This window comes from Simochromis diagramma, unplaced genomic scaffold (genome assembly GCF_900408965.1).
Source record: "Simochromis diagramma unplaced genomic scaffold, fSimDia1.1 OVJJ01000531.1, whole genome shotgun sequence".
NCBI lineage: Eukaryota > Metazoa > Chordata > Actinopteri > Cichliformes > Cichlidae > Simochromis > Simochromis diagramma.
In genome coordinates this window covers 616,009-748,703 of record NW_024387353.1, presented here as the reverse complement: position 1 = coordinate 748,703, position 132,695 = coordinate 616,009, and the positions used below count along the sequence as shown (strand labels likewise).

Below are 132,695 nucleotides of genomic sequence, written 5' to 3'. Positions count from 1 at the left end.
CACATGCATTCATTCACACACATTCATACCAGAAGTTGCTGATAATGGAGTCTCACGCGCGACCTATTCGAGCCTCCATCACCAGCAAGATGACGTCATCATTTTAAAAGGAAACAATTCTTTGTTCTTTTGTTCTGGATTGACCCGCTGCAATCCTTTTAGACTCAGGACTATCTCATGTGATCAGTGTCCCATATAAGTGAATTTCTCTCACGCCCATTATAATCATGGAGAGACACACTTTGCAACTGTTTTCCGTAAGAATATTTCATAGCGCTTTAAATTTCAAAATTTCAGGCCTGGTTTAAAGAGCTGATTGTTAAATCATGGACTCACAAAATATCAACATATCACCACCGGTGGATCACACCTCTCCGATTTTCTTATCTCAGTGCACTGTAACAAAAACGAAAACAGACGTAACCAACAAAATACTACTAAAATAACACATACTAGGGCCCGTTGCAGACATGTCCAAGCATAAAAACCATTTCTCTCTCTTAGAGAAAGAACACAACCCAAAGCTCACTGATAAAATCAAGCTAGCGCTAAGCAAAACCCAAAAATCAACCAGAAATTCACAGGAAATTTTTTGCTTCTCCTGGGACAATATTGTGTGGGAACAAGAACCTCGGGTGCCGTAACACCTTTTGTTCCTCCTTGAATTAAATCTCAATCCCAGAAAATGCGGTACTCCGACCTAAAACTTACTCTATTAGTTCATCATTTTCACTCTGTGCCACTGTTCCTCACCAGGGCTGTGTGAAGCACAATAAACAATTCAATCAAGGCCTTGAGCCATAAACAGACACCACGCACAGACATTGTTTTCATAACCAAACTGTTTTAGACCTTATTCCTTAAATCTACATAAATGCCCTCTGGGTGACATATAACACATTCTAAGTAATCAATGGCTTCTTATAACAAATTCTGTATATTTAGATGTTTGTGTGCAGCATTTTGCATATCAGCATAAGCATTTGTTAGCAAAGCATTCTTCATTGCATCAGCGTGTGTGTGTGTATGTGTGTATCACTCTTCATTGCACAAGCGTGTGCATGTGTATGTGTGTGCATCACTTCTCAGTGACTCAGCATTTCAATTTAGGTGTGTGTGTGTGTGTCATTTCTCACTCAATCAACGAGTGCACATGTGTTCATGTGTGTATTTCACTTCATTCTGAATCGGTGTGTGTGTAGACGTGTGTGTGTGTGTGTGTGTGTGTGTATCACTTTCCTGTTCTGGTGTTCTGGGTAAACCACGGCCTGAAGCATGCCCTGGGGTCCTGCCCTCCTCCTTTTCAGTCTGTTTGCGACCATTGCTGCTGCTGCTGCTCAAAGTTCTGTCCATCCTGGTTCTGACCCCAATTGGGGCAGTCCTTTCTCCAGTGTCCATGCTCACCGCAGGTGAAACCTGCATCTTCTCCTGTGTTTTTTTTTTGTCCATTCTGAGGTGCCTTCTGACCTCAGTTACTCCTCCTGTCTCGGTCACGCCCTTTTTGCTGCCCGATCATCCGTGTTGGTCCATCACTGTCCTGCACAGTGTTAATGCAGAGTTGTTAAGGTCAGCATTTCTTTGCTCGGCCTTACTTTTCATTCGGGCTTGGCGGGCGTCTCGTCACAGCTCTGTCAGCTGAAGCTGTCTGGGAATTTTCCCCCGTGTAGTGAAACGAGCCTTGGTTTTAATGCTCTCCGTCTCTGCTGCATGAGATCGCTTTCCTGCAGCACTGTTGACATTTTCAGGTTGTTGTTGTGGGTCCAGCTGCTGCAGCGTTTGGTCAGGGTCACGTCGAAGATGGCAGAGGGGAGAGCAGGAGTCCAGGTCAGCCTCGGCTTCCAGGGCTGGCAAAGCAGCCTGTAATTAAACATAAAGAGAAAGAACAAAAACAAAACAAAACAAAAACAAACGAACAGGAAAATGATGTTGTGTTGGCTGTATTACAACGAGAGGGGAGAAACATCGGGACAGGCCCTGTGTCAGCCTTCTCTCCCCCCCCTTTTTTTTTTTCTTTCTCACGATATAATCAACTCATAACCCACCAAGTTGACAGGACAACATGCACATGTTCAAATTCTTAAGATCATGTTTAAACTCACATAAGAGAAATTTCTTTCCGTCAGTAATCACTTGTGTTGTTCAATCAGCAGAAAACACCTCACAATTTGACTCTTAACCACTAAATTTGTTGTTTCATCACTGGTTGGTCATACCAGTCTCTTTATTTTATTTTTCTTTAAAGTTCAATGGTTGTCCTGCAACCCAGAGGGTTTATTTGTTAGTAGTGAATAAACTTCATCATTTAACAACAGGTGTATGTTAAATTTCCCTGCTTCAGTCTTGCCGGAAAATCTTCATGTGTTCCTGAGTGTAAGCTGTTTCTTCATTGCGTGTGTGTGCATTTGTAAGCGGGTTATTTTTAACTTTTTCTCAAACTTGGCATTACCTTAAAAGGAGCCTTTCTCTCACATTTCTCTGCTTGTGTGTGTTTTTGTTTCACCTTTTGTTGTGATGCTCCGGACGCCTTCCCAACCTCCACAAGTCTGTTGGCCCCAATTTTATGTGTTAAAAACTTCTCTTATTTTCTCCTCTAATTCTCTGCTAGCTGCTGTCTTTTCCACAGCTGCTGATTCTTGCTGAGTGTGGTTTCCATTACTATAATTTTGCTTCGGCCGCTGTGCTTGTGGGGGGCAGTTGGTCCAGGCCCGTAGCCACCTGTATTAACACACTAAGAGATTTATTTAATATCATTTTCATCACTGTTAAATAGACCAGCAGGCAACACGCCCACCTTTACAGTGCAGACTGCATGCCAGTCTCCCAACACACTCCTCTCTCTTTTTTTTATTTTATTAATACACCCAATTATGCCCGTCTATCTCTATGTGGCTCCAAATTCCCTCTTTATTTAATTTCACACTCGTCAGGGGACAGGCACACAACAATTTCCACCACTGAAGCGAGGAATTCAACGCTTTTTCTTTTTTTTCTTTTTTTTTTTTACTAATCTTAATTAGTATGTATGCTTAATTGGTAGTAGGCTTTCGAGCCTATACCGCTTGGAGTAAGACAACATGCATGAAGAGGATGATGTGGACAAAATACTCATTTGCCTAATAATTCTGCACTCCCTGTAGAGAGACGACTGCAAGTAAACAAACAATAAATATGAGAGGAGTAAGAAAATACATATACACTTTAGGACTAGTGGTAAAGGGATTAATAGCAATTTAAAATTTTACAGTTTGATGATTTAAAGTCTCACACAACCTGTCGACAGAGGAGGGGGCCCTGCTGCCTCCAAATAGGGCACATTTCAATCATAATGTCGTAAATCCAATCCCATTATGTATTCATGATTTGAATCCTGGGTTGTGTGAAATCCCAGGAATAAACTATAGACAAAGTGAATCTTTGAAATAAGGTGTAGGTCTATTAAGTTATGTTGTGGTGATCCTCGAGTTGGAGGATGGGTATTCATACTGGAGTACAAAAGTAAAACCAATGGAAGATGGACAAGAAAAGTTCAAAGCCATCAGGTCCTAAGTTTAGGAAAAAAGATTAAAGAAGAGGAGGAGAAACGAGCAAAAGAGACAAGTAAGACTTGTCATTGGAAAATAGCAGGTCATGAATCCTGAAACAATCAGAATACTTTATTAATCCTTAAGGAAATTATATGGATTACAGTTATTCCAAGAGAAATTCTAATAATAGCAACAGTGACAGACTAAACTCCAAACAACACATTCTGTTACAGATTTTACACATTTAGGAAATAGCACTAATATATAAAGATCAATCAATTATAAATATCAAGGATTAAAAGAGTGGATAATAAATAAATATCAAGAAAATTGACAAGAATATTACAGAGTAGAAAAGAGCTTATGTAAAAAGGATGTAACTTTTGCAGTGTTTACAGTGTGTTGGATGGAGGAGTTGTACAGGGAGATGGCCACAGGCAGGAATGACTTCTTGTGTCGTTTATTTTTTTTCTATTAATCTCAAGCTGTGTCCCAAAACGTTGGCTGCATCCTTCGGAGGACCCGGCCTTCGCGGTCTACGTGGGCTGGGTCCTTCAAAGACCGAGAAGGCCAGAAGTGCGAGGCTGTGAAATGGGACGGTCTAGCCTTCAGATTTGCGTCACCGCTGTCTTGGTGGAGTTTAATAAACTCTGCCGTCTGCTCCTTGCTATCTAAAATATAACAGGACACTGGCGTAAATTCTCGAGCGTCTCACACTTCTGTTTAATCAGTTTTCTGTTTAACATTTATTCAGCTGTGTGAAAATCCCGGAGGAACCCACTCGATGGATTAATAAAGTTTTATTTAATCTAATAATCTAATAACTTTGATCTCAGCCAAACCGATTTGCCCCAGAACAAATAAAACACCCAAAAAAGGCAAAAAATTACATTTTTAAGTTATCTGAGTGACTTATATCATGTTTAACCTGAGTAGCAAAAGAGCGGGGGTCTGAAAATGATGAAGCCGGGAGTCCGCTGCTCTCACCGGCTGGAGTGACCATTGAACCCCCCGGCTTGCTATCGAGCTGGTGGGTAACAGACATCTCCGAAAACGTCGGCACACTTTTGCAAATATGTAATGTCTTGATAAACCAACCAGATATTTGTAGATTACACAGCTACTTTCTCGCCTTAAAATATGTTAAAAGTTTATTTTGTGGCCCAGAAAGAATAATAAGAGTAATTTTCAAACTTAGTAGCGGCCGCCATTGTTGTCAGCTGAAATTTGGCTGGGCCGCGCTATGAATTCTGGGTTATGGTGGGCCACGAAGCACACATCCGACCCATCCTTCAAATTCGGGGAAATGAAAGACGCATTTGTCAGCTGCATTTGAAGGACTCGACGAATTGGGACAGCCTTCGTCGCCTGGCTGTGATGTAATCAGCCTTCAAATGCGGCCTCCGGAGGATGCTGCCGACGTTTTGGGACACAGCTTCAGTCTCTCACTGAAAGTGCTCCTGTGACTAGCTGGTACGTCATGGAGTGGGTGGGAAGTATTATCCATGACTGTCTTTATCTTGAACAACATCTGCCTCTCAGACACCACCCTAACGGAGTCCAACATTACTGGCCTTGTGGATCAGTTTGTTTAGTCTGTTGGCATCTGTGACCCTCAACCTGCTGCCCCAGCTTGCAACAGCATAGAGCAGTGGTCCCCAACCTTTTTTGCGCCACGCACCGGTTTATGCCCGACCATATTTTCACGGACCGGCCTTTAAGGTGTCGCGGATAAATACAACAAAATAAAACTAGTGCCGGTATTGAAAAAAAGAAGATTTATTCATAACACACGTGAAAAGACCCAGGAAAACCGAGTTAACGATAAAAACGATAACAAAATAACGCTAAAAACCCTGAAAACCATACATTTCACACCTGAGCCTCAACTCTTGCAACCCGGTACCAAACAACTCACGGACCGGTACCGGTCCGAGGCCCGGGGGTTGGGGACCGCTGGCATAGAGGATAGCACTGACCTTATGCAATCTTGGACTGTGTTGTCATTGTCGGTTGTTGATTTGTCCTATTCTCATTGTCTGATGGATTATAATGGCTGTTTGTACAAAATTTGAAAACTATGCATACTCTCTCTCTTCATAGATAGATAGATGTGTGTGTTTATGTTTATCTGGCTAAATTCGATATGGTTCCAGCAACAGTTTTTACAGTAAGATATGTTTTATATGCATGCACAATCTTTAATATACATATATACACATGAAACATACATATATGTTATCTGTGGGTGTGGGGCAGAGTGGGTGTTCGCCCAGGGCACCAAACAGGCTAGGACTGCCACTGCTGACAAAACACAGAATGTGAAAAAGAGGGGAGGTATGATAACAGAACCTAAAGACTAGAAATGACAAATATTAGATCAAGCAGAAAAACAATTAAAAGAACATAAATAGAAATAAACATCAAATATTACAATATACAATACAATACGAAAGAAATTCCACAAATTCAATACATGCTACAATTGCAGTGTGAACAATCTGATTTTTTAAAAATGTTTACATAGAAGTGGCCGCATTTCAGCACTGACCAATAAAAAATTAATTAACTCCAGTGTGGATTAGTTGATGATTTTTTAAAGTATCCATGCGACGAAAACCCTTTCCACACTGACAACAGACAAATGGTTTAATGCCAGTGTGGATGGCCTGATGTTCTTTCAAGGAACTCATGCAGTTAAAAGACTTTCCACACTGATCACAGGTGAATGGTTTAAGTCCAATGTGGAGGAGATGATGTTTTTTTAAGTTTCTACGCCGAGTAAATGATTTTCCACACTGATCACAGCTGAATGGTTTAATTCCAGTGTGGATGAGCTGATGTTGTTTTAAATTTTCAATATGAGTAAAAGCCTTTCCACACTGACCACAGACAAATGATTTAATTCCAGTGTGGATGAGAAGATGATATTTTAAGCTTTTGCTGTGAGTAAAAGACTTTCCACACAGATCACAGGTGAATTGTTTATCTGTAGTATGGATGAGCTGATGTTCTTTTAAACAGTTACTATGAGTAAAAAACTTTCCACACTGATCGCAGCTAAATGGTTTTAATCCAGTGTGGATGAGTTGATGTTTTTTTAAGGTGCCACTCTGAGTGAAAGTCTTTCCACACTGATCGCAGCTGAATGGTTTAATGCCAGTGTGGATGAGCTGATGTTGTTTTAAGTTGCCATTTTCAGTAAAAGCCTTTCCACACTGATCACAGCTGAATGGTTTTAATCCAGTGTGGATGAGTTGATGTTTTTTTAAGCTGCTATTCTGAGTGAAAGTCTTTCCACACTGATCGCAGCTGAATGGTTTAATGCCAGTGTGGATGAGTTGATGTATTTTTAAGCTGCTATTCTGAGTGAAAGTCTTTCCACACTGATCGCAGCTGAATGGTTTAATGCCAGTGTGGACGAGCTGATGTTGTTTTAAGCTGCTATTATAAGTAAAAGCCTTTCCACACTGATTGCACATGAAGCTTCTGTCTCCACTGTCAATGCGCTGGCGTCTTCTGGCCTTCTTCATAGTGATGAAAGTCTTCTCCACAGGGATCACAACTCGTTCATCTGTACTTGCTGGCATTGGTTGGTTTTTGTTGAGGTCATAAATTTGGAGAGGTTTCAGCACACTTCCCCTTCTTTTGCCTATGATGACAAAGAACTAAAACAGTGACATGCACTTCACAAAACCTATTTAGTGTACATATACATACATATATCTATACACACACACACACACACACACACACACACACACACACACACACACACACACACACACACACACAGTGTGAAAAATAGTAATCAATACAAGGGATGGCTATTTTAAAGAATCTAACATTTTTAAGAATCTAAAATCTGAATATGTTTTGAGTTATTTAACATTTTTTGTCTCCTAATTCCATATGTGTTCATTTGGAGTTTTGATGGTTTAAATTAGAATCTATAATGTAAAAAGTCATTATAAAACAGAAAAATCATGAGAAGGTGTGTCTAAACATTAGACCTGTGGCTTAGTCAGCCTGGCTACAGAGCTGTTCCTGTTTTCCTCATTTACTAAGATTTCATAACTTTACAGAGGGCTTTTTCTTGTTCAGGTCAAAAGAAGCACAAATTAGTCTTCAGTGTAGGTGTACTTATAAGTTCTTCCAGGGAGTCAAACTTCTCTCGTTTGTTGCCTTCTTTTTCAGAGCAGCCAAAGTGTGCAGAGGATGTAATACTATTTACAAAATACGCTATCAGAGATTATCAGAGGGAATAAAGCACAACTGTGTATCAGCTGTGAAAAATGTATCATGTGCAACACTAGAACATATTAATAGATGCTTTATTATACAACATGTAGAGTGTGTAAAGGTTAAAAAAAAAATACAGGACCAAAAACTGATCCTTGAGAAGCTTATTTTCGGGAGGGTTAAAAACGGCTAATTTCATCCATCCATTGATTTAATGTAAGCAGGTTGAGAACATTATTTTTCTTCAGCAGTGATTTGTCTCTCATTTGGGATAAACAGGCAAAATGTCACTGTGTACAGAATTAGATGTTATTATTATTATTAAAATAACAACCAATTAATGTCTGTAGAATAATGTTGGCGATTTTTCTTTCTCACCTTCAGTGAAGAACCAATGTTTCTGACTACAGGTGCTGAGATGCTCCTCCAGCAGACTCTTCGCCTCCTGCCAGTCGCCTGTGACAGCAAAAAGATTTTTATATTTAATCCAGTTAAATTTATTGTATTATTATAAGGCACTACTGCAGACCATTGTATTGTGTAGCATTATTGTGCCTCGTACTAACATCACAAACATCAGAATCAGAAAAACCTTATTAATCCCAGAGGAAAACTAAGTTTTGATAGCAGGAAATATACAACAAACAACATGCACTCACTGAGTGTAGAAACAGAGTTATGATGGATAAATACTGGATAGTAGGAACAAAAAGAAGGGGGGGGAGGGGGGCGCTTACGAAGACAGCTGCTACAACAGCCTGTGTTCCAGATCTACTGGCGTTTAGATCAACTGGCGTTGGTCGAACAGATGTGTGACAGTCTTGCGTTTCAGGAGCTGCTACCGACAAACCAGCAAAAAAAATGGGGAAAAAAAAAACAAAAAAAAAAAAAAAACGGCAAATGTGTCACCTGTGACACTTGTGAGGTTATCTCAAACACACTCCGTCAGTCTTGATGCTGTTGAACAACAAAATGTTTAAAAATGTGGCGAGTTTACCTGGTGATATCCTCATGCGCGACGCGATCGCGAAAACAGCAAACAAGTAACACCACGCCGATGTTGTTCACGGGACAGCAAGAGTAAACGATCGGGAGACTCTTGTCGTCGTTATCGTTCCCCTCGTACGGTTTATTTCTCCGGTTTCAGCGTTTTTGCTCCACAACTACAGCGAGCAGTTTACTTTATGCACTAACATGGAGTCGAGTCAACCAGCGCCACCTCTGGCCAAGTGCCACAGCCTACAGCCAGATCAACTTGTGACACACATCTGCACCACGTCTGAATTCGTTTCATGCACAACACATTTGTACCCTTCAATTGTGTCTGTTTGTGCGTCATGCAAATAAACCTTTGAAATGAATGAAATGACCCTAATATTTCACTAGTGTTGTAACATCACATGTCGTTAGCGTAGTCTGTCTGCGTCTTTTCTCTGCGAGCAAACATTTTAGAGTTGGTTGTTATATACAGTCTGTATAAGTGTGGTTAATCTAATAAACATTTGTAAGGAGATGGCAGTTACTGTGAATGTACAGCAGGTGATCAGTAATAAACAGTCAGACAATGACTCTGACAATCTCATTCAATCTTGCAGACTGAATGCACCTTCTGTGGAAAGTGGTACCACACAGTGTGTGTGGACTTCCCCTGTGCAGAAGGAGACTACAAATGTTGTGGGTGCTAAATAAACAGAAAAAAGTGATCCCTGTTGTCTTTGCTTACTGATTGTTTTTAGTGTTGACAATCCACATTGCTGGGATTGCATCTTTCAACATGTTTGTGGGTAGATTTGGATGTACCAGGGGTTAGTGCAGCCACTCAGCCTCTACTCAATGTGATCATAGCAGCAGGTGCAGATGTGTCACAAGTTAATCTAGTAGTAGGCTGTGGCACTTGGCCACAGGTGGCAGTAGTGGACTGACCTCCATTTGAAACTGGTCCAGCTGCTGTGTGATAGTGGATCTGCTACAAATTGAAGATCATATGCAACTTTTGGAAATGAACCCTTGTATTATGTTGAAGAACAAAAAAATGACATTGATTTTGTTGCAGGTCACTTGGTGTTCGCTCGCTCTGCGGTAGAGTATCACTTCCTGTTCCTGCTCAAACACAGTGGTGTTTCTGAGTAGCTTATTTGCCTAGCAATTTAATTAACAACTTTTAAATACATTCTTCTTTCATAGTATAATCTTCACATGCTTCATCCGAAGCACACTTTCTGTGTACTCACTACCTAATTTATAGCCAAAGTATTCACTCACTGTCTCTGTACTGTCTCGCTAGCTTAGCTTAGCTCGTAGCCGACTCATTAGCACCATGGCTACTTCACCTGTCCCTCCTGCACTTTCTTGCTCATTGTGTCAGATGTTTAGTTACTCCTCGGCCTCCTTTAGCAGTAATGATATCTGTAACAAATGTAGCATATTTGCAGCTCTGGAGGCCAGGATTACTGAATTGGAGACTCGGCTTCGCACCCTTCATTCACCCGTAGCTAGCCAGGCCCCTGTAGCTGGTGCAGCCGAAGATAGCGTAGGCCCCGCTAGCTGTTCCCCGGCAGATCCCAAGCAGCTGGGGAAAGAGGGCGGCTGGGTCACGGTGAGGAGGAAGCATAGTCCTAAACAGAAGCCCCAGGTACACCACCAACCCGTTCATGTGTCTAATCGTTTTTCGCCATTCGGCGACACACCCGCTGGGGGTCAAACTCTGGTAGTTGGCGATTCTGTTCTCAGACACGTGAAGCTAGAGACACTGGCAACCATAGTCAATTGTCTTCCAGGGGCCAGAGCAGGCGACAATGAAGGAAATTTAAAACTGCTGGCTAAGGGTAAACGTAAATTCAGTAAAATCATAATTCACGTCGGCAGTAATGACACCCGGTTATGCCAATCAGAGGTCACTAAAATCAATATTGAATCGGTGTGCAACTTTGCCAAAACAATGTCGGACTCTGGGGAGGGGACCAGAGAAAACTACAATCAGACCAGGAGTGACATGTTTAGCCGCATGTTCTCCTTAAATTGCTGGCTGTCTGAGTGGTGTCCCAGAAACGATGTGGGCTTCATAGATAATTGGCAAACCTTCTGGAGGAAACCTGGTCTTGTTAGGAGAGACGGCATCCATCCCACTTTGGATGGAGCAGCTCTCATTTCTAGAAATATGGACAAATTTATTAAACCCCCCAAAATATGACTATCCAGAGTTGGGACCAGGAAGCAGAGCTGCAGTCTTACACGCCTCTCTGCAGCTTCTCTCCTCCTGCTACCCCCCCAAAAACCCATCTTCATAGAGACTGTGTCAGCTTCCAAAAAGACAAAAAACAAACTAAAAACCAGCAACAAACAACTTAAACATAAACAATTACAAAGAAAGAACAATACAGTATCCACATCTGAACCAAAGAGTAAAACAGTGAAATGTGGATTATTAAATATTAGGTCTCTCTCCTCCAAGTCTCTGTTAATACATGACTTAATAATTGATCAACAAATTGATTTACTCTGCCTTACAGAAACCTGGTTGCAGCAGGATGATTATGTTAGCTTAAATGAATCAACACCCCCGAGTCATTCTAACTACCAGAAATCTCAAAGCACAGGCCGAGGGGGCGGTGTGGCAGCAATTTTTCACACCAGCCTATTAATTAATGAAAGACCAAGACAGACTTTTAATTCATTTGAAAGCCTGATGCTTAACATTGTCCACCCCAGCTGTAAAACTCAGAAACCAGTCTTACTTGTTATCATCTATCGTCCACCTGGGCCTTACACAGAGTTTCTGTCTGATTTCTCAGACTTTATATCTAATTTAGTTCTGAGCTCAGATAAAATAATTATTGTGGGTGATTTTAACATCCATGTAGATGCTAAAAATGACAGCCTCAACATGGCATTTAATCTGTTATTAGACTCAATTGGTTTCTCTCAAAATGTAAAAGAACCCACCCACCACTTTAATCACACTCTAGATCTTGTTTTAACATATGGCATAGAACCTGAACATTTAACAGTGTTTCCTGAAAACCCTCTCCTGTCTGATCATTTCCTGATAACATTTACATTTACAATAATTGATTACACAGCGGTGAAGAGTAGACTTTATCAAAGTAGATGTCTTTCTGAAAGTGCTGTAACTAAGTTTAAGAATATAATCCACCCACTGTTATCATCTCCAATGCCCTGTACCAACATAGAGCAGAGCAGCTATCTGAACGCTACCCCAACAGAGGTCGATTATCTTGTTAATAATTTCACCTCCTCACTACGTACGACTCTGGATACTGTAGCTCCTGTGAAAACTAAGGTCTCTAATCAGAAGTACCTGACTCCGTGGTATAATTCTCAAACACGTACCCTAAAGCAGATGACTCGTAATCTGGAGAGGAAATGGTGTGTCACAAATCTAGAAGATCATCATTTAGCCTGGAGAAATAGTTTGTTGCTTTATAAGAAAGCCCTCGGCAAAGCCAGAACATCTTACTATTTGTTACGGCCCTAGCTGGGCCTCCTGATACTGCCCTTGTGTGGGCGTGGTGTTTTTCTCCGCCTCCTCCTCTTTTGCTCCACCCCTCTGTCTCTCTCTTGCGCTCTCTCTCCCCAGGACACAGCTGCTGCTCATTGGACTCACTTACCACCTGGGCCCAGTCAGCAATCACCTCTCTGAGGTCATATAAGCTGGGGATGAGCTGTGAGCAGGGTGTGGGGTGTCTCTGCTTAGTGTGTAGGTAGCCTGCCTGAAGTGTGGAGTTGTGGAAGCAGTATAGCTGCTTTACGTGAGTAGTGTGGGCTTGTGGGCCTTGGCAGCAGTAAAGCCAGCTGCTGTTAGTGACAGGGTGAGCTTGTGGGCCCCTGGAAGTGCCTCCTCGTGGTGTGGAGTTTTTGTTTGGTTGTTGTGTTCTTTGTTGTTGCAACCTTTTTTCGGCATGTTATTGGTAATACGGCGTTGCCGGCTCCTTATGTTATGATTATCTACAATAAAGACTATGTTATTTACTAAGAACACCTGTCTGTTTTCCTTTCATTCTGTTCTGGACTCATTTGTTACTGGTCCCCTCACTCGCATGCCTAGACCCCTTCGGGGGGGACGTAACAAAGTGGGGGCTCGTCCGGGATATGACTGGAAGGAACAGCAATTGAGTTTTAGTGAGTTGTTTGCCGGTGGCCTGGTTAAGTTGTATTGTATCTGCTGCGCTCCCTCTCCAGTTAGCAAAAGGGGAGTGTCTAGCTGAGCGTAAGCTCCTCCTTCAGGCACTCGTTTTTTATTTTTCCTTTGTTATTTTCGGAGTAATCCCGGGTGGGGATTAGTTCCCTGTCGGGGGTAGGCTTATCGGTGCTTTGTGCACTTGATGCTTAGCCTTTAAAGTTGCCTCGAGCCTGATACACTCCAGAAGCTAACTAGGCTAAGATTTTAGTAGGCAGGTCTGGGGAGAGGGTCGGCGGTATTTTTATTTATTGGTTAACCTGTGGCCACACATTTCCCGCCTGTTTTTCATTTGTGTATTGGAGGTGGTGCTTCTTTGTTGTTATTGTTAGCCTCAGGTAGTTTTTGTTTTAGAGTCAATGGCTACCTTTGATATTGCAGTGTTTAAGGGTGAGCGTGGTGCAGCGTCTCAGCCCGTTCCGCAGGCGCCAGCTCAAGCTGTAGGTCCATTGGTGTCGACACCTGTTGATCAGGGGCTGCCTGAGGACAAACCCATTACAGTGCCTCGCTTCGAACCCCTCTCCATTGAATCAAGTGAAGGCTCGAAGCTGGATGCTAAGCTCCGTGTACGCCTGGCTCGTCTCCAGTTAGAAAAGGAGGATCGTGAGAGGGAGTTCCAGCTAAAGAAAGAGCTGGAGCTTAGGCGTTTAGACGCAAAGCTTGCTAGAGCCAGGGAGGTCGAGTTGAGGAAGGTGGAGGTGGAGGCAGAGACAGCTGTGAGGTTGCGACAGCTGGAACTCCGGCAGGTTTCCCTTCCTCAGACTGCCTCCATTCGTCAGGCCGACACCTCGTTTGACGTAGGGAAAAACAGTCGTCTGGTTCCGATGTTCCGTGACACTGAGGTCGACAGCTACTTCGAGTCGTTTGAACGAATAGCCACGGCCTTGCACTGGCCACGGGATTCGTGGGGAATTTTGCTCCAATGTAAGCTGGCGGGTAAGGCTCAAGAAGTTTGTTCCTCACTGTCAGCTCAGGACAGTCTGAATTATGACAAGCTGAAAAGTGCCATCCTGCTAGCTTACGAGCTAGTCCCAGAAACTTATAGGCAGCGTTTCCGGGGGTTGAAAAGAGGTCAGGGTCAGTCTTATCTTGATTTTGCCAGGGAAAAAGGTGTTCTTTTCGATCGGTGGTGTGCGGCCTGCAAAGCCACTGACCTGGCTTCGATCCGGGAACTAATGCTCATAGAGGAATTTAAGAACTGCATCTCTGAGCAGATTGCAGTATACCTCAGTGAACAGAAGGTTTCCTCATTACAGCATGCTGCAACACTCGCTGATGAGTTTGCCCTCATCCATAAAACCAGTGTCATTAAGCACAACCGACTCGATGACCTAGTGAAGGTTAGTGATGTGCCAGCTACACAGTACCCAAAGGGTGAGGTACTTGTGTCCCATTCCAAGGCAAAACAAAAGTGTTTTTTCTGTTTCAAGTCTGGCCATTTAATAGCAGATTGTGGGGCCTACAAACAGAAACAGTCAGTCTTGAGAGTTAGGAGTGTGCCAGCTAACAAAGTCGATACAGGCGTGGTTTCAAGAGCTAAAAAAAAAGCTCTGTTTCTTCTGCCACAAACCTGGCCACCTGATTGCTCACTGTTTGAAAGAAAACTCAAAGCAAAATCGATCTGCTTTCAAAAGAGTGAACTGTGGTTCACATACCAACAAAGTTGCCAGTCCTAGGCAATAATCGGCGCATAATTGCTCAGTGGTGTCATTTGGTCACTGTCAGAGATCAACTAATTGTAATCTTCCACCTGTTGACTGTCTTTCGGGTCCAGATGACCTGCAGTGTGACCCATTGCGTACGACACAAACACTCAAACCCACACCTCTGGCTAACCAGCATGCCTTTCGCCATGACCTAGCGAAGAAGCATCAGAGAAGTGATGCTGTACGGCCTTCTAGCTGCCTGATGGGTTCTCCATATGTGATGGCTCAAAAGACATTTGGCTGTCATTTGGGACACTATGTTGAGGGACTTGAGCCAACCCCATGCAGTGTTTTCAACCCATCAAAAAGGTCTTGGCAGATTCGGCAGGGTATGCCTAACCGTTATTATGGTGCATGGTAGGTGATATGTTTAAAAGCTGGGTAGGACGTTCTGTGACAAACCACTGGTTTGTATTTATGGGAGGGGGTGTTACGGCCCTAGCTGGGCCTCCTGATACTGCCCTTGTGTGGGCGTGGTGTTTTTCTCCGCCTCCTCCTCTTTTGCTCCACCCCTCTGTCTCTCTCTTGCGCTCTCTCTCCCCAGGACACAGCTGCTGCTCATTGGACTCACTTACCACCTGGGCCCAGTCAGCAATCACCTCTCTGAGGTCATATAAGCTGGGGATGAGCTGTGAGCAAGGTGTGGGGTGTCTCTGCTTGGTGTGTAGGTAGCCTGCCTGAAGTGTGGAGTTGTGGAAGCAGTATAGCTGCTTTACGTGAGTAGTGTGGGCTTGTGGGCCTTGGCAGCAGTAAAGCCAGCTGCTGTTAGTGACAGGGTGAGCTTGTGAGCCCCTGGAAGTGCCTCCTCGTGGTGTGGAGTTTTTGTTTGGTTGTTGTGTTCTTTGTTGTTGCAACCTTTTTTCCCTTTTTTCGGCATGTTATTGGTAATACGGCGTTGCCGGCTCCTTATGTTATGATTATCTACAATAAAGACTATGTTATTTACTAAGAACACCTGTCTTGTTTTCCTTTCATTCTGTTCTGGACTCATTTGTTACTGGTCCCCTCATTCGCATGCCTAGACCCCTTCGGGGGGGACATAACACTATTCATCACTGATTGAAGAAAATAAGAACAACCCCAAGTTTCTCTTCAGCACTGTAGACAGGCTGACAAAAAGTCAGAGCTCTTTTGAGCCAACCATCCCTTTAACGTTAACTAGTAATGACTTCATGAACTTCTTCACAAATAAAATTTTTATCATTAGAGAAAAAATTACCAATAATCATCCCACAGATGTAATATTATCTACGGCTACTCTTAGTACCATTGATGTTAAGTTAGACTCTTCTTCTCCAATTGATCTTTCTGAGTCAACTTCAATAATTACTTCCTCCAAACCATCAACGTGTCTTTTAGACCCCATTCCTACAAAACTGCTCAAAGAAGTCCTGCCATTAATTAATTAATTCTTTGATCTTAAATATGATCAACCTATCTCTAATCGGCTATGTACCACAGGCCTTCAAGCTGGCTGTAGTTAAACCTTTACTCAAAAAGCCATCTCTAGACCCAGCAGTCTTAGCTAATTACAGGCCAATCTCCAACCTTCCTTTCATATCAAAAATCCTTGAAAGAGTAGTTGTCAAACAGCTAACAGATCATCTGCAGAGGAATGGTTTATTTGAAGAGTTTCAGTCAGGTTTCAGAGCTCAGCACAGCACAGAAACAGCTTTAGTGAAGGTTACAAATGATCTTCTTATGGCCTCTGACAGTGGACTCATCTCTGTGCTTGTCCTGCTAGACCTTAGCGCAGCATTCGATACTGTTGACCATAATATCCTATTAGAGCGATTAGAACATGCTGTAGGTATTACAGGTACTGCACTGCAGTGGTTTGTATCATATCTATCTAATAGACTCCAATTTGTGCATGTAAATGGAGAGTCCTCTTCACACACTGAGGTTAATTATGGAGTTCCACAGGGTTCAGTGCTAGGACCAATTCTGTTTACATTATACATGCTTCCCTTAGGCAGTATCATTAGAAGACATAGCATACATTTTCACTGCTATGCAGATGACACCCAGCTCTATCTATTAAGCCAGATAACACACACACCAATTAGTTAAACTGCAGGAATGTCTTAAAGACATAAAGACCTGGATGGCCGCTAACTTTCTGCTTCTTAATTCAGATAAAACTGAGGTTATTGTACTTGGCCCTGAAAATCTTAGAAATATGGTATCTAACCAGATTCTTACCCTGGATGGCATTACCTTGGCCTCCAGTAACGCTGTGAGGAACCTTGGAGTCATTTTTGACCAGGACATGTCCTTCAACGCACATATTAAACAAATATGTAAGACTGCGTTCTTCCATTTGCGCAACATCTCTAAAATTAGAAATATCCTGTCTCAGAGTGACGCTGAAAAACTAGTTCATGCATTTATTACTTCCAGGCTGGACTACTGTAATTCATTATTATCAGGATGTCCAAAAAACTCGCTGAAAAGCCTTCAGCTAATCCAAAATGCTGCAGCAAGAGTACTGACTGGGACTAGAAAGAGAGAGCATATTTCTCCTGTTTTGGCTTCCCTTCATTGGCTTCCTGTTAAATCCAGAATTGAATTCAAAATCCTGCTCCTCACATACAAGGTCTTAAATAATCAGGCCCCATCTTATCTTAATGACCTTGTAGTACCATATCACCCTATTAGAGCACTTCGCTCTTGCTCTGCAGGCCTACTTGTTGTTCCTAGAGTATTTAAAAGTAGAATGGGAGGGAGAGCCTTCAGTTTTCAGGACCCTCTTCTGTGGAACCAGCTTCCAGTTTGGATTCGGGAGACAGACACTATCTCTACTTTTAAGATTAGGCTTAAAACTTTCCTTTTCGCTAAAGCATATAGTTAGGGCTGGACCAGGTGATCCTGAATCCTCCCTTAGTTATGCTGCAATAGATGTAGGCTGCCGGGGGATTCCCATGATGCATTGAGTTTTTCCTTTCCAGTCACCTTTCTCACTCACTATGTGTTAACAGACCTCTCTGCATTGAATCATATCTGTTATTAATCTCTGTCTCTCTTCCACAGCATGTCTTTATCCTGTCTTCCTTCTCTCACCCCAACCGGTCTCAGCAGATGGCCGCCCCTCCCTGAGCCTGGTTCTGCCGGAGGTTTCTTCCTGTTAAAAGGGAGTTTTTCCTTCCCACTGTTGCCAAAGTGCTTGCTCATAGGGGGTCATATGATTGTTGGGTTTTTGTCTGTATCTATGAAGCGCCTTGAGGCGACTTTTGTTGTGATTTGGCGCTATATAAATAAAATTGAATTGAATTTTGACCCGTACTGTGTAAATCCACTCAGAATTGTCAAAAAACTGCAATAAAACAATAGCAACTTTACTTCCCATCAGATAAACATGTAGAACACAGACATACAACTGTTAGATTTTCTATAACTATTTTAGGTACAATTTGGTTTTTCATTCTTACAAACACATTTCTTTTGAACTTGCCCAACGTTCTCAGTTTTTCAATGCTCTACATTTTCAATTTTGTCCACATGATGGACAGAATGTAACTGTGTGCTTTCTGCAGATGTACTTCTTGCATTTCTCACAAAAAGTGCTTGTTTTCAAACAGGAATCTTCCTAACTAAGATTTAAAACAAAAGATTCTACGTCTCCTCCAGTCTCACAAACAGATGACAAACCAAGCGACACACCTGAGTCACTGACTTTCTTAAATCCACTCACTCTCACTGGCTCTGTTTATTACTAATCACTGTGTAACTGCTGTGAATTCACAGTAACTGCCGTCTCCTTACAAATGTTCATTAGATTAACCACACTTATGCAGACTGTATATAACTACCAACTCCCACGTCATGTTGATGGATTGCCTATATTGGCTGGAAATATTAATTTCCAGGGAAAAGACACAGGCAGACTCTGCTTACAGGATGTGATGCGACAACACTAATGAAATATTGATGTGTCATATTTGTCCAAGGTGTATTTCATTGTTATGGGAAAAGAGAATATTAAAATCATGATGACCAATTGGAGTGGTGATTTCTATGACTTTGTGTATATAATTTGGAATTTTGTACAAATGTAGGCCAATAAGGAATATATGATATCATTTCATTCTTTTCAAAGGTTTATTTGCATGACGCACAAACAGACACAATTGAAGGGTACAAATGTGTTGTGCATGAAACGAATTCAGATGTGGTGCAGATGTGTGTCACAAGTTGATCTGGCTGTAGGCTGTGGCACTTGGCCAGAGGTGGCGCTGGTTGACTCGACTCCATGTTAGTGCATAAAGTAAACTGCTCGCTGTAGTTGTGGAGCAAAAACGCTGAAACCGGAGAAATAAAACGTGCGAGGGGAACGATAACGACGACAAGAGTCTCCCGATCGTTTACTCTTGCTGTCCCGTGAACAACATCGGCGTGGTATTACTTATTTGCTGTTTTCGCGATCGCGTCGCGCATGAGGATATCACCAGGTAAACTCGCCACATTTTTAAACATTTTGTTGTTCAACAGCATCAAGACTGACGGAGTGTGTTTGAGATAATCTCACAAGTGTCACAGGTGACACATTTGGCGTTTTTTTGCTGGTTTGTCGGTAGCAGCTCCTGAAATGCAAGACTGTCACACAACTGTTCGACCAACGCCAGTTGATCTGGAACACCTGCCGTTAGATCAGCGCCATCTTAAAAGACATTACTGGTGGTGATTCTGTATGGGCTCAAAATGTGGTCATAAATATTTTGTACTTGTAAAAAAGATGTGTGTGTGCGTAAAAAAGATGTGTGTGTGTGTGTGCGTAAAAAAGATGTGTGTGTGGACTTAGAAAAAAAAAAACCCTGCAAGTTACAAGTACGGATTTTGACCCTATTTTTCTTTCTTTCATCTGATTGGTCAATGTCATGTCAATCACAAATGTAACAATCCAATCAGAGAACAGATGGGTTTGGCTGTCGGAGGGGCGCTTTTATGAACTGCAGGTCCTTGAAGGGTGATACAGTTTGAAGCTGGAGGATCGCTATATAAATATCCGATAGCAGCTAGGTCCCCTAACTTTCAGTAGCTGTTGAAAGGAAAAAGTTGTGGTATATCAGTGGTTAGAAATACCATTATTACTTTAGGATTAGTTTAACACAAAGTCAGGGCCGACCCAGGACCATTGCTGTGAGTCACAGTGCGCAGCATAAAAGTCCTTTCACATCGGACACAGGATGTGCTGCTAATGCTAACTAAAAGCAAAGGATCCAGAATTTGTTATGCTGGCTGCTGGGCTCTGTGGGTTTTTGCAGCAGCTCTACCTGTACTAGATGCACCTGCTCCTTGTCTTTTCTATCTCTGACTTTATGTCCTCTACAAGAGTTTGTTTTTTTTGCTGGTTCTTCAAATGTTCAATAAAAACATGTATGCTAATTCATAACGAAGAAAGCTTTGTAATGAAGACTGTCATTTCCAAAACACTGCCCGCCCCCACCCCACGGTCCGCAGCGCTGTTGGAAAGGCTGTGGAAGTCCCTGCATTAAACATGTAGTCCTGTGACACAAAAATCACCAAACTCGGACGACCACAGACTGTTTTCCTTCGTGGTGATGAAGGAAAACGCTGGGTTGGCATGTAAAAGGGCATTTATTCCCTTCAAAGACCTGCAGTTCAAAAAAAGCGCCCCTCGACAGCCAAACCCATCTGTTCTCTGATTGGATTGTTACGTTTGTGATTGACATGACATTGACCAATCAGAGGAAAGGAAGAAAAATAGGGTCAAAATCCGTACTTGTAACTTGCAGGGGTTTTTTTTCTAAGTCCACACACAAATCTTTTTTACACACACACACAAATTCTTTTTACACATACAAATCTTTTTTACGCACACACAAATCTGTTTTTACACATACAAATCTTTTTTACAAGTACAAAATATTTATGACCACATTTTGAGCCCATAATTCTGTTATTAATTGTGGAATCTGTTGTATTCTATCCACCTCATCAAATCATAATACTCAGTACAACATCTTCATTTGAAGGAAAACAAATAGCTCAACACAAATGATTAAAAAAACAAGGTCCTGCTGGAAGCTCCAAGCAGACAAAATGACAGGGGCTGAACAGAACGTACAGCCGTAAACAAAATTAGCTAAGAGAAAGAAACCCTGTAGACAGTTATAGATTTAGTAAGCTATATAATTATAATGTACTCACTCTGGATCTCCTCTCAGAATAACCCGAACTAAAGATCCCCCAGCGGAGGAGGCCGGCTTTGTAGTTGGACTAGGAGAGAGACCAAGCTGTCCGAGCTACGAGAGCCTATATCGTTCCAATCACGCATGAGAAACATAAACGCGATCTTCCGGAGACCAGAAGGGCAGCAGTAAGAAAGCTCAGCACAGTCACACTATATTTGTCACACCACAAAATTCTCCGTCGTAGATAACAAGTATGTTGACTGTGGCTATAATCGTTACTCGGTAAATCTACTTTCCGCTGTGTGCACGCGCAGTACTTCGTCTTCTTCTTTATGGTTTGTCGGCGGTTGGCAATAACGACTCATTACCGCCACCAACTGGTAGTGATGTGTCCTGTGTGTCAAAGCTTCGAAGCGTGTGTCGGCTAATCTTGGGGGAGTTTTTGTAAAGCACGTATCGAGGCTTTCTTTGATTACGTCTGCAGTGACGTTCGAGGCCTCGCGGGCAGCCCGTACCATGTGACTGATTCAGGAACTGGCTCGCCGGTTCGCGCCAGATTCGAAATAAAATTGGCATCAAAACACAGCTGATTTCCCCCATCACATTGTGTTGTGGAATTAGATTACGTACGTGCTACATAGATGCTTGAGCATTTCATCGTCGATAGAACCAGCAAGGTAGAGATTTTTTTAATCTCCTCTCTCTAGTGATGGGCAGATGAAGCCCCATGAAGCACTGAAGCTTTTCATCCAATTGGTTCACCCCAACGCGAAGCTTCATGAAGCTTCATTTGCTCTAGCAGGACACCTACTGGACGTAAAAATAATAGCTGGCATGAATTTGAAGAGTGTGGCATTTTGCACACAGCCTATAAATGTCAACAACAAAAGGAGTGTGTAAAACATGTATATTGTAGTGATGGCAGTATACTGTGTATATTTATAGTGGCAGTATGGGAAATGATTATTTGGAAATGCTTGAAATGGAAATGATCATTTACTGTGAGGTGAGGTGTGGACAGTAGTTGTGCTTTTGTAACGTTGAGGTATGGACAGCTACACACTGAGGCTTTGAGCCTCAGTCCTGCCTGTTCACATTTTATTCTGTAAAAACTAAATTTTCACTGCTTTTATGACCTTTTTAGTGGGGAGAACATAGCTAGGATTTAATGATTTAACAAATCTTTTGAATCCTTTGTCCTCCACAATGCTAAATGGCTGGGAGTCCTCAATCACCATGGTAACCAGGTCTTCATCTATTTGAGATTGTTCTCCTGAGGGAAGACAATAAAGATAAAGCACAAATATAAATATCACACACGTAACTTATAACAGTTGTATAATATTGTTATATCATTTAGTAACATTACTGCATCCTATATTATCATTGCATTTGATGGCTCACCTGGTCTTGCTCCACAATCGCTGTTCCCCTTATTCTCATGCAAAGCTCTGTAGTGCCTAAGCATGGATGAGGTGTTGTTGTTATATCTCAGCTCCCTGGCACATAGCAAACACTTCACCTTGTACAAAAGTAAAGACAGCTCAACATAAATTGTATTGCACCATCAGTATCATGAAAATACATCTTCTGTAGAAATTTACATACCTTGTTGGGAGGAATAAGATCAAAATGTTCCCACACAGGGGAGGACATCCTCCTCTTCTTAGCTGGCTCCATTCTCTCCTGACTTTCTCTCCTCACTCTCATAAACCTCCAAACGGTCTCCAAACTCTCACTAACCGCAACTCTCCATCAAACACCCACATTTTTGAATGAAGTCAGAGGGGTTTATATCGCTGTCATATCTCGCGGCAAAGTTCGAACCACTTCATGAACCAGTCACGTGGTACAGCCGGGCAGCGAGGCTTCGGACGTCATCATTTTCAGCTCCTCCCATAAATGAAGCAAGCCTCGATACGCGCTTCGCGGAAACGCCCCCTCCATTACTCGACACACGCTCCGAAGCCTCGATACAGAACGTCCCATCACTACCTCTCTCCTTATCTCATCTGTTCTTATAAAGTATGCACACAGTAATACATATCCCAAATGATAAGTACCATAATAAAAATAAACAACATGACTGACTTTAATTATCCATAAAATCATCACATTCTCTGTAAGATTAAGGTCAACTATTGAATGGTGTATATTTTAAAGACTTTAAAAAAAAGTTAACGCTGAAAGTACTAACATCACTTTTTTTTTTTTGGACGATTTCTGGACGATTCTAGCACCAGTTTTTTACAGAACGTTGTGTGAAATCAAAGAAAAGGGCAGACTTCGATCAAATATGAATTCTCAAAACATTAATTTCCTGCTAAAACCAAGGAAAAACCCTGTATATCCCTTAAGCTATCGTCCAATATCCCTTATAAATGCAGACCTTAAAATAATCTGCAAAGCTCTCTCAAAGAGACTAGAGAAAATAAACCCCCTCTTAATTCATCCTGACCAAACTGGTTTCATAAAAGGTAGGCACTCATCAACAAATACTTAATTTGATAGATTACTCATACAGTAAAAACCTTGAAACTACAATATTTTCTTTAGATGCAGAAAAAGCATTTGACAGACTTAACTGGAAATTTCTATTTGCAACTTTACACAAATTTGGTTTTGGATCCTCTTTCATTAACTGGTTAAAAATATTATATAATTCCCCAGCAGCTTGTGTCAGAACAAATGACCAAACATCCTCCAGTTTCTGTCTCCTGAGGGGCACCAGGCAGCGATGCCCACTCTCCCCTTCACTGTTTGCAATTTTTATTGAACCACTAGCAGTAGCAATTAGACAGAATTCAGTAATTAAGGGCATAAAATGCAAGAACGTGGAACATAAAATCAGCCTTTATGCGAATGATTAGGGATGGGTACCGGTGTCCGGTGCCATCATGGCACCGGTTCTGACATAAACGGTAGTAACCAGACCGAAAAGCAGTGCACATTTCGGTGCTTTTTTTTTTTCCTGAGCTGTGATACACTTTAGATTCTAGCCAATCATTTTACGTTTCCGAGGATAGTAGGCGGGTCCAGGTACGTACGTTCTTAGAGCAGAGCTACAGATTAAAAATGCCCAAGACGAAGCGGTCAAAAGTCTGGCTGTACTTCACAGCAAAATATGCAAACTCAGCAGCCTGCAACAAGTGCTTTAAGCTGATACTGTGATACTGTCAAAGGAGGTAACACCTCAAATCTGATGAAACACCTGGCGACGCATAGCGTTTTTTTTTTTTTAAAGCCGAGAAATGCGTCGTATTTGATAGCTTGCTGCGAGAATAGACCTCACACTGTGCACATCTACTGCGGGTGGGTTGCCTGTTATCGGACCCAGAGCAATATCCCCCAAAAACACGAAGAATGGAGTCCTGGCCCGTAGCCCTGCCAGTGTAGCAGAAATGATGACGGATGATGATGGCAGCAGCAGCCGTTCTTCTCTGCGTGAGTAGCTTAATGTTGTTCGTGTGTAATTTACATTGAGTAGGCTAACCACGTTATTACATTAATGCATGTAAGGTGAACTAGCAAACATCATCATAGCTACATGCGGCTGTCTTCTTGTTTGATGGCAGATGCTCCCTTCACCTTGGCCCAAAAGGCTAAAATGACCAAAGAAAAAGTGGAAAACAGCTGAACATGAGAGGTTTTTGGACAAAGTTTGTGTTTTTTCCATTGTTTAAGCACTGCTTCCAGCCAAGAGTGATACCATATATGCCCCATAGCTGCAGAAAAGGCTAACATTGCTATCTTTTTACAAAAAACCAGCTGAAAATTAGAGGTTTTTGGACCAATTTTGTGTTCTCCATTCTTTGAGCACCGGCACCGTTTCAAAAGTACCGATTTGGCACCGGTATCGGATAAAACCTAAACGATACCCATCCCTACGAATGATGTGTTACTTTTTCTCCAAACCTCACAAACCAATATCTCTGGGGTGATTGAATTTATAAACTCTTTTGCAAGAATATCAGATTACTCAATTAACTGGTCAAAATCTACAGTCCTTCCGATTAATTGCTCCTTCCATAATTCTTCTTCTACACCACTGCTATCAGGAAATATAAAATATTTAGGTATTAATGTTTCTCCCAAGCTTGCAGATCTGACTAAATTAAACCATATCCCACTTTTAAAGTAAGTAGAAGGTGATCTGGCTACATGGAACTGTCTACCCATATCACTCATGGGAAGGGATTCTGCTATAAAAATGATGGTCTTACCAAAAATAAATTATTTATTCTCAGTGATCCCAACTAAACCACCACAAAATTGGTTCAGATGTCTAGATTGATAGATGTCCAAATTCCTTTGGAAAAATAAACCCCCACGTATAAGCTTAAAAACACTATAAAAGACCAAGATTAAAGGAGGATTAGAGCTGCCTAACTTTCAGCACTACTTCTTAGTCAACAGGCTTCAATTTATCTCAGGATGGCTAAAACATACCCTCTTAGATTAACCTTGGTTAGATGTAGAACAAGCACTTTGCAATAATCTAGAGATTTCAGATCTACCATTTATCAGCTCAAACATCCAACGACATGAATGCTTCAAAAGCATCAACATCAGCTCTTCTCTGACAGCATGGTGGGAGTTTCTAAAATTGACGGAGTCTTCACTAATCCCATGCAAACGTACACCTATCTGGAACAACCCTGACATATTACAAAATAATAATATGATAAACCTTTCAGATTGGAGTGGTAAAGGAATCAAATATTTAGAACATATATTAGAAGGAACAGAATTTATTTCATTTGACAGACTAGTTACACAATATGGGATCAACAAGAAAAGATTTTTAGAATATCAACAAATTAAATCCATAGGAAAAAAGAAATTTAAACCAGGTCAAGTTGAACTACAAACACCACCAAGTGTGGTTCAATTTCTTACTCTTAAAACCCCCAAATTACTTTCCAAAATATACAGAATGCTTTCTAAAACAGATGAGTCAATATCACTTCCTATTGCAAAATGGGAAGAGGATTTATCAGTTGACTTAGACCAAAACTTCTGGTCTCAGATATGCTTAAAAACCTTTCGGTAGGGATGCACCGATACCGATACTGGCATCGGGTATCGGGGCCGATACTGTAAAATGTGTGTGTACTCATACTCGTAAAAGTTAACCGATACCATGAACCGATACTAACTTATTTCATTAATCAGAGGGTGGCATGTCATTTCTGTTGTAGTTTTTTTAGATTGGCCACTAGGGGGACACCTCGCGCTAAACAGGCACATGGTTAGGCGAGTGAGACTGGCAGCTCCAGATAAAAAAGAGAAACTGGAGGCTGCTGTAGCTAGGCTAAGCAAAATGTCAGCAGTGTGGAACGGAACAGCCAACTTTAACTCAGGTTTTGGAAAAACGATGAAAAATGTCAAGAGAAAATCCATGGGCAGTTTAAATAACAGAGGCTCTGACTCATTTTATCGCTCTGGATGACCAGCCAATGCCGGTGTTCTGACAAAACGTCCTACCTTGTCAAAACATCCTACCGTAGCGTAAATTTATGGTCTTATCTATCAATCCGTGCTACCTTATCAGAATATGCTACCTTACGTAGTTAATGGCTCGGTCGTATAGGTAGGACGTTCAGATGGCCAAATCACACTTAAAAACTTTGAGTTATTTCGCTAGGACGTTAAGAACATGCTTCCTGCTGGGATTTATTTAGGTAGCAAATCAAATCAAATCAAATCAAATCACTTTTATTGTCACATCACATGTGCAGGCACACTGGCACAGCACATGCGAGTGAAATTCTTGTGTGCGAGCCCCACAAGCAACAGAGATGTGCAAACACAACAACACAAACGAGCAAAATACAAGAATGGCCAACCTGAAACTAATGTACAATATATAATAGTGTATGCATGTTCAGATGGCCAAATCACACTATTAAAACATGGTTCCTGCATAGTTTTATTTGGGTAGCATGTTCAGATGGCCAAATCACACTATTAAAACATGCTTCCTGCTGGGATTTATTTGGGTAGCATGTTCAGATGGCGAAATCACACTATTAAAACATGCTTCCTGCATAGTTTTATTTAGGTAGCATGTTCAGATGGCCAAATCACACTATTAAAACATGCTTCCTGCTGGGATTTATTTAGGTAGCATGTTCAGATGGCCTCCAGCACACAATCATCTAATGTTGACAACGAATGCAAAGAGACATGGAGGGGAAAAGACAGCTGTTTATATTAGAAGTTGTTATGTGTTTTCCTTACATTTTTTGCATTTATATTCTTGGTTGCTCTCTTTATATTTTGCACATGCAAAATGTGCCCATCTTTGGCAAGATTCACACTGCACCTGGAAAGGAAAAATAAATAGCTCATATTATGTTTGGTGAATACTATTAGTCAACATTTTAAACATGATTAGCAAGTAATGATACTAAGACTTATGTGTTTCTTTTGTTTTGTTTTGTTTTACCATTTCAATCATGCTGCGGTCAGCGTCATTTTCTTTAGAATCATTCATCTTAGCAGTGGGATTTACATGAAAAGAGAAACAAATTAAGTTTGAGTGAAAATGTAAATTTTTTTGCACTCTCTGGTCAACTGACTCAGTGAATCAAATGACTCAAAACACCCGATTCACTTTGGTGAGTGACTCATTAAAACTCGATTCAGTAAAAAGAATCAAATTTACCATCACTAGAACCAGTAGTCCATGTCCGTTGCTATAACAGTAGTTCATGTTTAGAATAAAAGATCCCAGCTCACTGACTTAATAGGGGCAATAGTGTGCCTAAAATGTTACGTAATCTTGCTGATCGATCTTTTACTTTGTGGTAATCTTAGATGAGTAGCTTTATGGACAAAAACCACCAGGTCATTCAGTGTTCCCTTAGTGCTAATGTGTAAGAGATGTTGGTGCACTATAACTGAAGTAATGTTGTTAAGTCCTTAAAGTCATATTATTTTATTGTCATGAATCTATTTTTATCTTTGTATGATACCTGATATATATGGAATATGGCTTAAGTAAACTAAAGCCTAAAATACTTAAGTAATTTAACATTATATAATTCACATATAAAACTAAGAATTGTAATTTTAAATGGTTTAAAAACATGTAGAATAGCATATGTAGGCAAGCATATTTCTCCTTTTTTTAATTTATTTTTTATTAAGAACCAAAGACAAGAAGGGGGGAAAAAGAAATAGGGCAGGGTTTGGTGGTTGAATCATCTGTCCCCACCAATGCCAAAACCTAATCTATGCCCTTGGATTGCAGAAAGTACTCTCTCTGTTCGTGTATTTAAGGGCTACAGCAGATGCAGCTGTTTTGATGGGAAAGAAGCAGCCTTTGTGATTGGTGGATTCAAATTTAGCAGCTCCAGGCTGTTTGACTGACCTAGATACACAATGGCCAAACTCTTAAAAGCGCCAGTGTGTGTGTGTGTGTGTGTGTGTGTGTGTGTGTGTGTTTCGATGACGCAAATTTCGGATGATAACACCTACTTCTTTCTGGCAGAAATCATCATGCCCCTCCCATGTAATACCTGTAATCGAGAGTATAGAGTATGTCTGGGGAGTGTGAATGGGTGTATAGTGTTCATTTCTGTTTTTTCTCCATGTTGGGCGAGTGCTGAGTATTTGTATTTCTGTTAATAAGGGTGGGAATGTATGCTTTTGTCTGTGTGTGCCAGTTTGTCTATATCTATGAGTCAGGTCGAGTCCCCACCTCCGCCTAACTTGGAATATCTAGCCTACCTTCACCCACCTCACTACCTGCTGGTGGCCGATGCCCTCAGTCGTCGGTGAGTTGGTGGTTCTCTGCGTTCAGGGCTGAGCACTCGGGTGTTTATCCAGCTCACTCCTGATGGCTGCTTGGTGGGGCATGGCGCCTGTGGCCAGATCGGGCCCCTTCCGATGAGGTGGTGTTGCCTTGGGTCTCTGTGGCTCGGTCCACTCTGGTGCGACTTGCTACCGGCGGGTCCTGTGGGCTCGTCACTGCGGCCCTCTGTGGCTTCTGCACCGTGGTGCTGGGTGACCCCACATCTGCGGCTTTCCTCAGCTCTTTCAGGGAGGGTGGTGCGGTTGCCTCTCTGGTGGTCCTCCATTTGCACTGTGGATGTCCGGCCCTGGGTCTCCTCTGCGCCCGCTTCATGCTCTTGGGGGGTAGGGCTATGGCTCCCCAAACCCTCAAGCAGATCTTTGCATGGAGAAACCTTTTGAACTCAAGAGCGCTCATGTGCACAGTTGTACACAAGGGTGCTCACATACACTACAGTAGGTACCAAAAGTATTCAGACGCCTTTAAAATTTTCACCCTTTGTTATATTGCAGGCATTTGCTAAAATCATTTAAGTTCATTTTTTCCTCAATGTACACACAGCAACCCATAGTGACTGAAAAACACAGAATTGTTGACATTTCTCTAGATTTGTTAAAAAAGGAAAAACTTAAATATCACATGGCCCTAAGTATTCAGACCATTTGCTGTCACACTCATATATTTTACTAAGGTGCTGTCCATTTCTTCTGATCATCCTTGAGATGGTTCTACACCTTCATTTGAGTCCAGCTGTATTTGATTATAACCAACTGGTGTGGTTTTCCATAATGTTTAGTGAAAGAAGAGATCATGTCAGAATTTGCTTGTCTCATGTTAGCATTGTCATGATGGTACTGAATGTAAAATAGAACACATGACTCACAAACAGGGAAATAAACACAAACAGGAAGCTTTATTTTTGTGGCAAAAAATACTTTCAACTGCAGAAAAAATTAGAATCGTTTTTTTAAGGAGGCGTTCACGGAGCCATATCTTGACAAACACACACACACACACACAGTTGCTCTTTGTTCACATATATGCTTGTTTAAGATATCACATGTTAATGAGACTATGCATATTCATGTGTGTAAATAATAAAAGCAGCCTGCAGGGGGAAGCAAGTTGAAGTGAGTTGGAGACAACTGCTTCCCTCTCGTGAGTGAAAACTTGAGCTCTGTGTGACCTCGTTCCTGAGTTTCTGTTTATCCAGCAGTATCAGGGGTAAAACTCTGACAGGGGCGACATGGGCGGTTGCCCAGGGTGGCGGCGGCATCACGGGCATCTCCCAAAAAAAAGTTGCTCGTACTCATACTGCCCAATCATCAGCCAGTGCATTTTGGAGATGGCATAGGCACCGATCAGTTTTCTGCCGTCCATTTTCTGCGAGTAAGGGTACCCTCTGTTTGCAAGGTGCACCTGCTGCTTGCGGTACAGAGAAGAGAGGGCGGAGCTGCGGGGGATTCTCCGGCTGGCTGGAGCGGCATCTAATAACCTGTCAACAGAGGAGGGGGCCCTGCTGCTTCCAAATAGGGCACATTTCAATCATAATGTCGTAAATCCAATCCCATTATGTATTCATGATTTGAATCCTGGGTTGTGTGAAATCCCAGAGAATGACTCGGCCTCTGTGTGGAAAGGTTTTAGGAATATCACCAACTACAAGCCTAAAACCCCCCACTCCACTGATGACTTGCTCTTAGCCAACACCCTCAACGACTTTTACTGCCGTTTTGACGAGCCATCAGGCAGCCTTCACACCTCCAACGGCCCCAACAATAGAGACACTTTGGACACTCATTCCCCCACCTCTCCCCCCTCCATAGAGCCATCACCACCTTCAAAAACTTCACCTACAACACCCCCCTCCTCACCCCACACAAAAGAGGATTTCACACCACCTCCTCCCACCACAACTCTTCATATTCATGAAGCAGGTGTGAGGAAGCAGTTTAAGAGTCTGAATGCTCAAAAAGCTCCCGGCCCAGACGGTGTGTCTCCTGCCACCCTCAGACACTGTGCAAACGAGCTGGCCCCAGTGTTTTCTGGCATTTTCAACTCCTCACTGCAGGCATGTCATGTGCCTGCCTGCTTCAAGTCCTCTACCATAATCCCTGTCCCCAAGAAACCTAGGATCACTGGACTAAATGACTACAGACCCGTGGCTCTGACATCTGTGGTCATGAAGTCATTTGAGCGCCTGGTTCTCTCCTACCTCAAGACCCTCACGGCCCCCCTCCTGGACCCCCTGCAATTTACATACAGAGCCAACAGGTCTGTAGATGACGCCATCAACATGGCCCTACACTTCATCCTGCAGCATCTGGACTCCCCAGGAACCTACGCCAGGATCCTGTTTCAGCTCTGCCTTCAACACCATTCTTCCAGACCATCTCCAAGGCAAGCTTTCCCAGATGAATGTGCCTGATCCCATCTGCCGGTGGATCACTGACTTCCTGACGGACAGGAAGCAGCATGTGAGGCTGGGAAAGAATGTCTCGGACTCCCGGACCATCAGCACCGGCTCCCCTCAGGGCTGTGTTCTTTCTCCTCTGCTCTTCTCCCTGTACACCAACTGCTGCACCTCCACCCACCAGTCTGTCAAGCTAATCAAGTTTGCAGATGACACCACCGTTATTGGACTCATCTCGGACGGGGATGAGTCTGCCTACAGGAGGGAGGTTGAACGTCTGGTGTCCTGGTGCAGCCACAACAACCTGGTGCTGAATGCCCAGAAGACAGTGGAGATTATTGTGGACTTCAGGAAGCACACAGCTCCACTTCCCCCCATCATCCTGTCTGACACCCCCATCACCTCTGTGGACTCATTCCGCTTCCTGGGTACCACCATCACCCAGGACCTGAAGTGGGAGCCCACCATCACCTCCGTCATTAAGAAAGCCCAGCAGAGGATGTACTTCCTGAGGCAGCTGAAGAAATTCAACCTGCCAACACGGACGATGATGCAATTCTACACTGCAATCATCGAGTCCATCCTCACCTCCTCCATCACTGTGTGGTACCCTGGAGCCACTATCAGGGACAAACAGAGACTGCAGCGTGTTGTGCGCTCTGCTGAGAAGGTGATTGGCTGCAGACTCCCATCTCTGCAGGACCTGTACACCTCAAGGACACTGTGGCGTGCAGCTCGGATCTCAGCTGACCCTTCTCACCCTGGACACAGTCTGTTTGACCTGCTCCCCTCAGGCAGGAGGCTCCGGTCCATTCGCACCAGAACCTCTCGCCATAAGAACAGTTTCTTCCCCTCTGCTGTCGGACACATGAACAATAACCATATGACTGTTCCCACCACTAACACATGACCCTACGCTGTGTTCACTGCATCATTCCATGTTTGGCACTGATCACCACCTGCACTCATGTATATATCATGTATATATCTATCTACTTAGCACTTTTAATTCTTATTTTTATTTTCATGTCTATTTAAGCGTAATTTATGACAGTATGTTTGCACTGAAGCACCGCAGCAATTTCCTAATGTTGCAAACCTGCTCAACATTTGGCAATAAAACCCTTTCTGATTCTGAAATTAACCCTAGACAAAGTGAATCTGTGAACTAAGGTGTAGGTCTATTAAGTTATGTTGTGGTGATCCTCGAGTTGGAGGATGGGTGTTCATATTGGAGTACAAAAGTAAAACCAATGGAAGATGGACAAGAAAAGTTCAAAGCCATCAGGTCCTAAGTTTAGGAAAAAAGATTAAAGAAGAGGAGGAGAAACGAGCAAAAGAGACAAGTAAGACTTGTCATTGGAAAATAGCAGGTCATGAATCCTGAAACAATCAGAATACTTTATTAATCCTTAAGGAAATTATATGGATTACAGTTATTCCAAGAGAAATTCTCCATATAGCAACAGTTGACAGACTTAAAACTCCAAACCACACATTCTGTCTACAGGATTTTACACATTTCTTTAGGAAATAGCCCTAATACTAAAGATCCAACTCAATTTATAAATATCAAGGATTAAAAGAGTGGATAATAAATAAATATCAAGAAAATTGACAAGAATATTACAGAGTAGAAAAGAGCTTATGTAAAAAGGATGTAACTATTGCATATATATACACACATATATACATATATACAACCTATATAACACCACACACCTTATATAAATATATACACACAATATATATATTATATATATATTCTATATATATATACCTACATACACCAACCACAAACACTACATTCTATCTACACACCACACACCACACCACACACCCTATATATTACACACACCACCACCCACAAACAAATATATATACACACACACACACACACATATATATATATATATATTTCATTTCAGCATTAACCACTTAAATATTAATTAATATTAATTAACTCCAGTGCGGATTAGTTGATGATTTTTGAATGCATCCATGCAACCAAAACCCTTTCCACACTGATCACAGCTGAATGGTTTAATTCCAGTTTGGATGAGAAGATGATCTTTTATGCTTTTGCTATGAGTAAAAGACTTTCCACACTGATCACAGGTGAATGGTTTAACTCCAATGTGGAGGAGCTGATGTTTTCTTAAGTTTCTACGCCGATTAAAAGATTTTCCACACTGATCACAGCTGAATGGTTTAATTCCAGTGTGGATGAGCTGATGTTCTTTTAAAGTTTTACTCTGAGTAAAAGCCTTTCCACAATGACCACAGACAAATGATTTAATTCCAGTGTGGATGAGAAGATGATCTTTTAAGCTTTTACTATAAGTAAAAGACTTTCCACACAGATCACAGGTGAATGGTTTATCTGTAGTATGGATGAGCTGATGTTCTTTTAACCAGTTACTATGAGCAAAAAACTTTCCACACAGATCACAGCTAAATGGTTTTAATCCAGTGTGGATGAGCTGATGTTTTTTTAAGTTGCCATTTTCAGTAAAAGACTTTCCACACTGATCACAGCTAAATGGTTTTAATCCAGTGTGGATAAGTTGATGTTTTTTTAAGCTGCTATTCTGTGTGAAAGTCCTTCCACACTGATCACAGCTGAATGGTTTAATGCCAGTGTGGATGAGCTGATGTTGTTTTAACTTGCCATTCTCAGTGAAACACTTTCCACACTGAGCACAGACGAATGGTTTATCTGCAGCATGGACGAGGTGATGTTCTTTTAAGCCATTACTCGGAGAAAAAGACTTTCCACACTGATTGTAGCTAATTGCTTTTAATCCAGTGTGGATGAGCTGATGTTGTTTTAAGTTGCCATTTTCAGTAAAAGTCTTTCCACACTGATCACAGCTAAATGCTTTTAATCCAGTGTGGATGAGCTTATGTCTTTTTAAATGTCCATTTTCAGTAAAAGCCTTTCCACACTGATCACAGCTAAATGCTTTTAATCCAGTGTGGATGAGCTGATGTTTTTTTAAGCTGCCACTCTGAGTGAAAGTCTTTCCACACTGATCACAGCTGAATGGTTTAAATCCAGTGTGAGCGAGCTGATGTTTTTTTAAGCTGCCATTCTGAGTAAAAGCCATTCCACACTGATCACAGCTAAATGGTTTAAATCCAGTGTGAATGAGCTGATGTTTTTTTAAGCTGCCACTCTGAGTGAAAGTCTTTTCACACTGATCACAGCTGAATGGTTTAAATCCAGTGTGGATGAGCTGATGTCTTTTTAAGTTGCTATTCACAGTGAAAGTCTTTCCACACTGATCACAGCTGAATGGTTTTAATCCAGTGTGGAGAAGCTGGTGTTTTTTTAACTTGCTATTTTGGTTGAAAGCCTGTCCACACTGATCACAGCTGAATGGTTTAATACCAGTGTGGACGAGCTGATGTCTTTTTAAGTTGCTATTGTCAGAAAAAGACATTCCACACTGATCACAGCTGAATGGTTTAATGCCAGTGTGGAGAAGCTGGTGTTGTTTTAAGCTGCTATTATAAGTAAAAGCCTTTCCACACTGATTGCACATGAAGCTTCTGTCTCCACTGTCAATGCGCTGGCGTCTTCTGGCCTTCTTCATAGTGATGAAAGTCTTCTCCACAGGGATCACAACTCGTTCATCTGTACTTGCTGGCATTGGTTGGTTTTTGTTGAGGTCATAAATTTGGAGAGGTTTCAGCACACTTCCCCTTCTTTTGCCTATGATGACAAAGAACTAAAACAGTGACATGCACTTCACAAAACCTATTTAGTGTACATATACATACATATATCTATACATACATACATACATACATACAAAAACACACACACACCTAGTGTGAAAATTAGTAATTAATACAAGGGATGGCTATTTTAAAGAATCTAAAATTTTTAAGAATCTAAAATCTGAATATGTTTTGAGTTATTTAACATTTTTTTTGTCTCCTAATTCCATATGTGTTCATTTGGAGTTTTAAAGGTTTCAATTAGAATCTATAATGTAAAAAGTCATTATAATACAGAAAATGTTACATTTTTGTGATTTATATTGTTATCAGGATAGATGTCTTATATCGGGATATGAGATTTTGGTCATATCGCACAGCCCTATGAGAAGGTGTGTCCAAACATTAGACCGGTGGCTTAGTCAGCCTGGCTACAGAGCTGTTCCTGTTTTCCTCATTTACTAAGATTTCATAACTTTACAGGGGGCTTTTTCTTGTCCAGGTCAAAAGGGGTTCTCCTAAATTAGTCTTCAGTGTAGGTGTACTTATAAGTTCTTCCAGGGAGTCAAACTTCTCTCGTTTGTTGCCTTCTTTTTTAGAGCAGCCAAAGTGTGCAGAGGATGTAATACTATTTACAAAATACGCTATCAGAGATTATCAGAGGGAATAAAGCACAACTGTGTATCAGCTGTGAAAAATGTATCATGTGCAACACTAGAACATATTAATAGATACTTTATTATACAACATGTAGAGTGTGTAAAGGTTACAAAAAATACAGGACCTAAAACTGATCCTTGAGAAGCTTATTTTCGGGAGGGTTAAAAACGGCTAATTTCATCTATCCATTGATTTAATGTAAGCAGGTTGAGAACATTATTTTTCTTCAGCAGTGATTTGTCTCTCATTTGGGATAAACAGGCAAAATGTCACTGTGTACAGAATTAGATGTTATTATTATTATTAAAATAACAACCAATTAATGTCTGTAGAATAATGTTGGCGATTTTTCTTTGTCACCTTCAGTGAAGAACCAATGTTTCTGACTACAGGTGCTGAGATGCTCCTCCAGCAGACTCTTCGCCTGCTGCCAGTCGCCTGTGACAGCAAAAAGATTTTTATATTTAAGCCAGTTAAATTTATTGTATTATTGTAGGGCACTACTGCAGACCATTGTATTGTGTAGCATTATTTTGCCTCATAGGTTCAGCACCAATATCAGAATCAGAAAAACCTTATTAATCCCAGAGGAAAACTAAGTTGTCATAGCAGGAAATATACAACAAACAACATGCACTCACTGAGTGTAGAAACAGAGTTATGATGGATAAATACTAGATAAAAAGAGAAATATAGAGATATCGTAGGAACAAAAAGAAATTTGGGGGGGTGTTTACGAAGACAGCTGCTACGACAGCCTGCCGCTAGATCAGCGCCATCTTAAAAGACACATTACTGGTGGTGATTATTTTATTAAATGTTGAGTCTGTTGTATTCTATCCACCTCATCAAATCATAATACTCAGTACAACATCTTCATTTGAAGGAAAACAAATAGCTCAACACAAATGATTAAAAAACATAAGGTCCTAAACTGCTGGAAGCTTCCAAGCAGACAAAATGACAGGGGCTGAACAGAACGTACAGCCGAAAACAAAATTAGCTAAGAGAAAGAAACCCTGTAGACAGTTATAGATTTAGTAAGCTATATAATTATAATGTACTCACTCTGGATCTCCTCTCGGAATAACCCGAACTAAAGATCCCCCAGCGGAGGAGGCCGGCTTTGTAGTTGGACTAGGAGAGAGACCAAGCTGTCCGAGCTACGAGAGCCTATATCTTTCCAATCACGCATGAGAAACATAAACGCGATCTTCCGGAGACCAGAAGGGCAACAGTAAGAAAGCTCAGCACAGTCACACTATATTTGTCACACCACAAAAGTCTCCGTCGTAGATAACAAGTATGTTGACTGTGGCTATAATCGTTACTCGGTAAATCTACTTTCCGCTGTGTGCACGCGCAGTACTTCGTCTTCTTCTTTGTGGTTTGTCGGCGGTTGGCAATAACGACTCATTACCGCCACCAACTGGTAGTGATGTGTCCTGTGTGTCAAAGCTTCGAAGCGTGTGTCGGCTAATCTTGGGGGAGTTTTTGTAAAGCACGTATCGAGGCTTTCTTTGATTACGTCTGCAGTGACGTTCGAGGCCTCGCGGGCAGCCCGTACCATGTGACTGATTCAGGAACTGGCTCGCCGGTTCGCGCCAGATTCGAAATAAAATTGGCATCAAAACACAGCTGATTTCCCCCATCACATTGTGTTGTGGAATTAGATTATGTACGTGCTACATAGATACTTGAGCATTTCATCGTCGATAAAACCAGCAAGGTAGAGATTTTTTTAATCTCCTCTCTCCTTATCTCATCTGTTCTTATAAAGTATGCACACAGTAATACATATCCCAAATGATAAGTACCATAATACGAATAAACAACACTACAGATCCTATAATCTCATTTCTGTCTTTTAGTTTATTAAAAAGTGAAGCGCCACACGCTAGTTTGTCTCATTATCCAGAAGTACATAAGCATAATTACACAGTTACACAATCATACCAAAACTCTGTCCTGATAGTTTCCACTTTCTCTTTTGTGTCAGACATGCTGAGACAATATATATACATACATATACACATATACATACATATATACATATATATATATATATACAAACATATATATATATATACATACACACATACATACACACACACACACACACACACACATATATATATATATTAGGGGTGCAACGATATTCGTATCGATATTGAACCGTTCGATACAGTGCTTTCGGTTCGGTACGCATATGTATCGAACAATACAACATTTGTAATTTATTTTATCAACTTTCCTTCTGACGATGCTGTCTGTGTTGAGCGCTCAGTGAATCTGCGTTCGACTACTCCGCCTAGGCTGCACTGTCCAGCGCAGATCCACTGAGCGCTCAACACAGACAGCATAGTCAGAAGGAAGAGCGCAGGGCAAGCTAGCAAGACAGAAGTTAAGCTCTCCTTGCAACATTCAGATCTGGCGTTTGGAATTATTTTGGTTTTCATGTGACGTATGACCCTGAAGGTAAGCGAGTCATGGACTAAAGTAAAACAGTATGTTGGATGTGCTATGCAATGCTCAATTACATGGGTGGGAACTAGTGTGTTAGCGCAGTTAGCTCGTTAACGTGTTGGCCGTCTAACCCTATGCACGGGGCGATCGGCGGTAGCTCGTTAACGGAGATTTGCCGTGTTGTGGCGTTAAGGTCATTTCAACGAGATTAACCTGAAAGCACTAGTGGGAACACAACGAATATGACTGCACATTTACGCCGACATCATCCTAGTGCAAAGACAAAAACAACAAGCATGCTACTAACTTTAGCCGAGTCATTTAGACAGCTGTTAGCACATGATTCTCCTTATGCTGCTGAGAATATAGCCCAGAAGAAGCGGATAGTATAGCTTTTATTTTGGAAAGAGACATTTCTCTGTAATAAACTCTCTTTTCCAAAGATGAGTGATTCCTCAATCAGATACAGGGCTTGCAATATCGCTAGCCCGACGTCCTGGGGCCAGCGATTTTTTTCAGTCGGGCTACCAAAATCTATCTCTTCCCTGCCCGTCGGGCTATTGTAGGAAGGAAAAATATATGTCAATGCTTTTGCATTCTTTCAGAAATGTAGCTGGGTAATTATGTCATTGGCATTGGTGAGCCACTGTCAATATGTGACATATTGTAATCGCGTTTGAATTTGCGCTTGTTTTTTTGCTTTCACTTTGCAATCGTGCAAACTGTGTATAGAGAGCGATAGCACTGATCTGTGAGTGATGATAATTTGTGCACCAATTCCTCTGACATCGTCTTATTAATCGTTAGCTTACTATGCAAACATGACAAGTGAAATCTCCCGCAGCAAGCTTAAACATGTGAGAGGTTGATCGCGCAGAGAATCGCTGAGCTTATGTGAGTGCGTGTGTAAAAGCAGCACGATATATATTTTAGTTCTGCTGAGCCAAATAAGACAGGTCAGGGTGAAGAAGTGACAGCCAAAGAAAAGCTTACCACAAAACGGAGAAGTTATGACAAATCAGACTATAAGGCAAAAAGAAAGTGCAGCTTTATGGTTTCATGGACAAAATAATTTCTGTGGCTGCAATATGACGAGCTAAATAACCAGGGCTGCACATAAGTGGTCCGCAGGTGCGCATTCGCTGTCAAAATAAAAAACACGCACAAGGGTTAGGGTTAAATTTAAAAACTGTACCTTTGAGTTAAAATATATATTTATAATTTTAATAAATGACAAATTAAAAAGGCATGAACATTTTTTTTGTATCGAAAAAATATCGAACCGTGACACCAGAGTATCGAACCGAACCGAACCGTGAATTTTGTGTATCGTTGCACCCCTAATATATATATATATATATATATATATATATATATATATATATATATATATATATATATATATGTATATATATATATATATATATATATATATATATACATATATACACCCAGCACGCCCCTGCGGGCGGTTTATCCTTCAAGCTCGGGTCCTCTACCAGAGGCCTGGGAGCTTGAGGGTCCTGCGCAGTATCTCAGCTGTTCCCAGGACTGCGCTCTTCTGGACAGAGATCTCCGATGTTGTTCCAGGGATCTGCTGGAGCCACTCGCCTAGCTTGGGAGTCACCGCACCTAGTGCTCCGATTACCACGGGGACCACCGTTACCTTCACCCTCCACATCCTCTCGAGCTCTTCTCTGAGCCCTTGGTATTTCTCCAGCTTCTCGTGTTCCTTCTTCCTGATATTGCTGTCATTCGGAACCGCTACATCGATCACTACGGCCGTCTTCTTCTGTTTGTCTACCACCACTATGTCCGGTTGGTTAGCCACCACCATTTTGTCCGTCTGTATCTGGAAGTCCCACAGGATCTTAGCTCGGTCATTCTCCACCACCCTTGGGGGCATCTCCCATTTTGACCTCGGAACTTCCAGGTTATACTCGGCACAGATGTTCCTGTACACTATGCCGGCCACTTGGTTATGGCGTTCCATGTATGCCTTGCCTGCTAGCATTTTGCACCCTGCTGTTATGTGCTGGATTGTCTCTGGGGCATCTTTACACAGCCTGCACCTGGGGTCTTGCCTGGTGTGATAGACCCCAGCCTCTATGGATCTTGTGCTCAGAGCTTGTTCTTGTGCTGCCATGATTAGTGCCTCTGTGCTGTCTTTCAGTCCAGCTTTGTCCAGCCACTGGTAGGATTTCTGGATATCAGCCACCCCCTCTATCTGCCAGTGGTACATACCGTGCAGGGGCCTGTCCTTCCATGATGGTTCCTCGTCTCCCTCCTCTTTCTTGGGTTTCTGCTGCCTGAGGTATTCACTGAGCACTCGGTCAGTTGGGGCCATCTTCCCAATGTATTCGTGGATGTTTGTTGTCTCATCCTGGACTGTGGTGCTGACACTCACCAGTCCCCGGCCCCCTTCCTTCCGCTTAGCGTACAGCCTCAGGGTGCTGGACTTGGGGTGAAACCCTCCATGCATGGTAAGGAGCTTTCTTGTCTTTATGTCAGTGGCTTCTATCTCCTCCTTTGGCCAGCCTATTACCCCAGTAGGGTACCTGATCACGGGCAGGGCGTACGTGTTGATGGCCCAGATCTTGTTCTTACCATTCAGCTGACTCCTCAGGACTTGCCTGACCCTCTGCAGGTACTTGGTGGTTGCAGCTTTTCTAGCGGCCTCTTCATGGTTCCCATTCGCCTGCGGGATCCCCAGGTACTTGTAACTGTCCTCTATGTCTGCAATGTTGCCTTCTGGTAGTTCAATCCCCTCAGTTCTGACTACCTTCCCTCTCTTTGTTACCATCCGACTACACTTCTCCAGTCCGAACGACATTCCAATGTTATTGCTGTATAGCCTGGTAGTGTGGATCAGTGAATCGATGTCTCGTTCACTCTTGGCATACAGCTTGATGTCATCCATGTACAGGAGGTGGCTGACAACTGCTCCGTTCCGTAGTCGGTATCCGTAGCCAGTCTTGTTAATGATCTCACTGAGGGGGTTCAGGCCTATGCAGAACAGCAGTGGGGACAGAGCATCTCCTTGGTAGATCCCGCACTTGATGGTGACTTGTGCTATGGGCTTGGAGTTGGCCTCTAGTGTTGTACGCCACATCCCCATTGAGTTCCTGATGAAGGCTCTTAGGGTCCCATTGATCTTGTACAATTCTAGGCATTCCAGTATCCAGCTGTGGGGCATTGAGTCATAGGCCTTCTTGTAATCAATCCAGGCAGTGCACAGGTTGGTCAGTCTGGTCTTGCAGTCTCGGCTGATTGTTCTGTCTACCAGTAGCTGGTGTTTTGCGCCTCTGGTATTCTTGCCAATTCCTTTCTGTGTCCCGCTCATGTATTGACCCATGTGCCTGTTCATCTTAGCCGATATGATGCCTGACAGGAGCTTCCATGTAGTACTGAGGCAGGTTATTGGTTGGTAGTTGGAGGGGACCGGTCCCTTTTTGGGGTCCTTGGGGATCAGGACCGTCCGGCCTTCGGTTAGTCTCTCGTTAACTAGCAGCTGGTTCATTTGTGCTGCCAGACGCTCGTGGAGTGCAGCCAGCTTCTTCAGCCAGTAGGCGTGAACCATGTCGGGCCCTGGTGCTGTCCAACTCTTCATACTGGAGACCCTTTCTTGGATATCTGCCACTGTGATGGTTACTGGACCCTGTTCAGGGAGGTCGCTGTGGTCTGCCCTCAGATCCTCTAGCCACTGAGCATTGCCGTTATGGGTTGCGTCCTTCTCCCATATGCTCTTCCAGTATTGCTCCGTCTCCAGCCTTGGTGGTGCTGTTCTCTTATTATTATTGTTTCCTTGCCACTGAGAGTACACCTTTGCTGGTTCTGTGGAGAACAGCTGGTCTCCTGCCTTCTATCTCTCTGGTGTACCTCCTCAAGCGGCTGGCCAAGGCTTTGTGTCTTTGCTTGGCAGTTTCCAAGGCCTCAGGTATGGACAGCTTGCTGTATTTCTTAGGCACCTTATTTGTCGCACCTTTCTGCAACTCCGTTAGTTGGCTAACCTCCCTCCGTGCTACTTTGATCTTGCCCTCTAGCCTCCTTCTCCATGGAGGGTACTGCCCCTTGTGGCTGTTCAACTTGTAGCCAAGCATCTCACTGATGCCGTATTGTAGATCAGCTTGTTAGTGTCGGTAATCGTGGTTGTAGGTATTGCCCGTAGTGCTGCATTAACATCATCTAGCAGACCTTCTGAGGGTACTTCACGTAATCTTGGTAACCGGCTACGGGGGATCCAGGTTTCAAGCTTGGCCATGATCCTCTTTTTCAGGTCAGTTCCTCTCGCACTCAACGATCCTTCTCCTATCGCACTTGGGGCTATGTACCCAATCTCGGGTGGGGGTGATGATGTCTCCCCCCTGACCTGGCGTCCTGAGTCCTCCTTGCCGTAGCATTTGTGTTGTGTGTCTCTAGCTGTGAGAGCAGTCCCTTCTTTCGAATGTTGGAACACTGAGCTACTAGTTGTTTCGCCGTCATTGTGGATGTTGGGTATCGAAGAATCCATAGGTCCCTCATCCTATTCATGTAGCCCCTTCCGCCGGGGTTACTTGCGTAGTAGCATTCCAACAACGCCCTGTTTTCGTCTCTTGCTCATTATTCTGCCCCGATTTCAAACAACGATCTGTGTATCCTCGGGTCCTGTGTGTCCTGTGTATCCCCCAGAAAAAGGAACAGGAAAGTGTCCCCCTTTTGCCCAAGAGCCTCTCGAACCTCGTTGGTCTGGTGTTCCTGGATTTCCGCCAACCCCTTCATGGTTATTGCTGTGTTTATGGGATCCATCCTTTTGAGGTGACTAATCGGAGCCCAAACGCCATGACACTTGAACCCAGTTGGTGTCTCGGCAGTCACTGTGTCTGTCTCTGTTGCGAAGGATCCTCGTATATCTGTGACCTCGTCTGGTGTCTGTTCCTTTCTCTGTAAGAGACAGAAAACCAAAACACCTCTCTGCCTAGCTCTAATAATCTAATGTTGTTATCTACTGATCTTCTGGTGATTCAGAATTGGTTTAGAATATTCAGAATGTCCCAGGGACTTATTCTAATCATATCTTATGTGTGTGTAAGCGTGTTTGCATTTAGCCCTCTGCACTCAAGGCATTTCCTACACTTTATCAGTCCGGACCATCACGCCGAACGAAGCTTATGACCTTCAAAAGACCGAGTGCCAACTCATTATAAGCACATTTGCAGTGTGTGCCTGAAAATTATTATTAAAACCACTCATTTTAACAAAAGACATCAAAAACAAATTAGCCATTTTTAATTCTAACATTTGCCCCCCAAAAATCATGTGTTTGCTTCCGCCTACTGTCCCACGGTTTCCTCTCCAGTGTGGTACTCAGCTTCTCATGAACACAGGCATTTTATCATCTAAATGCTATTCAGTTCATTTCAATGATTAATGCATAAACATGGAAATAATGATTTATGCTTCTCACTGGATCTCTAAAAAGTCCGGAAACCACTATTAGCTTAAGCTTTACCATACCTAAGTTATTAAAACACAAATGAAGTCATAAAAATGTTCATATAATCCTTGTTTGATATTAAAACTCAACTTCCCCCCCTTTTTTGACACATTCCCATGTGTCAAATCAACAGAGCTAGAAAATCAAAAGAAAAGGTTAGTGACCTCCTATCTTAGAAGGTATGAGACCTCCTCCTATCCAGTGTCTTTGCTCCAGTCCTGTCAGCCTGTGCCAGGGAATGAAACCAATTTAATTGTCATGTTAGATCTATTCAACTCCTGGCTCCGCCCAGAGCCTGCGTCTGCAGAATTGCCAAGAAACAAAACCTGTAATGATATGAACTTCACTTGAATATGAACTTGTTGACTACTTTTGACACAGCAAAGGAAGATTCTCTCCTCCTCGAGGACAGGCACTGACTCCCACTTATCTCCTGGAGCCAACTGTCCCTTATGGAGACACAATATTGCAGCTACAAGGTTTTGCAGATTGTTAAGTTGATCTGTGTGTAATGCTCTGAATCAGGTATATAATATTAAATGAATGTCGTTTAATTAACTGCCACTACTTAAAACTTAGCAAAAGATATAACTGAATAAAAGATCACCAAGAAAAACATGATATCAGTGTTATGTAAGCGCGTGCGGCCTTCTATGCTCGAAGTCACTCCAGTCCATAGATCAGCCAAACATCGCGTTGACCGTAGCTTTTAACCCTTATTAACTTGAGCACAACTCTATAATGAGCAACAAACTGCAATATGTATAAAAATGATCATGGTTACACCTGCAATGAAAGATCATATGATTATCCTGACACCTGTAAATAGAAGATTAACCTGAGGTTATAACAATCACTGTAATACAAATGTTAATGTATAACAATGTAATGTAACAATGCTTGTTATATGATTCTGATGTAACAATAATGCTGATGCTAAAATAACAGTAAAACACCCCCTTTTATCCCGTTTATAAACTTGACACATAAACGTTTATAAATGCCTCTTTTAAATTTTATTTCCCCCTGCTGTTCCCTTACTGACCACAGCAGGGGAATCTTTGTCTTGATTCAGCCATGAATCCGGCTCACCTGATTCATCACTGAGCCCCACCGTGACTGGCATCTGACAGGGTGGCGCTGCATACTCTTCCTTTAATGTCTCTATGTTCAATCTGTTAATTAGAGTGCTTAAACATGAAGTAGACTACGTCCACAACAAGTCAATACAGCTGTAAATATGGCCAATTATCAATCTATTACCAATCAATAACAAAAAATAGCTTTTATTTTATGCATGCTTTTAGTCAACCACTCACCCAGAGGATTTCCAATCCCAGAAAATTCCTTCTCCTCATTTAATGAGTCCGTCCTCCTTCCATGCCCTGGTAACTGGTCCATCCAGAGCCATATCATCTTGAAATATACATACAACAAGCCAAACCACACCTTGGTCACACCAACCCTTTTCTGCCCTGAAGATGTCCAACGCCATCTTAGTCCGGACCAGGGTTTTAATAGTTTTGCAATTTTCATTAGTTTTTATTTTTATTTAGCTTCGACTTCAGATTTTCAATTTTATATCAGTTGTAATTAGTTTTTACCAATTGTTTGCTAGTTTAGTCTAGTTTTTATTTTTTGAAAATCCTTAGTTTCAGTTTAGTCTAGTTTTGATTAGTTTCTGTTTAGTTTTGGTTGTGTTTGCGATAATTAAGTGTAACAAAATCCCAGTTTCATCATATCAGTCATGCTCTTGTGCTTATCCTTGGGTATTGAGACTATTAACTCTTGCAGCACCAGGTGTTTGTAATTTTGGTTCAAGTGAATTGATAATCTTTTTGAAGGCAATTGACTCACACAGTTATGTAGATGTCCCCGTCCTGTTGTCTTGGGATGCATCACGCTGCCTTGCCTGGGGTTAGCTTCTGTTTTCTGGGGATGAGGGTTGAGTGTGCTCCCTTACCTTTTCAAGGTAAGCTAGGTTAGCCTTCTTGTGTGAGCTTTTCAAGTGCACTTTAAGGTTTGTGGGATTTTTTTGTTTTATACTGTAAATGTCCCTCATAATTTGTCTCTTTCCACTACAAGACACTTGCTTTATCCAAAACACAGTCATATTCAAAGTAATCCCAAATTGGACTCTGGTGCTTTCTCCCGACTTTTCCTAACATGATTCTGCGCGTGGACGGAGCAGCAACACAGACAACTCGACTAACATACTGCCACCTGCTGGCATAATTAGACAGCAAGCAAAAAATCTGGAAACTAAACTTCATTTTCACCCTTGACTATTGTAGGACACGCACACATCAATAACGAAAATGTTTTTTCACTTCTAATTTTCGTTATTTCATTTGTTTTCGTTAATAATAATAATAACCTTGCTCTGCACACTGGAATAAACATAATCAACATGATCAACATTTTACTGCGTGTTATTTCACCATCTTATCGATTCAAATGCTCCATCCTTATGTGGTTTGCGACATTATGTTTATCCACTCTGTCTCTAAATGTTTGAAGAATTTTCCATGTTTGGGGTCAAATTTTGAGAATTTGACCATAAGTGACCATAAGTGTATTAATTAATTAATATATTAATGCTGCTATCCTGTATATATTGTACATACTATTGTTTGAGTACTTACGATTGTTTTTTTTGTACTTTTTATATTTTACATTTATATTTATTATTGGAACTTGCACCAAGGGAGTGGCACTCCAATTTCGTTGTACTCTGTACAATGACAATAAAGGCTATTCTATTCTATTCTATTCTAAGTGAAAGTTTTGGTGTTATCACCCCCTTCGGGGCTTACCTTTCCCAGTGTTGATGATATTCCTCCCTATTCTTTGCAAGCACCCCCTTTTGGTGGCGAGAAACTGTTGGTGTGGTCAAGTGGGTGCTGTAAAAACAAAAGCTCAGGACAGAACAGTTATCAGTCATGTACTTAAATACAAAATTAGCATATATTGAATTTCATATTGATCATCTGAGTGGAATGGTACATTTTAATTTGAATTTATCAAAGCTAAACACAATAATTTTTCTTTATTTTGCTCTTGTTCTTGTGCAGCACCACCTCTCAGCACATGCCCCTGTCGGTTCTATCCTACTTTTAAATTGCTGACTATTTCAAGAAAGCATCTAAAAGACGGGGACCAGTGTTTATCATTACATATCTCCATTTTGAGTGTGACAAGTCTATCATTCCCCTGTTATTCATAGACCTCAATAGAGGGGTTTTTTGGCTTTTTTTTTAAAATTTTTTTTATCTCTATAAAAGTTAATTGACTCTTTACAGTGGCCCGCTATGGTTAATAATAACATGTTCAGTCATGAGTGAAATCAAACCTTTTCTTCACTTTAGCATTTAAGCTTCCCAACAATATAATGTGATACATTAATTGAAACACGGCTACTAAAACACAATTTTCTTAATGCAAACATCAGTAACTCAAAATTAGCAACCAAAGGGTTAAGTCTGCAGTTCACACTCCTGTGAAGCTACAGCCTCCCCCTTTAGTCTCTGTCATCCTTCTGTTCTTGCAAAAACAAAACAAAGCAAGACAAAACATCCACCCTTCTTTTACAGGCTGGGTGAATTGTTTGTGGACATTCAATAATCCTAAAGTCGGCACCGTTTTTGTCTCAGTATCAAGTCAGTTAAAACTTTTAGTCGTCAGTCCATCACAGTCCAGTCACATGCATACATCCACACACATTCATACCAGAAGTTGCTGATAATGGAGTCTCACGCGCAACCTAGTCGAGCCTCCATCACCAGCAAGATGACGTCATCATTTTAAAGGAAAACCGTTCCTTGTTTTTTGGACTGGATTGACTCGCTGCAATCCTTTTAGGCTCAGGACTTCTCATGTGATCAATGTCCCATATAAGTGAATTTCTCCCAAGCCCATTATGATCATGGAGAAAAATACGTTGCGACTGTTTCCAGTAAGAATATTTTATAGCGCTTTAAAGTTCAATCTCTCAGGCCTGGATTAAAGAGCTGATTTGTTAAATCAGGAACTCACAAAATACCAAAATATCACCACCGGTGGATCACACCTCTCAGATGTTCTTATTTCAGTGCACTGTAACAAAACAAAAACAAACGTAACCAATAAAATACTCATATAATAACAAATACTGGGGCCCATTGCAAACATGTCCAAGCATAAAACCATCTTTCTCTCTCTTAGAGAAAGAAAACAATCCAAACCTCACTGATATAAATCAAGCTAGTGTCAAGCAAAACCCAAAAAGTCAACCAAAACTTCACCAGAAAGTTTTTCTCCCTCCCGGGACAATATTGTGCAGGAATACAGGTACCGTAACTCCTTTTTGCACTGACAAAAACATGTTGGATTTACTTGATTCAATAGTGGACACTGGTTGCACACAAATGTTTTGCTTTGGCAGAAACTTAAACAACCGAGTTAAATCAACACAACCTTTTCATATTTAGTAAACCTGTGCATTTTGTGTTCATAAAACACGATTGAAACATGTTCAGATGGAGTAAGTTGAGCTCCTGGAATATTTTAATCCTTCCCAATTCTGTCAGTTTATTTCAACACTATTCAGAAACTTTTATCCAAATACTACTTGGTCACTTAAATACTACATGTTGTCTTCATATTGCATGCGGTTCAGCAAAATCTAGATCATGGTTACCATAAAAATTGAAGGGGTCTACAACAACTACCATCCTCCTATCTTTATCCTGGCTACAGCAGGGCCGGGAAATAACCCTGAAGTGATAGGTTATCAGGTAGGGTACACCCCGGACAGCCGACCAGTCTATCAGATAGAAACAAACAGCCATTTACACTTACATTCATGGATAATTTAGAATCATCAATTAACCTAGCTGTAATACCTGCATGACTTTTTCTCTCACACTGGAAATCAGAATTTCGTACAGATCTTTAAAGCCTGAGGCAATTGTGTCAAATACACGCGAGATGCTTACGTAAATCCAAGGGCTGGCCCCTTTTTTTTCAGTGTGTTCCTCCTTCAATTAAATCTCACTCACAACAATGTGGCGCTCCAAAATAAGGCTCACACCGTTAATTCATCATTTTTACTCTGTACCACTGCTCCTTATCAGGCCGTGTGAAGCACAGTAAACAATTCAGTGGAGGCCTTAAGCCATAAACAGACATCACGCACAGACATTGTTTTCATAACCAAACTGCCTTAGACCCTGTCCCCCAAATCTACACAAATGCCCTCTGGGTGACATGAACTGCATTTAACCAATAAACAATCAATGGCTTCTTATTGTTGTAACAGATTCTGTGTTTGGATGTTTGTGTGCAGCATTTGTTAGTAAAGCATTCTTCATTGCATCAGCGTGTGTGTGTATCACTCTTCATTGCACAAGCGTGTGCAATGTGTGTGTGTGTGGATCATTTCTCACTCAATCAACGAGTGCATATGTGTTCATTCTGAGTCTGTGTGTGTTTGTGTTCATCACTTTCCTGTTCTGGTGTTCTGGATAAACCACGGCCTGAAGCGTGCCCTGGGGTCCTGCCCTGGGGTCCTGCCCTCCTCCATTTCAGTCTGTTTGCATCCATTGGTGCTGCTGCTCAAAGTTCTGTCCATACTGGTTCTGGCCCCAATTGAGGCAATGCTTTTCTCCAGTGTCCTGCATCTTCTCCTTGTTCCGCTCCTCCTTAACTTGACCCTTTTGCTTCTGTAGCTCCTTCAGGGCTTGCTCCTGCTGTTGGAGCTTTTTCGTCAGGTTTGGCAACCTCCTGCTCCAGCAAGCTCCGACCTGATTTCAAGTCCTGTGTCTGGGACTCCAAGCCTGACTGATGGGTTCGATTATCAGCCAGCTCCTCCTGAGCCATGCTCAGTTTCTGCTTTGATGCCTTGAGCTCTTACTTACAGTTACTCCTCCTGTCTCTGGCACGCCCTTTTTGCTGCCCGATCATCCGTGTTGGTCCGTCACTGTCCTGCACAGTTTTAATGCAGAGTTGCTAAGGTCAGCATTCTTTTGCTCGCCCTCACTTTTCATCTGGGCTTAATGGGCGTCTCGTCACAGCTCTGTCAGCTGAAGCTGTCTGGAAATCTCCCCCGTGTAGTGAAACGGGCCTTGGATTTAACGCTCTCCGTCTCCGCTGCATGAGATCGTTTTCCTGCAGCAGTGTTGACGTTTTCAGGTTGTTGTTGTGGGTCCAGCTGCTGTAGCATTTGGTCAGGGTCACATCAAAGATGGTAGAGGAGAGAGCAAAGATGGTAGAGGGGAGAGCAGGAGTCCAGGTCAGCCTCGGCTTTCCGGGCCGACAAAGCAGCCTGTAATCAAGCATAAAGAGAAAAAACAAAACAAAAACGGACGAACAGGAAAATGATGTTGTGTTGGCTGTGTTATTCAGAGAGGGGAGAAACAACGGGACCAGGCCCTGTGTCAGCCTTCTCTCCCCCTTTTTTTGTTTTTTCTCACCATATAATCAACTCATAACCCACCAAGTTGACAGGACAACACAGGTACATGTTAAAATTCTTAAGATCATGTTTAAAACCCCAAAAATGGAATTTTCTTTCATTCAGTGATCACTTGTATTAATCAATTAGCAGAAAACATGTCACAATTTGACTCTTTTAACCACTAAATTTGTCGTGTCTTCACTGGTTGGTCAGACCAGTGTCTTTTTTTTTGAAGTTAAGTTGTTGTCCTGCAACCCAGAGAGTTTATTTGTTAGTAGTGGATAAACTTTTATCATTTAACAACAGGTGTATGTTAAGTTTCGCTGCTTTAACCTTGCTGGAAAATCTTCACGTGTTCATGAATGTAAGCTGTTTTTTTTTTTTTTTCATTGTGTGTGTGTGCGTTTGTAGGTGGGTTATTTTAACTTTTTTCTCAAACAAGGCATTTCTCTAACACGTGCCTTTCTCTCACATTTCTCTGCTTGTGTGTGTTTTTGTTTCACCTTTTGATGTGATGCTCCGGACGCCTTCCCAACCTCCACAAGTCTGTTGGCCCCAATTTTATGTGTTAAAAACTTCTCTTATTTTCTCCTCTAATTCTCTGCTAGCTGCTGTCTTTTCCACAGCTGCTGATTCTTGCTGAGTGTGGTTTCCATTACTATAATTTTGCTTTGGCCGCTGTGCTTGTGGGGGGCAGTTGGTCCAGGCCCGTAGCCACCTGTATTAACACACTAAGAGATTTATTTAATATCATTTTCATCACTGTTAAATAGACCAGCAGGCAACACGCCCACCTTTACAGTGCAGACTACATGCCAGTCTCCCAACACACTCCTCTCTCTTCTCAATAATTCTTCACTCTCCCTTTATTTCTCCTTTCTCTACATCAGTTTTAAAACCCAACATATTTCACACCACAAAACTGAAACAAATCACCCCCGTATTTATCATACAATCTTACTCTGATGACTGAAGTGCCGGTCTAAATCATGCACGATTTGTCTCTTCTATATCAAAACCCAGCCAAACATCAAACATTCACCCTAGTCATTCAAAACTTTATTTGTAATATTATAATCAGCAAAATCAGCGTCTTATTTACAGGCATGTATCATTGCTTGCAAATCATAATTATAAAACTCAAAAACACGCTAAACAGGAAGCAAAAGTCCTCTGTGCGCTTCACTCCCTTTGATCACAAGCAAGATGGCGCCGGTGTGCATGGCTGACCGTCTCCGACCACGTCTTCGCCTTGGCGTTGTACTTCTCGTTGTTTTATCTTTGGTTTTATGTTCTTTAGGTGATTGTACACTAATAACTTATGACAGAGACACGCTCCTGAATTTTCGGTTTTCCTGTTCTCAACGACCTGACTGCCTTGGGACCGCCGGTGCCGCTATCCCCCTGATGCCTGTCTCCCCTACCTATGTGACCTATCCTCCCCTTCCCATGCTCCGTAGGAAACGCCTCAGGAAACGGGGTAGGAGGAGCGGCGTCCGTGTCCGCGTTAAGGCTTATATCAGAGCCATGGCTATGAACCTCCCTTCTACAAGCCGTGAGCTATCCCGTTTCTTCCACTATCTCAGCAGCCACTCTGCGGCTAGATTGCTAACCCACCGTTGGATTTGCTCCGTCGGCCTTCAGACCTACCCTGCTCGCCCAGTGGCTTACCACTCTGCCCGATTTTGGATAACACCGCCTGGCCGCGGTGTTCAACATAACAACCTTTGCTCCTTGCGACGGGCTACTACAAAGGTCCTGGCCCCCCGGATTCGGTTGGCCTTATTTAATGTCAGGTCTCTTTCAAATAAGGCCTTCCTCCTAAATGACTTTTTTCTTACCTCGGGACTGGATGTCCTATTTCTAACGGAGACCTGGACTTCTCCGGGTGAGTTCATCCCCTTCTCTGAGCTTCTACCTCCTGACTGTGCCTTCTTTAGCTCACCTAGGCTAACTGGTAGAGGTGGTGGCTTAGCCTCGGTTTTCAAAAATAAACATGATGCATGGCTGCTATCCTCTCCAACCTATTCCAGTTTTGAAGTTCAGCTATTGGAACTGACGGGCTCTCGGACCACTTTGTGTGTCGTGGTTTATCGTCCGCCTAAATATCATAAGATGTTTATCTCTGAATTTGCTGATTTTTTGGGATCCGTTCTTTTTAAATATGATTCTGTTATTGTTTCTGGAGATTTTAACATTCATGTCTGCTGTATGAATGACCAATTGGCTAAAGATTTTCTTGTGCTGACTGATTCTTTTAATCTTATTCAGTGGGTGAATGAGCCTACCCATGTTCAAGGCCACACCCTTGATTTGGTTTTTTCATTCAATGTGGACATTTGCATTAAGGAAATTAGGAATACTGGTCTCTCTGATCATTCCCCGGTCATCTTCGATGTAGACCTGGGTGATACTGGACAATACCTAAACTCTCCTCTTTATCCTACGCGCACTATTAATGCCAATACTGTGGTCAACTTTATTACGTATTTTGTTAACTCCCCATTTAGTATGCTGGATTGTTCTTCCCCACACACACTTGAGAACTCTACTAATACTCTTTTAACCACCTTTCCTCGATTCTTAACATTGTTGCACCCATCAAAATGAAACGCCGTAGAACTTTCTCACAATGCTGGTTAAATTATTCTGTTCGTGCCCTTCGACGTATATGTCGGCGTGATGAGAGGAAGTGGAGGAGTGATAGACTTCAGTCTTCTTATGATATTTTACGTATTAGCCGCTCGAAGTTCCAAACTGCTGCCAGAACGGCTAAAGCGGCTTTTCTCTCTAAAATTATTTCCACTAATGGTGATAATCCACGAATTCTATTTAAAATTTTTAACTCTGTGGTGAACCCCCGTCCCTCTATGCCACTGCTGTCTTCCCCGGGTCTTTGTGGAAAATTCTCAAACTATTTTTTAGATAAAGTTTTATCCCTTAGATCTACTCTTCCTCTGGTGACTGATTGTATGTCTACCCCTGATTGTTCGGCCACTTTTTACCAATTCGAACCCGTTTCTCTCTCCACTCTGAAGCGTCTAATTGATAAACTGAACAATACTAACTGTGTACATGATGCTCTCCCATCCCGTATTGTTAAGGATTGTTTCAGTGTAATTGGACCTTGTTTATTGTCCATATTGAACTTCTCCTTGCTTTCTGGCTATGTACCTTCAGCTCTCAAGCATGCCATAATCCAACCTGTTCTAAAAAAAAAGGAACCTTGAGCTTAGTGATTTTGCCAATTTTAGGCCAATTTCTAAGCTTCCCTTTCTGGCTAAAATACTTGAGAAGGTGGTTCTGCTCCAACTGCAGACCTACCTTGATGAGAATAATATAAATGATAAATTTCAATCGGCCTTCAAACAACATCACAGCACAGAATCAGCATTGCTTCGTGTTTTCAATGATCTCCTACTAATGGCTGACAACGGACGCCCCTCAGTCTTAGTGCTTTTGGATCTATCATCGGCATTTGACATGGTTGACCATAATATCTTATTAGCGAGACTTGAGCACACTGTAGGCATCAAGGGCGCTGCCCTGGATTGGTTTAAATCCTATCTCTCCAATCGGCTCTCTACGGTACATCTGGCTACATCCTCTTCCTCGGCTGTACCTGTTTGCTGTGGTGTCCCCCAGGGATCTGTGCTGGGCCCTACCCTTTTCTCATTATACTTGCTTCCTTTAAGTGCCATCTTTGAGAAATACCATATTGCTTATCACTATTATGCAGATGATATCCAGCTCTATTTTGAGCTAAACGACGATCTTGCTCTGTCTCTGAATAGCCTCCGAGAATGCTTGTCTGAGGCCAAGAAGTGGTTGTTGTCGAATTCTCTTATCCTTAATGAGAAGAAAACCGAGATTATGATTTTTGGTAGTAACGCCCTTCGTGCCAAACTCCGGGATGCCTTTGGTTTTCTTAGTTGTTCTCTCTCTGATACTGTCAGGAATCTGGGTGTCTTATTTGACAGCTCCTTTTCACTTGATAAACAAGTGTCTGCTGTTGTCAGATCTAGTTTTTACCAGCTTCGTCTTATCTCTAAGGCTAGGCGCTATATCCCGCATAAAGATCTCGAAAAGCTCATCCACGCCTTTGTAACGTCGAGGCTAGACTATTGTAATTCACTTTATTGTGGTCTCCACTCTTCCCTTTTACAGAGATTACAGACAGTTCAGAATGCTGCAGCTCGCATTCTAACTAAAACCAGCAAGTTTGCCCACATTACTCCTGTCCTTGCCGATCTGCACTGGTTGCCTGTCAAATATCGTATTCAATTTAAAATTTTGTTGTTTACTTTTAAAATTACTAACAACACTGCACCCAGCTACCTTAAGGACCTTTTAAACCCTTATGCTCCTGCTAGGGCTTTAAGGTCATCGTCACAGTTACTGCTGGCTCAGCCCAGATCTCGACTTAAGACTAGAGGTGATCGATCGTTTGCTCTTGTCGCACCTGTGCTGTGGAACAATCTCCCGATTGGCATCCGGGCATCTGATTCTATTCATTCTTTTAAATCTCAGCTTAAAACATATCTTTTTAAACTTGCCTTCTCCACCTTTTAATTGCTGGTTTGTTTGTTTGTTTGTTTGTTTGTTTGTTTGTTTGCTGTGACCTATTGACCTCTTGTATTAATTCCCTCTTATCTTTCTATTGGTGTCTTTTATTATGGTGGTACAGCTTTTATCTTGCTATTACCATGTGCTGTAGTCATTCTTATTGGTAGCTTTTATCTATGAACATAACTCGTTATTTTTATTTATCCGTCATCAATGTTTGAACCTTTTATTGTTTTATGTAAAGCACTTTGGTATGCCCAAGGCTTTTAAATGTGCTCTATAAATAAAGATTGTTGTTGTTGTTGTTGTTGTTCACAGCAGCCACCTCATTTGCATGTTCACACACCGTCTAAAAATAGCTCGCAGCGCTGCAGCGCGCTGTCGTCACACACGGCCTCGTCTCACACACAGCTCTATTACTTTATATTACACAGACGTCTTATATTTACAATCACTGTAAGGCCTGACAGATTTAGCGCCTACACAATTTTGACAAATTTAAGTTAACGGGTCCAACCGAAGAAAGTCCAACTTTTTTGTAATCAATTAACCAGTATCAGACTCTAACTGTATCTGGCCTAATCTCTAAAGTCCCTAACTCAATTTAACAGTGTCCAAAAAAGCGCAGATACCGTTACAAACCGTAAGGAGCCTCTAACTCCTAGCTTATTCCGGAGTGCCCCAAGCTCCACAGTCAAGCCAAACTGAACTAACCCTGTTCGCCGACAGGTCAAGGTCGCGCGTCCACGGCCAGGAGGGAGCGTAACCTCCGGGCTATGCGCTTCTTAGCAGACTCTAACTGCTGTCCTATAATAATTTATAACATTTTGAAGCAACAGTCAGCACCCCAAAACAAGAGTCTGACTGAGGCAGGTGCAACCTAGAGGTCAATGGAGACTCTAACTCACAAAATGACCACTCAGGTCCACTCTTATAACCAATTTGGACTCTAACCAACAAAATGACCAATTCCCTACCAAACTACTTGAGACTCTAACTCAATTTCTTGGGACTCTAACCCAGTATTTAAACTTTTCTTAGCAGACTCTAACTGCTTTAACTTCTTCTTAGCAGACTCTAACTGCTTTAACTCATGAGATTTTTCATTAAAATCAAAACAGACATTCACCAGTAATTTCAGTGAGTAGACTTTAATTTTATCATGTCCAATTTGGCACACTTTGGAAATAGATTCAACAGGTAGTGCCTTACCTTTGTATAAGCCGGCTTATGCCCACTCACGTCAGACCACTGGCTTGTGCCTGTCCGTTTGACAACCTCGGACTGTCCAAACCTCCAACTTCCACCCCAATACCACAGGACGAGCCCCCAAGCTGTTACGACTTCAAAATATTGGGGATGGATACAAGAGGAAAAACCACACTGGTCCGGCCGGGTTGAGTCAAACGATGATTTTAATGATCACACGCGTGGGAGATGGACACCGTACGCAGACAGCATCAGATCTCAAAATGGTGGAGCATTGATCAAACTCTTATAGCCTCTAGTGGCCCCCACCTTATCATCAAAGCCTAAACATTCACATGCTTTCTCTCACACAGCGCCTAAGCTACGACCTTGGCTCACTGTTTATCTGCTCCTGCTGAGATGGGGCAGAAAACTCCAGTATGTTCTGTTCTCTTCTAATCAGACAAATAAGGCAATGACTTTCTGCGAACAGTATTTCTTATAACTCAGCAGTATAATGCATCATAAAACAATATCATTCATTCACAATAAATCAGCAGTCTAATATAATGCAAATCAGTTTAACAAATGCAATAGTTATCACCTTCTTCTAATTCAGGAGAATAATGCAAACTAAAACTACATAATAATTCACAATCTTTAATTAGGGGTCTAACATGGCATAAAATAATATTATAATCCCACAATACATATACATACATATATACATATATATATATACATACATACACACACATATACATACATACACACACACACACACACACACACACACATACATATAAATATACACACACACACACACATATAAATATACATACACACATGTGTGTATGTATGTGCGTGTGTGTTTATCTGACTAAATTCAGTATGGTTCCAACAACAGTTTTTACAGTAAAATATGCTTTATATGCATGTACAATCCTTAACATACATATATTTATCTGTGGGTGTGGGGCAGAGTGGGTGTTCGCCCAGGGAACCAAGCAGGCTAGGATTGCCACTGCTGACAAAACACAGAATGTGAAAAAGAGGGGAGGTATGATAACGGAACCTAAAGACTAGAAATTACAAATATTACATCAAGCAGAAAAACAATTAAAAGAATATAAATAGAAATAAACATTAAATATTACAATATTCAATCAAATGGAATGCTAATGTCAAAAAGCACAAAACACTGGGTCAAAGACCCAGTACAATGACAGGTATAGAAGTCTGCAATCGGTAGAGCCTCTTTAAACTTAATATGTCCAAAAGAACTTTGTCAGAGTAATGTCACATTGGTCTGCCAGTTTTGTCATAGCACGACATATGTTGTGGATTTGCTGATGCCTCAGTAACATTTGTTATAAATGAAAGTTTCCACAAATTTCACAATTACCACAATTAAATACACGCTATAATTGCAGTGTGAACAATCTGATTTTTTAAAATGTTTACATAGAAGTGGCCGCATTTCAGCACTGACCAATAAAAATTAATTAACTCCAGTATGGATTAGTTGATGATTTTTTAAAGTATCCATGCGACGAAAACCCTTTCCACACTGACAACAGACATATGGTTTAATGCCAGTGTGGATGGCCTGATGTTCTTTCAAGGAACTCATGCAGCTAAAAGACTTTCCACACTGATCACAGGTGAATGGTTTAACACCAATGTGGAGGAGATGATGTTTTTTTAAGTTTCTACGCCGAGTAAAAGATTTTCCACACTGATCACAGCTGAATGGTTTAATTCCAGTGTGGATGAGCTGATGTTCTTTTAAAGTTTTAATCTGAGTAAAACCCTTTCCACACTGACCACAGACAAATGGTTTAATGCCAGTGTGGATGGCCTGATGTTCTTTCAAGGAACTCATGCAGCTAAAAGACTTTCCACACTGATCACAGGTGAATGGTTTAACCCCACTGTGGAGGAGTAAATGTTTTTTTAAAGTTGTACTCTGAGTAAAAGCTTTTCCACACTGACCACAGATAAATGGTTTAATTCCAGTGTGGATGAGTAAATGTTTTTTTAAAGTTGTTCTCTGAGTAAAAGCCTTTCCACACTGACCACAGATAAATGATTTAATGCCAGCGTGGATGAGAAGATGATCTTTTAAGCTTTTACTATAAGTAAAAGACTTTCCACACAGATCACAGGTGAATGGTTTATCTGTAGTATGGATGAGCTGATGTTCTTTTAAGCCGTTACTCTGAGAAAAAGACTTCCCACACTGATCACAGCTAAATGATTTTAATCCAGTGTGGATGAGCTGATGTTTTTTTAAGTTGCCATTTTCAGTAAAAGACTTTCCACACTGATCACAGCTAAATGGTTTTAATCCAGTGTGGATAAGTTGATGTTTTTTTAAGCTGCTATTCTGAGTGAAAGTCCTTCCACACTGATCACAGCTGAATGGTTTAATGCCAGTGTGGACAAGCTGATGTTTTTTTAAGTTGCCATTCTCAGTGAAACACTTTCCACACTGAGCACAGACAAATGGTTTATTTGCAGCATGGACGAGGTGATGTTCTTTTAAGCCATTACTCGGAGAAAAAGGCTTTCCACACTGATTGTAGCTAATTGCTTTTAATCCAGTGTGGATGACCTGATGTTTTTTTAAGCTGCCACTCTGAGTGAAAGTCTTTCCACACTGATCACAGCTGAATGGTTTTACTCCAGTGTGAGCGAGCTGATGTCTTTTTAAGTTGCCATTCTCGGTGAAAGTCTTTCCACACTGATCACAGCTGAATGGTTTTAATCCAGTGTGGATAAGCTGGTGTTTTTTTAACTTGCTATTATGTGTGAAAGCCTGTCCACACTGATCACAGCTAAATGGTTTAATGCCAGTGTGGACGAGCTGATGTCTTCTTAAGCTGCCATTGTGATTGAAACACTTTCCACACTGATCACAACTAAATGCTTTTAATCCAGTGTGGACAAGGCGATGCTTTTTTAAGCTGCTAACATAATTGAAACACTTTCCACACTGATCACAGCTGAATGGTTTAACTCTAGTGTGGATGAGCTGATGTTGTTTTAAGCTGCCTTTTTGATTGAAACACCTTCCACATTGATCACAGGTGAATGGTTTAACTCCAGTGTGGATGAGTTGATGTTGTTTTAAGCTGCCATTGTGATTGAAACACCTTCCACATTGATCACAGCTGAATGGTTTAATGCCAGTGTGGATGAGCTTATGTTGTTTTAAGCTGCTATTACGAGTAAAAGCCTTTCCACACTGATCACACATGAAGCTTCTGTCTCCACTGTCAATGCGCTGGCGTCTTCTGGCCTTCTTCATAGTGATGAAAGTCTTGTCCACAGGGATTACAACTGGTTCATCTTTACTTGCTGGCATTGGTTGGTCAAAAATTTGGAGAGGTTTCAGCACGCTTCCCCTTCTTTTGCCTATGACAAAGATGACAAAGAACTAAAACAGTGAAATGCACTAATGGAATAATAAAACCTATAAAGTGTACATATTAGAGCTGGGCGATAGGTTTTTTCATATCACAATATGTTTTTGTTTTTTTCATTTCCGGCGATAACGATATATATCACGATATAAGCCAAATGACTATATTTGTAAGATTTAAATGTGCCGTTGCTCACAAGTAAATTGTGAAATAATCAGCAGCTTGTTTTGATTTAAATATTTATTTCCCATAATAAGTTCAACAGGGTAGATGTACTTAAGGAACTTCAGACTTTTTCAGATAAATAAAGGCAAATATTGCAAACTACACAAAAGGCAGCCGCTAAAGCGTTTAAGTTTCAAAATAGGACAAACAAAACAGACTACTAAATTGTCAATTCCACTTAGAAACAAAATATTAATTCTAAAAATAAATCTTAGTTTGTTTTACAGAAGAACAGACAAAATTGACTAACTTTTGTCAATATCAAATAAACTGAGAACTAAAAGGAAATTCTCAATCTCTCCTTGTTGTATAGCTTAGCTTTTCAAACAGTTTTAACAGTTACTTTAGTTTGACAAAAGCCGAATGACGAATTAGCGCTTTCAGTCAGAGATTGAGCATACACCGGTTTATTGTATTTCCAGACTTGCTTTCGGCACAATTTACAGTGCACGCTACTCTGTTTTTTGTCAGACTTGAAATAGCCGAAATACCTTCACACTACGGAACTTCTGCGGCTCTTCCGTTCGACAATCTCTCCGACATTGGAACCATCATCTGTTTTCTCTTCGGTAACCTTTGGTCACGCTCTCGGTTGATTTTTCTCTAGTCGGCACACTAATTTCCTCCATTACCCAGGCGGCACGGCCACTGGCTGCTTCCCAAACAAATACACATGTGCAGCTTGGCACTTGTGCTGTACGTCAGCGGTCCCCAACCTTTTTTGCGCCATGGACCGGTTTATGCCCGACAATATTTTCATAGACCGGCCTTTAAGGTGTCGCGGATAAATACAACAAAATAAAACTAGTACCAGTACCGAAAAAAAGAAAATTTATTCATAACACACGTGAAAAGACCAAGGAAAACCGAGTAAACGATAAAAACGATAACAAAATAACGCTGAAAACCGATAAAAACCCTGAAAACTATACATTTCACACCTGAGCCTCAACTCTCGCGGCAGGGTACCAAACGACTCACGGACCGGTACCGGTCCGAGGCCGGGGGGTTGGGGACCGCTGCTATACGTAACAAGTCACGTGACGTGATGCTGCGGCTGTGATTGGTTCGGCTCTGCGCTACTTAATTTGGATTGGCTGTTCTTTTTTTTTTTTTTTTTTTTTTTTTTTTTTAAGAGGACAAGAGAGATGAGGCCTATCGCAATAGTTTAACTTTTCTATCGAGAAAAAGTTATTTCGCAATACATATCGTCATCGTTCTATCGCCCAGCTCTAGTACATATACATACATATATCCACACACACACACACACACACACACACACACACACACACAGTGAGAAAAGTAGTAATCAAGACAACTGACTATTTTAAAGAATCTGAATTTTTTTAAGAATCTAAAATATGAATATGTTTTGAGTTATTTAACAGTTTTTTGTCTCTTAATTCCATGAGTGTTCATTTGAAGATTGATCCTTTAAATTAGTAGCTACAATGTAAAAAGCCATTATAAAATAGAAAAATTATGAGAAGGTAGTAAAGTAAGTAGGGCTGTTCGACATAACAATATGTATCGGATGACGATATGAAAACATCTATTGTTTCATTTTACGCGATCGTTTGTTTCGTGGTGTCGCAAAATAAACTGTTTACGGCAATATTTTTTCATCGTTTTGATGGTCACTGTAGTGGCTATATTACTTTCTGCATCGTTTCATGCATCGGTTAAAACACTCGACTCCAGGTACACGGCGCCCAGCTGGAAACACTTCATGCAAGTCGAGCTGCCCGAGATTCACAGAATTTACAGAAAATGTTACATTTTTGTGATTTATATTGTTATCATGATAGATGTCTTATATCGGGATATGAGATTTTGGTCATATCGCACAGCCCTATGAGAAGGCGTGTCCAAACATTAGACCGGTGGCTTAGTCAGCCTGGCTACAGAGCTGTTCCTGTTTTCCTCATTTACTAAGATTTCATAACTTTACAGGGGGCTTTTTCTTGTCCAGGTCAAAAGGGGTTCTCCTAAATTAGTCTTCAGTGTAGGTGTACTTATAAGTTCTTCCAGGGAGTCAAATTTCTCTGGTTTGTTGCCTTCTTTTTCAGCGCAGCCAAAGTGTGCAGAGGATGTAATACTATTAACAAAATACACTATCAGAGATTATCAGAGGGAATAAAGCACAACTGTGTATCAGCTGTGAAAAATGTATCATGTGCAACACTAGAACATATTAATAGATACTTTATTATACAACATGTAGAGTGTGTAAAGGTTAAAAAAAAAATCCAGGACCAAAAACTGATCCTTGAGAAGCTTATTTTCAGGAGGGTTAAAAACGGCTAACTTCATCTATCCATTGATTTAATGTAAGCAGGTTGAGAACATTATTTTTCTTCAGCAGTGATTTGTCTCTCATTTGGGATAAACAGGCAAAATGTCACTGTGTACAGAATTAGATGTTATTGTTATTATTAAAATAACAACCAATTAATGTCTGTAGAATAATGTTGGTGATTTTTCTTTGTCACCTTCGATGAAGAACCAATGTTTCTGACTACAGGTGCTGAGATGCTCCTCCTGCAGACTCTTCGCCTGCTGCCAGTCACCTGTGAGAGCAAAAAGATTTTTATTTTTTAATCCAGTTAAAATTATTGTAGGGCACTACTGGAAACCACTGTATTGTGTAGCATTATTGTGCCTCGTAGGTTCAGCACCAACATCAGAATCAGAAAAACCTTATTAATCCCAGAGGAAAACTAAGTTGTCATAGCAGGAAATATACAACAAACAACATGCACTCACTGAGTGTAGAAACAGAGTTATGATGGATAAATACTATATAAAAAGATAAATATTGAGCTAAAGGTATCAAAATAATTAAAAAAAATAGTAGGAACAAAAAGAAAGAAGACAGGGAGCTGCTACAACAGCCTGCGCCATCTTAAAAGACACATTACTGGTCGGTGATTCTGTTATTGTGGAATCTGTTGTATTTTTAGCCACCTCATGACATCGTAATACTCAGTACAACATCTTCATATGAAGAAAAACAACTAGCAGAACACAAATGATTAAAACAAAATAAGGCCCTCAATCCCCTCTCAGAATAACCCGAAATAAAGATCCCCCAGCGGAGAAGGCCGGCTTTGTAGTTGAACTAGGACTAGTAAAGACAGCTGGCTCACTCACCTCCCAGTATGTTAATGGCTACCTTGCAGAGAGACCAAGCTTCCGAGCTACGAAACGTACATCTTTCCAATTACGCATGAGAAACAGAAACGTGATATGCCGGAGACCAGAGGGGCAGTAGTAAGGAAGCTCAGTACAGTCACACTATATTTCCCTTAGACGGATTAAAAATACAAACAAAGAAAAAAAACTAAAAGTCCCCGTGGAAGATAAAAAGTATGATGACTGTGGTTACACTGCTTCTTCTGAAGGCCTACTTTGTGCTCTGGGCGGGCACGCGCACTACGTCTTCTTCGTCTTTGTGGTTTGTCGGCGGTTGGCAACAAACGTTGGCAAACAAGGATGTGGTGCAATACCGCCACCAACTGGTTTGGAGTCTGTTCATGATTCGCTCATCAGAATAGAATAGAATAGAATAGAATAGAATAGAGTAGAATTCAGCTTTATTGTCACTTGCATCCATCCAGAAGTGCTTTAGCCATGATAACGATATATTACAAATATATATTAGCAATAATATAGATATGTAAATATATTACAGAAATGGGTCTATTATGGTATGTTATAATGTACACGGTATGAAGGTATGTTATAAATGTGAAAAACTATACAGACATATGAAATAAAAAAAAAACTATACAGAAATATGAGATATACAGCTATACAGAAATGGGAACTATGCAAGTTATAAACAGTTGTAGAATTAAAATTATCGTATTGTACAGAATGATTATTTACACAGAATTATACAGTATTTCAGTTAAGATAAGTGAGATATGTGGATAATTTCTACAGAGGCTATATAAAATGCTAGTGGTTGTGAATGGTGGTTCAGTCCATGTTATTATTGTGTGTATGAGGGTAAGTTGTCCATTGTGTGTGTGTAGGTGGTTGTGGCTGTTTGTATGTCCAGTCCATGGCTTTGTCCCAATTCAGGGTATGCACGCTTGAAGTACGCACACTACGCGTACTACGTACAGTGCGTACTATAAGTACGAGCAGTGCGGAAGTGAGAGGCTTGTGAAATGGGACGGTCTAGCCTTCGTCGCCCTCTTCAGGTTGCCTAGCAACCATGATACTAACTGCGAGAAACGTTACATACAGCATTGTTTGACAGAAATGAAGGAGAAAAAATGTTTTGTTGGTCATTCATTTTTGTCATGACATCACTTTGATTAGCTGAGTATCTGAGGCTGAGACCACGGGACTGTAAAACATGATTGTTGGGCTTCATTTCTGTACTGAACAGTCATTTCAAGAGTAGTTAGTAATAACAATTAGCTAATGCTGTTCATGAGACTAAAATCATCTCACTGCGGTAATGTAAATATAATATGGCCAATATATTGCTGTTCTCTCTTTGGCTCTCGGTGAAGGCAGTTGCACTTTTCTCCTCTCCTCCTTCCCCTTATCTTCCCTGCTTAGCCTCTTGTGTCCTTGTCCTGTCTCGTGTGTATTACTTTCCCTGGAACAGTCTCTCACAGTCGTTCTCTAAAACCTAAAAGAGAATTATGGATTTGATCAACTAGACCAGTTGATCAAATCTCTGAATGCTATTGACACCCTTTTCTCAACGAGAAGTCCTGGCTCGGGAGAGCCCAAGTGCCCTAGAGGGACTTTCCCTGCCGGATACACGATGGATGGGTAGCAGAAATGGAGGATCGTGTGCCTGGCGGGACTGTCGATCGAGGACGCTGAAGATATCTACCTATTCGGAACCATGATAACAGGGTTCTTGCTGATCGGAGCTGGCTTGGCCCTGGCTTATTGGAGAATTAAGACAGCGTCTTAATTTGCTGTAAATCTGTGGCTGCGATTAATCACTTTACTGGAAACTTTATTAACTAGTAACTTCATCAGTCATGACAGAAGCTAATATTTCTGTGCTAACATCATTTAAACAGCAACAGCTTTACTACAATATAAGCTAATGTTTACACCGTAACTTTAAGCTAGCACCATAAAGACGGTAAAACACGTAATAATATCTACAAATGCATCTTAAAGCTGTTATATTAGCACTCGGCATATTACTAACATAACTACATTAACATTATTGATGTGGCTGACTTTTAATAGTCATTCTATAAATGCTGTCCATTTAAATGGCCTTACCTGTAAACACTGCTGTATACACCGGATTCCAGCCAGAGTGGATTCTGGAGTCTTCCCACGCTGCTGTTAGTGATCCTCCATCTGAATGGATGATAACAACCTTCTGAACAATCTAGCAGGAGATGGCCCATATCTATGGGACTGATTTGTGCTAATAACGCCCATTGTAATGGACTGATAACCGCCGAAGCAGGTGAATAAAGTCACCCAGTCGCTAGCTGTGCCATTACCCAGCATACACCACTCCCTCCATAAATGCAATAAACGATACAAAAGTAATAGCCTATAATTAATTTATCTGTTGTATCTGCTGTTTTTCAGGTAGTTGCTTACATTATATAATTTATTGTGTTCAGTATACGTCACTACAATGTGATTTCGGAAATATATAAATATACGGACAACAGGCTCTTCCACGGCAATCTCTTGTCGTCAATAAGCAACGTTTAGGGAGCTCTATAGTATTCAATGAGAGGACCCTGCACGTCAATTCTCGATGCAAGGGGGGTACCCTGCGCGTCGATAAGTGAAGCAGAGGTAGCCTGACCATGCGTCACACATTTGACAAGTTGGGAGTGAGAACGTGTTGCCGAAACACCCGATGAATCCAAGGTCCACTACTGACGATGTGTCCCATACAATAATCTAGATCAGATCTCTAATCCCCTCCCCCCCCAAAAAAATAAAAAATAAAAAAAAATGTCAGACTAGCTTGGGTAAATGACCAAAAGTTGAGGCACACAACGATGTGTGCTGCTGGTAAAGTCTCTGGGCTGCCTTTCCTCATAGAAGCCATCCCTCACAATTCTCACCATTTAAAGTAATGCATTATTCGGGACTACAACATCTAGTCCTTTTACTGAATCATGCTATCTCAAAGTTGAAAGGTTGTAAAATAAATGTACAGAAGCTGAAACTTTTAACATTCAACCACAATCGACCAGAATAACTTCATGGAAAATTCCCTCTTAAATGGGACCAGCAAACAGTGAAATATTGGGCATTAACTTGCCATAAGATATCTCCTGACTGGCTGAAGTTAACTATTAACCCTTAGTCAATAAAATTGAAGAAGATATAAGAAGATGGAATTCAATTTCCTTTCTCAGTTTGAGCCACAGAATTGACTGTGTGGAAATGAACATACTTCTGCGGTATCTGTATTTGTTCCAGGCAACCCAGTGGAAATCAGCCAGAAAGAATTTTCAGTAATTGACAAAATCATTTCCAAATTTATTTGGCAAGGCAGGAGAGCTAGGATTAAATATAAAACATTACCACTTCCTACAGAAGAGGGAGGTAGAGCCTTACCAAACCTTAGCCTTCCTATGCAGCTCAAATCAAGCCTCTTGTTTATTTCTGAGAATCAAAATTCCACGCTAGATGGAAGGACAACAAGCTCTCAATAATTAAAGACCTACCAATACAAGCAATCTTGGCCCACACAAATTTGGACATGCACCTTAAAAGGATTCAAAGTCCATGGATCAAAGCTCAGTGGAAAATATGGGATAAAGTAAAAGGAGAATACAAGTTATAATAATAAATAATAAAATTCAGATACTTTAATGGTAGCAGCATCACAGCAGATGGCCGCCCCTCCCTGAGCCTGGTTCTGCCGGAGGTTTCTTCCTGTTAAAAGGGAGTTTTTGTCATGGTCTGCGGTGGGTGGCTGGAATTTCCATAAGGCTCCTGAACTGACCTGGGATCCGCCCCTGGGCAGGGCCAACTCCAGCTCCCGCACACCTGGAGCCTATTGCAGGCAATCAAGCCAGAGGGATTTAAACCACACGTTGATGTTCATTCACTGCCAGTTCGTCATCAACACATGTTGGTAACAGGCCGTATACGTTAAGTTCTTGCTGTGATTCATCCTGTTAACACGACTCTCTTGTGCTACAGTTGCTGTATCCACCTTGGCTCACACTCCACCTCTGGACTCAGGATACCTAGTAATCATTCTGGAAATCTCTCTGTGCCTCACCTGCCTGCCCTCCTGCCATCACACTCCATCTGAAGCCCCGGATCTCAGGCCAGCTTTTCCACGCCACTCAGCCTCCCCTGGATCTTCATCACCCCCCTCTCAACACTCCAGGTCCCTAACTGCAAGTAAGAATTGCTGCTCTTACAACTGGCCACTGCAGAGCTGCCTTCACTACCTACCTAACTCCTATATCCTCTTCCTTCAGTGTGACTGTTCCCCACTCAGCTCCGTTCCGCATCTCAGGCCTCATTCCCTCGCCATAGCCACGTTCCCCAGGCCACGCCGCACCAAGACTCCACGTCTCGTTGTTTTTTTGTCTTTGCCACGTTTTTCTCTTGCACTTAAACCTAATAAATTGTTGCATCATCTGCTGTCTCCGCTCTGGGTTTCTGCACCTGAGTCCTGTTCAGTACCGGCCACCCGGCCACGTGACAGTACGAACTGGCCAAAAAATGGACTCAGCAGACCCAGTACGTGCAGCAGTCTCCAAGCAGGGAGCCATTTTAGGGGCTCATGAGCAAGCGTTGCAGGCTCTCGACACCCGGTGTCAAGCCATAGGCGAGACTCAGGCTAAGATCTTAGCTTCCCTGCAGGAAATTCAGTCAGCTCTTTCCTCTCCTCCATGCCTGTCCTCTGCGTCTCCTGCACCCGTGGCAGAACCTCCCCAGTCTTCCCCAGCTCCAACCCCTTCAGGCTCCGTTTTTCGCGATGCTGCATTCCCAGAACCCGAGCCATACTCAGGGGAGCAGGGTCACTGTACGGCCTTTCTACTAAAATGTTCTCTCGCGTTCACGCATTCTCCCCGTTCATTTGCTAGCGAATCAGCTCGGGTAGCATATCTGGTGACTAAGCTTCAGGGCAAGGCACTGTTATGGGCTGAGGCTTACCTGTCGGCTCATCCGCTCCCAACCTGCTTGTATGATGATTTTCTGTGTGAGTTTAAAAGGACCTTTACTCATCCAGTATCGGAGGGTAGTTCTGATGAAAGGTTGCTTGGGTTACAACAGGGGAGCCGGAGTGTCGCAGAGTTCATTATCGACTTCCGTACCGCAGCCGCCGAGGCCAATTGGCCCGATCATGCCCTTCGGGGAGTGTTCCGTCGCGCCTTAAACGATGAGCTCAAAGACCAGCTCGCTTCCTGCGATGAGCCCAAGTCTTTTGAAGACCTGGTCTCCCTTTCCCTTAGGATAGATAATCGTCTGAGGGAAAGGGAGGCCGAAAAGAACCAGAAACATCGTAAACCCGCGCCTCGCACGTTTTCACTTCCTCCGCCATCACGTCCGGTGTCCACATCCGCTCCTGTTTCCGTAGAAACGGACGCCACTCCGGAGCCTATGCAAATCGGCCGCTCTCGTCTCACACCAGAGGAGCAAGAACGACGGCTTCGGTCGGGTGCATGTTTTTACTGTGGCTCAGTGGAGCATAGGTTAGCACAGTGTTCGGTTTGGCCAAAAGGCTCCGCCCGCCGGTAATTTCGGGGATACAGGTGGGCGGATCCTCTTTCAGTTCCAAACCCCGGTTAATCCTACCAGTCACCCTGTGTCTAAATCAGGTTTCTCACCCCCTCCATGCTCTCGTTGATTCTGGAGCAGAGCAAAATTTAATAGATCTAGCTCTCGCTAGACGCCTTCACTTGCCACTCAAGACTCTCGATCCTCCCATCCCTGTTACCGCATTAAACAATCAAATATTTTCTCAGATAACCCATCAGGCTGGCCCCGTAACCCTCGTCACCTCTGGAAACCACCATGAAGCCATTACCTTGTTCACTTTCTCTTCTCCTGATTCACCACTCATCCTAGGCTACCCCTAGCTAAAGAAACACAACCCTCATATAGACTGGTCTGGAAGTAAAATCGCTAGTTGGAGCCTTTTTTGTCTAGCCCACTGCCTCAAGTCTGCTCTACCGCCGGGTACCCCTGACACTAACACCTCGGACACTGATCCGGTTGACCTCACACTCGTCCCACCTGAGTACCATGACTTCCAGGAAGTTTTCAGTAAAGACAAAGCGTCGTCTTTGCCACCTCACAGACCTTATGACTGCGCTATCGACCTTCTACCTGGTGCTCCGCTTCCCTCTAGCCGGCTGTTCAACATCTCCAGACCAGAAAGAGAGTCCATGGAAAAGTACATCCACGAGTCACTAGCTGCAGGTATCATCCGCCCATCCTCCTCTCCAGTGGGCGCCGGCTTCTTTTTTTGTGGAAAAGAAGGATAAATCACTCCGTCCATGCATTGACTACAGAGGGTTAAACGACATCACCATTAAAAACAAATATCCTTTACCCCTTATCAGCTCTGCCTTTGAACCCCTCCATGAAGCCACCATATTCACCAAACTGGATCTCCGCAATGCCTACCATCTCGTCCGCATCAGGGAGGGGGACGAATGGAAAACGGCTTTTAATACGCCTCTAGGTCACTTTGAATATTTGGTCATGCCGTTTGGGTTAACCAATGCCCCCGCTGTCTTTCAGAACCTGGTCAACGACGTGCTCCGTGATTTCCTGAACCAGTTTGTCTTTGTTTATCTTGATGACATACTCATTTTCTCCAAGACTCCCCAGGAACACCATGTCCACGTCCGAGCAGTCCTCCAACGCCTCCTGGAAAACCGACTTTACGTCAAAGCCGAGAAATGTGAGTTTCATGCACAATCCGTCACTTTTCTTGGCTATATACTCGCAGGAGGGCAGGTGAAGACTGATCCAGCCAAGATCCGCACGATCCTGGAGTGGCCCACGCCCACGTCACGCAAGCTCCTACAACGTTTCCTCGGCTTTGCCAATTTCTACCGGAGGTTTATTCGCAACTACAGCCAGGTAGCCACTCCTCTCACTGCACTCACATCCACCAAAAGACAGTTCATCTGGACACCTGAAGCTGAGGCAGCATTCAGTAGGCTCAAGCGACTATTTACCTCAGCTCCTGTATTGTGTCACCCAGATCACTCCAAGCCATTCGTTCTGGAGGTAGACGCGTCCGACGTCGGCGTCGGAGCGGTCCTTTCACAGCATTCAGGTCCCAAGGCCAAGTTACACCCATGCGCCTTTTTTTCACGTCGACTCTCGTCAGCTGAACGCAACTATGATGTAGGAGACAGAGAGTTGCTGGCTATTAAGTTAGCCCTGGAAGAGTGGCGTCACCTATTGGAAGGGGCTGAACACCCATTCACCATCTTCACAGATCATAAAAACCTTACTTACCTCAAGACGGCTAAGCGTCTAAATGCCCGCCAGGCCCGTTGGTCTCTGTTCTTTGATCGCTTCAAGTTTGCCATCTCTTTCCGTCCAGGTTCCAAGAACACCAAGGCCGATGCCCTGTCTCGTCTTTACGACCCAGACGCTGAACCCACCGAACCAGTTCCTGTGCTTCCTGCCGCATAGCGTTTTTATCCTGGGATATAGAGGAATCCATCCAGCGAGCATTACAGGATGAACCAGACCCTGGCACAGGTCCTCCGGGCCGCCGCTTCATTCCCGCAGCAACCCGTTCGGCTGTAATTAGGTGGGCTCATGCCTCCCGGTTTTCCTGCCATCCTGGAATTGGCCGCACTATCGCACTACTACGTCGTCACTTCTGGTGGGCAACTCTGGAACATGATGTGCGGGAATACGTCTCTGCCTGTGACGTGTGCGCCAGGAACAAGACCCGAAATCAGCGACCCTCCGGTCTTCTACAACCTCTAGCCGTACCTTCTCGTCCTTGGTCCCACATTTCCCTGGACTTTGTCACTGGACTGCCTAGGTCTGCAGGTAAAACAGTAATACTCTCTGTGATCGACAGGTTTTCTAAAGCGGCTCACTTCGTTGCCCTGGAGAAACTACCCACTGCCACGGAAACTGCAAGACTGATGGTTGACCACGTCTTCAAACTCCACGGGATTCCTGCTGAGGTCACTTCTGACAGGGGACCTCAATTTACATCCCAGGTTTGGAAATCTTTTTGCTCTGCCCTAGGTGCTCAAGCCAACCTCAGTTCTGGTTACCACCCTCAAACCAATGGGCAGACTGAGAGGCTCAACCAAGAACTAGAGTCCATGCTCCGCTGCATGGTTTCCCATAACCCGGCTACTTGGTCTGCACATCTCCCATGGGTAGAGTATGCGCACAATTCTCATGTTTCCGCATCCACTGGTCTCTCTCCATTTGAAGTGTCCCTGGGCTATCAGCCCCCCCTCTTCCCTGAGGAAGAGGCTGATTTGGCTGTGCCTTCCGTCCAGCACCATCTCCAGCGCTGCCGCCGTGTCTGGACTCGGACCCGGGAGGCACTGAAGAAAGCTGCTGCCCGCCACTGCCGCTATGCAGATCGTCTACGATCACCAGCTCCTCGGTACACTCCAGGGCAGAAGGTGTGGCTGTCGGCTAAGGATGTTCCCCTTAGGGTTTCCTCCCGCAAGCTGGCTCCTCGGTTTATTGGGCCGTATGTCGTCCACTCGGTCATCTCGCCCTCTGCTGTGAAACTCGAGCTTCCTCCCTGTCTTCGGATTCACCCGGTTTTTCATGTTTCCCAAGTCAGACCTGTGCTGTCCAGTGTGCTGTGCCCGCCTTCCGACCCCCCTCCGCCCGCCCGGCTCATCGATGGTCATCCGGCCTATACGGTTCGGAGGATCGTTGACGTCCGCCGCCGTGGTAGGGGTCGCCAGTTTTTGGTGGACTGGGAGGGGTATGGGCCTGAGGAACGTGCCTGGGTTCCTCACTCGTTTATCCTTGACCCTGCTCTCATCTCTAGATTTTTCAGGTCGCGTCGCAGGCTGGGGACCGGTCGGCCGCCGGGAGGCGTCCCTTGAGGGGGGGGTACTGTCATGGTCTGCGGTGGGTGGCTGGAATTTCCATAAGGCTCCTGAACTGACCTGGGATCCGCCCCTGGGCAGGGCCAACTCCAGCTCCCGCACACCTGGAGCCTATTGCAGGCAATCAAGCCAGAGGGATTTAAACCACACGTTGATGTTCATTCACTGCCAGTTCGTCATCAACACATGTTGGTAACAGGCCGTATACGTTAAGTTCTTGCTGTGATTCATCCTGTTAACACGACTCTCTTGTGCTACAGTTGCTGTATCCACCTTGGCTCACACTCCACCTCTGGACTCAGGATACCTAGTAATCATTCTGGAAATCTCTCTGTGCCTCACCTGCCTGCCCTCCTGCCATCACACTCCATCTGAAGCCCCGGATCTCAGGCCAGCTTTTCCACGCCACTCAGCCTCCCCTGGATCTTCATCACCCCCCTCTCAACACTCCAGGTCCCTAACTGCAAGTAAGAATTGCTGCTCTTACAACTGGCCACTGCAGAGCTGCCTTCACTACCTACCTAACTCCTATATCCTCTTCCTTCAGTGTGACTGTTCCCCACTCAGCTCCGTTCCGCATCTCAGGCCTCATTCCCTCGCCATAGCCACGTTCCCCTAGGCCACGCCGCACCAAGACTCCACGTCTCGTTGTTTTTTTGTCTTTGCCACGTTTTTCTCTTGCACTTAAACCTAATAAATTGTTGCATCATCTGCTGTCTCCGCTCTGGGTTTCTGCACCTGAGTCCTGTTCAGTACCGGCCACCCGGCCACGTGACAGTTTTGTCTTCCCAATGGCGCCAAAGTGCTTGCTTATAGGGGGTCATATGATTGTTGGGTTTTTCTCTGTATCTATTATTGTACGATCTACTGTACAATATAAAGCGCCTTGAGGCAACTTTTGTCGCCTCAAGGCGACAACAGTTCAAAACTTTGAACATTTGAAGATGGACTACCAGCCTAATAATGTAAACTATTTTAGATACATCAAACTGAGGAACTACTTCTCACCAAAACCGACCTAGATGATGCAATCGAATAATTTTTCTGAGGGCTGATGAAAACACCCTAGTTAAAGGTGTGATTGGTAAATTTCACAAGGGGTGATTGACCAGGAAGCCTCACTCTACATGCTATGTTAAAGAAAGATGGGAAATGGAAGGAAACATTTCTATATGATCTTCTTATGGCCTCTGACAGTGGACTCATCTCTGTGCTTGTCCTGCTAGACCTTAGTGCAGCGTTCGATACTGTTGACCATAATATCCTATTAGAGCGATTAGAACATGCTGTAGGTATTACAGGTACTGCACTGCAGTGGTTTGTATCATATCTATCTAATAGACTCCAATTTGTGCATGTAAATGGAGAGTCCTCTTCACACACTGAGGTTAATTATGGAGTTCCACAGGGTTCAGTGCTAGGACCAATTCTGTTTACATTATACATGCTTCCCTTAGGCAGTATCATTAGAAGACATAGCATACATTTTCACTGCTATGCAGATGACACCCAGCTCTATCTGTCCATGAAGCCAGATGACACACACCAATTAGTTAAACTGCAGGAATGTCTTAAAGACATAAAGACCTGGATGGCCGCTAACTTTCTGCTTCTTAATTTGGATAAAACTGAGGTTATTTTACTCGGCCCTGAAAATCTTAGAAATATGGTATCTAACCAGATTCTTACTCTGGATGGCATTACCTTGGCCTCCAGTAACGCGGTGAGGAACCTTGGAGTCATTTTTGACCAGGACATGTCCTTCAACGCACATATTAAACAAATATGTAAGACTGCGTTCTTCCATTTGCGCAACATCTCTAAAATTAGAAATATCCTGTCTCAGAGTGACGCTGAAAAACTAGTTCATGCATTTATTACTTCCAGGCTGGACTACTGTAATTCATTATTATCAGGATGTCCAAAAAACTCGCTGAAAAGCCTTCAACTAATCCAAAATGCTGCAGCAAGAGTCCTGACAGGGACTAGAAAGAGAGAGCATATGTCTCCTGTTTTGGCTTCCCTTCATTGGCTTCCTGTTAAATCCAGAATTGAATTCAAAATCCTGCTCCTCACATACAAGGTCTTAAATAATCAGGCCCCATCTTATCTTAATGACCTTGTAGTACCATATCACCCTATTAGAGCGCTTCGCTCTCGCTCTGCAGGCCTACTTGTTGTTCCTAGAGTATTTAAAAGTAGAATGGGAGGGAGAGCCTTCAGTTTTCAGGCCCCTCTTCTGTGGAACCAGCTTCCAGTTTGGATTCGGGAGACAGACACTATCTCTACTTTTAAGATTAGGCTTAAAACTTTCCTTTTTGCTAAAGCATATAGTTAGGGCTGGACCAGGTGACCCTGAATCCTCCCTTAGTTATGCTGCAATAGATGTAGGCTGCCGGGGGATTCCCATGATGCATTGAGTTTTTCCTTTCCAGTCACCTTTCTCACTCACTATGTATTAACAGACCTCTCTGCATTGAATCATATCTGTTATTAACCTCTGTCTCTCTTCCACAGCATGTCTTTATCCTGTCTTCCTTCTCTCACCCCAACCGGTCTCAGCAGATGGCCGCCCCTCCCTGAGCCTGGTTCTGCCGGAGGTTTCTTCCTGTTAAAAGGGAGTTTTTCCTTCCCACTGTCGCCAAAGTGCTTGCTCATAGGGGGTCATATGATTGTTGGGTTTTTCTCTGTATCTATGAAGCGCCTTGAGGCGACTTTTGTTGTGATTTGGCGCTATATAAATAAAATTGAATTGAATTGAATATATCGAAGGATGAATGGCTGGATGCATGTAAATCTTCATGGAAATATACAAATTCAAATGTATGGCAGGACTTCAGTTGGAAATGTCTGATGCATTTTTTCACAACGCCAAAGTAGATGGCACATCTGGACAAAGGTGCACTCAGCTGTTGGAGGATGTGTGGCGCACAGGAGGTGGGGCAATGGCACATATTTTGGGACTGCCTGAAGATGAAACCCTTTTGGCTTGAGTTCCACAAAACTCAAATCAGCATATTTAAGGTAAATAAAATGCCTTTACAATTTTCTACCATATTCTTAGTTAATCTTGATCATTTGCAGGGCATAGTAAATAAATATCTTTTTACAATTCTGGTAACCACAGTCAAAAAGGCTGTCACAAGATGTTGGCTCCTTCATGTGCCCCCCAACTCTATCATAGTGGAAAGACGTTGTGAATGAGATTTATGTAATGGAACCTATTACATTCTCAATACATCTTAAAAAGAGAATTTCTCCTGTTTAGAAACCTAGAGTCCAACGCCTTATCCCCTTTTGAGCCCTGTGATGGATGTTTTCCTTTCTTTCTACACTTGTTCTTTGTTCCCAAAATGTGAAAGGTAAAAGTGGTTTATATTGGGACAAAATGTTATTGACACACTATGTTGTACTCCACTTCTTGAAAATAAAGAATTTTCACAAAAAAAGAAAAAGAAAATGTTTTTCTACAAAAATGGTGAAAAAATGCAATTAACTACAGAAGAGAGACAGATTAGAGTATTAGAGCTGTGCAGAGTGGCGCAGTCGTGTGTCAGGAGGGTGAACAATAGTGGGCTGAGAACAGCCCAAAGGAGCTCCTGTGCTCAGCCTGATGGTGCTGGAGATGTTGTCGCCGATTCAAACGGACTGAGGCCTCTCTGACAGGACATGTACAGTGGGGCAAAAAAGTATTTAGTCAGCCACCGATTGTGCAAGTTCCCCCACTTAAAATGATGACAGAGGTCAGTAATTTGCACCAGAGGTACACTTCAACTGTGAGAGACAGAATGTGAAAAAAAAAATCCATGAATCCACATGGTAGGATTTGTAAAGAATTTATTCGTAAATCAGGGTGGAAAATAAGTATTTGGTCAATAACAAAAATACAACTCAATACTTTGTAACATAACCTTTGTTGGCAATAACAGAGGTCAAACGTTTACTATAGGTCTTTACCAGGTTTGCACACACAGTAGCTGGTATTTTGGCCCATTCCTCCATGCAGATCTTCTCGAGAGCAGTGATGTTTTGGGGCTGTCGCCGAGCAACACGGACTTTCAACTCCCGCCACAGATTTTCTATGGGGTTGAGGTCTGGAGACTGGCTAGGCCACTCCAGGACTTTCAAATGCTTCTTACGGAGCCACTCCTTTGTTGCCCGGGCGGTGTGTTTTGGATCATTGTCATGTTGGAAGACCCAGCCTCGTTTCATCTTCAAAGTTCTCACTGATGGAAGGAGGTTTTGGCTCAAAATCTCACGATACATGGCCCCATTCATTCTGTCCTTAACACGGATCAGTCGTCCTGTCCCCTTGGCAGAAAAACAGCCCCATAGAATGATGTTTCCACCCCCATGCTTCACAGTAGGTATGGTGTTCTTGGGATGCAACTCAGTATTCTTCTTCCTCCAAACACGACGAGTTGAGTTTATACCAAAAAGTTCTACTTTGGTTTCATCTGACCACATGACATTCTCCCAATCCTCTGCTGTATCATCCATGTGCTCTCTGGCAAACTTCAGACGGGCCTGGACATGCACTGGCTTCAGCAGCGGAACACGTCTGGCACTGCGGGATTTGATTCCCTGCCGTTGTAGTGTGTTACTGATGGTGACCTTTGTTACTTTGGTCCCAGCTCTCTGCAGGTCATTCACCAGGTCCCCCCGTGTGGTTCTGGGATCTTTGCTCACCGTTCTCATGATCATTTTGACCCCACGGGATGAGATCTTGCATGGAGCCCCAGATCGAGGGAGATTATCAGTGGTCTTGTATGTCTTCCATTTTCTGATGATTGCTCCCACAGTTGATTTTTTCACACCAAGCTGCTTGCCTATTGTAGATTCACTCTTCCCAGTCTGGTGCAGGTCTACAATACTTTTCCTGGTGTCCTTCGAAAGCTCTTTGGTCTTGGCCATGGCGGAGTTTGGAGTCTGACTGTTTGAGGCTGTGGACAGGTGTCTTTTATACAGATGATGAGTTCAAACAGGTGCCATTCATACAGGTAACGAGTGGGGGACAGTAAAGCTTCTTACAGAAGACGTTACAGGTCTGTGAGAGCCAGAGATTTTCCTTGTTTGAGGTGACCAAATACTTATTTTCCACCCTAATTTACGAATAAATTCTTTACAAATCCTACCATGTGAATTCATGGATTTTTTTTTCACATTCTGTCTCTCACAGTTGAAGTGTACCTCTGGTGCAAATTACTGACCTCTGTCATCATTTTAAGTGGGGGAACTTGCACAATCGGTGGCTGACTAAATACTTTTTTGCCCCACTGTAGTATCCAGTTGCAGAGACAGGTGCTCAGTCCCAACTTGCTGAGTTTGTCAAACAGTTTTTGAGGATAATGGTGTTGAATGCTGAGCTAAAGTCTATGATCAGTATTCTTACGTCTGTCTTGTCCAGGTGGAAGAGGGAGAGGTGAAGAGCAGTGGAAATAGCATCCTCAGTCGACCTGTTCGGCCGGTATGCAAACTGCAGCGGATCCAGTGAGCAGGGGAGGTTGCTCTTCACATGTGCCATGAGAAGTCTCATGAAGCACTTCATGATGATGGGGCTCAAGGCAATGGGACGATAGTCATTTAGGCAGGATACTGAGGATTTCTTTGGCACCGCGATGATGGTGGTGGACTTGAAGTACACGGGGACGATCATTTGGCTCAGTGAAGAGTTGAAGATGTCTGTGAAGACATCAGCCAGCTGATCAGCGCAGTTTCTCAGCACACGACCTGGGATGTTGTCTGGTCCAACAGCTTTCCGTCGGTTGACCTTTTTAAAAGTTCTCATCAGGTCGGCTGCAGGCAGAGAGATGGTCTGGTCTGTGGTGGGGGGCGTGGCTTTCTTCACTCACGTGTTGTTCAGCGCATCAAACCGTGTGTAGAACCTAATCAGCTCCTCAGGGAGTGTGGTATCTCCGTCACAGCTGCTTGGTGCGGGCTTGTACTGTGTGACGGCCTAAATGGCCTGCCATAAACTGTGTGAGTCCTTTATATCGTGTAAGTGGCTTTGGATCTTCTGGGCATGGATCTTTTGTACGCCACTGAATAGGTGAAAGGATGGCTTCACAGTGTGTAGAATCAACTGTCAAACATGGAGGAGGAAGTGTGATACTATGGAGCTGTTTTGCTGGATACATGGTCAGTGATTCGTAAAGAGTGAGAGGCACCCTGAACCACAAAGGCTACTACAGCATTCTGCAGTGCCATGCAATACCCTCTGGTAATTGCCAAATTGTTCTGCTGGAGGCTCCAGGCAAACAAACTGAGACGTTAAACACAAGGAACAAACGGAAAAAAAAAAAAAAAACAGCTAAGAGAGAGAAACCCTGTAAACAGTTATAGAGTTAAGCAACCAATGTAGTTATAATGTACTCACTCTGGATCCCCTCTCAGAATAACCCGACCTAATGATCCACCAGCTGAGAAGGAGACACGTGGGCTTTGTAGTTGGAGTAGGACTAGTAGAGACAGTGGGCTATCTGACCTCCCAGCATGTTACTGGCTACCTTGCAAAGAGAACAAGCTGTGTGAGCTATGAGAGCGTATATCTTTCCAATCACGCATCAGAAACAGAAACACGGTCTGCCGGAGACCATAGGAGAAGCAGAAAGGAAGCTCAGCACAGCCACACGATCTTTGCCGTAGCCGGCTTGAAAATAAAACCTAAAGTTCCCCTTGGAAGACAACACGTATGATGACTGTGGTTATACTCTTTATTCCTTAAGCCAACTTCCTGCTCTTTACACACACCGGGAGCTACTCCTTCTTCTTCTTCTTGTTTGATGGTGGTTGGCGACCAAGGTTTCTGGAGCATTACCGCCACCAACTGGAACAGAAAAATAAAACATGTTCTATTGTCTCTTATTGAAAACAAAAGTGTCATTTCCATCTACCATGTTTCCCCAATTTAAAGAATGTATTGTTAAACCTTTCAGATGTTTATTTCATCCTTTCTTTTTTTGAATGTTATGAAGCCACCGGTCAGTTCTTTCTTCTTCGTACTGTTTCTGCTATCTCCCACTGACCTTTTTTTAGTTACTGATTTCATTTCTTTGCTCTTCCACTTACTCAAAACTAGACACTGCATGCCATTCAAAACGATTTAACATGTATCAATAATCAATTAAAAATGTACTGTCAACTGTCAATAGAGTTATTAGATGGAGAGGTAGGCCTCTCTTCAGACAATGAGTAACACAGCTAATGTTAAAAGCTTTTGAAATCACACAAAGCAATTTTGCAGACTCTCCAGAGAAAAAAATGCTATGTACTCACAAAGACCCACTTTTACTCTCCAGCACAGAAGACTCTGCATTTGGATGTAATCCAGCACACCTGGGGAGAGCAGTGGCTGAATAAAATGTTTCATGGAAAAAAGAATGAAAGTGTTGTGCTGCTAAATTCTGAGGTTCAAAGTCACAAATATTTATGTAAGAAAATGCCAAGAAGAGACCAGCAGTCCTGAGTCTGCATGCAAACTCAGCAGCTGTCCTGAGTCTGCATGCAAAACAAGAAATTTCCATAGCAGTAATACTTGCTCTTTCATATGTGCATTTATTCCTTGCTGTGGTACTTTAATGTTCCAAATAAAAAAGAAAAGCTCATTTTAAAGTACATTTTTTGCCATCCTGTCATCCTCGCAATATATATGGTTATGTGGTTCCTTCACAATTTCCCTAAATTTGCACTTCTCTTTTTCAGTCACAGTGCTTTTACAACAGTCACATGTTTTTTTAACGTGAAGGTTGCACAACATATGCAACAGGTATTATCAAAAGGGTGGTCCTGCCACTCGTAGCTGGTCCAACTGGTGGCACCACATGCACTGGCTCCATTGGGGTAATGAGATGTGGACAATAGTAGAAAGTCAGGACCACAAGCTGAAACTGACTGGATCAGAGGCAACTCTTTCAGCTATTCATATATTTTCACAGGGTATCAGATATCTGGAAAATCCATGATCCAATATCGTGTGTTGACAATAGTTGTCTCACTGTGTCACATAGTGCTCAGAGTTGGAGCAGTAAGGACAATACACTTGTAGCTCCTGTGGTTGCTGCTTGATGGTGAAGGGAACTCCAGTGTGGTGACACCTCCTGGGAGATCAGCACTGTGGAGAATGATTGTGGAGATATTTGGCCTTTGATCCTTGCGTCAGTCTTTCTGTGGGTCCCTATCTGCTTTAACAGCATCTCTAAGGATTTCAAACACAGATTTCTGTGTCCCCAGCTCATAGTCTAACAACTGTGCAAAAGTAGGGATGTGGATATGTTGAGGGTATTGCTGGGATTTATTTTTACCTTTAAGGCTTATATCTCATAATTACCATCACATATTTGTATTTTGTCTTTTACTCTAAACAGTGTATTGTAGAATAGTCTTGGATTCACTGGCAAACATAAACATTGAGAGGACGCCCTCACAGCAATGTGGCCTCAGCCATAAATCTGCTCTTATTTAATGCACTCTTCCCCTGTCTTTAAATCTACAGCCTAGACTGGAACACAAGAGGCATTTTTAATGGTAACAGCAGCGTTGCTTGTAAAAGGGTCATCTCCAAATAAGGAGAAAATTATAGAAGAAGAAATAATTTTTTCACCTTAGTAGACTCTTTATCACACATAATAAAAAAAGTGTTTACTGCCTGTGTGCAACAGCCAATTGTCCCTCAGCCAGTGAAAGGAGGTCCATGGCACCATGTAAAACTAATTTGAAATTCTAATTATTTTGATAATAAATTGTGAAAAATTCTAATTGGAGCACATTTGTCTTCTCTCATAAAAAGAACCCACAGTACAGTTATCTCTCGAACTCAGTTCTATCTTATGATAGCTTAAGAAGCAACCTCATTATATGTGACCAACACTAAAGCTCAAGATGGCCACTCTTTCCAAGCTGCTCAAGCATTACCAGTAGTGCCTGCACACACATCTATGCAAACCCCTTAAAGCCACATGGGTCATTCGTGTGGACGTTAGGGGCTTCCATCACTTCTGCATTGCATCTCACAGCCAACTGATGTGGTTTTCCATAATGTAAGAGAAGTAAGAGAAGACATGTCAGAATACAGTTGTCTCAAGTTAGTATTGTCATGATGGTACTAAGTGGAGGGCAGGACACAGGATTCACAGAGCAGAGGAAGAGACAGGACTTAAATACACACATGATAACAATAGTAGGGAATGCAGCTGTAAGTTATACAGACTAACAGGATATGGAAAGCAAAAGCGAACACACCGAACACAGGAAGAGAGACACTGTCAGAAAGAATGCTAACAACTGGCTGAACAATGGGCCAGGGGGAGAAACAAAGACGGGATCAAGACTGACTGGGGAGACAGAAGGGCAAACATGGAGAAGAAAATAAAACAAACTTAAAGAAAAGGCTGACAAAACATGGAATGTGAAAAACAGGGGAGTGATAACAAGAGAACCTAAAGACTAGAAATTGCAAATATTGGTAGTGCTGGTAGTGGGAGTGATTGAGGACTCGACTGGCTTCCAAGTTCCTGACTAGTTTTGGGATGCCAAATACAGGAGCACAGTAAGTGCTCCCATGTGTTGCAAAATACTCCGGTGTGGCCCGAAATCACTGTGCTGGCACCACTTTCTTTAAAGGCTGCTATATCGTCTTGTACAAAATATGGAGAAGCCACTGTGGTGCATTTGGTGAGAAATGGTCCAGATGATGTGTCAAATGAACAGTTACTTTTGTTATGCATGCCTAAATTTCTAACCCATGATGCATCAGTGGCTTTTTAATCATGAGTTTTACTTAGAGTTCTAGTAAATAGCCAATAAATTCATGAAACGAGAATCGAGAGTTAATGAAAGGACTCTGCTGATTTTCATTTGACAGTTTGATTAAAATCAGAACATGTAAAAAATTAATATCAACAATTCAAAGAAAGTACTGCTACAATCAATATATAAATGCTGCTAAAATATTTTAAAGAACTCAGAGTACTGTCACAATGGTCTGCCAGTTTTGTTACAGAGGGACACTTTGTCAGTTGAACAAGTTTGTGTTATGGATATAAGACTTTCCACCCCACTCAGGTTTCAGTGTTTTAATTTTAAGATGGTTAATACCTTGATTTTTTTTAGATGATGCAACCAGTAAAAAACTTTCCACACTAACCACAAATGGTTTAATTCCAGTGTGAATGACCTGGTGCTTGTTAAATGTGTCTATATACACTGACCAAAAAAATAAACACAACACTTTTGTTTTTGCTCCCATTTTTCATGAGCTGAACTTAAAGATCTAAAACATTTTCTACACACTCAAAGGACCCATTACTATCAAATATTGTTCACCAATCTGTCTAAATCTGTGATAGTGAGAACTTCTCCTTTGCTGAGATAATCCATTCCACCTCACAGGTGTGGTATTGTCAAGGTGCTGATTAGACAGCAGGAATATTGCACAGGTGTGCCTTTGACTGTCCACAATAAAAGGACACTCTAAAATATGCAGTTTGATCACACAGCACAATGCTACAGATGTCGCAAAACCAGTCAGTATCTGGTGTGGCCACCATTTTCCTCACACGGTCCAACACATCTAATGCAGATCTGTTGCACCTTGTGAGGCAAATGGTGTGCAATGGGCATAGAGTTGATCAGGTTGTTGATTGTGGGCTGTGGAATGTTGGTCCACTCCTCTTCAATACTTGCGCAAAGTTGCTGAATATTGGCAGGAAGTGGAACATGCTGTCATATACACTAAGCCGAGCGTCCCAAACTAATGGTGACATGTCTGGTGAGTATGCTGGCCATGCAAGAACTGGGATGTTTTCAGCTTCCAAGGAATTGTGTACAGATCCTTGCAATATGGGGTCATGCATTATCATGCTGTAATATGAAGTTATGGTCCTGGATAAATGGCACAACAACAGTCCTCAGGATCTCACATCATGCATAATAATAATAATGGATTGGATTTATATAGCGCTTTTCAAGGCACCCAAAGCGCTTTACAATGCCACTATTCATTCACTCTCACATTCACACACTGGTGGAGGCAGCTACGGTTGCAGCCACAGCTGCCCTGGGGCAGACTGACAGAAGCCAGGCTGCCATATCGCGCCATCGGCCCCTCTGGCCAACACCAGTAGGCGGTAGGGTAAATTTATTATATTACACTATATTATATTATATTACATTATATCCTCTTTCACATTAGAGCCACAACAGGACCCACTAGAACATGGGAACAAGTAAAAGTGAAATATAAGAATATTCTACAGAATGGTAATATTTATCACTTATATTGCTTTTAGTCTCTTGAAAAGAGACCCTGAAATAATCTGTTTGTTTGTTTATAACAGCAACCAAGAAAAAGGGCAGAGCAAAAAAAGACGGGTGGTGGTCCTGCACCCCCTCGTCAACAAGTTGGTTAGGTAAATAATACCCTCACGGGAATATCGATATCTCTCTATGAGCACACTGTCGCGCTGAGCTAAAGGATCCTGTCTATCCCGCAATATACGCTGAATTCTGAAAACTCTCCTTATCAATCTTGCACCTTCCGCAATGGGTGGCTCGCGTATACGGACAGGACATGGCTGCGACAGACTTCCCAAATCCACCTTCGCTTTTATAGCCGTGGTCTCTCATCTTGATTACACGACGTAATTTACAATTACTACTCTAACATATGAATTACATCTGAAATAATCAAATACATGAAATAGAATGATTAATAGTACATTTCCCTTTTTTTAGGAAATGACCTGTATGTATCTGTATGGAATCAATGAAAGGATCAAATACTGCATTATCTTTAGTTACATTGATAATATTTATTTATGGAAAAACAGTGGAAAAATATCGCTGTTGCTTTCGTATAAATTCAATAAATTAAAAAATAAATAAATAAAAATTCTAAGAAGTTATCAAAGAAGAAGGGATGAGAAACAGAAATGTATTTGCATCATACACATCTCTGTGTATTCAAAATGCCAACAATAAAATGCACTCGTGTTCATTGTCCATAACCCCACATCCACCATGGGCCACTCAATCCACAACGTTTACATCATCCACACGATGCAACACAAGCTGTCTGCCATCTGCCCTGAACACTAAAAACATCTGTCAACAGAACAACTCTCCAAAGTGCCAGACGCCATTGAATGTGAGCATTTGCCCACTCAAGTTGGTCACAGTGAAGAACTGCAGTCAGGTCCAGACCCCGATGAGGACGACAAGCATGATGATGAGCTTCCCTGAGACGGTTTCTGAAAGTTTCTTCAGAAACTCTTTGGTTATGTAAACCGATTGTTGCTGCAACTGTCTGGGTGGCTGGTCTCCACCTGGTCGGCCATTCTGGAGGTGAACATGCTGGATGTGGAGGTCCTTGGCCGGTGCTGTCACATGTAGTCTGTGATTGTGAGGCCGGTTGGATGTACTGCCAAATTCTCTGAAATGCCTTTGAAGATGGCTTACGGCAGAGAAATGAACATTCATTTCACAGGCAACAGTTCTGGTAGACATTCCTGCAGTCAGCATGCCAATTGCACGCGCCCTCAAAAGCTGCGACATCTGTAGCATTGTGCTGTGTGATCAAACTGCATATTTCAGAGTGGCGTTTTTTGTGGGCAGTCTAAGGCACACCTGTGCAACATTCATGCTGTCTAATCAGCACCTTGACATGCCACACCTGTGAGGTGGGATGGATGGTGATAACAAACAAAATTATATAACTCCAGTGTGGATCAGTTGATGATTTTTTTAAGGTACCGATTTGAGTAAATCCCTTTCCACCCTGGCCACATCCAAAACTTTTAACTCCAGCGTGTACGAGTTGATGTTTATTTAAACTACTAATATGAGTAAAAGCCTTTCCACACTGATCGCAGCTGAAAGGTTTAATTCCAGCATGCATGAGCTAATGTTGTTTCAACGTGCTATTCCGAGTAAAATCTTTTCCACACTGAGCACACTTGAATGGTTTAACTCCAGCATGGATACGCTGGTGTTGTTTTAAGCTGCCATTATGAGTAAAACACTTTCCACACTGATCACACTTTAATGGTTTAACTCCAGCATGGATGCGCTGGTGTTTTTTTAAGCTGCCATTCTAAGTAAAACACTTTCCACGCTGATCAAAGTTGAATGGTTTAAATCCAGTGTGGATGAGCTGATGTCTTTTTAGGCTGCCACTCTGAGTAAAACACTTTCCACACTGATCACAACTGAATGGTTTAAATCCAGTGTGGATGAGCTGATGATGTTTTAAGTGACTTTTCTGAGTAAAAGCCATTCCACACTGATCACAGCTGAATGGTTTAAATCCAGCATGGATGAGCTGATGTGCTGTTAAGTTACTTTTGGAAGTGAAAGACTTTCCACACTGATCACAGCTGAATGGTTCAAATCCAGTGTGGATGAGCTGATGTCTTTTTAGGCTGCCACTCTGAGTAAAAGCCATCCCACACTGGTCGCAGCTAAACGGTTTAACTCCAGTGTGGATGAGCTGATGTCTTTTCAAGCTGCTATTATCAGTAAAAGACTTTCCACAATGATCACATCTAAAGCTTCTGTCCCCTCTATCAGTGCGCTGGTGTCTTCTGGCTTGCTTCATAGTATTAAAAGTCTTTTTCACAGGGATCACAACTGGTTCGTCTGTACTCGCTGCCATTGTGTGGTTTTTGTTCATGTCATCAGTATGCAGAGTTTTCAGCATGATTTTCCTTCTTTTCCCTATGATAACAAAGAACCAAAATACAAAACCAAAATCTTCTTCTGTTTGTCTACCACCACTATGTCTGGTTGGTTAGCCACCACCATTTTGTCCGTCTGTATCTGGAAGTCCCACAGGATCTTAGCTCGGTCATTCTCCACCACCCTTGGGGGCATCTCCCATTTTGACCTCGGGACTTCCAGGTTATACTCGGCACAGATGTTCCTGTACACTATGCCGGCCACTTGGTTATGGCGTTCCATGTATGCCTTGCCTGCTAGCATCTTGCACCCTGCTGTTATGTGCTGGATTGTCTCTGGGGCATCTTTACACAGCCTGCACCTGGGGTCTTGCCTGGTGTGATAGACCCCAGCCTCTATGGATCTTGTACTCAGAGCTTGTTCTTGTGCTGCCATGATTAGTGCCTCTGTGCTGTCTTTCAGTCCAGCTTTGTCCAGCCACTGGTAGGATTTCTGGATATCAGCCACCTCCTCTATCTGCCGGTGGTACATACCGTGCAGGGGCCTGTCCTTCCATGATGGTTCCTCGTCTCCCTCCTCTTTCTTGGGTTTCTGCTGCCTGAGGTATTCACTGAGCACTCGGTCAGTTGGGGCCATCTTCCCAATGTATTCTTGGATGTTCGTTGTCTCATCCTGGACTGTGGTGCTGACACTCACCAGTCCCTGGCCCCCTTCCTTCCGCTTAGCGTACAGCCTCAGGGTGCTGGACTTGGGGTGAAACCCTCCATGCATGGTAAGGAGCTTTCTTGTCTTTATGTCAGTGGCTTCTATCTCCTCCTTTGGCCAGCCTATTACCCCAGCAGGGTACCTGATCACGGGCAGGGCGTAGGTGTTGATGGCCCGGATCTTGTTCTTACCATTCAGCTGACTCCTCAGGACTTGCCTGACCCTCTGCAGGTACTTGGTGGTTGCAGCCTTTCTAGCGGCCTCTTCATGGTTCCCATTTGCCTGCGGGATCCCCAGGTACTTGTAACTGTCCTCTATGTCTGCAATGTTGCCTTCTGGTAGTTCAATCCCCTCAGTTCTGACTACCTTCCCTCTCTTTGTTACCATCCGACTACACTTCTCCAGTCCAAACGACATTCCAATGTCATTGCTGTATACCTGGTAGTGTGGATCAGTGAATCGATGTCTTGTTCACTCTTGGCATACAGCTTGATGTCATCCATGTACAGGAGGTGGCTGACAACTGCTCCGTTCCGTAGTCGGTATCCGTAGCCAGTCTTGTTAATGATCTCACTGAGGGGGTTCAGGCCTATGCAGAACAGCAGTGGGGACAGAGCATCTCCTTGGTAGATCCCGCACTTGATGGTGACTTGTGCTATGGGCTTGGAGTTGGCCTCTAGTGTTGTACGCCACATCCCCATTGAGTTCCTGATGAAGGCTCTTAGGGTCCCATTGATCTTGTACAATTCTAGGCATTCCAGTATCCAGCTGTGGGGCATTGAGTCATAGGCCTTCTTGTAATCAATCCAGGCAGTGCACAGGTTGGTCAGTCTGGTCTTGCAGTCTCGGCTGACTGTTCTGTCTACCAGTAGCTGGTGTTTTGCGCCTCTGGTATTCTTGCCAATTCCTTTCTGTGTCCCGCTCATGTATTGACCCATGTGCCTGTTCATCTTAGCCGATATGATGCCTGACAGGAGCTTCCATGTAGTACTGAGGCAGGTTATTGGTCGGTAGTTGGAGGGGACCGGTCCCTTCTTGGGGTCCTTGGGGATCAGGACCGTCCGACCTTCGGTTAGCCATTCCGGGTGTCTCTCGTTAACTAGCAGCTGGTTCATTTGTGCTGCCAGACGCTCGTGGAGTGCAGTCAGCTTCTTTAGCCAGTAGGTGTGAACCATGTCGGGCCCTGGTGCTGTCCAACTCTTCATACTGGAGACCCTTTCTTGGATATCTGCCACTGTGATGGTTACTGGACCCTGTTCAGGGAGGTCGCTGTGGTCTGCCCTCAGATCCACTAGCCACTGAGCATTGCCGTTATGGGTTGCGTCCTTCTCCCATATGCTCTTCCAGTATTGCTCCGTCTCCAGCCTTGGTGGTGCTGTTCTCTTATTATTGTTCCCTTGCCACTGAGAGTACACCTTTGCTGGTTCTGTGGAGAACAGCTGGTTTATTCTCCTGCCTTCTATCTCTCTGGTGTACCTCCTCAAGCGGCTGGCCAAGGCTGTGAGTCTTTGCTTGGCAGTTTCCAAGGCCTCAGGTATGGACAGCTTGCTGTATTTCTTATGCACCTTCTTTGTCGCACCTTTCTGCAACTCCGTTAGTTGGCTAACCTCCCTCCGTGCTACTTTGATCTTGCCCTCTAGCCTCCTTCTCCATGGAGGGTACTGCCCCTTGTAGCTGTTCAACTTGTAGCCAAGCATCTCACTGATCACTGCTGCCGTATTGTAGATCAGCTTGTTAGTGTCGGTAATCGTGGTTGTAGGTATCGTCCGTAGTGCTGCATTAACATCATCTAGCAGACCTTCTGAGGGTACTTCACGTAATCTTGGTAACCGGCTACGGGGGATCCAGGTTTGAAGCTTGGCCATTATCCTATTTTTCAGGTCAGTTCCTCTCGCACTCAACGATCCTTCTCCTATCGCACTTGGGGCTATGTACCCAATCGCGGGTGGGGGTGATGATATCTCCCCCCTGACCTGGCGTGTGTGTATATATATATATATATATATATATATATATATATATATATACATACATACACACAGACACACACACACACACATATACATACACATACATACATACTTTATTCAAGTTTTCCATTAAATAAAGCCTGCAGACGAGTGGTGAGCGATAGCTAACATTCTTTAATCCAAACACACAAAGAACAGAAAACCAAGCTTGTGGAGAGCCTACATGACCGCGGGGCAGACGGTCAGTAGAGTCTCTCTGAGCCTAGCATGGCTCTCAGTTAACTACCTTCTTCAGGAACCAAAAGCAGTACACAGCTGTTTCACATCTTAAGGTTCACACTCCCTAGCTACCTCCCAGAGTCCTCGAAGAGACAAAAAACTCTTCCTGTGGAGTGGTCTGCTTCCCCCAACTTCCTTACTACACCCCCACCATTTGTCTTAATGTATGAGTGTGGAACATGTTTAAATCCAGTGGCACCAAGGCATTATACAATAAAATAATGTGATTAATACATAAATAAAAGAAATTCCTATACAGCCTTTTACAATCATATGCGAAATACGGCTGTATAAATGTGTCGCAGCCCCTGGCATGCACACTCACAACAATGGCTGAGCGTAAACAGTCATGTGTGGACATATTTTATCTCCACGAACAGCCAACACGCGGTTTGCGATACATGGGGTAAGAGAGTGAGGTGTTGTGGCAACACCTCTAACCTCGTCAAACACCTTAGGGTCAATCATATCACAGAATATGATGAGCTTATGTTGAGGCGAACTGAAGAGGAGGAGAGGGACAGGTGCTGCTAGGGCGAGATAGGCGTCTCTCGCAGAGTCCTTTAGTGCTGTAGGCAGGCAACATACTCAAATAGCGCACAATTTCAAGTTTTTTATTTCTATATGATAATTCTACATTATTAAGCAATATGAACAAGTAGTCTGATGTCCTGTAATCATTAGTAATCTATATTATTACAATTACATAATACAATTATATATTTTTTCTTCATGCATTAATCATCCAGGAAAGTAAATCTCCAAAAGCTGATTCTGTTCATCTGGACGTAGCGTTTTGTGGGAGAAACGTTTCGTCACTCATCCAAGTGACTTCTTCAGTCTCAGCTAACTGCAGTTTTCCCAATCTTATAAACAGTACATTTGCATAATGACTGAAACCAGCCCACTGAAGGAACAATGGGTTGGGAGGTCAGTTCCTTAATCTTAATTATGCAAATTCTCATGACCATTGACTAGGGCTGCACGATTTTGCATAAAATGAGAATCACGATTTTTTTGGCTTAGAATTGAGATCACGATTCTCTCACGATTTTCTTTTTGATTTGTCCTAATAAATGTTTTATCTACCCACTCCTTAAATATTTCAATTTACTGACACTTTGTCAGTTGAACAAGTTTGTGTTATCGATATAAGACTTCCCACCCCATTCACGTTTCAGTGTTTTAATTTTAAGATGGTTGATATCTTTATTTTTTTAGATGATTAAACTAGACTTTCTACACTGACCACAAATGCTTTAATTCCAGTGTGAATGATCTGGTGCTTTTTAAATGTGTCTATATAAGTAAAAGCCTCCACAGTGATCACAAAACAATTATTTGACTCCAGTGTGGATGAGTTGATGTTTTCTTAAATTACTAATATGAGTAAAAGATTTTCCACACTGGCCACAGACAAAAGATTTAACTCCAGTGTGGATGAGTTGATGTTTTCTTAAATTACTAATATGAGTAAAAGACTTTCCACACTGGCCACAGACAAATGATTTAACTCCAGCATGGATTAGCTGATGAGCTTTTAAGTGACTTCTATGAGTAAAAGACTTTCCACATTGATCACAGGTGAATGCTTTAACTCCAGCATGGATGAGCAGATGTTGTTTTAAGTGACTATTGCGATTAAAAGCCTTTCCACACTGATTGCAGCTGAATGGTTTAATTCCAGCATGGATGAGCTGATGTTGTTTCAAGTGACTTTTGTGAGTAAAACAGTTTCCACACTGATCACACCTAAAAGGTTTTACTCCAGTGTGGATGAGCTGATGTTCTTTTAAGTGACTTTTGTGAGTAAAGGAGTTTCCACACTGATCACACCTAAAAGGTTTAACTCCAGCATGGATGAGCTGATGTTCTTTTAAGTGACTTTTGCGAGTAAAAGACTTTCCACACTGATCACAGCTGAACGGTTTAACCCCAGCATGGATAAACTGATGTTCTTTAAAGTTCCTTTTGTGAGTAAAAGCCTTTCCACACTGATTACAGCTAAATGGTTTAACACCAGAGTGGATAAGCTGATGTTTTTTTAAGCTTCCATCCTGAGTAAAAGCCTTCCCACACTGTTCACAGCTGAATGGTTTAAATCCAGTGTGGATGAGCTGATGTCCTTTTAAGTTACTTTTGGAAGTGAAAGCCTTTCCACACTGTTCACAGCTGAATGGTTTAAATCCAGTGTGGATGAGCTGATGTCCTTTTAAGTTACTTTTGGAAGTGAAAGACTTTCCACACTGTTCACAGCTGAATGGTTTAAATCCAGTGTGGATGAGCTGATGTTTTTTTAAATTGTGATGCTGAGAAAAAGACTTTCCACACCGATCACAGCTAAAGGGTTTAACTTCAGCATGGATGAGCTGATGTCTTTTTAAGCTGCTATTATGAGTAAAAGACTTTCCACAACGATCACATCTAAAGCTTCTGTCCCCACTATCGGTGCGCTGGTGTCTTCTGGCTTGCTTCATAGTGGTAAAAGTCTTTTCCACAGGGATCACAGCTGGTTTATCTGTACTTGTTGGCGTTGGGTGGGTTATCTTTAGGTCATCAGTGTGCTGAGGTTTTGGCTTGCTTTTCCTTCTTTTGCCTATGATGACAAAGAACCAAAATAGTGACATGCAGTTATGGAACAACAAAACCTACAAAAAAAAAAAGAATATAGTTTTGTTTTTTTTTACACCGTGTAAGAATATTCAACACTGCTATCAATACATTTTTCAAAAATTGTCTCTGTGCAAAATGGGTTTAAAAACACAAACAACTGTGGGATACTGTTTGTCCATGATTTGCACTGGGGTAACAAATTGGCACAGCACTGATCCTGTGACAAGGTAGGTATCACCAACTAAATTTGTGCCCCCTGCATTGTGAGCATTCGCTGGGCACTGTTAGATTTGTATTGTTGGTTGTCATTTATGCTTAGAAGTATCTACTCATATATACTTATAATCAATGTCATGTTGGTAGAGGTTTGATCCTTCTGTGTGCCTCCCAGAGCACTCTGGCATGCACATACAACTTAAGGTCAGGAGAGAGGTCATATCTGCTCTTACTGATTTATGGTATAGAAGGACACCTACTCTGTATCTGGTTAAGTATAAGAGCCTTTTGTTTAGATGGACCGCCAGACTCCTGGCACCAGCTTTGGGGAGTCTTCACGGGGTCACATCTTGACCCCCCCCCCACACACACAAGGTATTCTTTGTCCACATGTATACCTATATGAAACGTCATATGTTAATGAACCTATGCATATTCATGTAACCACAATAAAAGGAGTGCTATTGGGAAACTGGCTGAGAGTCTGACGGAGGTCAAGTCGGTGGAACGACACTTGGCTCCAGGCAGGTAACACAAAGAACTTTGCCTACTCGTGTATTGCTTTTGCTGTGTAGTATATTCTCTTGAACGTTCCAGCGAATAGGTTTAAGCTAGAAACCTATCAGGCACGGACTGCGGATCCAGTTTGCTCTGCCTCCATTACAAACGATTAGACGTGGAAGTAGTAATGTTTGAGTTTTGTGATAAAGCAAAAAATGAGTGGATTACATTACCATTCAGTTTGAGGGTTACAACAGAAAATTATATATTTATTGTTCTCACGAGGTACCGGACGGGATTATTTTAACAAACAAAGAACATTTTTTCTCCTGTAACTTTACTGTATGAAGAGCTAAAACCTCCAACATTTCAGGAGTAGTTAGTCGTTATTTTCTAGTCATTTGCTTGGAAGGAAGTTGGTTTGGAAGCATATTTGGCAATGCATCAACGTCTGCTTTGCATTTGTGTGAAACCCCATTAAAAAAAACAACCTTGTATTATTCTAGCAGTGTGTGACAAAGTGGCTAGGACTGAATTCATTTACCATTTGTATATATTGTTATTTTGAGGTCTGTTATCTTATAGTCAAGATCCATCAGGTGCTCCATCAGTTGCAAAACCAATAGACTAAAAACCACCTTCTTCCCGTGGGCTGTCAAAACTTTTAATGCAAACTAAGAACGTGAACAGACTTCTTCCATACAATAACTCTCTTGCTGCTGTTCATTGACTATGTTGCTGCCATCCCATGTGCAATATCTTAGTCTTTCCTTGTTCTGTGCAATATTTTGGTCATCTATTTTTTTGGTGCTATGTTTTACCCCCTGTGCTATATTTAGGTCTCTGTAAAAAAGTCCTGACTTTTATAGCAGATAACCCCCTGAAAATATTCTCCAGTAAATCCAAAAAGGAAGAAAACCACGAATCGACATATGAACATTACCTGATGCTGCTGAACTGAAGTAGAGCAATGTTGAAGAGGTTTTATTAGAGAAATGGCTACGCATTTTGCAATTTGGCATCGTTTGTAAAAGTTTAAATTTCTTCAGTAGAAATGAGCAGAAATTAAGCTTTCTGGTCAGATGGCACTTTAAAAAAACCAAACAAACAAAAACAATGGGCAGCAACACTGTACACATCGGTAGACTGATGCATGATAAGCAAGCAAATAATGCAAAAAACTGATTTTTTTTATAATGGCAAACTAGTCTTGAACTACACTGAGAGAGCTGTAGAGCAAGTGTGATTAGTGGTGGAAGCAAGACAGCAAATGCAAGAGGGAATTCATGACAATATTTATCAAACATGAAGCATAATTTTGATGCTCTTTTGCTTCTGGTTCAGTGAATTTAGTCCGACAGTGATACAACCTGTAGTTTCAGAATCTGTGAGATGTCGACTTTCAGCACCAGATGGCAGGTCGGCGCGTTATATTTAAATATTTTGGCGGAATCTGTTTGCCTGCTCTTTAATCATTATTGTGTTATTCAAACTACAATACATTTCAATCAGGGAAATTTATTTTTTCAAACCACCCATCATCAAGCCTTGAAACCTGGTGCGACTAACTCCTACAAGTGTTCCAACCTTTCTGAATTACTTACAAACTGCTCTGTCTGCATAAAAGCAGTGTTGGAACACACTGTGGTAAGATATCCTTATGAGCATCAGTTGAACATTATTGTACTGCAGAAAGTGATGTTTTGCCACAAAAAAGGTGAGGAACAAGGCAGTTAACTCTAGAAGAGAGAAATTGCAAAGAAAGTCAAGGGGTCAATGAATACATTTTCCTTCACCATTCAAAAGCCCTCAGAAACTGGGACAACTCTGACAGGAAGAGGTCTGGCAGACCCAAAGCCACAACTGAATACCAGGACAGGTTTCTGAGAGTTGACAGGTTGTGTAACAGCTGAGTCACAGGACAAAAGCTTCAAGCACATAAATAGTGGTCATAGTAATCAAGTGTCAGTTGCAACAGTGAATAGAAGACTTCAAGCTGCAGGTTTGATAGGATGAGTTGCAGCAAGAAAGCCAATGCTGAGACATCAGAATAAGAAGAATCAGTATAAGAGGTTTCCCTGAGCCATGAAACACTGCCATTGAACTACGGAAGACTGGAAGGTATAATGAATCAAAATTTGAAATCTTTGGTTCATCACGCAGAACTTGTGCAGCACATATGGAAAGAACTTTTTGAAGAATATAAAGAATAAAACAGGTGTGTTCAGCTGTTTTATCTGCCAGGCCTATAAATTGATTCCATGATTTCTTTGTTTAACTCCAACTCATTATTTATACTATGGTTTCGTTTCAGAGTGCAATGAAACACTAAGCTACATAATTTTCAATTGAAAAAAATCCAGAAATTAGGGTGTTCTACCATTTTTGACCGGTAGGGTACGCTTCCACTCAAAAGTTGGACACACACGCTCATTTAATGGTTTTTACTTTTACTAATTTATTTTACTAATTTCTACTTTATAGCTATATACGTCAAATATATGAAGCGAGATAAAAGGAATTATGTGGCAAAGAAAACAATAATGAATAACTGTAAAATATATTATGTCTTATATTTTAGACTCAAAGTGACATCAAATAGATATTCATTTTTCCATTCAGTGTGGGTATGTACCACAAATATATATTTTTTTAAACAGAAGCAATGTTTTCGAAGTATTTCGGTGACAAAAGAAAGATTAGAAACATTAAGGAATACTAGTTGCTTTACATTATTTTTCTTTAGCAATGATTTGTCCCACATTTGGTATAAACTGGCAAGATGCCAGTGTGTGCAGGATAAATGTTATTATTACTAACAATAATCATAATAACAGCAGCTTAATGTCTGTAGAATAGTGGTGGTGATTTTATTTTTGTCACCTTTTATGAAGAACAGATGTTTCTCACTGCAGTGGCTGAGCTGCTCCTCCATCAGACTCTCCTCCTCCCATCAGTCGCCTGTGTCATCAAACAGATCTTTATTTTTCTATTCAGTGATTTATTGTACGGCACTACCTAAGAGCATTGTATTGTATTAGGGCTGCACGATTTTGCATAAAATGAGAATCACGATTTTTTGGCTTAGAATTGAGATCACGATTCTCTCACGATTTTCTTTTCCAGTATAAATATTTATTGCACTTATTAACTGCACATCAACTTCGTAACAGTTGAGACTGAACATAAAAACAATAAATAAACATAAAAACAACAAATGTCTCACATTTTGTCGTTGCTGCTAAATGTTGTACTGCTTGAAATTCCGTCTTCACCGTTGCTCGACGCTGCGTGTATAGAGCAGGTAGTGCAACAATAGAAAAATAGCTGCGGGACGGCACTGTGTAGCGTTTGTCTAGGGTGTTGATCATTCTCCTAAATCCCTCGTTTTGCACAGTGTTGATGGGAGCCATATCTTTGGTCAGGTGATAAGTGATAAGCCTCCGTAATTTCTTTGTGCCTGCGGGAGTTCGACGGGTATAGGGAAACGCTGTATAAGGTTCCCGTTATTGATGTTTGGGTGGTTGACCGGGACGGATTTTCTCCTGTCACTTTCTTGTCATCCCTGACCTGCTCTCCGTTGTTTTTTCCCTGCTAATTTTAGCATGACACGGCACAGCTTCTGTATCATGTGGTATAAGGCTCCGCCCTTGTCATTTGTTGAGCAGGAAGAGTGAGCGCTTGTTTTCATGCAGATTACGTCCCGGATCAAAATGCGGTACAATCGTCGTCGTCTTTTTTTTTTTTTTTTTTTTTTTTTTTTTAAATCGTTGTCATTTAAAATGAGATCGCACATAAGTATGAATCGAGATCGCGATTTTCTAACGATTAATCGTGCAGCCCTATATTGTATAGAATTATTCTTACTCATACATTCAGTACCAACATTAGAATCAGATTCAGAGAAACTATTAATCGCAGAGTGAAACTGAGTTGTCATAGAAGCAAATATGCAACAAAGAACAAGCACTCATACAAATGAGCCTAGAAACAGTTATGATGGATCAATATTAAGACAAATACAGAGATATATAAATAAAAAGCAAAATTATTGAAAGCAAAATAATTAAAACAAAATAGTAAGATTAAACAGAAAGAAAATGAAAAAGACAGAACCGCAAACGAAACTAAAGAACATTACGTAGACATGGAGCTGCTACAACAGGCTGCCACTAGAACAGTGCCAATTTAAAGACACATTACTGGTTGGTCTCTGAAAGTTTATTCTGGACGTTTTCAGCAGGAGAAACGTTTCGTCACTCATCCAAGTTGACGAAACGTTTCTCCCACTGAAGACGTCCAGATGAACACAATCAAATTTGGGGGTTTACTTACCTGGATAATTGAGCATGCATCAAGGCGTATTACTGGTTGGTGATTCTGTTATTAATTGTGGATTATGCTGTATTTTATCCATCTCATATAATCGTAATTTTCAGTACACCACCTTCAAAAGAAGTAAAACAAATAGCTGAACTCAAATGATTAAACATTTAAGTCTTGCTGCTGGAAGCTCCAGGCAGACAAACCGAGACGTTAAACACAAGGAACAAACGAAAAAAAATAGCTAAGAGAGAGAAACCCTGTAAACAGTTATAGAGTTGAGCAACCAATGTAGTTATAATGTACTCACTCTGGATCCCCTCTCAGAATACCCCGACCTAAAGATCCACCAGCGGAGAAGGAGACACGTGGGCTTTGTAGTTGGAGTAGGACTAGTAGAGACAGTGGGCTATCTGACCTCCCAGCATGTTACTGGCTACCTTGCGGAGAGAACAAGCTGTGTGAGCTACGAGAGCGTATATCTTTCCAAACACGCATCAGAAACAGAAATGCGGTCTGCCGGAGACCAGAGGAGAAGCAGAAAGGAAGCTCAGCACAGCCACACGATCTTTGCCATAGCCGGCTTGAAAATAAAACCTAAAGTTCCCCTTGGAAGACAACACGTATGATGACTGTGGTTATACTCTTTATTCCTTAAGCGAACTTTCTGCTGTTTAAACGCGCCGGGAGCTTCTTCTTCTTCTTCTTCTTCTTCTTGTTTGATGGCAGTTTGCGACCGAGGTTTCTGGAGCATTACCGCCACCAACTGGAACAGAAAAATAAAACATGTTCTATTGTCTCTTATTGAAAACAAGTCTTATTTCCATCTACCATGTTTCCCCAATTTACAGAATGTATTGTTAGTCAGATGTTTATTTCATCCTTACTTTCATTGAATATTATGAAGCCACTGGTCAGTTCTTTCTTCTTCGTACTGTTTCTGGCACTGACCTTTTTTTAGTTACTGATTTCATTTCTTTGCTCAGCTCACTCCACTCCCCACTCATTGCATAACATTTAAAACTGTTTAACATTTATCAATTATCAATTAAAAATGTACTGTCGACTGTCAATAGAGTTATTAGATGGAGAAGTATGACTCTCTTCAGTCAATGAGTAACACAGCTAATGTTAAAATCTTTTGAAATCACACAAAGCAATTTTGCAGACTCTCCAGAGGAGAAAAAAAAAGTACTGACCAGCTGCTCTGCAACTGCTTTACTGGCCCGAATCACTTTGTCTTAGCAGTGCTCTTTGGTACGGTCCTTTTCTGTGGCCACCACATTCACGTGAGCTTCTTCTTTTTTCTTTTTTTTTTTTAAATTTATGAACTCACAAAGAGCCTCTTTTACCAGCACAGAAGACTCTGCATTTGAATCTAATCCAGCACACCTGGGGAGAGCAGTGGCTGAATGAAATGTTTGATGGAAAAAAGAATTGAAGTGTTGTGCTGCTAAATTCTGAGGTTCAAAATCAAAAATATTTATGTAAGAAAATGCCAAGAGGAGACCAGCAGTCCTGAGTCTGTATGCAAAACAAGAAATCTCCATAGCAGTGATACTTGCTCTTTCATATGTGCATTTATTCTTTGCTGTGGTACTTTGATGTTCCTTGATCCTGTCATCTCATTTGGCATATTCAGTTGATATCTTAGAGCTATTTCCAGGACCAAGATTCTGTCTCGAATCAGGTTGTGATCTTAAAGTCACTCTCATAGCACTGATCTCAGACTAATGTACAAAAGTGTCATTTACATATCCAAACTGATCTCCAGTAAGGCTTATGGTGAAATTGAAGTTGTTCTTTTGTGTCATTGCACACTGTCCATGAGAGGACTCCTTAGTGAGCTGTACAGCAGAAGTTTCAATTCAGTTTTATCTATACATCGCCAAATTACACCAACAGTCACCTGGAAGTGAAAATGTTGTTCACAAAAAGAAGCCAGCAAATAATTTTCCATGTAAGAATAAATCAAATTACTCAATTAACATATTTGGTTTTACTTACTATTACACCTTTTTTCAGTCCTCTTACATCAGTGACAAAGTGTTTATAGGTATCTGCAGAAACATAACTTCACTGTTAAGCTCTGTGTTTTTAGAGAGGAGTTTATAACTATTTTTCTTTTCCCAAAGAAAAGATAGAAAAAATCACAGGGAAACAGCACTCCTCGCAATATGTGGTTACGGCACAATTTCCCTAAATTTGCACTTCTCTTTTTCAGTCACAGTGCTTTTACAACATTCACATGTTTTTGTAATGCGAAGGTCGCACAACATGTGCGACAGGTAGCATCGAAAGGGTGGTCCTGCCACTCGTAGCTGGTCCAACTGGTGGCACCACATGCACTGGCTCCATTGGGGTAATGAGATGTGGACAATAGTAGAAAATCAGGACCACAAGCTGAAACTGACTGGATCAGAGGCAACTCTTTCAGCTATTCATATATTTTCACAGCGTATCAGATATCTGGAAAATCCATGATCCAATATCGTGTGTTGACAAAAGTTGTCTCACTGTGTCACATAGTGCTCAGAGTTGGAGCAGTAAGGACAATACACTTGTAGCTCCTTTGGTTGCTGCTTGATGGTGAAGGGAACTCCAGTGTGGTGACACCTCCTGGCAGATCAGCACCGTGGAGAATGATTGTGGAGATATTTGGCCTTTGATCCTTGCGTCAGTCTTTCTGTGGGTCCCTATCTGCTTTAACAGCATCCCCAAGGATTTCAAACACAAATTTCTGTATCCCCAGCTCATAGTCTAACAACTGTGGGGATGTGGATATGTTGAGGGTATTGCTGGGATTTATTTTTTACCTTGTTAAATCCTCAGTTCTTTTGATCTTTGGGCTGAAGGAAGGACAATACTCGGTGTATAAATGCTCAATCAACAATTATTTTATTCAATACAATTCAACACTTTGAGCATAAATCATCCGGATGGGGAGACATGCATGAAGAGGGTCACAGCAAAATCTCAAAATGGTGGAGAGTTACTCAAACTCTTATAGCCTCTGGTGGCCCCCACCTAGTTGTGAAAACCTAAACATGCACATTCTTTCTCTCTTACGGTGCCTAAGTGATGGCCTTGGCTCCCTGTTTTATCTCCTCCTGATGAGATGGGGCAGAAAACCTCTCTGGTATGCTCTGTTCTCTTCTAATCAGACAAATAAGACCATGACTCTCTAAAAACAGTATTTCTTATAACTCAGCAGTATAATGCATCATAAAACAATATCATTGATTCACAATAAATCAGCCGTCTAATGTAATACAAATCAGTTTAATAAATCTAATAGTTATCACCTCTTCAGGAGAATAATGCAAAATAATACTACAAAATAATTTCACAATCTTTAATTAGGGGTATAACATGGCATAAGATAATATAATAATCTCCCAACTTTTAAATGGTAAATGGCCTGTATTTATATAGCGCTTTACTACTGCCTAAGGACCCCAAAGCGGTTTACACATCCAGTCATCCACCCATTCACACACACATTCACACACTGGTGATGGCGAGCTACATTGTAGCCACAGCCACCCTGGGGCGCACTGACAGACGCTTATATCTCATAGTTACCATCACATATTTGTATTTTGTCTTTTACTCTAAACAGTGTATTCTAGAATAGTCTTGGATTCACTTGGATTCACTGGCAATCATAAACATTGAGAGGACGCCCTCACAGCAATGTGGCCTCAGCCATAAATCTGCTCTTATTTAATGCACTCTTCCCCTGTCTTTAAATCTACAGGCTAGACTGGAGCACAAGAGGCATTTTTCATGGTAATGGCAGCGTTGCTTGCAAAAGGGTCATCTCCAAATAAGGAGAAAATTATAGAAGAAGAAATACATTTTTCACCTTAGTAGACTCTTTATCACACATAATAAAAAAGTGTTTACTGCCTGTTTGTGACAGCCTATTGTCCCTCAGCCAGTAAAAGGAGGTCCATGGCACCATGTAAAACTAATTTAAAATTCTAACCGTTTCGATAATAAATTGTGAAAAAGTATAATTGGAGCACATTTGTCTTCTCTCGTTAAAAGAACCTACAGTACAGTTATCTTTTGAACTCAGTTCTTATATCTTATGATAGCTTTAGCAGCAACCCACACTGAAGCTCAACATGGCCACTGTTTCCAGGCTGCTCAAGCATTACCAGTAGTGTCTGCGCACACATGCATGCAAGCCCCTTAAAAACTCATGCTATTCATGTGGATGTTCGGGGCTTCCATCACTTCTGCTTTACATCTCACAGCAAACTGGTGTGGTTTTCCATAATGTTTATTAAGAGACGACATCACATCAGAATACAGTTGTCTTGAGTTAGTATTGTCATGATGGTACTAAGTGGGAGGCAGGACACAGGAGTCACAGACAGGGTAATAAACTCAAAGAGCCACCTTTATTGCTGTAGAAAAAATACTCAAACAAAATACAACAATACTAAAAAAACCCAACAACAATAAAACACTAGAACCGGAAGGATAAAGGTGGAATGCAGGGAAACAGCGCTAACGGACGTTACACAAGAATGAGCAGAGGAAGACACAGGACTTAAATACACACACATGATAACAATAGGAGGGAATGCCGCTGTAAGTAATACAGACTAACAGGATATGGAAGGCAAAAGTGAACACACCGAACACAGGCAGAATGCTAACCACTGGCTCAACAATGGGCCAGGGGGAGAAACAGCGATGGGAACAAGACTGACTGGGGAGACAGAAGGGGAACAAACATGGAGAAGAAAATAAGAAAAACTTAAAGAAAAGGCTGACGAAACATGGAACTTGAAAAACATTGGAGCGATAATAATAGAACCTAAGAACTAGAAACTGCAAATATTACATAAAGCAGAAAAACAAGAATTAGTGGGAGTGGGAGTGACTGAGGCCTGGTTAAGACACGATTTGCTTCCAAGATCCAGCCTAGCTCTGGGATGCAAAATGCAGAAGCACAGTGAGGGCTCCGATGTGTTGCAAAATACTCAGATGTGGCCGGAAATACTGAGCTAGCCAATGAAGACTGCTGCTCTTAAGGGGGTTGGGTGACAGCATAATCTTCAAACCAGGCAGGTGGCCTTCTCTCCTGTTTGGGCCGGACAACTGGAGCATAGCTTGACTGTCTGGCACTACTTTCTTTAAAGGCTGGTATATCGTCTTGTACAAAATGTGGTGAAGCCACTGTGGTGCATTTGTGGTGAGAAATGGTCCAGACTATGTACTCTAATAGTGGGCTTTACTGCATGTAAGGGAGACGACTCCCTTACTATCATTTATATTATAATTTGTATAGCACTTTAGGAGCACCTTTCACTTTATTAAAAGCACCTTATCTAGCTCTTTATTCAGCATCGCACTTATTAAACCCGATTCTTTGATCCCCATGATAGAACAGAGAAAACCCGACTCAGAGTGGTCAAAACATTTATAATTCTTTATTCAATCATCTTCCGGAAAAGAGCGAGCCCTGCACAGCCCAAAGCCAGTTGCAGAATCTCTAACAGTAGAAGCTCAACATGTGTCTCATATAGGTGTTATTTTGGTACTTCACACGTCACACACAGTTTCGATACAAACAACTCCTTTTACTCAGTTCCTCTTTTCTTTGTGTCTTACTTCCTGTGCAGCTTGCAATAATGTCCCCTTTCTGAGGTCTGTTGCCAGGGCAACCTGTCACCCTTCGTCTGAACTTAGTTTCACTCTCTGTCTGCTCCTCATATGCTGCAAAGACATGCAGTTTCCTGTCAGACTGCGACCTAGTTTTACACTCAAGTCTGGGCCTCTCATAAAACAATCTAATCAGCAAATGAGCATTAGGAATATATATTTATTTCTTAACACACTTTAAGCCTAGCACAGGAAGAACATTTGCACACAAGTTGGATTTTTCATTTAGTATTTATTGTTTATTTTAAAATCAGTTTGTAGCCTCTGTCTAGAAATAAAGGTGGTGCAAAGAAGTGACCGTAAGATGTTATTACTCTTCTTTCTTTCCCGTGTTCACTCCAGGGTGTTTGGGCAAATGTTTTCCTGGGGGTCCAGACACATTTAAAGGTTCCAGGAGAGGCCATGGGTTAAAGGAGCGTGGGAAATCTTTTGTGCTTGGGGTTTTTTGGTGTTTTACAATAAGGGATATGGTTTAAGGATAAAGTGAAAAATATTTATTAATATGAAAATGAAAAATGTATTTATATATATTTTTATTGAAGTTGATGTATTATATAATGTGGTGGAAGGTCAGGATTTGAGAACTCACCTGTTAATAGAATAATGCTTTAACCTGTGACAGCTGAAAGTATTTAAGACTGTCAGTTGTTATTACATGCAGTGGATTGTTTGTGAGCTGTATGGTAAATAAATACCCCGTGTTCAACTATACTTGTCTTGGGGTCCGTTCTTCGTACCTCGCTAAGTAAGTTAGCTGGATTTGATTGTTGACGATTTCGCGTGATCTTGGATCGTTCGGTTCTCCGAAGCTCATCCGGGACTTGCTGTCATAGCAACAGATCCGTAAGCGTAAACCTGCTCGGGAGCAGGCTTACTTTATGTAAACAGGATTAGATCGCGGCCACTCAGGTATGTCCGCTTCATTTATACGAAAGCAACAGCGATATTTTTCCACTGTTTTTCCATAAATAAATATTATCAATGTAACTAAAGATAATGCAGTATTTGATCCTTTCATTGATTCCATACAGATACATACAGGTCATTTCCTAAAAAAAGGGAAATGTACTATTAATCATTCTATTTCATGTATTTGATTATTTCAGATGTAATTCATATGTTAGAGTAGTAATTGTAAATTACGTCGTGTAATCAAGATGAGAGACCACGGCTATAAAAGCGAAGGTGGATTTGGGAAGTCTGTCGCAGCCATGTCCTGTCCGTATACGCGAGCCACCCATTGCGGAAGGTGCAAGATTGATAAGGAGAGTTTTCAGAATTCAGCGTATATTGCGGGATAGACAGGATCCTTTAGCTCAGCGCGACAGTGTGCTCATAGAGAGATATCGATATTCCCGTGAGGGTATTATTTACCTAACCAACTTGTTGACGAGGGGGTGCAGGACCACCACCCGTCTTTTTTTGCTCTGCCCTTTTCTTGGTTGCTGTTATAAACAAACAAACAGATTATTTCAGGGTCTCTTTTCAAGAGACTAAAAGCAATATAAGTGATAAATATTACCATTCTGTAGAATATTCTTATATTTCACTTTTACTTGTTCCCATGTTCTAGTGGGTCCTGTTGTGGCTCTAATGTGAAAGAGGATATAATGTAATATAATATAATATAGTGTAATATAATAAATTTACCCTACCGCCTACTGGTGTTGGCCAGAGGGGCCGATGGCGCGATATGGCAGCCTGGCTTCTGTCAGTCTGCCCCAGGGCAGCTGTGGCTGCAACCGTAGCTGCCTCCACCAGTGTGTGAATGTGAGAGTGAATGAATAGTGGCATTGTAAAGCGCTTTGGGTGCCTTGAAAAGCGCTATATAAATCCAATCCATTATTATTGTGCTTGTCCTGCTAGACCTTAGTGCAGCATTCGATACTGTCGACCATAATATCCTATTAGAGCGATTAGAACATGCTGTAGGTGTTACAGGTACTGCACTGCAGTGGTTTGTATCATATCTATCTAATAGACTCCAGTTTGTTCATGTAAATGGAGAGTCCTCTTCACACACTGAGGTTAATTATGGAGTTCCACAGGGTTCAGTGCTAGGACCAATTCTGTTTACATTATACATGCTTCCCTTAGGCAGTATCATTAGAAGACATAGCATACATTTTCACTGCTATGCAGATGACACCCAGCTCTATCTGTCCATGAAGCCAGATAACACACACCAATTAGTTAAACTGCAGGAATGTCTTAAAGACATAAAGACCTGGATGGCCGCTAACTTTCTGCTTCTTAATTCAGATAAAACTGAGGTTATTGTACTCAGCCCTGAAAAGCCTAGAAATATGGTATCTAACCAGATTCTTACTCTGGATGGCATTACCTTGGCCTCCAGTAACGCGGTGAGGAACCTTGGAGTCATTTTTGACCAGGACATGTCCTTCAACGCACATATTAAACAAATATGTAAGACTGCGTTCTTCCATTTGCGCAACATCTCTAAAGTTAGAAATATCCTGTCTCAGAGTGACGCTGAAAAACTAGTTCATGCATTATTACTTCCAGGCTGGACTACTGTAATTCATTATTATCAGGATGTCCAAAAAACTCACTGAAAAGCCTTCAGCTAATCCAAAATGCTGCAGCAAGAGTACTGACAGGGACTAGAAAGAGAGAGCATATTTCTCCTGTTTTGGCTTCCCTTCATTGGCTTCCCGTTAAATCCAGAATTGAATTCAAAATCCTGCTCCTCACATACAAGGTCTTAAATAATCAGGCCCCATCTTATCTTAATGACCTTGTAGTACCATATCACCCTATTAGAGCACTTCGCTCTTGCTCTGCAGGCCTACTTGTTGTTCCTAGAGTATTTAAAAGTAGAATGGGAGGGAGAGCCTTCAGTTTTCAGGCCCCTCTTCTGTGGGACCAGCTTCCAGTTTGGATTCGGGAGACAGACACTATCTCTACTTTTAAGATTAGGCTTAAAACTTTCCTTTTTGCTAAAGCATATAGTTAGGGCTGGGGCAGGTGACCCTGAATCCTCCCTTAGTTATGCTGCAATAGACGTAGGCTGCTGGGGGATTCCCATGATGCATTGAGTTTTCCCTTTCCAGTCACCTTTCTCACTCACTATCTATTAATAGACCTCTCTGCATTGAATCATATCTGTTATTAACCTCTGTCTCTCTTCCACAGCATGTCTTTTATCCTGTCTTCCTTCTCTCACCCCAACCGGTCGCAGCAGATGGCTGCCCCTCCCTGAGCCTGGTTCTGCCGGAGGTTTCTTCCTGTTAAAAGGGAGTTTTTCCTTCCCACTGTTGCCAAAGTGCTTGCTCATAGGGGGTCATATGATTGTTGGGTCTTTTTCTCTGTATCTATGAAGCGCCTTGAGGCGACTTATGTTGTGATTTGGCGCTATATAAATAAAATTGAATTGAATTGAATTATTATTATTAAATTACTTACGAGTTTAATTTGTCAGCAACTTTCTGCCAGCCCTCTCTCCTTGCTTTTGCAGCCTTTGCAGTGTTCCCTTGCGTTTTAATTAAACTCTGAAACTCCTGAAATCCCTCAATCAAGAGTTCTTGCTCTGCTGCCGAAAAATACTGAACGCGCTCCTTCGACATTTTCGCCGACCAATCAAAGGGTTGCCAATCAATGTTTCTACTATCGATGCGTAGCCCCTGTTAAGCCACCCAGTGATCTCACATTACTTCATCTAGCTATACTAATCGTCAACAACAGGTGTGTTCGGAGAACTGGAATAGCGAGCTCAAAGTTGGCGCGATGATTTGATCTTGGATGTGTCATTTGATCTTGGATGTAGTAAGCGAGGTACGAAGAACGGACCCCAGGTCTGCCTCATAATAAATCCAGCCGCAAAAGGCTGCTGTTCCGAAATAAACATATATTCTTAGTGCTTATTTTCTGATTATATTGTTTTTTGTACTTTGTAGTAAGGTCTGTGAGGACAAGGCTTTCGGAACTGGGGCACGTCTTCGTCTCTGCACTTCTCCATTTCCGGAAATGTAAAATAAAGATTATTTTTTGAGCTTGACCACTCTGAGTCTAGTCTTTCTCTGTCGTCAAAAGAATTCAAAAGAACGCAATTTAATACTGCCCTATTACACTGCACATGGCACATGACAATACAGTTACAGGGGGATTTGGATTTCAACTCTAGTCCTGTGATAAATGCTGCAATTCCACTGTAATTATATGAAATTTTAATCATTCTCTTTGAATTGGCATTTTAAATATATTTATGCACAAATACTTAACAGTAGGTACACTGGAATAAAGGGTTAGCAAGTCGGTTTCTTACAGAGAAAATACAAAAAATGATTATAGCGACATTACTTTTAAGTAATGTGTAAATAAGTTAACAGAAAATAAGAAATATACATTATAAGTTTTATATATCTTAATAATTATAAGATACATTTAATTTTACACATACCTTTGGTCAAAATGACAAACTGATGAAATACAATAAAAACATTTTTGATGCAACATAAAAATGGCACGTTTCTTTTTCTCATTTTCTTTTTCTGTTTTTCCACATCATGTTTTAAGACAACAGAAATCATTTCAACACATTTCAAATAGCTACCTTAGAGAAACAGCGCTGCATTGACCTCACTAATTAGCTCATGATGAACAGCCAAATAAACAGCAACAGGTCTTTCAGATTGACCTAGAAGGCAATCTGTTCAGATGCTCTGCTTCTCTTTGTGATCACATGATGACAATAATGCTTGGTCTGTAAGATTACATAGATGTTTGCACAGAACAGATAAATTCAACATTTGCATGATTTTAACGTGACAAACTTTTCCTCAATTCGATCTTCAATGAACAGTTTGTTTTGTTATGCGTGCATAGCATAGATTTCTAAACCTTGGTGCAACAGTGGCCTCTTAATCATGGGTCTAACTTGGGTTTCTAGTAAATAGCCATTACATTTACGAAACAACAATCAGGAGTTTCTGAAAAGACTATTTGATTAAAAATCAGAAAATGTAAGAAACTAATATCAACAATTCAGAGAAAGAATTTCTACATGCTGGCTGCCAGCTTAAGATAGGCATGTTATTTCCCCTTCTCTTCATTCCTCTTCTCTCCAGTGTGGGTGAGCTGATGTCTTTTTAAGCTGCCATCCCGAGTAAAGGTCTTTCCACACTGATCACACCTGAATGGTTTAAATCCAGTGTGGATGAGCTGATGTTGTTTTAAGCTGCCATTCTGAGTAAAACACTTTCCACACTGATCACAGCTGAATGGTTTAAATCCAGTGTGGATGAGCTGATGTTGTTTTAAGATGTCATCCCGAGTAAAACACTTTCCACACTGATCACAGCTGAATGGTTTAAATCCAGTGTGGATGAACTGATGTTGTTTTAACTTGCCATTCTGAGTAAAACACTTTCCACACTGATCACAGCTGAATGGTTTAAATCCAGTGTGGATGAGCTGATGTTTTTTTAAGTTGTCATCCCGAGTAAAGGTCTTTCCACACTGATCACAGCTGAATGGTTTAAATCCAGTGTGGATGAGCTGATGTTGTTTTAAGCTGCCATTCTGAGTAAAAGTCTTTCCACACTGATCACAGCTGAATGGTTTAAATCCAGTGTGGATGAGCTGATGTTTTTTTAAGCTGTCATCCCGAGTAAAGGTCTTTCCACACTGATCACAGCTGAATGGTTTAAATCCAGTGTGGATGAGCTGATGTTTTTTTAAGCAGCCATCCCGAGCAAAGGTCTTTCCACACTGATCACAGCTGAATGGTTTAAATCCAGCATGGATGAGCTGATGTTTTTTTAAGCTGCCACTCTGAGTAAAACACTTTCCACACTGATCACAGCTGAATGGTTTAAATCCAGTGTGGATGAGCTGATGTTTTTTTAAGCTGTCATCCCGAGTAAAGGTCTTTCCACACTGATCACAGCTGAATGGTTTAAATCCAGTGTGGATGAGCTGATGTATTTTTAAGCTCTCATCCCGAGCAAAGGTCTTTCCACACTGATCAAAGCTGAATGGTTTAAATCCAGCATGGATGAGCTGATGTTTTTTTAAGTTGCCATTCTGAGTAAAGGTCTTTCCACACTGATCACAGCTGAATGGTTTAAATCCAGTGTGGATGAGCTGATGTTTTTTTAAGTTGCCCTTGTCAGTAAAAGACTTTCCACATTGATCACAGCTGAATGGTTTAAATCCAGTGTGGACGAGCTGATGTTTTTTTAAGCTGTCATCCCGAGTAAAGGTCTTTCCACACTGATCACAGCTGAATGGTTTAAATCCAGTGTGGATGAGCTGATGTTGTTTTAAACCGCTACGCCGGGTGAAAGTCTTTCCACACTGATCACATGTGAAGCTTTTGTCCCCACTGTCAATGCTCTGGCGTCTTCTGGGCTGCTTCATAGTGGTAAAAGTCTTTTCCATCTGGTTCACAACTGGTTTATCTGTACTTGCTGGAACTGGTTGGTTTTTGTTTTCTTTGATGCTTTCCCTTCTTTTGCCTATAATTACAAAGAAACAATGACATGCGGTTATAGAACGACAAAACTTACAAAGTGTACAGATTATGACACATTCTTAAAACCTTAATTCAGTGTCAGTTTAACATCGTTAAAAGGTTAAAGAAAACGTATATAGAGACACATTGTAGACACAAACAGAAGACATTAAATATATGAAAAGAGATGTGTGAATTATTTAGCAAAGAAAAAAGATAAATAACTCTAAATATATCTTATATTTTAGACATCTAAAAGTAGCCACCCTTTCATTTGTTGACAGCGCTGCAATCCCTTGGCCTTCTCTCAATGAGCTTCATGATGTAGTGGCCAAGCGCAGTCGCAAAAAAACATCAATCGCTAACAAACAAAGAAGTGGCTCACGTGGTAACCGCCCCAGGAAAGGAAGACCAAGCGTCACCTCTGCTGCTGACGATAAATTTATCTGAGTCACCAGCCTCAGAAATCACAGCACCTCTGGTTAGAGCCTAGAGAAATGCCACACAGAGTTCCAGTAGCAGAAATATCTCTACATCACCTGCTGAGAGGAGACTTTGTGAATCAGCCCTTTATGGTCAAATAGCTGCTAAGAAACCACTACTAAGGAAAAGCAACAATCAGAAGACATTTGTTTGGGCCAAGAAACACAGGGAATGGACATTAGACCAGTGAAAATCTGGTCTGATGAGTCAAATTTTGAGATGTTTGGTTCCACCCACTGTGTCTTTGGGCGAAGCAGAAAAGGTGAACGGTTCACGCTGTGAAACATGGAGGAGGTGTTATTGTGTGGAGGTGCTTTGCTTGTGACGTTGTTGCTGATTTATTCAAAATTGAATGCACGCTAAACCAGCATGGCTACTACAGCATCGCGCAGCAACATGCCGCCCCATCTGGTTTGTGTTTAGTTGCACCATCATTTATTTTTCAACAGGACAATGACCTCAAACACACATCCAGGCTGTGTAAGAGCTAATTTGACCAAGGAGAATGATGGAGCGCTACGCCAGAAAGCCTGGACTCCACAGTAACCCGACCTAAACCCAATCCAGATGGTTTGGGATCATACGGACCAAAAGGGCTAGAAAGTACTCAAGACTGTTGGAAAACCATTTCAGGTGACTACCTGTGAAGCTCATCAAGGGATGCCAAGAGTGTGCAAGGCAGTAATCAAACCAAAGGGTGGCTAGAATCTAGAATATAAGACATGAGTTATTTTCATTTTTTTGTTTACTTCCTATTTCCATATTTCTTCATTTATAGTTTTGATGCCTTCAGTGAGAACCTACAATGTAAATAGCCATGAAACGAAAGAAAAGGCATTAAATGAGAAGCTGTGTCCAAACATTTGACCAGTGCTGTACTAAGATAGAAAGACAAACAGCACACTTGGCTCAGCTTGGCTGCAGCGCCGAAAAGAAACCTGAGGTTGTTCCCGGTTTTTCCTTACTTACTAAGATTTCATTACTTTCAAGAGGGCTTTTACTTTTCCAGGTCAAAAGAAGATCTTCTAAATTAGTCTTCAGTGTAGATGTACTTATAAGTTCTTCCAGGGAGTCGAGATTCTCTGATTTGTTGCCTTCTTTTTCAGAGCAGCCACATTGTGCAGAGGATCTAATGCTATTAACAAAAGAAGCTCTATGCGATCATCAGATGGAATAAAGTAAGCGACAGTGGATAAACAGAAGGTACAAGCGAAAACACAAATTAGCTAAGAGAGAAACCCTGTAGACAATTATGGAGTTAGGCAACCAATGCAGTTATAATTTACTCACTGTGGATCCCTCTCTGAGTAACCCGAATTAAAGATCCACCAGGGGAGAAGGAGGCAAGCGTGCCGATTTTGTAATTGGACTACGACGAGTAGAGAGAGTGGGCTCACTGACCTCCTCTTTCAGGCATGTTACTCCCGTCAGTCAGCACGAGTACACGTTCTTTGTTTACAACGATCAACGAGAGCGTATATCTTTCCAATCACGCATCAGAAACAGAAACGCGATCTGCTGGAGACCAGAGGGGGAGCATTAAGGAAGCTCAGCACAGCCACACCATCTTTGCCTTAGACGGCTTAAAAAACTAAAGGTCCTCGTGGAAGATAAAACGTTTGATGACTGTAGTTATGCTCTTACTTCCTTACGCCTACGTTCTGTTTTTTACAAGCGCTACTACTTCTTCTTGTTTAATGTCGATTGGCAAGCAACGTTTCTGGTGCATTACCGCCACCACCTGCACAGGAGTAGTGATGGGTCGGTCGCGAACGAAATGGCTCTTAGAGCCGAGTCTTTGACGTGAACGACGCGATCCGGCTCCTTATCGGGAGCTGTGGGTTGTTTTTTTTGTTTTTGTTTTTTTCTTTCTCTCACCCTCTCTCTCGCACTTTTTTCTGCTTCACTCAGCATGCGAGCCTTGTGCTTTATGCTGGGAAGAGGGGGGCGGGGGGCGGTAGTTACATTCACTAGCACAGGAACAGAGCAGGAGGGAGAGACAGAGAAAGAGCCAGGGACAACAACGTCACTATAGAGATTGAAAATGTGACGTCATTCAGGGGTAAAACCGCAAAGAATTCTGGGAACTTGTGGCAAGAGGTACTAGCGCACGCAGGCTTTCAATTGAAATCAGTTATACAGCGATAAAAAGAAACACAAAAAATGGCAAGAAGCTGTTGTATTATTAACTGCAATAGCCGGTCGCATGACAGCCACGGAAAGCCGACGGGTAAAGAGATCGGTTGTTATCGGATTACGTCGTTGAAGAGAAATTGTTCGAGCCATGTTTCCGAAGTAACAAAGAGGCAACTGGATTGCAGCCATTCAAAGACAAAATATAACGTCCCAGAACACTCGAGCTCACAGGTTAGTCTGCTCCAAGCATTTCCACAAAGGTCAGTTTTCTGTTGTAGTTAATACGTCATTTTTCTTAACATAATTGGTGATATAGGTTACAAGCAAGTCTGGCGCTGAACAGAAATTGTCGCGCTATGCTCCTTTGTTTATTGTGTATAAATAGTGAATTTTCCTGACACAATATTGTGTTTCGCTTCTGTTATTACCATGGTACATTGACAAAAACATATACTTTTATTCACAGGGTAAAACAGTTTTTTTGTATCACTAATTGCTCAGTACAATTACAGCATGGCTATTCAACTACGAAGTTAGTTGGGCCAGATTTTCAAACCGAGGAATTTATCTGGTCCAGATATTTTTTTTGAAGCCAGTAAGCAACAGATCATGATCAATTTCAAACCCACACAACTGTATTGAAAAACAAGTAATGTTTTTATTCCTTTTCCCCTGTAAATATGGTGACCTCACAAATGCACACCATCGCCCACGTCCTACACACCACTCTCAGCCATGTGGACAAGAAACAGGGTAACTATGTGCGAATGCTGTTTGTTGATTACAGTTCACCGTTTAACACAATAGTGCCCTGCAGACTGTTCACAAAGCTGAGGGATCTGGGACTTAACAGCCGTCTGTGTGCATGGGTGTTGGACTTCCTCACTGGCAGAACTCAGGTGGTGAGGGTGGGCAGGTGCTTCTCCAACAGCATCACCATCAACACAGGAGCACCTCAGGGATGTGTCCTCTCGCCACTGCTCTACTCCCTCTACACTTCAGACTGTGTGGCCACCCATGGCTCCAACACCATTGTGAAGTTTGCTGACGACACAGTGGTGTTGGGTGCCATCTCCAACAACAATGAGACGGCCTACATGGATGAAGTGAAGAATCTGGCATCGTGGTGCCAGGACAACCACCTCCAGCTGAACGTCAGCAAGACCAAGGAGCTGGTGGTGGACTTCAGAAGGGGTCAGCACAGAGACTACAAGCCCATTATCATCAATGGAGCTCCAGTGGAGAGGGTGCAGTCCTTCAAGTATCTTGGTGTCCACATCTCCTCAGACCTGACATGGGCTGCCCACATTCAGGTCCAGACCAAAAAGGCTAGGCAGCGCCTGTATCACCTACGACAACTGAGGAAGTTCAGGGTCTCTCCAAAGATCCTCAGGATTTTCTATACAGGCGCTGTGGAGAGCATCCTCACACAGAACATGACATCGTGGTTTGGGAACAGCTGTGTGAAGGACCAAAAAGCTCTCCAGAGAGTGATCCGTACAGCAGAACGCTGCTGCAGGATTGCTCTCCCCCCGCTTCAGTACACCTACACCAGGAGATGCCGGACTAGAGCAGCGCAGATACTGAAGGACCCGTCCCATCCTGGCAACAAACTGTTCCAACTTCTGCAATCTGGTAGAAGGTTCCGCATCTTCCGGGCAAGGACAGAGAGACTCAAGAGGAGCTTCTATCCCCAAGCCATCCGTGCCCTAAACACACACACCCGCCCTCTCACATCATCTATAATTGACTGAGTCCAGGACTCTTCCAGACACTAAACCAAGGCACAATGTACATTTCAATTCCTTTAATTTTAAATATGTTTATATTGTCTATCCTGTAAAATAGTCAGATGTCTATTCATATTAATGTACAGAATTCAACTGCTTGCTGCTACTACTGCACATTCACCCAATGTATATACTACATATATATATACATATATATACACATACACACACACACACACACACACATATATATATATATACACATACACACACACACACACACACACACATATATATATATATACACATACACACACACACACACACACACACACACACACACACACACACACACACACACACACACACACACACACACATACATATATATATATATACACATATTAGGGGTGCAACGATATTCGTATCGATATTGAACCGTTCGATACAGTGCTTTCGGTTCGGTACGCATATGTATCGAACAATACAACATTTGTAATTTATTTTATCAATTTTCCTTCTGACGATGCTGTCTGTGTTGAGCGCTCAGTGAATCTGTGTTCGACTACTCCGCCTAGGCTGCACTGTCGAGCGCAGATCCACTGAGCGCTCAACACAGACAGCATAGTCAGAAGGAAGAGCGCAGGGCAAGCTAGCAAGACAGAAGTTAAGCTCTACTTGCAACATTCAGATCTGGCGTTTGGAATTATTTTGGTTTTCATGTGACGTATGACCCTGAAGGTAAGCGAGTCATGGACTAAAGTAAAACAGTATGTTGGATGTGCCATGCAATGCTCAATTACATTGGTGTGAACTAGTGTGTTAGCGCAGTTAGCTCGTTAACGTGTTTGCCGTCTAGCCCCATGCACGGAGCGATCGGCGGTAGCTCGTTAACGGAGATTTGCCGTGTTGTGGCGTTAAGGTCATTTCAACGAGATTAACCTGAAAGCACTAGTGGGAACACAACGAATATGACTGCACATTTATGCCGACATCATCCTAGTCCAAAGACAAGTGGAAGCAGACAAAAAAAAGCAAGCATGCTACTAACTTTAGCCGAGTCATTTAGACAGCTGTTAGCACATGATTCTCCTTATGCTGCTGAGAATATAGCCCAGAAGAAGCGGATAGTATAGCTTTTATTTTGGAAAGAGACATTTCTCTGTAATAAACTCTCTTTTCCAAAGATGAGTGATTCCTCAATCAGATACAGGGCTTGCAATATCGCTAGCCCGACGTCCCGGAGCTAGCGATTTTTTCAGTCGGGCTACCAAAATCTATCTCTTCCCTGCCCGTCAGGCTATTGTAGGAAAAATATATGTCAATGCTTTTGCATTCTTTCAGAAATGTAGCTGGGTAATTATGTCATTGGCATCGGTGAGCCACTGTCAATATGTGACATATTGAAGTCGCGTTTGAATTTGCGCTTGTTTTTTTGCTTTCACTTTGCAATCGTGCGAACTGTGTATAGAGAGCGACAGCACTGATCTGTGAGTGATGATAATTTGTGCACCAATTCCTCTGACATCGTCTTATTAATCGTTAGCTTACTATGCAAACATGACAAGTGAAATCTCCCGCAGCAAGCTTAAACATGTGAGAGGTTGATCGCGCAGAGAATCGCTGAGCTTATGTGAGTGAGCGTGTAAAAGCATTTCAGTTCTGCTGAGCCAAATAAGACAGGTCAGGGTGAAGAAGTGACAGCCAAAGAAAAGCTTACCACAAAACGGAGAAGTTATGACAAATCAGACTATAAGGCAAAAAGAAAGTGCAGCTTTATGGTTTCATGGACAAAAGAATTTCTGTGGCTGCAATATGACGAGCTAAATAACCAGGGCTGCACATAAGTGGTCCGCAGGTGCGCATTCGCTGTCAAAATAAAAAACACGCACAAGGGTTAGGGTTAAATTTAAAAACTGTACTTTTGAGTTAAAATATATATTTATAATTTTAATAAATGACAAATTAAAAAGGCATGAACATTTTTTTGTATCGAAAAAATATCGAACCGTGAATTTTGTGTATCGTTGCACCCCTATTATATATATATATATGTATGTATGTATATATATATATATATATATATATATATATATATATATATATATATATATATATATATATATATATTTGTGTGTGTGTGTGTGTGTGTGTGTGTGTACACACACACACACACACACACACACACACACATATATATATATCATAATAATCTGACAATACTATAATATTGGCCACATTATATTTACATTACCACAGTGAGATGACTTTAGTCTCATGAACAACATTAACTAATTGTTATTTACTAACTAATCTTAAATGACTGTTCAGCACAGAAATGAAGCCCAACTATCATGTTTTACAGTCCCGTGGTCTCAGCCTCAGATACTCAAGTAATCAAAGTGATGTCATGACAAAAATGAATGACCAACAAAACATTTTTCTCCTTCATTTCTGTCAAACAAAGCTGTATGTAACGTGTCTCGCGGTTAGTATCATGTGTATATATATACATGTGTATATATATATGAACAGCGCGACGAAGCGTATACCGTCCCATTTCACAAGCCTCTCACTTCCGCACTTCTCGTACTTATAGTACGCACCGTACGTAGTACGCGTAGTGCGCGTACTTCAAGCGTGCAGACCCTGAATTGGGACACAGCTATTGTGTGTGAATAAAACACAAGAAACCAAAGTAGAGCTCAAAAATATATATATTATGTTTGTTTTGAGAAATGTATAGACAGATGTACAAAAAATTAAAAAAATATGCATATATATCACAAACAAAAATAATGTTGACAATACAAAACAGCTTATTAGGTTCCAAAAGGAGGTGGAATGAGATGTAGTCCAGTATGAGATTTAGTTTAGTTCCATGGACCTGTGATAGGTCATGTGTCAACAGTTTAATTCAGTCCATAGGTTTACGATTCCTACCGCAACGTAGCGGTGGTCGGGTGGCTCGCCATCCAAATTCAAATTCAAATTCAAATTTTATTTGTCACGTACACAGTCATACACAGTACGATATGTAGTGAAATGCTTGGACAACTGCTCGTGACCTAAAGAAAACAAAAAAGGAAAAGGCTATGAATAAGATAGGAAATAAATATGAAAAATTATAAAGGGTAAATTTAACTAGGAAGGAATAAAATATAAATTAAGGTTAAAAATGAAATAACTGTACAACACAAATTAGAATGAAGGGTAAATTTAACTGGGAGAATAAGATAAAATATATAAATTAAAGTTGAAAATAAAATAACTGTACAACAAAATACACAATATAGAACTATATAAGAATGTATGAAGAAATATAAATAAATATATACACAATAACAGCAGCATATACACAATAACAGCAGCGTGATTTAAGTAATGAAGTGAAAATTTAAGTAATGAAGTGAATCCCGCGCTGATCAGGGCTGATCGCGGGAGAAAAAAAACCTGACCTAAACAAAAAACATAAATTATCATTCACCGAAGAAAATGAAACAGCATTCTACTGCTGTGACAAAATAAATACATAAATCCATAAATAACAAAGACCACTAATTAATGCCATGTTTCATACAACAATCAACAAACCATCATCTCTTATAATGAATTTCATTCAAAATACTATTATAGAAAAACATTCTCATGGGTCCCATCAAAGTATATCAGCCATAAAGCTAATAAACATTATCCAAAGTTACTCAAATATATTTACAAAACTCATTTAACCACAGGTGTTGCGCAACAGATTCAATAATCTCAGTGGAATTTAACTCAATGCAAAATCTCATAGGCCGTTTTGGCATTTCATCAGAAAAGTAACAAAAAACATCCAAAACGGACAGAACTACGAAAATCAAATCACTCGTTCAACTCTAGATACGTTAAGTCAACATTCGGCCATAATGGAATAAACAAAAACAACAATATTAAATAAATAAAACTAGTAATTGCACTTACTGTTGCTAGCTTAGCATTAGCTTACCGGCGTTGTAGGATGTGCGATCGCGGCTCCGCATTTTCATTAATTGTGACAAAACAAAACAAACAACTAACTCACCGTTGAGTCGATTGTGAGGTAGTGTAAAGATGAATGAATCGGCCGGGTTAGTGCACGCTGTCAACTGGTCTGTAGTGTAAAATTTGTCGATATCTGACAAGTACGCCAACCACAGGGACAACAGCAGCCAGAGGAGCAGGGACATGCAGCTGATTGACCCGGAACTTATGCAGGGTTCATTCCCGCCACAATAAAGGGACTGGCGGAAGTGGGGTCAGAAGTTACCATGGTTACACCTTCACAAACAGGGAACAGTCTGTCTATTCTCTCCATCTGTCAGCTGCTGCTGGCTCTTCCTCCTCCTCTTCCTCACACACTGCTGAGTTTGTCCTGGTGGATCATCAGGGGTGCAAAGCCTCACAGATGATGTGCAGCAGTCGGTCCCTCAGTCTGTCCTCACTCTGGACACTTGCAGTTGTCACACATGGAAATCAAATGTGTGATAAGCTGCAGGATTCAAACACAAGTGTAACTTATAAATACATGTTCATACTTTTATTACACAATCAGAGAGAAAAAAAAGAGAGAGTACAGGACAGACAGACAGGTGACAGTCTCAGGTGTATACACTGCTACAAACAGGAGGTTTTAGTGTTTGTATTATTACGAGTGCTAAATAAGAAGAGTTCCCAGATGGTACAGTGGACACATGTGTGACTCCTGTGATTAAAGCATCTTTCTTTCAGCTTAACGAGTGAACCATCAGCTCGTTCAAACACACGTTAAAGTCCGTTTGGCTCGACACCACCGAACAGAGGCAGCAATGTAACAGAGCTAACATTAACAGTGCAGTGAATCCTGCTTGTGCCATGATATTCAGGACTGCAAACTGAGCCGCATTCACTGACTTTCAGCTTGTTGTGTTTGTGGATATATGACTGACTTTAATTATCCATAAAATCATCACATTCTCTGTAGGATAAAGGTCAACTTTAAAGGTCCATATATTTTAAAGAAAAGGCTTTAAAACAAAGTAAACGCTGAAAGTACAAACATCGCTAATGTCACATAACTTTGCCGACATGTGACTAACAGTAATGTCTTAATGTTCTTCGTTATTAAAAATTTGCACATAAATAAGTGACATAATATTCAGTACTTACTTTTCCAAGTTTGCTCTTTGGCCGCTCTGCTTCCACCGCTTTTTTCTGCAAAATTATCCACACTCACCGCCGCGCTATGAAGTCTGGGATATGTTGGGCCATAAAGTCTACACCACCACATCCTTAAAATTCAAGGAAATTCAATTGTGTAATTTAAGTGATCTTGGTAGCTCTGTTTTGGAAGTTCAGTTCATGCTAGAAATGTGTTTTGGAGTTTGTACGTGCTTTGGAATTTGTATGTGCTTTTTGGAGTTTGTACGTGACCAGGAAGCAGAGCTGCAGTCTTACACGCCTCTCTGCAGCTTCTCTCCTCCTGCTACCCCCCCCAAAAACCCATCTCCACAGAGACTGTGTCAGCTCCCAAAAAGACAAAAAACAAACTAAAAGCCAGCAACAAACAACTTAAACATAAACAATTACAAAGAAAGAGCAATACTGTATCCACATCTGAACCAAAGAGTAAAACAGTGAAATGTGGATTATTAAATATTAGGTCTCTCTCCTCCAAGTCTCTGTTAGTACATGACTTAATAATTGATCAACAAATCGATTTACTCTGCCTTACAGAAACCTGGTTGCAGCAGGATGATTATGTTAGTTTAAATGAATCAACACACCTCTAATCTGTTATTAGACTCAATTGGCTTCTCTCAAAATGTAAAAGAACCCACCCACCACTTTAATCACACTCTAGATCTTGTTTTAACATATGGCATAGAAACTGAACATTTAACAGTGTTTCCTGAAAACCCTCTCCTGTCTGATCATTTCCTGATAACATTTACATTTACAATAATTGATTACACAGCAGTGGAGAGTAGACGTTTATCAGAGTAGATGTCTTTCTGAAAGCGCTGTAACTAAGTTTAAGAATATAATCCACCCACTGTTATCATCTTCAATGCCCTGTACCAACATAGAGCAGAGCAGCTATCTGAACGCTACTCCAACAGAGGTCGATTATCTTGTTAATAATTTTACCTCCTCACTACTTACGACTCTGGATACTGTAGCTCCTGTGAAAACTAAGGTCTCTAATCAGAAGTACCTGACTCCGTGACATAATTCTCAAACACGTACCCTAAAGCAGATGACTCGTAATCTGGAGAGGAAATGGCGTGTCACAAATTTAGAGGATCATCATTTAGCCTGGAGAAATAGTTTGTTGCTTTATAAGAAAGCCCTCCGCAAAGCCAGAACATCTTACTATTCGTCACTGATTGAAGAAAATAAGAACAACCCCAGGTTTCTCTTCAGCACTGTAGCCAGGCTGACAAAAAGTCAGAGCTCTTTTGAGCCAACAATCCCTTTAACGTTAACTAGTAATGACTTCATGAACTTCTTCACAAATAAAATTTTTATCATTAGAGAAAGAATTACCAATAATCATCCCACAGATGTAATATTATCTACAGCTACTCTTAGTACCATTGATGTTAAGTTAGACTCTTTTTCTCCAATTGATCTTTCTGAGTTAACTTCAATAATTACTTCCTCCAAACCATCAACGTGTCTTTTAGACCCCATTCCTACAAAACTGCTCAAAGAAGTCCTGCCATTAATTAATTCTTCGATCTTAAATATGATCAACCTATCTCTAATAATCGGCTAATTACCACAGGCCTTCAAGCTGGCTGTAGTTAAACCTTTACTCAAAAAGCCATCTCTAGACCCAGCAGTCTTAGCTAATTATAGGCCAATCTCCAACCTTCCTTTCATATAAAAAATCCTTGAAAGAGTAGTTGCCAAACAGCTAACAGATCATCTGCAGAGGAATGGCTTATTTGAAGAGTTTCAGTCAGGTTTCAGAGCTCATCACAGCACAGAAACAGCTTTAGTGAAGGTTACAAATGATCTTCTTATGGCCTCTGACAGTGGACTCATCTCTGTGCTTGTCCTGCTAGACCTTAGTGCAGCGTTCGATACTGTTGACCATAATATCCTATTAGAGCGATTAGAACATGCTGTAGGTATTACAGGTACTGCACTGCAGTGGTTTGTATCATATCTATCTAATAGACTCCAATTTGTGCATGTAAATGGAGAGTCCTCTTCACACACTGAGGTTAATTATGGAGTTCCACAGGGTTCAGTGCTAGGACCAATTCTGTTTACATGCCAGTGTCCGGCAGCCTCGCCTCTGTCAGTGTGCCCCAGGGCAGCTGTGGCTACAATGTAGCTTGCCATTGCCAGTGTGTGAATGTGTGCGTGAATGGGTGAATGACTGAATGTAGTGTGGGGTCCTTAGGGACTAGAAAAACGCTGTTGGGTTGGGAAGCGCATCTGTAACCGGAAGGTCGCCGGTTCGATCCCCGGGCTCTCTGTCCTGGTCGTTGTGTCCTTGGGCAAGACACTTTACCCTACTTGCCTACTGGTGTTGGCCAGAGGGGCCGATGGCACGATATGGCAGCCTCGCTTCTGTCAGTCTGCCCCAGGGCAGCTGTGGCTACAACCGTAGCTTGCTTCCACCAGTGTGTGAATGCGAGAGTGAATGAATAGTGGCATTGTAAAGCGCTTTGGGTGCCTTGAAAAGCGCTATATAAATCCAATCCATTATTATTATTATTATACAAATGCAGGCCATTTACCATTTATACATGCTTCCCTTAGGCAGCATCATTAGAAGACATAGCATACATTTTCACTGCTATGCAGATGACACCCAGCTCTATCTATCCATGAAGCCAGATAACACACACCAATTAGTTAAACTGCAGGAATGTCTTAAAGACATAAAGACCTGGATGGCCGCTAACTTTCTGCTTCTTAATTCAGATAAAACTGAGGTTATTGTACTCGGCCCTGAAAAGCTTAGAAATATGGTATCTAACCAGATTCTTACTCTGGATGGCATTGCCTTGGCCTCCAGTAATGCTGTGAGGAACCTTGGAGTCATTTTTGACCAGGATATGTCCTTCAATGCACATATTAAACAAATATGTAAGACTGCGTTCTTCCATTTGCGCAACATCTCTAAAATTAGAAATATCCTGTCTCAGAGTGACGCTGAAAAACTAGTTCATGCATTTATTACTTCCAGGCTGGACTACTGTAGTTGATTATTATCAGGATGTCCAAAAAACTCAAACTCGCTGAAAAGCCTTCAGCTAATCCAAAATGCTGCAGCAAGAGTACTGACAGGGACTAGAAAGAGAGAGCATATTTCTCCTGTTTTGGCTTCCCTTCATTGGCTTCCCGTTAAATCCAGAATTGAATTCAAAATCCTGCTCCTCACATACAAGGTCTTAAATAATCAGGCCCCATCTTATCTTAATGACCTTGTAGTACCATATCACCCTATTAGAGCACTTCGCTCTCGCACTGCAGGCCTACTTGTTGTTCCTAGAGTATTTAAAAGTAGAATGGGAGGGAGAGCCTTCAGTTTTCAGGCCCCTCTTCTGTGGAACCAGCTTCCAGTTTGGATTCGGGAGACAGACACTATTTCTACTTTCAAGATTAGGCTTAAAACTTTCCTTTTTGCTAAAGCATATAGTTAGGGCTGGACCAGGTGACCCTGAATCCTCCCTTAGTTATGCTGCAATAGATGTAGGCTGCCGGGGATTCCCATGATGCATTGAGTTTTCCCTTTCCAGTCACCTTTCTCACTCACTATCTATTAACAGACCTCTCTGCATTGAATCATATCTGTTATTAACCTCTGTCTCTCTTCCACAGCATGTCTTTATCCTGTCTTCCTTCTCTCACCCCAACCGGTCTCAGCAGATGGCCGCCCCTCCCTGAGCCTGGTTCTGCCGGAGGTCTCTTCCTGTTAAAAGGGAGTTTTTCCTTCCCACTGTCGCCAAAGTGCTTGCTCATAGGGGTCATATGATTGTTGGGTTTTTCTCTGTATCTATTACTATAGGATATACTGTACAATATAAAGCACCTTGAGGCAACTTTTGTTGTGATTTGGCGCTACATAAATAAAATTGAATTGAATTGAATTATGGTGTCTACCATTACTGAAAGCTTTTTCCGCCAGTATTTTGAGTCCTTGGGTCAAGAGCGTCTCCAAGCTTGTCATTGGATGCAGCTTAAAGCGGCTAATGGTTTGTCTATTCCCTACCTTGGCTATGTAGAGCTAGGTGTAGAGCTTTGTGATAAGTTTATTCCACAGTGTGGTGTGTTGATCGTTAAAGATCCTCCAGGTACATGACCTTCTACGGTTCCGGGTGTATTAGGGATGAATGTGATTCGGAAGTGTTACCACGAACTTTTTGGGCAATATGGTGAAGCATTGTTTAGTTTGGGCTCTGTCACAGAGGCCCCTAAACCCCTTGTGCATGCGCTGCAAAACTGCCATGATGTTAGTACAAGAGCCCCACCAGATTTGTCTGGCCATGTGAGAGGTAAGCGAGCATGTTGTATTCCGGGTGGTGTAATGAAAATGGTGGCTGCCACCTGTTCTGAGCAATATTCAGGTGCCACTGTGTTATTTGATCCCAATGATGTTAATTTGCCTGCTGGACTTTTAGCATCCCCTGCATTGGTTCGAGTGGTTAGAGGTACTGCATACATATACAGGGAGTGCAGAATTATTAGGCAAATGAGTATTTTGTCCACATCATCCTCTTCATGCATGTTGTCTTACTCCAAGCTGTATAGGCTCGAGAGCCTACTACCAATTAAGCATATTAGGTGATGTGCATCTCTGTAATGAGAAGGGGTGTGGTCTAATGACATCAACACCCTATATCAGGTGTGCATAATTATTAGGCAACTTCCTTTCCTTTGGCAAAATGGGTCAAAAGAAGGACTTGACAGGCTCAGAAAAGTCAAAAATAGTGAGATATCTTGCAGAGGGATGCAGCAGTCTCAAAATTGCAAAGCTTCTGAAGCGTGATCATCGAACAATCAAGCGTTTCATTCAAAATAGTCAACAGGGTCGCAAGAAGCGTGTGGAAAAACCAAGGCGCAAAATAACTGCCCATGAACTGAGAAAAGTCAAGCGTGCAGCTGCCAAGATGCCACTTGCCACCAGTTTGGCCATATTTCAGAGCTGCAACATCACTGGAGTGCCCAAAAGCACAAGGTGTGCAATACTCAGAGACATGGCCAAGGTAAGAAAGGCTGAAAGACGACCACCACTGAACAAGACACACAAGCTGAAACGTCAAGACTGGGCCAAGAAATATCTCAAGACTGGTTTTTCTAAGGTTTTATGGACTGATGAAATGAGAGTGAGTCTTGATGGGTCAGATGGATGGGCCCGTGGCTGGATTGGTAAAGGGCAGAGAGCTCCAGTCCGACTCAGACACCAGCAAGGTGGAGGTGGAGTACTGGTTTGGGCTGGTATCATCAAAGATGAGCTTGTGGGGCCTTTTCGGGTTGAGGATGGAGTCAAGCTCAACTCCCAGTCCTACTGCCAGTTTCTGGAAGACACCTTCTTCAAGCAGTGGTACAGGAAGAAGTCTGCATCCTTCAAGAAAAACATGATTTCCATGCAGGACAATGCTCCATCACACGCGTCCAAGTACTCCACAGCGTGGCTGGCAGGAAAGGGTATAAAAGAAGAAAAACTAATGACATGGCCTCCTTGTTCACCTGATCTGAACCCCATTGAGAACCTGAGCTCCATCATCAAATGTGAGATTTACAAGGAGGGAAAACAGTACACCTCTCTGAACAGTGTCTGGGAGGCTGTGGTTGCTGCTGCACGCAATGTTGATGGTGAACAGATCAAAACAGTGACAGAATCCATGGATGGCAGGCTTTTGAGTGTCCTTGCAAAGAAAGGTGGCTATATTGGTCGCTGATTTGTTTTTGTTTTGTTTTTGAATGTCAGAAATGTATATTTGTGAATGTGGAGATGTTATATTGGTTTCACTGGTAAAAATAAATAATTGAAATGGGTATATATTTGTTTTTTGTTAAGTTGCCTAATAATTATGCACAGTAATAGTCACCTGCACACACAGATATCCCCCTAAAATAGCTAAAACTAAAAACAAATTAAAAACTACTTCCAAAAACATTCAGCTTTGATATTAATGAGTTTTTTGGGTTCATTGAGAACATGGTTGTTGTTCAATAATAAAATTATTCCTCAGAAATACAACTTGCCTAATAATTCTGCACTCCCTGTACAGTTGTTAATGTAGGGACCACGGCGGTTTTGCTTCATCCCAGGTCAGTTATGGGGGCCCTGGAGGATGTTTACATGGTCAGTTTGCTTGCTGGTGTGACAGAAATACCCCCTAACGTACCAACATTGGCATCTCACACTGCCACTCCTACTGTGCAGGAAGGAAGGAATTGATTTGTCTAAACTGTCAGCAGAGGAACAGGAACAGACGGTAAAAGCAAAGCAGCAGTACTTCAGTTAGCGTAGCGTTCTGTAAAACTAAGGCCCACACTTCCGAGTAAACAGCGTCATGAATCATGAGCAGAGTGGCTCATAGGAGGCTTCTACAGCTATGACCAGCCGCTATGGAGGCTTCAGAAGGGTATCCCGCAAATGATCTCTGCAACACCAAGGGAAGTAAGGTGACCAAAAAGGAGATCACAGGTAGCAATCCAGGAATGCTCAAATGGCCACTATTTATACTAGCGCCCCCCTAATGCGCCAGGCCGAAAGTGGGTTGAACCAAGAAATAACATTCATCCTGCCTGAGAAGTAAAACAAATAGCTGAACTCAAATGATTAAACATTTAAGTCCTAAACTGCTGGAAGCTCCAGGCAGACAAACCGAGGCGTTAAACACAAGGAACAAACAAAAAAAATAGCTAAGAGAGAAACACTGTAAACAGTTACAGAGTTAGGCAACCAATGTAAATATAATGCCAAGAGGAGACCAGCAGTGAGCTGTACAGCAGAGGTTTCAATTCAGTTTTATCTATAAATTGCCAAATTACAACAACAGTCACCTGGAAGGGAAAAAATGACAAAGTGACAAAAAAAGCAGGCAGAAAATAATTTTCCAGGTCAGAATAAATCAAATTACTCAATTAACATATTTTGTTTTACTTATTATTACAGCTTTTTTTTGGTCCTCTTACATCAGTGACAAAGTGTTTATAGGTATCTGCAGGACCATAACTTCACTGTTAAGCTCTGTGTTTTTAGAGAGGAGTTTATAACTATTTTTCTTTTCTCAAAGAAAAGACAGAAAAATTCACAGGGAAACAGCACTCCTCGCAATATGTGGTTACGGCACAATTTCCCTAAATTTGCACTTCTCTTTTTCAGTCACAGTGCTTTTACAACATTCACACATTTTTGTAACGCGAAGGTCGCACAACATGTGCGAAAGGTAGTACCAAAAGCGTGGACCTGCCACTCGTAGCTGGTCCAACTGGTGGCACCACATGCACTGGCTCCATTGGGGTAATGAGATGTGGACAATAGTAGAAAGTCAGGACCACAAGCTAAAACTGACTTAATGCTGTCAGAGGCAACTGCCGTTCATATATCTTCACGGGGTGTCAGATATCTGGAAAATCCATGATCCAATATCGCATGTTGACAAAAGTTGTCTCACTGCGTCACATAATGCTCAGAGTTGGATACACTTGTAGCTCCTGTGGTTGCTGCTTGATGGTGAAGGGAACTCCAGTGTGGGGACACCTCCTGGCAGATCAGCACCGTGGAGAATGATTGTGGAGTTATTTGGTCTTTCTGTGGGACCCTATCTGCTTTAACAGCGTCTCCGAGGATTTAATACACAGATTTCTGTCCTCAGCTCATAGTCTAACAACTGTGCAAAATTCAACAGAGTGGGGATGTGGATATGTTGAGGGTATTGATGGGATTTATTTTTACATTTAAGGCTTATGTCTCATTATTAGCATCACATATTTGTATCTTGTCTTTTACTCTAAACAGTGTATTCTAGAATAGTCTTGGATTCACTTGGATTCACTGGCAATCATAAACATTGAGAGGACGCCCTCACAGCAATGTGGCCTCAGCCATAAATCTGCTCTTATTTAATGTACTCTTCCCCTGTCTTTAAATCTACAGGCTAGACTGGAGCACAAGAGGCATTTTTCATGGTAATGGCAGCGTTGCTTGCAAAAGGGTCATCTCCAAATAAGGAGATGCTTGGAAAATTATAGAAGAAGAAACAATTTTTTCACCTTAGTAGACTCTTTATCACACATAATAAAAAAGTGTTTACTGCCTGTTTGTGACAGCCTATTGTCCCTCAGCCAGTAAAAGGAGGTCCATGGCACCATGTAAAACTAATTTAAAATTCTAACCGTTTCGATAATAAATTGTGAAAAAGTATAATTGGAGCACATTTGTCTTCTCTCGTTAAAAGAACCTACAGTACAGTTATCTTTTGAACTCAGTTCTTATATCTTATGATAGCTTTAGCAGCAACCCACACTGAAGCTCAACATGGCCACTGTTTCCAGGCTGCTCAAGCATTACCAGTAGTGTCTGCGCACACATGCATGCAAGCCCCTTAAAAACTCATGCTATTCATGTGGATGTTCGGGGCTTCCATCACTTCTGCTTTACATCTCACAGCAAACTGGTGTGGTTTTCCATAATGTTTATTAAGAGACGACATCACATCAGAATACAGTTGTCTTGAGTTAGTATTGTCATGATGGTACTAAGTGGGAGGCAGGACACAGGAGTCACAGACAGGGTAATAAACTCAAAGAGCCACCTTTATTGCTGTAGAAAAAATACTCAAACAAAATACAACAATACTAAAAAAAACCAACAACAATAAAACACTAGAACCGGAAGGATAAAGGTGGAATGCAGGGAAACAGCGCTAACGGACGTTACACAAGAATGAGCAGAGGAGGACACAGGACTTAAATACACACATGATAACAATAGGAGGGAATGCCGCTGTAAGTAATACAGACTAACAGGATATGGAAGGCAAAAGTGAACACACCGAACACAGGCAGAATGCTAACCACTGGCTCAACAATGGTATATCGTCATGTACAAAATGTGTACTCTGTATATTTTTATATATTTTATTTATTGTTGACTCTATTTAATTTGTAAAATATGTGTATACATACACACACACACACACACGTAGAAAAACATTTAGTATACACATCCAGAAATTTTTTTTTATTTGCGTATACAATTATATATTGTACATATATTTATTAGTTTCAGATTTAGCCATTTGTATATTTTGCCTGTTTATGTTATTGTATTTTGCACAACTCTGTTGCTTGTGAAGCTCGCACACAAGAATTTCACTCGCATGTGCTGTACCAATGTGCCTGCACATGTGATGTGACAATAAAAGTGATTTGATTTGATTTGATTTGATTTGGTGAAGCCACTGTGGTGCATTTGCGGTGAGAAATGGTCCAGACGATGTACTCTAATAGTGGGCTTTACTGCATGTAATGGAGAGGTCTCCCTTACTACCACTTATATTATAATTTCTATATCACTTTAGGAGCACCTTTCGCTTTATTAAAATAACCTTATCTAGCTCTTTATTCAGCATCGCACTTTAAGCCTAGCACAGGAAGAATATTTGCACACAAGTTGGATTTTTCATTGAGTATTTATTGTGTATTTAAAAATCAGTTGGTAGCCTTTGTTCTAGGTCCTGCTCCTCATCAATAAATGTGGTGGTTGTCTGTGAAGAAGACAGTTTGTGATTGAGAGCAAATAAAGTTTACCAGTAAGGATAACTAATGATAGTGTGTGTGAAAGTCTAGAAATAAAGGTGGTGCAAAGAAGTGACCGTAAGATGTTATTACTCACCTTTCTTTCCCGTGTTCACTCCAGGGTGTTTGGGCAAATGTTTTCCTGGGGGTCCAGACACATTTAAAGGTTCCAGGAGAGGCCATGGGTTAAAGGAGCGTGGGAAATCTTTTGTGCATAGCTGGACTGGCCATCGGGCATACCGGGCATTTGCCCGGTGGGCCGCTGGCGATTTTTTGTTTTTATGGGCCGATGGATTTTTTTTTTTTTTTTTAGGAAGGGTATATATAATGAAAGGTGTTGGATTGGCCAATTGGTCATGATCGACTCTGGGCTGGACCAATTACAGCCGAGGAGGGCGGATGCACCCTCCCCCTTGTTTAGCAATCACATGATTTTCGCGCATTGGCAAAACAATCCAAGTACCGCATCAAATGCAAGCATTTGCAGCACCGCAAAACGTTCATTCTCCGGTTCCAAACCTTCTTATTTTTTCTTTGCCGCACAAAAAAGGAATGTACAAAACAAAAGGAGAACAATGCCGGTCCGTACAAAGACATATTCGACGAAAAGACAAAGAAAAGATACGAGGAAAAATCAAAGGAGTGAAAGGGTCAGACCCTTACGAGCACACAGAGTGGACAAAAGACGTTAGCGTGCTGCCCAACTTTCACCACGCTCAGATTTATAATTATACGGTTCTTGGAGTGAGTGCATACACTCATGAAGTTTAGTAACTTCAGGTCACTGCAACAAGCCCAGGTACAGTTTACCAACAGATGGGTACAGGACCTTGAAATGCACCGTGTAGAACGAAAGACCATTGTACGAACAAAGGTAAGTTTACCAGTCTCACAAATCGTCGTCATAAATACACATTCGTTAACCGTTTATTAATATAACCTTTGAGCTCAACGGTAATTAATTAGTAGTGGAAACAATTTCTGGTAGCATTACAGAAATATAGCAGTGACAATAATATTGTATGTTGTAATCGCACTGGACAATTAGTGATACAAATCAACTGTTTTATCCTGTGAATAAAAGTATATGTTTTTGTCAATGTACCATGGTAATAACAGAGGCGAAACACAATATTGTGTCAGGACAATTCACTATTTATGCACAATAAACAAAGGAGCATAGCGCGACAATTTCTGTTCAGCGCCAGACTTGCTTGTAACTAGAGTTGGATGTCTCGAGACCGGTCTTGGTCTCGAGACCGGTCTCGAGACCACTTTTACGTGGTCTTGGTCTCGTCTTGGTCTCGACTGACTTTTGTCTCGGTCTTGTCTTGGTCTCGACGTACTTTTGTCTCGGTCTTGTCTTGGTCTCGACGTACTTTGGTCTCGGTCTTGTCTTGGTCTCGCTGTCTCGGGTCAACATAGTGGTCGGGAGATTTGGAGTCAACAGTATCCATGACACACAGCGTAACGTTCGATAATGTATCATGCGCAAAAGCTTTAGCTCTGAGAGCCGTGCTTAGAGAGTGCTTTGTAGTGAATCAGAATAGTCGACTCCCATTGAGCGAGAGCCGGCTCCTCAATTAATTTCCTTTCGCTGCTCAGCTGTCACACAGCGACACACAGTGGCTCAGCCATGCTCAAATCCCTCCACATTGTGGCATTTTATTATTTCGCCTTTCGCGCCCTTCAAACACAACTAAATGCAACCCGTTAGATTGAGCAGTATGCCCGGTCAGTAAGTTACAGAAATGTCAGCGACTTCGTCTGTCATAAAGTTTGCGTTCATAGAACACAAAGAGTTTTTGGTAAATGCAAAAAAGAAGCATTCGGCAAAGTGCAGGTTTTGCAAAGTCTCCTTGACCAAGACAGCCGGGACTACTTCAACCTTCACCAGGCACCTGGAGCGCAAACACCCTCAAAGGTAAGCTAGCCAGTAACCATCTATCCATCTTCAAACTCTTCTAACTACCTTTCCAACCTCAGATGACCAGGTCATGTTTATGTAATATTGTTATTTATAATGTGTTCTTCAAACATTATAAATTATGTAGGGACAGTTTTTTTTGCAACCGTCCCTGCAGACTTAACTTTAACTTAACGTTACATGCTATGTACAGGTAGCTAGCGCTAGCAGTGGCTATCAGCTACTTAAACAATTTTCATTAACTTTAGGTAATTTGGTGAATTCATTGAGCAGAAATATATCGAAACCATTTCAGTGAGCACTTTAAGGGCTGGTATGGTGTGGTTTGTTGTGGACTTTATTGGGCATATTTATGTGGTTGCTGACTCGTAAGTAAGGACGGGCGTTTCAAGAGTGTCCCATAACATTGCTCGGCTAACAGCGGCGTTCTCGACAGTGAAGCCCAGATCAGAGCGGTCTATGGCTCTGGTCCAGATAGCACGGATCGCAAAACTGAGTCCTAAGGTTCTTAAATCGAACTTAAGGACCTTTGACTATGACTTTCTTAGGTGTTTTCTACTATGTTGCCCTACTAAACCAGTCCAGTGTGTAGGGGCTATTTTAGCATTATTAGACAGTTATTTTGTATTGGTGTAACTTCAGACTTTATTGAGTAGTTCATTTCTTGTCAATACAGCTGTGTCTGATAGCTGACTGGCAGGAGGAGGCTTAATGCAACCTGCAAAGTTAATGCACAGACATTTTGTCTTTTGTAGATTCCATTCAACTGTTTTTCTGTTCTTGTTATTTAAGGTCTTGCAACCCTGAACACTCCAGTATTTTCATTATTACTAGTTGTGCCTAATGATCTATATGTGTCACACTGGATTAGATTAGGTTATTTTGTATGCAAAGGTCTACACTCATTGATAGGTTTAAAATAACTGTGCTTGTAAGATACAGTAGTTTTTGTGGTTGAATAGAAACAGATGTTTTACAGATTCCTATTTCCCTGTTTTGTAGGTACTTGGAGTACAAAGCAGGATCTGCAACATCAGTGATAGCGGTCAATCCCACACAGCCTCAATTATCATTGTTTGCCCCAAGCATCCACTTATTTTCCCCAAATTCACCCAGGCAACAGGCCATCACCCAGTCCATCCTCCAGGACCTTATAGTTGGATGCTCTCTCCCCCTGTCTATCGTTGAGAATCCACATTTTAGACACTTCCTGAATGTCTTGGATAGCAAATACACTCCTGTGTCTAGAACCACCTTGACAGAGAAGCTGATACCTCACCTTGTCACTAAATTGAAGGGTGACATAATCAAAGCCCTGGAAGTCCAGCCAAATGTAGCAATAACAACAGACCTCTGGTCTGACCGGAGGCTTCGTACTTTCCTGGGAGTTACTGCTCATGCTGCCTGCAAGAACAAGGACTCTTACAGTTTACAATCATTTTTGCTTGACTGTAGGCGTTTCACAGGGAAGCACTGTGGCGAACGAATCGCCTCAGCATTTGACAGAATAGTTGAGGAGTATGGCATTGGCCATAAAATAAGCTACATTCTGACGGATAATGCATCCAATATAAAGCGGGCCTTTAAAGTCAGGATGCCAGAAGTAGAGCACCCTGAAGGTGACAGCAGTGATGACCTCGATGATGAAACAATGTGGGAGGATGCAGAAGGTTCTGATCCATGGTCAACGGGTGAACGTCTTTCTTGCTTCGCCCACTCGCTGCAACTTGTAATCAGTGATGGGATGAAAGAGGTAAAGGCAATAGCTAGAGCCATAGCCAAAGCCAGCAAGTTTACAAACCTGCTGCACAGCAGTAGTACCCACAAAGACTTGTTTGAGGCACACTTTGGCTCCAATAAGTCCATCCCAGCAGGAAACAACACCCGCTGGAATAGCACCTACAGACAGTTAAAGGCTCTGATCACACTTGACCACGGGGCCATCACTGAAATGTGCAGCAATACAGAGAATTTAGTGTTTTCAACCCGAGAGTGGGCTCAGCTGAAAGACCTTTGTGCTTTGCTTGAGCCTTTTTCTGATGCAACAGACCTTACAGAAGGTGATCATCAGGTGACTATTAGCATGGTGGTCCCCACTGTTCTGGACTTGAAGAATCATCTTATAAAGATGGAAGTACAAATGCCCCAGGCCGTAACTATAGTCAGGGCACTGAAAAGATCCTTAGAGAAACGGTTCTCTGGAATTTTCAGGCAGATTTGCATGGACGAAAAGGATCCAGAAGAGCCGTTTAGCCATCGGATCTACTTCCTTGCCACCATGCTCGACCCCCAGTTTGGACTGACCTGGGTAGATTTAGATGTCCAAAATGGTGAAACCGGACCAGCACTGAAGAGGTTCAGAGATGACCTTAAAAAGTCATTAATAGGTGACTGTATAATAATAATAATAATTTATTGTTATTGTTGTTTTTGTTGTTCCACTTATTATCACTGTCTTTGGTTTTATAGCATCATTAGAAGCATCCTGTCTAATCCTGTCTTTTTGTGTGTGTGTGCACCCTTTTCCAGACCTTTTGATCACAGAAATAGACAGAGACGGACCTGCAGCACCAACAGAAGAACACACAGAATTATCAGATAGTGACTCAGCGCCACCCCCAAAACAACGTCTTCTTTCACGCTACAAGGCATTTAGGTTGCAACGCAGCACAAGCCAGGACTCGAGCACTGATGCACAAATAAGCAAGTACCTAGACAGCATAAATGACTCTGACTGTGATGCACTCACCTTTTGGTCAAAAAACAAAGAGCGTTTCCCCAGTCTACACAGTGTTGCCTTGAAGGTCCTCTCTGTCCCTGCCTCTTCTGCCCCAGTTGAGAGGGTTTTTAGTAGAGGAGGCATTCTAATGAGACCCCACCGCGCACGGCTAGGCTATAAGATGTTGCAGTCTTTAGTTTTCTTGAAGTGCAATCAATCACTGTTTTAAAATGTGAACTGTTTTCTCTCCCTCCTCTCTGAAAATATGCTGTTTGTTCATTATATATTTGTTCATAAGATATTTGTTATTTGTTCATAATGTCTGTGTTCTATTGTTCCTGCCCTACTGAACAACAGGCTTGATTTCATTGGCCAGTGTGTTGTAATCTCATGCCACTGAAGACATCAAGATGCCAGAATCTTTTAAGCACTTGTTCTTATTCTTATTAATGCACAATTTGTATTGGTATGTAATATTTGTAGTTTGCATCTGATTCATGTGAGGTGTGCACATGTCTTTATATTGTTTGATTACAGAATTTTACTTAAAATGGTGTTGTTTGACTAAATAAATGTGACCATTGACTTTTAAATAACATCTGCATATCACTTTGTGTTGAGAGGCCTTATCAATTTTAGGGAAGTTGATATCATACAGTGTAATTTGGCTAGTACTACTACAATAGGACATGATGCAATTTCAAGTTTATAATCTTCAGTTTGATGTTACAATTTTATCTATATATAAAGTATAACTGAAACCAGTTACATATTTCATATTTTACAGTTGTTGGAGGTGATCGCTGTTTTGTCAGATCACTTTGGGGCCAGTCAGTACCATCATGTCAGCCCTTAAAAGCACACAAAAGTTAGTCTTTTTTGTCCCGGTCTTAGTCTCGGTCTTGGTCTCGTCTCGACTTGGTCTTGGTCTCGGTCTTGGTCTCGATACCCTCTGGTCTCGGTCTCGGTCTCGGTCTTGTCTTGGTCTCGATACCCTCTGGTCTTGGTCTTGTCTTGGTCTCGGATTAGGCGGTCTTGACTACAAGTCTACTTGTAACCTATATCACCAATTATGTTAAGAAAAATGACGTATTAACTACTACAAAACTCTGACCTTTGTGGGAATGCTTGGAGCAGACTAACCTGTGAGCTGGAGTGTTCTGAGACGTTATATTTGGTATATCCAGACCATCCGTCGGCTCTTACTTCGGAAACATGGCTTAAAAAATTTCTCTTC

At 41.9% G+C, this 132,695-nt stretch overlaps 7 protein-coding genes and 2 long non-coding RNA genes across 14 annotated transcripts; 3 read left to right on the top strand and 6 right to left on the bottom strand.

Annotated features, from left to right (window-relative positions):
- Positions 1-1,836: 1,836 nt before the first annotated feature.
- On the bottom strand, positions 1,837-9,053 carry LOC120718570. The gene is made up of 3 exons (XR_005692515.1): positions 9,041-9,053; positions 8,853-8,864; positions 1,837-2,954 (listed from the first exon to the last, which is right to left on the bottom strand). It is a non-coding gene; the product is annotated as an uncharacterized LOC120718570 (long non-coding RNA).
- On the bottom strand, positions 5,687-22,926 carry LOC120718567 (gastrula zinc finger protein XlCGF8.2DB-like). 3 transcript variants are annotated; one of them, XM_040007108.1, is made up of 5 exons: positions 22,820-22,926; positions 20,841-21,521; positions 8,145-8,222; positions 6,426-7,176; positions 5,687-6,341 (listed from the first exon to the last, which is right to left on the bottom strand). In XM_040007108.1, exons 4-5 carry the CDS (start codon positions 7,112-7,114, stop codon positions 6,086-6,088), a joined length of 945 nt encoding a protein of 314 aa, XP_039863042.1. In that variant the 5' UTR covers positions 7,115-7,176; positions 8,145-8,222; positions 20,841-21,521; positions 22,820-22,926; the 3' UTR covers positions 5,687-6,085. The 3 variants fall into 3 exon arrangements, with proteins under 3 accessions (XP_039863042.1, XP_039863039.1, XP_039863041.1); XM_040007105.1 differs by having other exon boundaries at positions 5,687-7,176; XM_040007107.1 differs by lacking the exon at positions 8,145-8,222 and having other exon boundaries at positions 5,687-7,176.
- Positions 22,927-25,822: 2,896 nt separating this feature from the next.
- On the top strand, positions 25,823-27,190 carry LOC120718569. The gene is made up of 2 exons (XR_005692514.1): positions 25,823-26,508; positions 26,889-27,190. It is a non-coding gene; the product is annotated as an uncharacterized LOC120718569 (long non-coding RNA).
- A 5,763-nt stretch (positions 27,191-32,953) lies between these two features.
- On the bottom strand, positions 32,954-37,437 carry LOC120718563 (zinc finger protein 99-like). Its single transcript, XM_040007099.1, has 3 exons — positions 36,493-37,437; positions 35,785-35,862; positions 32,954-34,756 (listed from the first exon to the last, which is right to left on the bottom strand). The coding sequence occupies exon 3, from the start codon at positions 34,692-34,694 to the stop codon at positions 32,994-32,996; it is 1,701 nt and encodes a 566-aa protein (XP_039863033.1). The 5' UTR covers positions 34,695-34,756; positions 35,785-35,862; positions 36,493-37,437; the 3' UTR covers positions 32,954-32,993.
- Positions 37,438-57,007: 19,570 nt separating this feature from the next.
- On the bottom strand, positions 57,008-77,959 carry LOC120718562 (gastrula zinc finger protein XlCGF26.1-like). Of its 3 annotated transcripts, XM_040007098.1 has the most exons (4): positions 62,363-62,728; positions 61,702-61,779; positions 57,562-58,973; positions 57,008-57,309 (listed from the first exon to the last, which is right to left on the bottom strand). In XM_040007098.1, exons 3-4 carry the CDS (start codon positions 58,921-58,923, stop codon positions 57,055-57,057), a joined length of 1,617 nt encoding a protein of 538 aa, XP_039863032.1. In that variant the 5' UTR covers positions 58,924-58,973; positions 61,702-61,779; positions 62,363-62,728; the 3' UTR covers positions 57,008-57,054. The 3 variants fall into 3 exon arrangements, with proteins under 3 accessions (XP_039863032.1, XP_039863031.1, XP_039863030.1); XM_040007097.1 differs by lacking the exon at positions 62,363-62,728 and adding an exon at positions 77,633-77,959 and having other exon boundaries at positions 57,008-58,973; XM_040007096.1 differs by having other exon boundaries at positions 57,008-58,973.
- A 10,909-nt stretch (positions 77,960-88,868) lies between these two features.
- On the bottom strand, positions 88,869-96,556 carry LOC120718536 (zinc finger protein OZF-like). Of its 2 annotated transcripts, XM_040007074.1 has the most exons (4): positions 95,845-96,556; positions 95,547-95,658; positions 94,095-94,172; positions 88,869-90,477 (listed from the first exon to the last, which is right to left on the bottom strand). In XM_040007074.1, the coding sequence occupies exons 3-4, from the start codon at positions 94,144-94,146 to the stop codon at positions 89,219-89,221; spliced, it is 1,311 nt and encodes a 436-aa protein (XP_039863008.1). In that variant the 5' UTR covers positions 94,147-94,172; positions 95,547-95,658; positions 95,845-96,556; the 3' UTR covers positions 88,869-89,218. The 2 variants fall into 2 exon arrangements, with proteins under 2 accessions (XP_039863008.1, XP_039863007.1); XM_040007073.1 differs by lacking the exon at positions 95,547-95,658 and having other exon boundaries at positions 95,845-96,552.
- Positions 96,557-105,257: 8,701 nt separating this feature from the next.
- Positions 105,258-109,958, bottom strand: LOC120718538 (gastrula zinc finger protein xLCGF3.1-like). The gene is made up of 3 exons (XM_040007077.1): positions 109,576-109,958; positions 107,327-107,695; positions 105,258-106,822 (listed from the first exon to the last, which is right to left on the bottom strand). Exons 1-3 carry the CDS (start codon positions 109,589-109,591, stop codon positions 106,269-106,271), a joined length of 939 nt encoding a protein of 312 aa, XP_039863011.1. The 5' UTR covers positions 109,592-109,958; the 3' UTR covers positions 105,258-106,268.
- An 18,240-nt stretch (positions 109,959-128,198) lies between these two features.
- On the top strand, positions 128,199-130,326 carry LOC120718548 (E3 SUMO-protein ligase ZBED1-like). The gene is made up of 3 exons (XM_040007086.1): positions 128,199-128,736; positions 129,742-130,262; positions 130,316-130,326. The coding sequence occupies exons 1-3, from the start codon at positions 128,564-128,566 to the stop codon at positions 130,324-130,326; spliced, it is 705 nt and encodes a 234-aa protein (XP_039863020.1). The 5' UTR covers positions 128,199-128,563.
- On the top strand, positions 130,212-132,458 carry LOC120718537 (zinc finger BED domain-containing protein 4-like). The gene is made up of 2 exons (XM_040007075.1): positions 130,212-131,126; positions 131,269-132,458. Exons 1-2 carry the CDS (start codon positions 130,334-130,336, stop codon positions 131,685-131,687), a joined length of 1,212 nt encoding a protein of 403 aa, XP_039863009.1. The 5' UTR covers positions 130,212-130,333; the 3' UTR covers positions 131,688-132,458.
- The last annotated feature ends 237 nt before the right edge of the window (positions 132,459-132,695 follow it).

Coding starts and splice junctions, on each gene's coding strand:
- LOC120718567 (XM_040007105.1), bottom strand. CDS start 7,114: ATGCCAGCAAGTACAGATGAACGAGTTGTGATCCCTGTGGAGAAGACT.
- LOC120718563 (XM_040007099.1), bottom strand. CDS start 34,694: ATGCCAGCAAGTACAGATGAACGAGTTGTGATCCCTGTGGAGAAGACT.
- LOC120718562 (XM_040007097.1), bottom strand. CDS start 58,923: ATGCCAGCAAGTAAAGATGAACCAGTTGTAATCCCTGTGGACAAGACT.
- LOC120718536 (XM_040007074.1), bottom strand. CDS start 94,146: ATGGAGGAGCAGCTCAGCCACTGCAGTGAGAAACATCTGTTCTTCATA. Junction 90,478..94,094: donor ACATCTGTTCTTCATAAAAG/GTGACAAAAATA, acceptor TTGTCATCATAG/GCAAAAGAAGGAAAAGCAAG.
- LOC120718538 (XM_040007077.1), bottom strand. Junction 106,823..107,326: donor CAAGGGCAACTTAAAAAAAC/ATCAGCTCATCC, acceptor GCTTAAAAAAAC/ATCAGCTCATCCACACTGGA.
- LOC120718548 (XM_040007086.1), top strand. CDS start 128,564: ATGTCAGCGACTTCGTCTGTCATAAAGTTTGCGTTCATAGAACACAAA. Junction 128,737..129,741: donor GAGCGCAAACACCCTCAAAG/GTAAGCTAGCCA, acceptor CCTGTTTTGTAG/GTACTTGGAGTACAAAGCAG.
- LOC120718537 (XM_040007075.1), top strand. CDS start 130,334: ATGCCAGAAGTAGAGCACCCTGAAGGTGACAGCAGTGATGACCTCGAT. Junction 131,127..131,268: donor CCTTAAAAAGTCATTAATAG/GTGACTGTATAA, acceptor ACCCTTTTCCAG/ACCTTTTGATCACAGAAATA.